We start from the raw sequence: 141,412 nt of genomic DNA on the forward strand, positions 1-141,412 counted from the left end.
TATTTTCCCTTCCTTTAGTGTACATCTGCATGGCTGATCATTTAGCGAACATGCTTGCTGTTATTCAACGCACGTGTTCGCCACATGGGCCCTTGTCACGTGTAAACAAAACTGGACTAGACCAATGACAGTAATATATATGTTCCTGGTATCACTTTACTACTACATAAAATGCCGGTGTCTTTTCAGTCATAATTTGCATGTTTCTCGTCTGTTAATCTAAAGAGAAAAAATATATATCCGGAAATGGATACTTCATGTGTTAAGGGCGTAGCCATAATTTTGCCAGGGCTTGTTGATGAACGAAGCAGGTGGCATATTTTTGTTTAGTTAATTAATAATATCGCCCCGGGGTCGGCAATCAAGTACAATTTAAGGGGTGTCAAATCTGAAATTTTGTCAAGTTTAAATATCAATCAGTACAATCCTCATAAAATAGAGGTTTGCTGACCACCACAGTTCTCCAATCTGTTGGCAAATACTAGGCATGCATCGGCTCCTAAATGTACCCGAACCCGCTCCAGTGTTGGTCAAGTCTTGTCTTGAAAGAGCTCACACTCGGTGCCATCACAACACTCTCTGGTAGATTGTTCCAAGAGTTTACAACCCTCACTCCGAAAAAGTTTGCCCTCACAGTTTTCTGGACTTGCGGCTTCTTCAATCTTGAGCTGTGACCCCTTGTGGGGCGAGCGTCCGCCAGCTCCTAGTAAGGACACTCAACTGAGTAGTGCCCCCTGAGATGCTTATACACCTCAACTAGGTTCCAGCTTGCCCGTCTGTAGTATAAGCTAGGTGAGTTCAGGCGCTCCAATCTCTCAGGGTAGCTGAGGTGCCGAAGTGCAGGCACCAGTTTGGTGGCTCTCCTTTGAACATTTTCAACCAACTGACAGTCCCTAGCATATCTCGGGGACCAGATGGGGTGACAGTACTCCAGATGGGGAAGCACTTCACTCCTGAAGATCGTCACGAGGGACGGACCGTCTAGATATCTGAACGACCTTCTTATAAGACCCAATAATTTATTTGCCTGATTTACCTTCTTCTCACAATGGCCCGAGAACTTCAGCTCATTGTCAACATACACACCTAGGTCCTTCTCACATAGTCTCAGCTAGTGCAGTTTCTTCATCCCGTTGGGACATATGATATGCCTCCTTACCGTTGGTATGCCCCAGGTGCATCATCTTACACTTCGTGACATTGAATCTCAGCAGCCATTTGTTCGACCATTCCTGGAGCCCACAGAGGTCCTTCTGCAGCTCTTCACAGTCCGCTTGGTTCTTAATTTCCCGAAATAACTTGGCGTCATCGGCAAACATTTGTATGGAGAGTACAACGTCAGGCATGTCATTTATGAAACAAACAAACAACAGCGGGCCCAATACACTGCCCTGTGGTACCCCACTTCTGGCAGGTACAGATGACGATTTCGTGCCATTAATCACCACACACTGCTTGCAGTGGGGTACGGGATATTGGTTCACACTCAGGATGGGATGGAGAAAGGAAACTCACAATGTGCTCTCTGTATACATATTGTATTGGATATACAATGCAGCTTGGTGCTGGGTAGGCAGCATGGTTACAAGCATTGAGTAGAGAGAGCTGGTTGGTAAGGGTGCCCAGAGAGCACACAGCTTGAGGGACGCCAAGGTCGCCGGTGGGAGCAGGAGCCGCCAGGCTGGAGCGGAGGAGGTGTTGCTTGCTGGTGGCCTTAGGTAGAAAAAGAGAGGTAGGTCACCACGAGATGAGGTCTTATATAGCGGAGGTAGGCATGGCTTAATAGTTGACCTCAGTCATGTAAGGCGGCACTGGTTGCTGACCTAGACCACGAGGCATACACTGGGGAATTCGAGGGTCGGCTATTCAGCAACAAACGGCGTTTGTAGGGGAGGAATCCACTACAATACTCCCCCTTCCCTCCAGGCGGTGTAGGAGACTTGTTGTCTGCAGGGTTGCATCCCACATGTGAGGCAGAACGGGCGGTGCAGGAGACTTGTTGTCGGCTGGGTTGTATGCCACATGTGAGACATAACGGCGAGGGCGTGGACGAGCCGGTCGCTAGGGGAGACAACTTTGTCTAGATACATGAGATCTGTGGGGGAAGAGAGGGAGAAGAGAGGGAGAAGGAGGGTTGTGGAGGCGATGAATGCTGTGCTTCTCTCGCGGCAGGTAGAGAGTCCTCAGATGCACCTGCTGGGGCGTGTGGGTCTGGGTCAGGAGCAGGGGCCGCGTCAGGAGCAGGGTTTATGACAGCAGCAGGGTGCATGACTGCAGCAGGGTCCACGACAGCAGCAGGGTGCAGGACAGTAGCAGGGAGTACCTGAGGGTGAAAAAAGGGGTGCGTGGGGTCGCATCAGGAGGAGGGTCCAGGACATTAGCAGGGGGTACTGCTGGGCCGGGGGCGGCGTCTGAGACAGGATGGGTGTGTTGGGGTCGGTAGGACGTGGTGCTTGGGGCAGGAAGAGGAGCGGCTGTCTGCTTAGAGTAGCAGAGCTGCTCTAGGGTGTCTAACCTGCGGTGTTGAGACAGTAGCTGTAGAGCCGATGAGAGCTGCCTCTGTGTGAGTAAGCCAGTCTTCCATGTTGTTTGAAGACTGGGAGAGTGATCGGTTTCTCCTCCATCCTGTGTGAGTGCGTCACTGCGGGGTCACCATTTGTGGGGTACGGGATATTGGTTCACACTCAGGATGGGATGGAGAAAGGAAACTCATAATGTGCTCTCTGTATACATATTGTATTGGATATACAATGCAGCTTGGTGCTGGGTAGGCAGCACGGTTACAAGCGCTGACTAGAGAGAGCTGGTTGGTGAGGGTGCCCAGAGGAGAGCACGCAGCTTGAGGGACGTCAAGGTCGCCGGCGGGAGCAGGAGCCGCCAGGCTGGAGCGGAGGAAGAGGTGTTGCTTGCTGGTGGCTGTGGGTAGAAAAAGAGAGGGAGGACACCACGAGGTGAGGTCTTATATAGCGGAGGTAGGCGTGGCTTAATAGTTGACCTCAGTCATGTAAGGCGGCGCTGGTTGCTGACCTAGACCACAAGGCATACACTGGGGAATTCGAGGGTCGGCTAGTCAGCGACAAATGGCGTTTGTAGGGGAGGAATCCACTAAAACGTCTCTGTTACTTTTCTTTTTCTTTTATCCTCTTCACCAATTGAGTGGCTCGTTAGCAGCTTGGTCAATCGGTCACGTCTCTGTTATGCACTGTTGGCAAGTACTGGGCATGCACCGGCACCTGAATGTACCTGAACCTGTTCCAGTGTTGGTCAAGTCTGGTCTAGAAAGAGCTCGCACTCGGTGCCGTCACAACACTTTCTGGTAGATTGATCCAAGAGTTCACAATTTTCACTCCAAAAATGTTTGCCCTTACAGTTTTCTGGACCTGCGGCTTCTTCAATCTTGAGCTGTGACCCCTTATGGGGCGAGCGTCCGCTAACTCCAAGCAAGGACACTCAGCTAAGTAGTGCTCCTTGAGATGCTTATACACCTCAATTAGGTCGCCCCTTGCCCGTCTGTAGTATAAGCTAGGCGAGTTCAGGCGCTCAAATCTCTCAGGGTAGTTGAGGTGCCGAAGTGCAGGCACCAGTCTGGTGGCCCTCCTTTGAGCATTTTCAACCAACTGACAGTCCCTAGCATATCTCGAGGACCAGATGGGATGACAGAACTCCAGATAGGGAAGCACTTCACTCTTGAAGATCGTTACGAGGGACGGACTGTCTAGATATCTGAACGACCTTCTTATAAGACAAAATAATTTATTTGCCTGATTTACTTTCTTCGCTCAATGGCTCGAGAACTTCAGCTCATTGTCAACATACACACCTAGGTCCTTCTCACATTCAGTCTCAAATTGTGCAGTTTTTTCATCCCGTTGGGACATATGATATGCCTCCTTACCGATGGTATGCCCCAGGTGCATCCTCTTACACTTCATGACATTGAATCTCAGCAGCCATTTCTTCGACCATTCTTGGAGCTCACAGAGATCCTTCTGCAGCTCTTCACAGTCCGCATGGTTCTTGATTTCCTGAAATAACTTGGTGTCATCGGCAAACATTTGTATGGAGGAGTGTACAACGTCAGGCATGTCATTTATGAAACAAACAAACAACAGTGGACCCAATACACTGCCCAGTGGTACCCCACTTGTGACAGGTACAGGTGATGATTTCGTGCCATTTATCACCACACACACTGCTTGCGGTCATGTAGAAAGTCTTCTATCCACACTAGGACATTTCCCTGAATTCCGTAACTTTCCAGTTTGATTTTCAGCCTTTCGTGGGGTACACTATCGAAAGCCTTGGACAAATCTAGGTATATATTGTCGATATTACCACCCCGTTCCAGAATATGGGTCCAAATATCCAATACCTTGAGCAATTGTGTTAAGCAGGAGCGCCTCGGCATAAAACTATGTTGGCAATCCTTTACCAGGTAGTTTCGTAGTAGATGTTCCATTGCTGCATCTCTGATAATACTCTCAAATAATTTACATATTATGCTGGTCAGGCTCACCGGTCTATAGTTATTCGTGGAGTGACGATCGCCCTTCTTGAAGATAGGACCCACATAAGCCACCTTCCAATCACTGGGGACCTTTTGTTCATCCAGGCATTTATAAAACAGGATCTTCAGGGGCTCGGCAAGCTTATTGCACCATGTGATGCACCATGTCAGGGCCGGGATTCTTATGGACCTTTAGCTTTGACAGTTTATTTCTAATATCCTCTTCTGTGAACACAATGTGGGTTAGTGCTGTGTCGAACCGTCTGTCCTCAAACGCAGGAAGGTTAATCGCATCCTCTCTTGTGAAGACCGAGGAAACAAAGCTGTTCAATGCTTCAGCTTTATCCTGGTCAGAATCTGCGTAACTACCATCTTCAAGCCTACTCGCATTTTTAATTTTGACTATCCATAGCGGTAAAACGCCTTTGGGTTTGACTTGACCTCGCTTGCATCCAGCCTCTGGAACTCCTTTTCAGCTCTACCCTTGTTTGGTTTCTTGCTCTTGCATACATCCTCCTGTACAGGGTATTTCTTTATTATTATTATTAATATTATTATCAGTGTTGTTGTTATTATTAATATTGTTATTATTATTTTATTTTTTATTTTTTATTAAAAATTTTATTTAATTTGAACTAATTATTATTATTAGTAGTGTTATTACATTTTCGCCCCCCAGGCCCCACTGTGGGTCAGTGACCTGTGCCCAGGTGGGCTAATCCTGTATACAGTAATACCCTGATTTACGCGGTCAGTTGAACCCATGGGGTACCGCGGAAAGTGAAAACCGCGTAAAGTGAACAACAGAACATATGGGATTAATTCCAATAGAGACTGGCCCGACCCCCAAACTCCACTTTTTCAGACACAATACCTACGTTGTAGTAAAAATTACATCTTAATTTTATGATGGTATCCACACACAATTAATAATTAAGAGAAATATCAATAATATTAGTTTTGTTAACACTTACATTAGTAGAAAAGATGGCTGGGCACACAGGGATGGGGGGTTGGTTCCGAGGCAGAGGGCAGATTATTGGCCCTCACCTGTATCACTTGTATCAATTGTATCACTATCCACCACATAGGCTTGCAGGGCCTCTTTGTCAAACCCCTCAAAGTCCATATAAGTCCATATCCTCACTATCACTGACTTAGGCCGGCTGTGGTGGGAGGCCGGTGAAGAACTCGGTAATGTTTTGATGACTGGGCGACCTTGTGCGCATCCTGCTCATGCCGCTTCTCGCGTATATGAGTAGATGCACCGTGGAAAGTGAAAGTTCGGTTCTGGCGAGGCACCGCGTAAATGAGAAATCGCGGAAAGTGAAACTGCGTAAAGTGGGGTAATACTGTATAATAATAATAATAATAATAATAATAATAATAATAATAATAATAATAATAATAATAAAAAAAAAAAAAAAAAAAAACTTTACTAACAGAACTAATTACAGGTACATAGCAAGTTCATTATTTTTTAACAATGGAGCTTCCTGTTGCCAGTAAAGATTCTTTAAAGTTCTAATATCCTTTCATTAATGCCTATTTTTTCAAAGATCTATATAAATTTATTGTGCTTCACCTTATCAAAAAAAAATTTCAAAATAAAGTATATAAGGCCTCACTCAAAACTCAAAAACCAAATATAACTTCTCTAGTTCCTTTTCCCCTTTCTAAATCCATTTTGTTCTTCAGGTAACTAGCTTTCTATTCTAAATGTTATTCTACTTAAAATTATGTTTAATAAAACTTGGCAGGGATGACTTATTAAGCTTATTATTCTAAATTGGGTGCTCTCTAAGGCTCCTGGCTTTGTGTGTCACTGGTGGAGAAAATCTGTTCCAGAGGACACACAGCAAAGTAAAAAAAATTAGAAGGCGAGTGAAAATTCAGAAAAACTAAGAAAGTCAAGGATGAAGATGCAAAGTGAATCACCAGAGAGTTCTGAAAGTTTGTAAAGATAAACTGAACAACTTCTGTACAGGGGGTCACCGACTTAAGAATGTCTGACTTAAGAATCCCCGTCGATTAAACTTTAAATTTACAGTACAGTTCAGTATTTATTTTACCCGATGACTTATTTTTTACTTTCATTTACTGTACTGTAATTTGTCATTCTATTTTTTATTTTCTCTTAATCGAAGTGATTATCTATGTATATAAGGACTTAGGCTATGATACAGTGGGATTTTAAGCATTGTTCTGTAAGTACAGTATGTACAGTTGCCAGCAAAACTCCTCCCACAACTTGATACACAGGGCTGTGGGAGAACTTTTGCTGGCAACTGTACTTAGCATGTGTTCCAACTTACGTACATTTCCGACTTAAGAACATCCTCAGGAATGGAACCCGTTCATAACCCGGGGACCCCCTGTACACTGGCACTGGAGATTTAATATCTTTGGAGTAAGCTGCAAAAAAAAAAAATGGTGGAAACCAGGAAAAGAAATTTTGACATTATTTTCATGCATATTTATGGCTGAACCAGATTTAGAAGTACTGTACTGTGTCAATACTTCCACTGAGGAACTAAAGAGAACCACCGGAACAATTCATCATTTCATATAATGAAGTAACAAAAACTGCAGAGGAGTTACATAATATTATTGTATAAGCATATTGATAACGGTCACTTCAACATGATACTGAAAGTAAATTGTCTTAATCAATAATAAATCTGACTAGCAATTAGGTGTGAACCTCACATGTGTCACCTACAAGACTATAGAACCCATCAAAAATGAGAGTATTAAGGACTATATATGATCCTGAATAATCAATTACTGTATCAGTAACAAGCAGTTTTGTTTTATGGGAGGCTGATCCACAACTTTAATTGATCGATTAATTTCATTATAATTATCATGATAAAAACTTTAGCACTTTTTGTTGTCTATATTATCTATAATAATCAAGAATTTTTAATGCTTTTATCAGGATTTTTTCTTGTCATTTATTTTGTATAACAAAATCTTCTGCACTAATATTTTTTTATGAAAATGTTTTTTTTGCTTTCATTATTATTATTAAATAGGGTCTTGTATGTGTGATAATTAAATCTTGGGCCAGAACTGAAAATCATTTGTGGAGTAGCTATTTTTTTTTTTTAAAGAGAAGATTATTTTTACACAATGTAGGTAAAGAATGAACTTCACAGTACTGCAATCTCTAAGTAAACACAAGATAGTTGTCAGGTTAAGAAATAATTTCGAAATAACAAAATTTATTTAACATTTTCGCCTCATAAAACCAAAGAGGAATGTAGAATTACTGTTAACTGATAATATCAAAACATATAAAGTAACAGTTCCTTTGATTTTAAACAAGTCAACAAAAAAAAGCTCCATCATAAAAAGCAAAACAATAATAAACAACACCATTTGTAATACAGTATTGTACAACAAATCAGTGTCATCTTATTTGATATACAATTATTTATACAGTATATAGATCTTTATTTTGTACAAAAGGGGAGGATATTTTTCCATCTTTTTTTTGTTTTTTTGTTTTTTTCTTGCAAGATCAGCACAGGAATGGAAACCCAAGCACATTTTCTAGGAGAAGGTGCAGGGCCCTCAACTAGCAATGAAAAGATTATAAAACTTTTAACGTTTACTTCTTCATTATTGAGTTTTCTAGTTCCACATCCTGGGTCTTCTTTGTTCTTAATGCCCGCTGCTGCTTTAACCACGCTGTAATTTTGTTCTTGAGGTCAGTGTCAGGAAAGACTTCTTCCATAGTGAGTGGCTGGCGATTGAAAGGATCCGTCTGGTCTGACAAAAGGTGTCGTGCAATGGTCTGCCGGTCACATGTTAACTATAAAAGAAAATATTTGTCACACATAAAGAGTATAATTAGAGGGAGGCCGTGTCATGTTACTCAAAAAAAGAAATTACAATAGTTAGCACATTACAAGTGTGTTGTGTGTGTATACAGAGGAAGGGTTATGTTGACTGTATAGGTGAGGGTTACAGTACTGTACATTAATCATAATACTGTAGGTTTATACAGTCAACCCTCGCTTTACGAGGTCCCACTTTACGCGTTTCCACGTTTTACATGGTACCCTGCCGAACACGGAATGCTCACTTTCCGTGGTGTGTGTACCCTTTTACGCGGAGAGCGGCGCGAGGAGGGTGCGCACAAGGTCGCCCAGTCATCAAAACATTACCGAGTTCTTCACCCGCCACCCACCACAGCCGGCCCAAGTCAGTGATAGTGATAATGATAGTGAGGATATGGACTTATATGGACTTTGAGGGGTTTGACAAAGAGGCCCCGCCCCGCAAGCCTCTGTGGTGGATAGTGATACAATTGATACAAGTAATACAGGTGAGGGCCAATAATCTGCCCTCTGCCTCGGAACCAACCCCCCATCCCCGTGTGCCCAGCCATCTTTTCTACTAATGTAAGTGTTAAAAAACCTAATATTATTGATACAGTATTTCTCTTAATTATTAATTGTGTGTGCATACCATCATAAAATTAAGAAGTTATTTTTACTACAACGTAGGTATTGTGTCTGTAAAAGTGGAGTTTGGGGGTCGGCCCGGTCTCAATTTCAATTAATCCCATATGTTATGTTGTTCACTTTACGCGTTTCTCACTTTACGCGGGCCGCCGTGGGTTCAATTGACCGCGTAAAGTGAGGGTTCACTGTCTAGTGGAGGAGCGCCAGATTCCCATTTCGTTATACTGTACTGTGTATACCTGTACACGATTATAAGCTGCCCCCAAATGTTTGTCACAGGGTGAATTTTGGACATTTTTCATGCAAAAAATGTTTGACCTAAATTCTAAGCTGCACTCCATAATTTAGCCATCACTTTAATCCTTCTGTTGAGGCTAAGGGAGAATAATTTTACAGTTGTATGCAGAAAAAACACAAGAAGATAAAAACTTGCCTACTGAGAATGTTATTTAGTAAATAAATATAAATTCTTCATAAAGCAATCAAGGTACAGGTATCCCTCATTATCCAAATGTTCACTATCTGAAAATTTTATTATTACAACACTATTTCACAATCTGAAAGTGATCTTCATTTGTCTGAAAGATGGTCAGATAAAATATTCAAATCAGCCCATCCCTCCTCACCACATGGTGAGCACTGACAACTCTCCAATAAGCTAATGTACTAAATGTGCACTATACTTTACTGTATTTAGTTTAGCAATTACCATACAGAAGTTAGGTACTAAATTAAAGTAGTTTTTTTTAGGTACTTGTATAATATTGAGATTTTCTTCTTGTTGGGGAACTGAACTCCATTTCCCACATTTGTTCCATTACCCTGTATTTAATGTTCACTATTTGAATGGTTTTCAAGGAAACTAACCCATTCAGAGAACAAGGGATACCTATACTGTACTGTATTTAGCAATTACAAACAGCATATGGTAATAACAAATAACACCATTAATAACCAAAAACTTCAATGTTCCAAGATAAGGGACAGTAAACTTGAACGAGATAGTTTGGGCAGGAGACACAAAAACAGTGCCAATTGTCATCAGCAGAAAATAAATACACTACAGTGTATTACTTTTTATGGTTGTATATTAATTTATTTATGAACTATTAATGGTACAGCTAAAATGGATAAAGATAATACAATAATTGAGGCACAAACTTAAAATTAATAGGATATATATTTTAACAAAACATGGATGTAAAATTGGCGCAGAGCATTTCCGGGAATGAGAGATTTCTGCGTAACGAGACAACTCTTTCAAAGTCGGAAAAAAAGCCATCATCCCTGGAATTTTCCGTGGTGACGGAAAAATTTTCTCGAAAGTTCCAGAAATTGCTCATTACATCATCTCTCGAACCTGGAAAAATATCGCCCATCCCTGGAATTTTCTGGGTACCGGAAAATTTTCTTGTAATTTTCGGAAAATGCGGCTAATTTTCATCTCTCAAACCCGGGAAAAAAATCCCCCATCCACGGAATTTTCCGGATAATGGGCCCCTCAGAAAATCGTTCTCAAAGCCGAAATTTTCCGGAAAATTACGGCTCTGGGAAAGATTTTCCGAGAAAATTTCAATTCAGGCTATAGGAGAGTTCCGGGTTTGAGGGATTCCGGCTAACGGAGATATTACTACAGTACAGTAATCATTCCATATACGTAACGGAATAAAGAATGCAGGCTGATTCCACAAAAGGGTCATTCTGCTAAATAGAATACAGTTATCCCTCTGGCAATGAAGTGAATATATTCATGAAATCCACTTTGTCCTCAGATATTTTTTTGTCATACAGTAGTTAAATTTAAATGTGAACAGATTTCAGTCAAGTGAACCACACAGTTCAGTCAGCCAGCTGGCTCAGACGCACGTGGCTGCCCTGTGTGTATGCCTTGACTTTATATCGGACCCCGGAGGAGGAAGCATGGTGTCAGCTGGTGTGACAATTAGTGTCAATGTAGTTACAGTAGCCCACTGCCTCCACACATACACACCCAAACTCTTCATTTTTTCTTATTTCATACTATTTATTTCTGAGTCACATTACAATAATGAAATGAATTTTCCATAAGTTTTATATATTAGTTTCATTAATTACATGTAACAATGGCAATGGGCACAGCCATCTCACAGTTGACTGGTAATGTCTTATGGGGAGTTTTGTTATTACACCAAACTCTTAAACAATGTGGCCCTTACCCCTCTGCGGATTGCACTACTGGTTGCATGGGGAGTAAGGGTAGTTGTGTACATGTGTTTGACACTTCCACTACTTGCCACGAGGGTTCTTTACGGTGGCGCGGGAGAGTTCCACTGCATCAGAGAGACAGAATACTCACCCATGCTCTTCATATTTCTTATTTTATAATTTTATATTATATTTTCTTTATTTCTAAAGTCACAGTTATAGTTTCAATATATGTAACAGAGGCAACATGCATTACCATCTCAAAGGCCACGCCTAACTGGTTTGTCAGCCAGGTGACTCCTGGCGTTGGTCTCAGAAAACGGAGGTCGTTAACAATTATTCTACTCTGTATAAACATTGTGGCTTAGAAATAAAGAAAATATAATTTAAACTACAGCCACTCCTCGACTTACGACCTACTCGACTTACAACCACCTGGACATACGACCGCCCGAGTTGTACCCAATTTTTTTCAAATTACGTATTTTCGAGATCCCGACATTAGCGATTGCGCTGTGTACTGACAAAATTTTCGTTTGTAATTCCCTCTAAAATGGCTGGCATGCTTAAAAGTGAGAGTTTTGTGGTGCTGAGAAGAAAAAGAGACACCCATTTTAAATTTTCTATGTATTATCTTTGCATTTTCGACTTACGACCTGGATTTGGGTCCCTAACCCCATCGCAAGTCAAGGAGTGGCTGTATAAAATAAGAAAAATGAAGAACATAGGTGTGTATGTGGGAGAAGTGAACGTGTATCTAAGGAAGCGGTTCTAGCTGACTTGCCAGCCTGGCCGCCTTGGACAGTATATTGTTACTTGTAATGAAACAATAAAAGTTGTGAAAAAATCATTACAGTTCTCTAATGTAGCTTAGAAATATGGAAAATATAATATAAAACTATAAATAAAAAAAATAAAGAGCATATGTGGTAAGTAAATGTGTAATGGAGTGGTCTTTTCTTCGTTTTTTGGCAATTTTGGCTTCCCGTAGGTGAACATCACTGTTTTGGGTCATCACAGCATTTTCATTAACCTAACCCCTGAATTGTTTAAGGGTTTACTGTACTTATAATGGTTACTTTACATGATATTAATGCTCTTTACACTATTCGAAAGTCATTCTCGGGTACTGAGCGATTAGACAGTAAGTAGACTGTTGGAAACCACTCGTAAAAGTACTTTATTTTTTTTATTTATTTATTTTTTTATTTATTGGGCACTCCCCTACATCCTTGTGTAAGGTGAAGCGCAGAAGCGTTTACAGCGCCCAACAGGGAAGCATGCTAAGTTCATGCTTGCCTTTATGTCTCATGAGTTAAGGGCGTAGAAGCTTGAAGAGTCAAGGGCGTAGAAGCCTGAAGAGTCAGTGGTTTATGTCATCAAGTTATTGGAAGCTCCAACAACTCCCTGAATACGAATTCGCAACTTTCGACTTACAACAGGTACCTACTTTACTGCTAGGTGAACAGGGACTAATGGGGGCTAGGAAGTAAGTCCAAACAACTTCCACTGGCCCGGGAATCGAACCCGTGACATCTCGCTTGCGAGGCAAGAACGGTACCGCTTCTACCACCGGTCCCCTTGTAAAAGTACTGAGAGTGGGTTGTCAGCCACCAGACAATCTTCGCAACTAGCAAAAATGCCCAACGAGGCCATGAACCCAACATTAACATTCCCAACCATTCACATGTTATGATTTTGCATGTACTGTACAGCACATATATACAGTATACAGTAAGTCCTTGCTTAACGTCGTGGTTCCGTTCCTGAACACCGTGACGTTAACGGAAACAACTTTAACGGAATAAATTTTCCCCATAATAAACAGATAAAATACATGAGTTACATTCCCAGCCTCCCTTTGCCCCATAAAATACATTACATATACAGTACATAAATTCAATGGAATATTTATAGAAAATAAATATTATACATCCAAAAAGATAAATAAACTAAATAATTTTGTATTGTACTCACTGATGGGCGGAGGTGGAGTGAGTGTGTGGTGGGTAGTGGAGAGGAGGAGGATGGGACAGGAGGAGGGTGGGACAGGAGGAGGGTGGGACAGGAGGAGGGTGGCGAGTCACTGAGACATGGAGGGTAGCTCCTCCTCCCGCTCTGACTGGGTGAGAGGGTGATGCGCCGTACAAAGTAGTCTGCGACGACGTTATACCGAATCAGCGGGACGTTGTCCGAATCATGGGTATCTAAAGAGTAGCGACGTTATAACGAAACAACGTTGTTGGGGGCAACATTAAACGAGGACTTACTCTACAGTAATAGTGTGCTCTTAATACCACTAGGTACAACAGTATCTAAATTACTTTCTTTTCTCTTGTCATCAGCTAATGAACATGGTGTTCCATTTACTCAAATTAAATTTTTCTGGGCTTACATCATGAAACAAAGGAGTTTGATCGTGAAATATTGAAAGTTGGGAGATATTTTCAGTGCCGTGAAATAACAAAAGCGATGTTTTGAATTGTGTCATATAAAGAGTTTACTGTATACCTAAGCAGTACCTTTATCTTTTCTTTGCAAAGAATGTTTCATTCAGTACATGTCATATGGATGTAAATTTCAAATACTGGCATTCTTTGTTTTGTCCATCATCCCACTAGTCATGCTTCTCTGCACACTTGTAGGGCATACACTTAAATAGCTAAGGAAGAAACTTAAAAGATCTCATTGTAATATTGTTTAGCAGTAATGTTTTGTCTCTGCCAGTGTTCTAAGTTACAGTAGGGTCGGGATAGACAGTGGTCCCTCGGTTAATGAGCACAATCCGTTCTAGAAGGTTGCTCGTTAACCGAAAAACTCGTTAACCGAAACCATTGTTTCAATGGGTTTTTGGGTAATTGGTTCCAGCTCACCGAAAATTGCCTAAATTCAAAAAAAAAGGTAGAAAAGTACACTTACTTTGAGGTATGTATGTAGAAGGCTCCTGGATGATGATGATGATGGGAATTAGAATGGGGGTGGAGGAGAAGGGAGAAGAGAAGGCATTGGGGTGGAAGAGAAGTCACCCCATGGCGCCATTTCACCCATAAAATTTGAGTTCTCTTGGTGTAATTCAAGATTATTTTCTTTAAATCAACACTGCACTGCATTATATATTGGCAATATGTAAAATAAATTTCAAAATGAACAATAATTTGCTTGCAAACACAGAAAAAAGGCGTTTAGTTGAAGAGTGTCTCAAGCAAGATGTTACCTCCACTGAAAAGACAGAGAGACTGGTGCCTGTTTGGTGTGTTGCCAGGCTGGATGGCGCGCATAAATCTAGTTTCCTTACCTTCAATTATGTTCAATAATTGTTAAAATGACTAAAAAATTTAATATTAAACTGTTAAAATTATTGAATAGTATAAACTTCTTGATATTTACTAAAATAGTAAGGAATTTAAGCCCTAGAACCGATTACTGTATTGGCGGACTAATACTACAGCTGGTGGACCGCCAAATGCAAGCAAAACATGTTGAGGTCGGCTCGTAAAAAACTTGTTAATCGAGAGATTGCTCGTTAACTGAAGTTAAGAATCTTATGGAAGGTAACCCGTTAACCGAGGCGCTCGTTAACCGAGGGATCACTGTATAGCAACTTTATATAAAGATTTTTTTATATCGCGGCTACCAAAATTATCGACATTTTCCTATACTGTGTATAGCGATAATTTTTTTTATTTCGCGAGGGAAATCGTGCAGGAAATATTTCAATTTTATCACTACTACCAAAATTTTCGAAATTGTCCAATATACAGTAGACTCGCAACTTACACGAGGGTTAAGGGTTAATTCCCGGGACCTCATGTAAAGTCAGAAACACTCCTAAATCGCCCTTAAATCACTATACTGTATATATATACGTACATATACACTAGAACTAAAAAATTACTACTGTAATGTGATACGTACAGGTGATTAATTTTTATCTCTTGTGCAAAACATATGACGTTATATTCAAATTATTCGCTGTCTTGCAAGGATTCCAGCAATGTAAATTATATTCTCCTAACTTTAGTCTGTGATATTATATAAGATATAAACTTTAAGCCTAAAACCACCCAACCCTGGCTGGGAAGATGGGGGGGAGGGAAGTGAGGTGATAAGTTTTACAGTTGATGCCAAGGTCTAGTGCATATTTATTTATCTGTCCTTAAAAGTGACTAAGTTTTTCTCTTATAAAATGTCACTGAACTGACCTGGGAGAATATAATTAACATTGTTGGAATTCTTTTAAGATAGTGATTATTTTGAATATATACATGCTATAGTTCGCAATAGACATACAAATTTTAGTTCTAATTAGTAATTTTATTGCAAAGGGCTAAAATTTTTATCTCATGTGCAAAATATATGATGTCTGAATTCAAATTATCTGCTGTCTTGCAAGGATTCCAGCAATGCAATTTATATTTTGCTAACTTTAGACTGTGCCACTTTATGTCAAGTTTAGTCATTTTTATTGGCCTCCAGAACCTAACCCTATTTTCCCCATTGATTACTTGTAATTATATATCACGATTTAGTATATAGCGAACATCCTTGGACCCTTTCTCGCGATATATCCCGACCCTACTGTACAATTATAGTGCCCCAATGTACACTTGGAAAAAACTACCGTTACAATTCCTGCGCGAAACAAACTGACACTACATATGAATTGTATCAAAAAGGCCCCTGAGGCATTCCTCGCATTGGTAGCCCTGTGCGTGTATTGGTCCGGCCACACATGCTTTTAACAAGTGATCGGCACTCTGAAACGAATCAGAGTTATTGCTGCCCTACTAACACAATTTGAAACTTGATCGGAACTCTATGCCTCATTTCTCCATGTCGAATACACATTGTGAGCGGTGTTGTAACAGCCTAATATTGTGATTTACGTAATTAGTGGTACCAACATTTCCTGATATCTTACATAAAGAATGTGTATGTTATGTGAACTGTGGAGCTATTCAGATGTTTCGGAACAGCATGGTATATTTTACAATACGAATAAAGAATGACATAATGTAGCATTAGCCCAAGGTGAAGTGGCAATGCAAATACAGATTCGAAATTCGGTTGCAAAATAATCTTATATCTTTATTATATCCACTAATTCTGGCAAACATATAGGTAATGCTTTCCTATATGGCAACTCATCCACTTCCACGGTTACTGTAGTCCACAGTGTGTGGAACATTTAATATAACATACAGTTTATCTAGATATACTGACATTTTCCAGTCATACTGTAACAAAGTAATTCAATATTGTTGATGAAATAGTTAATTTTGGCCTACCAAATTAAGTACGAAATGTTTCACACTCAGGCCTACCAACCATCGCGAGACAACAGGAATGTTCAGTTGGAAAATCATCGGATCCCACCTGTACGGTAGTTTTTTACTGAGTGTAAATTGGTTCTAGCCATAATCATGGCTCTGATTTTTCATGCCATGGTTTGAGTTGTCCATAGATGATGGCCACTCCCAGTTCACTGACTTTGTCACCATTGAAGATGGGTGTGTTCCTGCACTGCCATGAAAGATAGCATTGAATATTAAAACAAAAGTTATCATTACAACTTTGTTATTATTTTTAGATACCATTAACTTCTTAGGTTATATTTATCATAAAAATATAACTTTTATGACTGTGCTTATATACTGTACAGTACAGAAGTTTATCACACATTCTACCTAGGAATCACCTCTCCATGCTTGATCCCTATACCATGAATCATCAAAACCTACTGTACTCCACAGATTTTAAAATGGTATTCACTTAGGTCATCATAAATAGTCAAGTGTGTAAATATTGAGGTCCGTCTGAAGTGAGAAGAAATAAATATCTTCATTCCTCTAACTGAATACAGTCTCACAACTGTAAAGCATTCTTAAAGTTATATCTACAAAGTAACACTCCTACTTACACAGTACAGGTACACAATGTTAAAATTTGAAATGAATTACTGTATGGAAGTAGATAAAACAGTAATTTTGAGTAAATTACATAAGCATAATTGCAGTGTTACAAACCTTTGATGATGGAAGTATAACTGGATCAGTCATTAAATGTGACATGATTGGATCAAGGAATTCCTCTGGTGCATCAGCTGCGATGTCTTCCTCTTCAGCAAGAGCCTTACTAGCTTCATTCACCATTTCTGCAACTAAATGTAATTCCTCCGCCAGTGGTGCACGTCCAATACGATCTAAATAACATAAAAGTTTGAGATCAATACTACAGTATGATGTTATTTAATATATATAATATAACCACTGTGAAACACATTGTACAGTGCTGTATATCACTCCTGATTCTCCATGCACACATTATTTTACAAGTTTTATTTACAACCTCCACACTATCTTTATGATATTTACTAATGTAAAAAAGTTTTTGAATGATATTCAATACGTGCAGAATTTCATCTTTCAAGTTAACTTCATATAAACATTCAGTAGTGACACAATACAGTACATTCTCTGCAATGCAGTACAGTATGGGTAGTATTTTTCCTGCTTGTAGCACTTAATGATTTTTTCCTTCACAAGTCATGTAAAAATTTCTAACCTGCAATTTCTCGAGAATCTGATAAAACTACACAGTCCTAACACTGATGGCAATGCTGTCAGAAAAGCGATACTGTACTGTATACCCACATTTTACTTACTGTTAGTCATTACTGATGAGTCAAAAGGGTCAATTTATATATACAGTACAGGTATAAATTCTCTGCAAGACTTTCACAATAAAAGATCCATAAATAAATATTTTTACAAAACTGTATAATGATGGGGACTCATTTTTTTTATGACAACCATAAGAAATATTGATATCTAAGTCTATAAAATCAGTTCTAATTAAGTTAGAAACAATTTTTTCCCCAACAATCCTGAATATTTTATCTTAAAGTTTGGTTTGAATAAAAAAAAAATCGATAAGATATGGGCATGAATGGAGCTGTGTCGCAGCCAAGACTGGAATTTTCCATCTTGCACTAGGGAAAGTTTTCTCCGAGTCTAAACGACGCATCTCTCACAGAGCTGTATTTATCTACGTAAACACCTCTCTACATGTACTGTATGTACAATATATTGAAAATAAACTAAATAATGTATACTACTACTGTACTGTACTCACCAGCAGATGCTGTCATCTTGAGCCTACAGTAGGCATACACTGTCCAGCCTGCTGAATGTAAAACAAGTGTAGACACTTTTTTACATCTTAACACTTAAGATGGAAGTGGGGTAGGGGATTGGTAGGTCTTATGTTACTGACCTTTTGATGCAATGTCACGTAACCCACTGTCTGGGTGGGGGATTAGTGGGTCTCATGACCGGAAGATGTCTTGAATAAAGACGATAGCTAAGGTGCTCCTGTGTTGCTCACTTACTAAATGTACAGTACAGTATAGTATATGTAACTGTAATCACTTTTTACATCTAAACATTGCACAACACAAATTGTATGCAAAAACAGCAGCTAGTTAGGGAACAACCTTCTCCAATGGCAGCAGAATGTTTTCTGGTTGAAATTGGGGGAGTGAAGGGGCTGAAAGGGCAAAAAAGGGGGATTGGCATGAGCACCAGAACAAACAGTACCTCCAACATGTAAACATATATCACAAGTTCCATGATTCAGTAGTTATGTGTGGGGTCCCAGAACAAAGTACTGTAATAGTAAAACTCGCGAGGCCACTGTCCACATTCTGATTTTTAGAGGTTCAACTGTACAATGTGAATGTTAGTGATGTCCTCTCACTGCAAGGTAAAAAAACACACACACACACACAAAACTGATTTTATAGCCTCCGGTATCAACATTTATTGCGTTTTTTCACAAAAGAATTGAGTCCCCATCATCGTACGTATTGTGCTGACACATTTTTTTAAAGGAGATTTTATTGAAATAGCCCCATAGAGAAATTATTCAGGACCATTATGATACCAAATTCATTACCCCAAGACAATTAGAAAAGAAGTTGTGAATGAAAGTTTATACACTTTTTCACTAGACATAAATATATTTGCTCGCAGCCTCATGCCTCAAAAATACCTTCATTTGACGGCCTGTATTATAAAGAATTTTGTTTATATTTAAATATATTTATCTAATCAAACTTTCAGATAAAATATATACTCATGATTATTTGGGTAGAAAAATGGTGTCTAACTTAATTAGAACTGATTTTATAGACTCCGTTATAAACATCATTTTTTTAATAAAAAAAAACGAGTCCCCCAGCATTACAATGATGGGGAAATGTTTTGTTTAAGGATATTTTATTGAAACAGCCCTGTAGAGAACATATTCATGATCATTATGGCATCAAATTCATTTCTCTAACATACTCATTTAAGCACAAAAGTTGTGAATATAAGTTTACACACTTTTTCACAACCCATGATTTAAATGTAATGAGTGTTTGTCCATTTGAGTTGAGATGGTGAGATGAGTAGTTTAGACTCTCGGAAAACTTTCCCCAGCATCTAGAAACATTCTGGGGGTGTAGGATACTGTCTCTACATGTGAGATGCGTATTTTAGACTCAGAAACTATTCCCAGTGCCCGGAGAAATTCTGGGGTTGTGGGATTTTTTCAGGTTTGAAAGATTCGTCTCATTATCCAGAATTTTCTCATTCCTGGAAGAGCTCTGCACCAATTATTCTGGCTAATAGGGATATTACTGCAGTACTGTAGTATATGTATAACCGAAGATGACATACGAATAAATAAATCTGGGTGGTAAAAACTGCAATATGTACAGTATAAGCGTGTATACAAATAACATGGACTCACTGTATAAGAAGTAGAGTGACTTTGGAGATTATTGTTTTTTGTTTTTGCTTTAAACAAAAGCGTATTATATTGCAAGGAATACAGGAAGTATTTCTGTATGAAAAATCAGCCCCAGTACAGTACTCCCCAAAATTCTTATCCAAGAATACTGTACATTCTCCACTTCAATAAATTGTTTCTTGTGGGAGAAACAGTGCGGTATATTGCAGCTTTGTACATCACAAGGGATTTTGGGGACAGAGCCCTTGTGATAAATGAGGATTATCTGTAATATTAACTGGTGAAGAACTGTAATAATACATATGTACAGGTGAGGAGAAGGAAAAAAATCCACAGGTGAGGAAATAGACTAATATTTACTGCAGAAGAACTGGAATAATTTTAATGTAAAGACATGAAGTACTGTACAGTAGTTGAATGTTATTCATGGGCAGTAAAATAAAATAACACCTAACATATAACTCTGCAATGCATGTAAAATATATCATCAAGTCTTCACCATTAAATGTTGATAGAATAAAGAGCAAAGAATAACAAAAGAAGTAATACTTACAGAGTACATCATAAGCTTTGATAAACAGCTCAGGAGTGTAAGATCTTCCATCACCTGACACAGCAAGGCAAAATTCTGCACTGTTAAACAGGTGGGTATATATCGTGCATATATCAGAGACTGTCTCACCAGGACGGAACTTGTAGTCCTCCATGTCACGAACCTGTGTGCGGATCATGAACTTATTTATCTAGTGTTGCTGAACAATGATGTAGGTCAAATGTGCGTAAATCTAAAAAAAACACCCAACATAATCATTACGATTGTAATCTATCAAGATTGGTGTCTATTAGGACTGGGCTTGCCCTAAATCTAAAGGACAGATTAGTTTAAATTGGGCTTTATTATAACTGGGGCCTATTTAACCAGTCATGCTAATACTGGTAATCATTTCCTTAACCTGACTTGTATTTCAAGATGCATAAACAACATTTTTCATGAAACTTCAGATTTTAAATATCTTCTTCCACTTATTTTACACTCATTCCTTTTTTCACTGATAATTTAAGCATTCTTTTAATTAGTATAATCTGCTCACTGTACTCTTGCATACTGTTCATCATTATTTTGCCTTCCTGTCTCAACCATATGCCTTAGAGAAAAGGTACTAGAAGCATCAGTTGCAACTCAAGGATGAGGGATAATGAATCAGGACATCACACCAGTTGTGGGCGACCTACTCGTCATTCCACACCTGGTGATATACCATGCCGGCATGACCAGCAAAATTCCAGCTAACATCACTGCATGGGCATCCGCAGGATTTTTTTCATGGGGTGCAAAAATCCAAGACAAGACCTGACATTGTTCATTCAAAGCAGATACAGTACAGTATATACATCCATATACGTGTACTGTAAAAGTATGATCAAATATTGTCAAGTTGCTTGCGAGTACTGTTTGATCAGCAATATCACTTATCACTGTCATCACCAAATTATTAATCACTAAACTTATCATAGGGTTGACCTTAAGCATTAAAAACTAATGAAAATAATTATTTCATATCATTAACCCTTAAGCCCCGGGTTAGGGTGCTGCTGGCAGTAAACCCCCCCTCCCCCCGGGATAAATTGAGAAAAAAAATCAACGTTTCCAAAAATAATAAGAAGGATTAATCCTGATAATCTAGGGAGGGCCAATGGCAACTTGCTCAGAATATTGCCAGCGTAATTTCAATGGTTAAATAAATACTACAGGCGGTGCTTATCAGCTCGAAAATGATAATCCCATCTTCAATGAAAGTTTTCTTTCAATCTAACATTTTCTGGCAATACACGCTGAGCATGCACAATCCAGACAATTTTGAAAAGAATTGAAGCAAAGTTTGTTGTGATACTGCCACGACAGTAACCACAGTACGTATACAGTATTACCCCGCTTTACACTGTTTCACTTTCCGCGGTACAGTACCTTGCCAGAACCAGACTTTCACTTTCCGCGGTGCATCTACTCATCAGGTAAATAAAATACTGTATCAGGTAACTCACATTTTACAAGCATTTGATTTAAGCGTTTTTGGAATAACCCGATTATTCAATTAATACCAAAAGGTAATTTACGCGCACCTATTTTCAAAATATCGCACTCAAGAATGTTTAAATTTGCCGCGCTTTTTCACCTGGTCGCCTGGCAGTGGAGTAGCATGTGATGCCTGGTGAGGTGCTTGTAAGTTATTACTATAAAGTCGCAGTCATATCAACATCAACGATTTTAATATTATTATTAATAATAATTACTATAATAATGTAATAATAAAGATTATTACTACTAATGATGAAGATAATAATGACAATGAAATATTCTGTACAACAACTATGACGACGTCCAGGAAGCTTCCAGCTTCCACTTTCTCAGTTCACACCACCACTTCTTTTTCTCTGTGCTCTCATGTGCATTGTGTGTTTATCACGTACCTTTTAGTGTTAAATGCTGTTTTCCCCATTGAGCATGTCTGGAAAATGTCCATCTGCCTCCTTTGGGGCACCTAAAGCAAAAAAGGCACGAAAAACAATCGCAATGGACGTGAAATTAAATGTGATCACCGGCCTTCACAGAGGAGAGCGTGTGTCGGAGGTTGGCCGCGTGCTTGGTTTAAGTGAGAGCACTGTTCGTATCCTGTGTGGTATATGATGGTTCCCCTAACCTGTACCATTTACATGTATTCTTTCTTATGGAAAATTATATTCAATTTACGCATTTTTTAATTAAGCGGTGGTTTTCAAGAACGTAACCCCCACGCAAAACGAGAGGTGGGTGTATACTGAAAATTTCAAGTTTAACCTAGTTCGTATCGGCGGGCGTTTGTAAGTCGGACGTTCCTAAGCCGGGGACCTCATGTACAATATGCATTTAATATGATCTAAATACAATAATAAAAGGTAAAACACAACACCCTAAAGAAAATCCTACCCAGGGTGTCAATGGCATCAAGTGGAAGTAAAATGAACTCTAAATGAACCCGAATACTAAATGAACTCCAGAATATTGTGCTTTATTTGTTTGCAGACTTTGGCTAGCTAGGGTATGATGAACCTGCTGTAATGTTCATTTTTATGGTTGTGTTAATACATGTGCTCCTGTATAATAGTTAAATATTTATAACGCTATTTGTTTATGTACTCTTACACAATACTTAAAAAAAATCTTTTAAAATCTTAAAATATACTAAATGTAATAATTATCATGTCCTTGGGAGTTTTGCCTGGGGACTGTGCCATTTTTTCTTACATTCAGCAACCACTGGATCTTTTCTCACATTTCCACCAGAACCTCGTTTTGCAAGTGACATCCTTGGTATACATACACTCATTGTAGCAGATTTTTGAAGCACGCTCATAACTCTCAATAATTTCCATGGCAATGAGTGAAAAAAAAAAAATATCCCCAATAGTACCGAGCTCTGAGCTTTCCACTATATTTGTTTTACTCTTATTTTTATTCATGAATAATGATTTTAACAAATACTACTGTATACAGTACTGTATAATCTTTAAAATTATGTCATATTATATTAGACAAATGTGCAGTTATCCAAATATCACACTATGGTAGTTACAAAAAAAAAAAAAAAAAAAAAAAAAAAGTAAAGTTATTTAACTTTATGCAAAGTATTTCTAAAAATTGCTAATTTAACTAACTGTAAAATAATGCATAGTAAGTTCTGATGACAGGTGGTCAATGCTTCATCATGACCTAACACCAGGTATACACGGTTCCTCTGTGATGTTAACATCGTGATGGTCTTACCCAAGTCGGTCAGCCAGGCCTAGCCGCCAGTTGTTGCTCTTGCCAATGACATTGTACAGTAATTGTCACACACAGGAATTGTCAAATGTATTGGCTTACCCCAAATGACCGTTGAGGGAATATTAAGGAACAAACGGTACACTTAAATTTTTTTAATACCATACACATACAGTGCAGTACTGTATATTGTGAACAAGGATTGCAGAAAAAATAAAACATTTAATTTTTCAGGGGGGTGTCAAGTGCACCCCCCTGAAGACACCCATGCCTGTCAAACTGAAATGTGTGAAGGGAGAAGGCATAAAAGAAGCTCAATGTGCTACTGTTGTATGGAATGTAACCCAAAAGGGAAGTTATTCCAAATGAAATAACAGGATACTGTATGTCGAACAAAACTTACAAAATCTCCAGTGCTAATTTCAATTCCGGGTCTTGGAGAGGTCCGGCTAATAGGGAGTCTAGCTAACAGACATTACTTATATATATCAGAAACTGTGTTACACACAGGTAAATCAATGTCAACAATAATCACCTACGAGTGCCGGGTATCGAACCCGTGTCACAACTGTTGTTTTGTTTTGTTTTTCCCCCTTGGGAGAAGGTGTCCCATCATATTTCGTAAAATTTCATAATTCGTAAGGCCTAGAGCCATTATTATTTCGAATTATGGGAGATTTATTGTATATACACGCTCAGAGCATTTACCTTAAGGTTCCGCTGCTTGGGACCAACAAGGGCAGAGAGGAAGTGGTTGAGCATTCCAGCCATGCGGTCCACAAGGGTGCTGTGAGTGAACATGTGTGGGATCTGCCAACACAAATAAGAAATGCTAGAGGAACAATAATAACTGTACAATACCACACACAATGAAATAGTTCTGCTACAGCCAAGCTCAAAGAATTATTGATAACACAAAATTCTGATTATTTAATTTATTTGAGTCAATTACATTAGTATTTGTAAAAGTTATACTATACAACTCTGACATGTGGATAAAAGAATGCATTTATATGTCTCTTCTGCAATGATGCAGAACAACACCAAAACATGTTCAAGACATAAAATTTAGAAACCCAGGCTGAGAGATTTAAACAGTACTGAATTTTAATAGTCAAATACTGTAGTGAACTTTATAATTGCAAAAAGAACAGAAAACTTGTTTTACCTCCTTGGTGAGCAGTAGCAATGTCTTAATGGTGTGGGCTCCAAGCATGTTGTGGAAACGAGCTAAGAGTGACATATGTGTGAAATTGCGTCCACTTTCTTCCCGTTGGGAGGCAGGTAAACTCAACCACTCTGCACTGTTCCTGTAACATACACATCTTTAGAGGATGAACATATGCAGAGGACAGAGATATAGTAACAGAAGACAGCATCTAAGCAATGTAAATGATTCTGCCTCGCCTAACTATCTTGCTGTTGGAACAAGGCATAAGTTTAACAAGCAAACCCAGATACATAAAGATTATTACCAAAATATAGATTATTTGATAATAAAAGAAAGGTAAAAAAAAATAGTCTCTCAAATACAAATAATAAATTCCTATATCAATTTGTTTCATGGTATGGGTCAATCATCAAGTGATTGACAATATTCCAAATTAGATAGAAGAGGGGTGGTGGAGGTCATATATTAAAGGACCAATTTAAACATCCACAGTTATGAAACATTCACCTACAATAAAAAATAAACTATTAATCATTAGTGTTACAAAGACTAAAATAATATTCACTGTTCAAAGTTAAGTCCTATGATCACTAAGAAGAACTGTAACTTGGAGTAGTGTTGACAAGAAACTGAAATTAATAGGGGACTGACCAAGTACCGCATCAACAGACTTATGGGTTGACACCTCAGGGTTCTATGGACCTCCAATTTGTGAGTGTAGCTATATTTCAGAAATCCAGTTAAAAATAAAAATTTAAGAAATAACATTACTGCCAACTCAAAAAATAAACTCTAAACATGAGGGCACATGGAGGACTCAAGTTATCATAAGGCTAAAATGAGCTAAGAGCCCACCATCCTCTGTGCTAACACACATATGCTCTGTAACCTCTGCAGGTTGGAAAATTGGCTTCAATCTCAAACTGCCTTCAGTTCTATGCATATCAACCCAAAAGATGAAGGGAGGGATCGACTGTATATAACCCAATCTATGCTTGTTATAAAATATTATTTCATGATCAATAACCCATTTGTTATTCTAGCAAAGGATGAGGTAACTCATGTACAGTGATCCCTCGGTTAACGAGCGCCTCGGTTAACGAGATTTTGGTTAACGATTTACCTTCCATAAGATTCTTAACTTCGGTTAACAAGCAATCCCTCGATTAACGAGTTTCTTACGAGCCGACCTGAACATGTTTTCGCTTGCATTTGGCGGTCCACCAGCCATAGTATTAGTCAACCAATACAGTAATCGGTTTTAGGGCTTAAATTCCTTACTATTTTAGTAAATATCAAGAAGTTTATACTAATCAATAATTTTAAATGTTTAATATGAACTTTTTTAGTCATTTTAACAATTATTGAACATAAGTGAAGGTAAATAAACTAGTTTCTGGCACGCCATCCAGCCTGTTAACACACCAAACAGGAGTTAGTCTCTCTCTCTTTTCAGTGGAGGTAACATCTTGCTTGAGTCTCTCTTCAACTAAACGCTTTTTTCTGTGTTTCCAAGCAAATTATTGGTCATTTTGAAATTTATTTTACATATTGACAATATATAATGCAGTTCAGTGTTGATTTAAAGAAAATAATCTTGAATTACACCAAGAGAACTAAAATTTTATGGGTGAAATGGCACCATGGGGTGACTTCTCTTCCACCCCAATGCCTTCTCTTCTCCCTTCTCATCCACCTCCATTCTAATTCCCATCATCATCATCCAGGAGCCTTCTACATACACACCTCAAAGTAAGTGTACTTTTCTACCTTTTTTGTTGAATTTACGCAATTTTCGGTGAGCTGGAACCAATTACCCAAAAACCCATTGAAACAGTGGTTTCGGTTAACGAGCAACCTGCTGGAACGGATTGTGCTCGTTAATCGAGGGACCACTGTACTGTATAATCAAGCCAAGTAATACCGTACAAAGGAATGAAGATCCACAAACTAATGCAATTTGCCCCCTTTACTCTGGGACCAGGTTTAAGAAAAACTAGATTCACAGGTCCATGAGAGTTATCAAGTCCAGCAGCATGGTAGTTTTGTCTAAATACCAGGTGATGAATGCCTGATCCACTTCATCAGTTACAAATGCATAGTTACCTCTCTCTCTGACTTTCTCGAAGCTGTGACATGTAAGACATTCCTTCATCAAGCAAGAAAGTGGCATCATTCATCAACAGGTTGACAAACCGGAGGAAGAGTGGAGGCTTGGCCGACTCCATGTTGGCTAAAGATTCTTCAGCTAATTCTTTAAATTTTTTTCTATGTCTGGGTGACTCCCACAAGAACTTAATCACTTCATACCTGGTGAAAGATAAAATACTGATCATGAGATGGCAGACATTAGGAATCATACTAAAACACTTTCTGTCTTATATTTTCTCCAATTCTTGCATGCACTTTTCCACTAAATGATTAAAGCAACACACATTCTTTTCACTCACTGTCATTATGCATTTCTATCTGACTGTTTTACAAGATATTTTCTCTATTCATTATTCATTCATTTTCACAATACAAGTTACTGTAGTCATTGTTTATTGTAAGGCCTCCATTCCCAAAAACCTTTGTATTGTGAGAAACAACCACAGGTGAAATTAATCTTTCCATAAGAAACAATGTATTAAGGGGATAATGCATTCCTGCTTAGGAATTTGGGGAGTACTTGGGCTGACTTTATGCATGGAAGCACTTTTAAATTGACTAAAAACCAGGAAATACATAAAAAAAAAAAAAAATACCTACACAGTACAACATAAAATGCAATCAAGTCATTTGCATGTTCATTCTCTCACAGCCATTTGTCACTTGACCATTACACCACCACCCCATAACAGCCAGCCACCACCACCATCTATATACCCAATTACAGCCCTCAATATATTTAAGGAAGAAACTTGTAATAAATGTATTAATGCAAAATGAGAATGAAAAGTTGTGGTACTGAGTAATTCATTGAGGCCAGTGCATGTTTTCTCTCTCATGGCTGTGCATCAACTGATAAATCTCTGTTAATTTAATTACTATGTCAAGTAGCTATCATTAATTGGCCTTTGCATATTCTTTACTTGTGGCCATTTAGTTTTTTGATGCTACTGACTTTTATCTTTGCACTTTTAAAGTGTAAGGCAGCATAATATTAAGATCAACTTGTGTGTACCTGTATGAGCTATTGGATAACTTGGGATTTAACCTTTGATAGCCCTGGTGACCATGAATTTTGATTAAATTATAAAGTTTTAGAGTGGCCAGAAACTGATTAGACAACACAATACAGTACCATAGGTTAAATATTATAAACAAAAAGAATTTATTAGAAAAGTTGGCCTTTACCTTCATTCTTTCACGATGGTTAGCTACTCCATGATGGTTAGCTACGCCACCATGGTTAGCCACTCCATCACAGTTAGCTACTCCACCATGGTAAGCTACTCCACCACGGTAAGCTACTCCACCACGGTAAGCTACTCCACCACGGTAAGCTACTCCACCACGGTAAGCTACTCCACCACGGTAAGCTACTCCACCACGGGAAGCTACTCCACCACAGTTAGGTACTCCACCGCGGCTAGCTACTTCGCCATGGTAAGCTACTCTACCGAGTTTTATAAAAAGAATTACCAATCCATCGCCCTACATATAATTTATTTATTACTGTACTAAGAAAAAACAAAAACAAAAAAGCACTTGAGCCCTCTAATTTGCCCCTCATTTATTTGGACGGTGGTAATTCAAAATTTTTTGGAGATTGTCGAATTACTTAGCAATTTTCAACATTGAGTCTCTAATGTCCGAATTACACTAAAGTTGTTGAAGTTACCCATAAATCTGACAAGTTAAAACTTGTGGTCCCACACAGAGGAACCATCTCAGGCATATCCCTAAAAGGATGCTGTCTAAACATCCCGTGCAGGTGAGAGTCAAAGTAAGGTGAGTAAATATATGATTTACATAGTCATACAGTACAACAATAATTTTTTTTTTTTGCATAACCCTATGTACTGTACCATCCAATTTTGTGTGGAAATATATAGTTTTTCTATAGAGCTAACAACATTTTACAGTATAAGGTTGGGTAATAAAAACAAATTGAGCCCCAAATACTGAGACACATGTCAGTTGAACAGTGCCTTCACTGAACTGCAGCAGGTCAGACATCAGAGAATGGTGCAATCCAAACACTCCCAATTCCAGCCATAACCAACAGAGAAATGCCTAGCTAAACATTCCATAGAATTATATAGACAAATATCTCATGAGTTTGTACTGAAAATTACTATATTTTACAGCTGAAAGTACTACTGTATTTAGGAAAAACTTTTGTGTGTTGTTTTCCTCCTGTAGCCATAATTTTCTTAAAATAATATACTGTATAGAGTACTAGTAAATGTAAATAATAAATACAAATAATATCAATAAATAAGTTACAAAAAATACTGTATTGACAAACCAGTAAATAAAAGCCAAATGAAAGTTTAACCACAGCAACGAAGACCAGCAAGGGCGCTAACTCCACTGATTCCTTAGCCATGCTCCCCCCCCACACCATGCCATCCTCTCTCTCCCCCACTGAGCCAGCTAACTCGAGTGCAAAGAAATGTATACAGTCAACCCTCGCTTTATGAGGTCCCACTATACGCATTTCCACGTTTACGCGGTACCCTGCCGAACTCGGAATGCTCACTTTCCGAGGTGTGTGTACCCTTTTACGTGGAGAGCGGCGCGAGCAGGGTGAGCACAAGGTCGCCCAGTCATCAAAACATTACCGAGTTCTTCACCCGCCACCCACCACAGCCGGCCCGAGTCAGTGATAGTGATAATGATAGTGAGGATATGGACTTATATGGACTTTGAGGGGTTTGACAAAGAGGCCCTGCAAGCCTCTGTGGTGGATAGTGATACAATTGATACAAGTGATACAGGTGAGGGCCAATAATCTGCCCTCTGCCTCGGAACCAACCCCCCATCCCCGTGTGTCCAGCCATCTTTTCTACTAATGTAAGTGTTAAAAAACCTAATATTATTGATATTTCTCTTAATTATTAATTGTGTGTGCATAGCATCATAAAATTAAGAAGTTTTTTTTACTACAACGTAGGTATTGTGTCTGAAAAAGTGGAGTTTGGGGGTCGGCCCGGTCTCTATTTCAATTAATCCCATATGTTATGTTGTTCACTTTACGCGTTTCTCACTTTACGCAGGCTGCCGTGGGTTCAATTAACCGCGTAAAGTGAGGGTTCACTGTATTCCCTTAATATGTTTGCCCTTATGACAACTATTTCTTTTACCTTTTTTTACACAATATGTATGTACGATGGTGCGTGCATGTAACCGAGTACAAATAAATGGAGAAAGTTACATATATCTACCTGAATAAACAAGTTAAAAACAATCATAACACCTCACGGCTTGGCTCAGTAGCCTGGTGGTTACAGTGACAAGTTTAACCTGGCTACAATGCCACCAGCCATGTTTTGAAATGTAAATGTGAAAAGAAAGTTATGTGTAAATCTTCATTTGTATCAGGTATTTGTAGATTTAAAAATGAATGTTGCAGGTATGGCACTTAATAGATTGTAATGCTTGTAAGAGTTCAGAAATGGTTACTACTTAGCTAACTCTGAAGAGTTGGGTGTCTGCCGTACAGATGTTAATCATCTCAGGTTATCATCATCAGTGCAGTAGTTATAAATTGAGCTTTTATATTTACAATAATTATGTTTTAAATTTATAAAAAAATACAGGGTGTCCATAAATGATTACCCTGATTAAAACATGAACGAATACTGTTTTTAGGGTAATAATTTATGGACACCCTGTAATAATAATGTGATTAAGTAAGTAATAACAGGGTGTCTACTGGCCAGACAAAACAAAATTCCCCAAATTTTCCAGGTTTTCCAGATGCAAATTTCTTACCCAACTGGAATAATTTTTTTTACACAGGATTAATCTTGGTAATAATATTCATGCTCTAGAACGGTTATATACGCACTGAATCTACACACCATGGTTCAGTTAGTTGAACTTTGGGCTCTTAAGACACAGAGTCAATCCCATGGTCTGGCAGGGTTAAAGGAACATGTTTCTGTAGTAATGTGCACTTAGCTTGCCACCAGCCAAGACCATGTTCTGTTCTGGGCCAAGCTAATCTCCTTAGCCCCCCCTCCCCCTTACAAACTGTAGGAAAAGGCATAAAGGATGTTAGCTTTCCATCATATACCTATACAGTACTACTGTACTTACATTGGTCTTCTATAGTTGAACTTCTCCTCAAAAGAAACGCTCTGACCAGTCATTTCAATGCTGACAAAAACATGTATGAGGGCCGTAACAAGCTGTGAAGCTGCAGGGTGGTTGGTGAACATCTGCTCTCGATAACCAGCTAGTAATCCACCACTGGAATTACCACTTTCTGGAAGGAGAATTTCTAAGCATTCAGCAAGATGGGCTCGGAGGTGGGGGTTATACATCCGTTTAGGGGAGCCCATGAACACTACTACGAAGGACATAAGATGAGGCAGCACTAGGCTGCCCCCCGTTGAATCTAAGAGGGTTACACTGTATCTCGGAATGGCAATGATAGTTTCCGTAAGAGTCTCCACGAGAAATTCAGGAATACACTGCAAGAAAGGGTGTGTGTCTGTATCTTCAGGAAGGGGCATCTTAATTTCCAGCAGAGTAGTAGGTGGACTAAGTTGATCTAGGGGGCAGAGTGCCATCTGTACAAGCCACTCAGCAGAGGCCGCCAGAAATTGCAACAAACTTTCAACCATATGGGGTTCAAATACAGCAGTTTTGATGGAGAAATATTTGGAGGTAAGTGACTCCAAGAGTGAGCTCATCATCTCTGTGGGAGGAGACCCCTGAGCAGAGGTCTCTTCAGCATCACGCTGGAGACGGCCCAGCTCCTGGGACAACTTCTGAAGCTTTTGCAGAACCACCTGCAAGAAAATAGAGAAAACCAATAGAGTTCTATTCAAATTTTCTTTTCTAAACTTCTTAAGAAAAATTTTGGAGGTAACTCTGTAACATTGAACCCTTAAATGATGGGATTGCCAGGAGATGATGTGTTTCTTTTATTCCCTACAACAGAGATCATCTATAAAATCAAGCCATATCCTCACCATAATTCTTAAGTTTGGCATGTGATTTCCCCTCAAATGAATAAATGCGACTCATGGCAACTGTAATGGTCGCTCCCTTCCTCCCAAACCTCACTAGTAGCAACTTTATCATCCTGGAAGAAGCATCAGAGTTCCCTTAACACCCACAAAGAATGATAAAATTTTTTGGAAAGAAATTAAGAGTAAAACTGGAAAACTTGATTATTCGATGAGTGAATTTGGAAGTGATAGCTTGTCTGTAAACAGCAGTAGTGGTGACAGTGACAGATCATCTCCCCAACATCTGTCATCTGCCTCGCGTGATTCATCTATCAGTAGCTCTGCATTCCTTACTGGCCTAGCCTCAAAGCAAGTGTGAGTCTTCATCATTATAATTTTTTATTACCGGTATTTGTAATACTTTCATCACAATCATCTTGACACCCTGCTATTGAAATTATTAATTTTAGCATCATTGAACACTGTACGTATTGATATTTTTATAGAAGAGGGGTATGGCTTATGGCCAGGTTAGCGTGGAAACACTGTACTATAGTCACACCTCTCCGTAAGGGAAAAGCAAATCTGAATGAACCACTGTATACAGATAAGTTTTTTTTCCCTTTTTAAAGAGAATTCTTATAATTCTATTTTTTTTTAAATCCAAAACCTCCCCATCAGGGAAGACAATTTATGTGAAGAACCCTCCACCATTTAAGGGTTAAAAAACAACTCATAGTGGTACAAGTACCTGTACTTGCTAATAGGATTATATTCACTAATACAACAGGACTCAATATATTTTAGAACCTTAACGTCAAACCTAAGTTGTGTGGAATTTCCCTGGGGTAAAAATCCAGTATTGTACTGTAATTAGAAATCCCCAAAACAGAACAATGTATCACCTGTATGCCAAGGTACAGTGCTCGGTGTGTCAAGAAGAAGCAGGTACTGATAAAAGAATATTTCTTGGAATAGGAGCGTGAAGAATTCTCTTGGTATGGAACCAGTGGAGTCTGCTTCCCAAGGTCTCCTGTGTAGGCTCCAGGAACTTCATTATTGCTACCAACTCTTGGAGCAGCACAATATGTGGGATCAACCTGAAATAGACCACTTATATTACCATAGCATGGCATTACAAGATGTTGGAGGCTGGGAAGTCGAAATACCTGAGGTAGCTATGTTTTCATCAGAAATCAATATCTGGTCCTAATAACTGGTGATTCTTTACCTACAAAAAATTATTAAAGAATAAAGATGTTAAAGTGAATAGATTAAGGTGAGTGGGAGGACAATTTGTTTCACCTCTTAACCCCTTCAATAATGGATGCCACTTTTAATATTATGTTTCGCAAGCACCAAACGATCTCATTCAGCACAGAGAGACCTCTCGTACCCAAAGGGTTAAATCCAGCCACCCTGCTGCATGAGTAGCATCTGGAACAGTAAATTAATATATCTTTTTATTATTCAACAAAGCAGTGAAACTTGCCTTCAGTATTTTGGCAGTCTTAAGGTCTTGTGTAAATGGCTGTGCCAACTGCAACATCACTGCCCCAAGATTAATCATGAAACCATCAGGAACAAAAAGAACATCTTGTAGACGCATATCACCTTGAATGTGCCACGTGCCAGCACGACCACTGTTTGCTTCCAAGCACGATTCTATCCAAGTCAACAATCCAGCCTTGGCTTCTGGTGATACCTATAACCAAACAACATTTAATCACATTAAATTTATACGGGAAAGTCACACTGCTCCCAATTAAGCAAATACAAGTACAGTAGTCCCATTGCAATGTGAGGAATTTTGATATGAGAAGCCAGTTTTCCCATTAGCAATAATGTATTAAGGAGGGGATGAGTTCCTGGGTGGAATTTTGGTGGTACTTGGGCTATTTTTCATACAGAAATACTTATAAATTATCAAGAAACATAAAATACAAAGATACATAAAATACCGTATAATATAAATTCATAAAAAACATGAAATATGCACAAATATATATCTAATACAATATAAAATACAAATAAGAGGCATTTGCATGATCTCCCTCTCATGGCCATTTGTCAACTTACTACCTATGCCACCTGCCACCACCATCTACGTATACTCATTTTTACCACTCTTATGACATTAAAAGAATAAGCTTGTAATAAGTGTTAGAATAATCTGAAAACTTGTGATCAAATTATATACAAACGACAAACACCAGTTAACTATGGCTTATTTAATGTAAAAGAACCCTGTAGTGATATATTGATAGGCATGTGTGTGTTTTTCCTTTCATGGCTGTTTCAACTTATGTGTGTCTGTTCATCTAAAAGGTTCTCCTGCACAGGTTGAATTATTTTTACAGCAGCAATGGGAAAACTGAGATAAGTTGAAACTGTTGTGTGACTGCTAAAAGGAATCTGAATACTGTACTGAATTAATTTTAGAATATATTTGGTGACAAATGTTTGATAAATTCTATAAGAATGACTAGCTCTCAAAATGGAAAAAAAAGGATAAAAGTGGACAAATTATTCAATCAAAAGGCAATCAGCTCATTAACTATAATCAACCCATTTTTTCTCAATTTCTACAAAAAAATTTCAGTCCAATTTCTCATACAAACCTTAAGTAGGGAGAAGAATATTTTGTAAAGCCTTAAATTTATAGCATTCTGGGCCAGCCATATGCTGTTCTCTGTGTCCTTGAGAGCCTGGGCCTGGTTCAGCTGTGATGATGGCTTCTCAAAGAATTCAAATGGCGCTGTACTGTGCTTAGGAAGGCATGATATGGATAACAGACTGCCTAAGGGTGTATTCTGGAACAGTCGACCTGACCTGTCTTGGTTCACCTCTGTGGAAACAACAAGGCGTTCAGGTACGGTTTTTCATCATTCAGATGTGGTTAGCAACACTGCTTGTTTTTAGTCATGCGTTGTGTACAAATTTATTTAGGGATTGACCTTCTCACTAAGTAATATCAAGATTAATAAGCAGACAATGGAACTGGTCCATTGCGAACACTGCTACTGACCTTAAACACATGTAGGTACAGTATAGAGATGATTAATAATTGAAATGCTTGTTGAAAATTAGTCATACACCAGCCTGCCTTAACCCCATAGTCCATAATACTGTACAAATACATCATCTATGTTCTAACTTGGACATTTCAAAAGATAAAACCAACACAATGAACTAGGGAAATCATCTGTAAGTTGGGTAACCTACCCCAAAATGAACCTAATTAAATCTAAGCAAAGCTGTGGCTATACAGTGGTCCCTCGGTTAACGAACGCCTCGGTTAACGAAATTTCGGTTAACGAATTACCTTCCATAAGAATCTTCACTTCGGTTAACGAAAAAATTTCGGTTAACGAATTCCTTACGAATTTTTCCCAACATGCTTTTGTCTGCTTTCGGCTGCTCACCACCTGTAGTATTATTCCACCAATACAGTAATCGGTTTTAGGGCTTAAATTCGTTACCATTTGAGTAAATATCAAGAAGGTTGTACTATTCAATAATTTTCCAAGTCTTATATTAAATTTTTTAGTAATTTTAACAATTATTTAACATAATTAAAGTACAGGGAACTAGTTTTTAGCGTGCCAAACAGCCACATGACTCACCCAGAATGGCGTCAGTTTGTGTCCCTGCTCAGAAATCCCATTGAAACGATGGCTTCGGTCAACGAAATTTTTGGTTAACGAACGACCTTCTGGAACGAATTGTGTTCGTTAACCGAGGGACCACTGTACTGTGATATACAATTGATAAGAGTGTCCCAAGAATTCCAACAGTACAGAAAGATCTCAATACTTATGGTTTACATTGCTTACTTTTGGGGATTTTGGTGAGAAGAGTTGCAAGATATGGTGATGCAGCATAAAAGTCCAGTATGTTCACCAGCTGGTAATTTACTGTCATAAGGGAACACTGTTCAAGCTGTTTGGCCACTTCAGTAATAAGCTGATCAAATAGTGGTGGAGGTGTCATTCCCTGTTCAACCAAGTGATGTATGAGTTTACAGGTAAGGTCATCCACAGCAGCTTCTTGGCCCAAACCTCTCAAGAGAATTTGGAGAAACTGGCGGTCTGGGTGCTGACCACGGTACAGCTCAGGCTGTTCTAAAGCTGTGGCCAGATTGGTGATAACAGCTCCTTGAACCTGTAATGGCAGAGGTGTCACTGTTGAGAAAATTGATTAAAATAAGAGATATGAGGAAAAGGGCAGACAACAGTGCCCATGACTGTATAGTACCATTGGCGTCTCAGTGCTTCTGTGAGGTAATGTCTTCCTTGGCAAAGCAAGATAAATGGGCTTGAAAAAGTCCTCATAATATTACTAAGATAGTGTACTGTTACTAAGTAAAAGTATGCCATTATATAAAAGAAAAAAAAAAAAAAAAAAAAAAACACTGCTATAGCTACTTTAGTAAAAGAATAAGGACCTCCCATGAAATGAACTTATGCAGGAAAAGCAAAGTTGTGTTACTACAATACTATAACAAACACGACAGTGCAGTATTTCATTATTAAATTTTGCTCTAGTATTAATCTCAAGTTTTATATACAGCAAAACCTTACAGTGGTGCATAAAGTGCTGGAAAATATTACTTAAGTGAAAGTGTTGTTACTGGGGAAAAGTTACTCAAATTAAAGTAAAAAGTAGCCTCATTAGCCGCTTGGGCTATCACGTACTGGTTCCAGAATGTAACTGCACCTGCACCAGTGTTAGTTAAGTCTGGTCTTGCATGAGTTTACACTGAGTGTTGTCACAATGCTCTCTGGCAGATTGTCCCAAGAGTTCACAACCCTCACTCCAATAAAGATTTTTGAGCTTGTGGCTTCATCAACCTTAAGCTGCAACCCCGAGTGGGGCAGGCATCCATCAGCTTCATGTATGAACACGTGACTGAATAATGTCCTCTGAGGTGTTTATATACTACAGTAAGATCTTGCATTTCGCGAGTTAATACAGTATTACCCCGCTTTACACGGTTTCACTCTCCACGATTTCTCATTTACGCGGTACCTCGCCAGAACCAGACTTTCACTTTCCGCGGTGAAGTATAATTTTTTTTTTAATTAGCTCATAAAATTCATACAAATTACCCAGCCAGAATATAATTTACATTGCTGGAATTCTTACAATATGATGATCATTTTGAATATAAACATCATGGATTTTGCATTAGACATACAAATTTTAGATCTAATGTAATAATTTGATTTACACAAAGCAAATATTTTATCTTTTGTGCAAAATATATGAAGTTTACATTCAAAATATTCCCTGACCTGCAAGGAATCCAGAAATGTCAATTATATTATCCTAACTTTAGTCTGAGGTATTATTTATTACTAAACGTTAAAATCTAGTGTTTTCACCCAAACATTTCTCTGGTAGGGAGGGAAGGTGGGGGTGGGGGGAGGGTTGGGACCGACCGACCCAGCTGGCGTGAGTGTGAGGAGGGGGGGGAGGCAAGGTGGGGTACTTTGATTGACAGATAGTGTCCTTGAAGAATATTTCTTTGTTTATTTACTGAAGATATTTGTTTTAGCTCATAAAATTCATACAAATTACCCGGCCAGAATATAATTTACATTGCTGGAATTCTTACAATATGATGATCATTTTGAATATAAACATCATGGATTTTGCATTAGACATACAAATTTTAGATCTAATGTAATAATTTGGTTTACACAAAGCAAATATTTTATCTTTTGTGCAAAATATATGAAGTTTACATTCAAAATATTCCCTGACCTGCAAGGAATCCAGAAATGTCAATTATATTATCCTAACTTTAGTCTGAGGTATTATTTATTACTAAACGTTAAAATCTAGTGTTTTCACCCAAACATTTCTCAGAGAGGTAGGAGCTAGTGAGCTGGGAAGAGGGGGGGGGGGATTTGAGTCCATTATTTGAATGGACATTAACCTGGCGACTGTATTTCTCTTAAATATTAATTGTGTGAGCATACCATCATAAAATTAAGATGTTATTTTTACTACAACATAGGTATTGTGTCGGAAAAAGTGGAGTTTGGGGGTCGGGCCAGTCTCTATTGGAATTAATCCCATATGTTCTGTTGTTCACTTTACGCGGTTTTCACTTTCCGCGGTACCCTGTGGGTTCAATTGACCGCGTAAATCGGGGTACTACTGTAGACTGGAAAAATTGCGCCAAATTCAAATTCGCCAAATGCAAATACATAAACTAATGGGAAAAATAACAATATAGACTGGCCACTCTACATCAACCTCTGATTTTCCCATTTATAGCCTCCAAATGATATAAATTCTGCCTTTATTGACTTGATTGTGCTTTCCGGAAACTAGTTTTTAGGCCTTCCTCACGTAATTTAATCACATGCTGCTTATGCTACATCAACTACCTGGCAAACTGAACTCCCTTATGATAGTCCTGCTTCTACATTTCCTTATTTGGCCGCTTAGGTGGGTCTGTCCCATCCCCACCAGCACCAGTAGGACCCCCAGTAGAGGTAGAGTCCATTATCTTGACTCGGCAAGTGGTAGCACCACCCAAAAAAGCACACAATAACAGCCCGGGTGGTCTCTAGGATGGAGCGGGCTACAACGCGATAGTTGCGTTCTTGTAAATCTCTTTTACGTTCACCACCGGCAATTCGATCACCAGAACGCTTCTTGGAAACATTCTTCTTACCTTGTCTTTCCGTATTCATTGCTAACACAACAAAATTGGAGCAAACAGCGAAAATCACGGAGTAATTGACATAAACCGCGCGATTCAACTGATCATGTGATGTAAACAGAGAGCGCTGATGCAAACCGTAATTAGTCCTCACTGCGAAACATTCTTTTTACTTATTCTTTTCTTACAGTATTTATGGGTAACAGCTAAATTTGAAAAAAAAATATTTTTTTACAGAGTACCTCTCAAAAAACACTTCACAAACAAAAGACACGAATCAATTGAACATGTGATGTCAAACGTGAACTGTAAACATTCCATAACCCCGTGCTAAGCTTTAAACGTTGAGGATGGAACCAAAACATTGAGGATGGAATAGCACTATAGCCAACATTCGCATGCAAAAGTTCGTGTTTTACAAACAGCGTTCCCCTATTCATCAACCGCGTTATAATCAATTCGCATTGACAAAACACGCGTTGTAGCAGAAATTACTCTAACTGGTATGAGGGCTATGGCGTCATTCAAGACGGTGGCCAGCATTCAGCTGGCTGGATCTCGCAAAACTCACGATATTTTACGCCAAATATAAGACTTGGTAGTGCTCGCGAAATTAAAAAATGTGAAATATGAGATCTTACTATACTGTAATAGTACTGTTTATGGTAGGAGGGGTTAACAGGAGCAAGTTTAATGATAAAAAAAAGTTTCATAAGCTTAAGGTCAAAGACAACAGAGAGCAAGAGGTGAAAAATCATAAATCAAAGACACTTTCATATACGGTACAGTATATGAATGAAAATTAAAGGAGACCATTGTGTACTTAGAAAAAAATTATCAAGGTAATCTTGTTACTATATTTATACAGTGTAGATGCAAAATTTACTGAAAATCAAAATTAATAAAAAAAATACTAGGAATATAAGACTGATTCTGAAATCTCATTCTCTGTGTCAGAGCCTGTATCAAGTCAGCTCATCTAATAAGCACACTAAGCCTTTAGGCTGGGCCCTGAGCACCATGCCACTGGTGGTTGGGTGAAGAGCTGTATGATTAGTTGTATCTAATGAAAAGCCGTCTCCTATTAAAGATGCTTTCATGCCAAGTGGTTACCCTTTAGAAACCCAGTACAAAGGAGATGGAAAATACAAGTTTTACTTACTGGGTGTATTTAGTTTTTGATCCCGGTCATAACTTTCGAGCTCTAGTGCCCGGAGTTAGAGGTAAAGACTTCCTGGCTATATGGAGGAATTATGTCTAAGCTTAAATACACATTTTTACAATTCACAGGTATCCCACAGTAACTACACTGTACTGTGCTCCTGGTAAATTAAGTCTATAAACAGTATATCATCCAGGACAAAAGAGAAAACATCTGTGCCAAACAAAAAAAAATTAAAGATATAGAAATCATGAAAATAAATTGAATTAGGTGTTTGCAGGTTGGCAAGCATTCCCACCTGTTTGAGTACATGGGCTAGAGGTCTTTCTCGCGCAGCCCAGCATCGCCAGTACACCTCACTCAGGTACATCACCACTTCCACTCTCCCAGCCTCCTCTCTTCCCTCATCTCCTGGGCCAACCAGGTGAGCGTCTGGAGTCTCCAGAAGCAATCGCTCAAACAGCAGAAATTGGAGAGTGTCAATGGTGAGCATGTCAGAGTCTGCAAGCAGCACCCGAGGGAAGGCATGAGGCCCCGGTCTGGTGGTCACCAACAACATATCCTCAAGGAAGGCTGTTGTTTTCTCCTCACAACCATTATCTGGACTGTAATGTATGGTTCTTTTTACTTTCACAACAACAACTATTAACCCTTAAAGCCCAGACGATGTAAGACCTGCCAGACACCCACGTGGGCATATTTCAGCCAAAAAACATATGTTGAACCGCCACATTCATTGTTACTTGTAATAAAATTATAAAAGTTGTCAAAAAAATCATTTCAATCTGTACTCTAATGTAGCTTACAAAAAAATAAAATACAATATATATATATATATAGAACAAGGAAATGAAGAGCATGGGTGTATATATGTGAGAAGTGATTGTGTGTTGAGGCAGTTATAGCCAAGGCCTTGGCTATAATTATGTGGCCAACTCACCAGCCCAACTGCCTCGTAAATTGTTTTTTGTAATGAAACTATAAAAGTTGTGGAAAAATCATTACAGTACTTTAATGTGGCTTAGAAATATGGAAAATCTAGTATAAAACTGTAAAATTAGAAAAACGATGAGCATATTTGGGAAGTGAGTGTGTGTTGAGGCGGTAGGTTACTAGGCTATTACTGCGTGGCTGTGATCCCTCCTGATGTATTGTCACGGTACATACACAGCTAGAGCAGCAGTCACACATGGGTGAGTTAGCTGGTCGAGTGCCTGAACTGTGTCCGTCACTCAGAGAATGGTTTGGCTGTGGAAGGAGTTATTATTTTTTCCACAAAATGTGTGCTATTGTTTTTTTTATGATATGCTATGTATCGATTTTATTGTTAATCATAGCAATAGATATGGCAGCTATAAATTACTGAACAGAGCTTGAAGGATGTACATCCACCACGATAGTTGGCAGGTAACTGACCATGAGGCACAAATCTGAGACAAAGATTACGGGTGAGTTGCGTTGCCAATTATACAAATATCCATTACAAAGTATTTTGTCCCAACTGAACATTCAAAATATGCCGTGAAAATTAAGAATGTTGAGGAACGTCACTTAGGGTCGCAATAGCTGAATGTAGAGGAACATCACCCGGGCTTTAATGGTTAAACAAAATTCAATTGATAATAAAAAAAACAAAATGATTAAAGAGAAATATAATTCATTTTACATGTCTGTCAGACAGGCCAGAAACGTATCCCAATGAAACCCACGTTAAAAGGCTCACGATTAATGTGTGTTGCAAGCCTTTTAACATGGGATTCATTGGGATACATTCCTAGCCTGTTTGACACAGACATTTAACAAAGAAAAAATGATCCTACACTAAACAAATACAGTACTGTAAATTCATAAAACTTAACAACTCACCACATTAATAATAACAAGCCTGATCAGCATCACATGTTCCCTTCGAGGCTAAAGGACTCTTGCTAGGAGGGGTGGATCCAGGAATATCAAATGGGGGGGTCCATGAAGTTGTGGGTGAGAGAACATGGCAAGCACAGCAAGCCCACCCAGCTGGGGGGCTTTGGGAGGTTTGCTGTACACCCCCCCCCGGATTTTTTTTAAATCTGACGAATATCATGGACATTTTGAGGCCATTTTGAGACTATGTGCACTTAATATCAGGAGAAATTCTGAGGTCAATAGTAATTACTTTTTAATCTACAAAAATGCCTGAATACAATACTGCATTAAAGAAACAGTAATGGAATTTTCTGATGAAAAGGGGGGTCCACACCCCCATGAACCCCCCTGGATCAACCCCTGGCTAGCCATTTTCAAAGTTACTGCGATCCACTAATCGCTTCACAGTCACCAAAACAGGGCAAAATCTGAACGATAATGTTTTCCTCTCACCAATAACAAGAAAGTATCATAGCATTCATAAGGTTATGCAAAGATTAATAATGATAATGTTGTTATATTAGTCAGGGTAGATGCAATCATGTTGAAACAAAATGTGGGAGTGTAATTTACATGGTGGCCGTGAGGCGGCATGCAGGTAGGTGAAGCTGCAAGCAACACTTTAATGCAGGGACGAATATATAATACCATAGCTAACGGTATGGACAAACCTCATCACACTGTCTCTCACAATGGCCAAGAAATTGCACTTGTCATGTTGTCTCTTACTCAAGGGTATATAACAATAAGTTTCTCGAAAATCATTCAAATCTTGACCATCAAGAGACAAAGTGACGAGACATATTTTGTCCGCACAATTAACTTTGGTTAAAGCAAAACACTCCCCTTAACCACCCGTGGACTGCCCACATTGTACGCCCAAGCCAAGAACATGTTACCCAGTATCTGAGCAGAAAAAAAAGGGTAAATTCTGAAAGCCAAGATACAGTACAGCTAGACCCCGACTTACGACGGGGTTAGGGACCCAAATCCAGGTCGTAAGTCCGACATAGATAAAAAATAAATTAAAATAATAATAATAATAATAAAAAATCTACAATGAAATACAGTACAGTAAAAGTAATAAATAATGAGGAATGGATACAGTACAGTGAAAGTAATAAATAATAAGGAATGGATACAGTGTGACTGAGCACTTACCTTTAATGTAGTCAGCTGAATGCAAATGGGGCCCCCATAATTTTCTAATTATACATGGAGACTACATTAACTGGAAACGTTTCGGCATAGAAAATGCGTGCGTCATTTGGGGAAAAAATAAATAAAAAAAATAATAAAAAATCTGCAGTGGTCGTAAGTCAGGGTCTAGCTGTATATCGCATTTCTACCCTTTTACTTGATGGGCCTTTCATAAAATTTAGACATACACATTCTATAGCCTTCCACCTATTCTATATTAAAGAATGGAATATTCGAAACCTGTTGCTGCACCTAAATTCACTTAGTTGTACCAAATTTAAATTCTGTACCATACCATACCTTCCAGGAATGTCATGGAGAGGTTCTGGGTCAGTGTCTTGGTGCTGCTTGCTGAACTGTTCTGCATCCTTCACTGAGCAGAACAATGCAGCAAAAGGATTATTCTGTAGTTTCTCCGACATCTTATGAATCTGTGGAATATATTTTACTGTACATTAGTTATTCTTATTTGTTTCCCCCAAATTTAGTAAACTGCAGAAACAATTTCCTTCCTTGTCTATATTGATGTAATATGCCTCTACTGTACATTCTTACTTTCATATTTTCAATTAAAATGAAGTTATTGGACTTCACTTTATAATTGTACTTAACTTCTGAGCTGATATATCATGCACTAGTCTGGATTTGTAAGTGATTTACAAATTCTAAAACTTTCTGATATCCTGGTTAGTGGTGTAAAGAGGTTGAATCTCTTCAGTCTGGCACCTCAGGACCAGATCAGAGAATTTTCTGAACCACAGGTGGTCAATAAATTACTGTACCAAAAATGATACAAGTTTGTGTACATGCAGCCTAAGGAACGCTGGCTGTGCTGTCTGGCCTTAACACTCGCCATAGCAACACAGCCCATCTGGGGCATCCCCACGCCACTCCCCCTTTCCTTGCTCAGCATGCTAACTCCTGCACATGAAGAAATATGTACAGTATTCCCTTTATTTTTTTTCACCTTATGATAATTATTTTTTATTATATTTGTTTACACATTTTGTACAAAGGATTGTGTGACTCTTCCTAGCCCCTGTGTTGCCAACCAGTGTTAAGGACATATTTATGCATGATGCAGTTTGTAAGAGTAGAATTACTTTTTATTTGTTTTTTAAATGTTCCCGCATATGCCCGTGTAGGGGGGTGGGGGGTGCCGACCATAGCCCGAAGCCCAGAGGTTAATATGCCGGGGGTCCTGGGGGCTAGGAAGTTAGGTTCGCTATGTCAGGTTCAGTTAGGTTCTGTGCATTGTCGATTCCATTTTTGGTTTTAGTAACGCGCAAATAACGTCTCCAGAAATTTTGGTTAAATTCTATCAAGTTTTTCTACTGTTAACTGTGATCTCCACTTTACCCCAGAATATTTACCAGAACTGGGAATGTACTGGCTCCAGAATGGGTAAAGGTGGAGGAGACGGTTCGCACCAGAACTCGTTTATAGTATACTGTACATTCATATTTTCCACTGATATACTTTGTATGATATTAGGTAATAAAATTGATACGTTTTATTTTCATTATAATATTTTTTCTATTTATGATCATAAATCATCTGTATTGGGCAGGGTATGAGGGATGAGGAAAATTTGGGGGTAAAAACACAGCAAAAATTGACCATACGACACTCAAAAAAATTCTCAATGCGCTTTGCACGAGAAGAAACAAAATTTTTACCATAAATATTCTGCCAAAAATTCTGGTCTGTTGTCATCCGATTGTAAATAAATATATTCAGATTCTGGTTGTACTTAAATGGTCCAAAAATGACGGAGCGTCAGATCAGGGATTTTGCTACATTTATTATAGGCTTGAATACCCTTTTTTTTAGCCACCACCATCCATATACAGTAATATGTTCTTAGACCTATTCATTTTATAATTGATGTTGATCATATTGTTGGAATTGAAACCAAATTATGGGTTTTATTCATTTCCAATACCTTTTGAGTCACATAGGATTCAAAGAGATCTTTATGTTTATATACTTGTACTGTACTACTGTACTTACTGTTCTACCTCAAAGAGGAGGACTGAAGGAGAACCCATATCATTTTTCGATGGTGTTGTATGAAGTTGATTTTGGCATCGTATCACAAGTTATCTGTGCTTGTGGAGGATGAAAACCATCTCATAGAGAACACCTGTCAACATTGACTAGTTGGCAAGACATGCAAGAGTTCAAAATGCGGCAGAGCAGTGAAGATGAAATGTGTGTTTCAGTGCTCTCATAGCCACAAAAAATGTAAAATTACACCATGCTGCTTCTAGATAGTTGCAGCCCATTGGTACCAAATATCAAAGTAAGTTCTTTGTGCTTAATATGCCGGGGGTACACCCACCGGCTCGGAAGTTAGGTGATCCTGGAGCAGATGGCTAACACCATAATGTATTGTTTAATTTCATTAATATTTTTCTAAAGATGTTCTTTGGATGATAGTAAGTAATAAAAGTGATACGGCAATGCACAAAACCTAATGGAACCTGACCTAACCCTATCTAACTTTCGAGCTGGGGGACCCCTCTGGACCCTTGCCATATTATACAGAAAGTACTTACAGTATTTTGATATCTGATACCAATGTAAGCAACTTTGTTGAGGCATCATTGTGTAATTTGACATCTTTTGTGGTCATGAGAGTACTCTCAGACCAAGTGGGTCAGTTATAAACAAACAGACAAAAACACACACACACACAGTATAGTCTGCATTTACACGGTCAATTGAACCCGTGGAGGTACGCGTAAACCAAAAAACGCGTAAATGAAATAACAGAACATATGGGATTAATTGAAATAGAGACTGGGCCAACCCCCAAACTCCACTTTTTCCGACACAATACCAACGTTGTAGTAAAAATAACATCTTAATTTTATGATGGTATGCACACACAATTCATAATTAAGAGAAATATCAATTATATTAGGTTTTTTAACACTTACGTTAGTAGAAAAGCTGGGTCGGCACACGTGGATGGCGGCTGGTTCCGAGGCAGAGGGCAGATTAGTTGCCCTCCGGTGAATCACTTTCACTACTCGCAGAGGTTTGCAAGGTCTCCCAGACAAACCTCTCAAAGTCCATATCCTCACTGTCAATATCACTATCACTGACTTGGGTTGGCTGTGGTTGTGGTGGGTTGCGGGCGAGGAAGTCCTCAATACTACATTGACGACTAGCATTGATGTTGTCGAGATAGATCTGGATGTACGGCTCCATAACTTTCGTCACATGGTTATTAGACGCTTCATACCGATGCTTGTCTGGGTCGTTGTCAAGGATGAGCTTAATTTTCTCCCCCAACTCGATGATTTCATTCACACAATCATGGCTTGGTCCAGCTAATTCAATGTTTTTCTCTGGTGGTGGGGGTCCAGCGGAAGCCATTGTGAGTTGTGAGGGGAATAGTGGGCACAAGAGAGAACTGTATACGCGGACTGAGAACAATGAGACAGGCCCTGCTAGGTCAGCGACTTCTACCCACTGGTGGCAGGGCACGTCATGTTACATTAGACCAATCACAGCTAGCGGCGGAGGGAATGCGTGGGTGGTTGGATGCGTGACCCAATCACAGTCCGACACGCCATATGACATCAGCGATAACATAAGAGCGGCCTAATGCGCACCACTCACCGCGCCGCTTCCAGTGTATGGTCGAGAATGGACTGCTTGAATAAAAAATGGCGTGGAGCGTCTGGACCTCCAGCCGCACTCCGCGTAAATGACCAAATTTACCGAATAATTAAAGAATTTACATTCTGGCAAGGCACAGCGTAAATGACAAAATGAGTAAACAAAATCCACGTAAATGCAGACTATACTGTGTGTATATATATATATATATATATATATATATATATATATAATAAAATGAAAAATCTGTCGCTTATTTTAACACTCTTAGGGTTTTCGGACACAAAAAACAACCAAACCTAACCTAAACTTAAATTCCGACGAAAATATCATACAAGAAAAATGTCACCCACACACAACGCTTCCGTGACGCCTGCTGGTCCACCACTCCACGACCCCCTGACGGAGACACGATGATCCTCCCCATACTGGCCAGATAGTATGTAAATAACATTGAATATGTGTTAAAGGAATATCCTTCCTTCCTTAGGCTTTAGTAAGCCCCTTTATAATACTTATACTGTATATACTTGTCACACTTGCCATATGCTTCCGGTGTTATTGTACAGGACTACCTAGTGACAGCACTAGGATCCCGCTTCCTCTATCAAGGAATAAACAACTAAAATTGAAATTGAATTGAAAAATGTCTTAGAGTTGTCTAAACATTCGAAAAAACATTTCTAACGCCAAGTGATAGAACGGTACACTAATATAAAAAGACCATCAAATGTTGAATTAACAAAATCTCCAAAACTTCCAATTAGTGACACAATGAAAATAATGAATTGTTCCCACATATAACAATGAATATATAAACCAGCCTTTCCTTAACCTATTGCTGTAAATATTACATAAGCTTTAATTTCGAATATATAAGACCTCAATACATGATTTACTAACTTACATTAGAAAAATATTGGCACATACGCAAATATACGTTGTAAATGATGTCCAAAGAGTAGAAGAGGTTCAGTAGCTGCGTGAGATTTTCATTTTCCCAAATGGCTTGTTGTTGTGCGTGACGTGTCGTCTGTTCTCAGCTGATTCTCGTTGCGTCCAACACAAAAACGATCTTAATTTATCTAAATACAAATACTCTGCAAAGGAGAGATATCAAAATTTTAAGGGTGAGTTTAACTCACTACAATTAAATAGTAATAATAAATCAAATTTAAGAAAAAGATCTATCATCACAAGAACCATTATTCCATAAAGGTACAGCGGTTTTATATACAGACTTTGAAGCCCACTATCCTAGCTTTGAGGCGGCCACACTCTGGCCACTTTCCTCCAAACATGTTTTGAAAACACGATCCGGCGCATCTGCCCAGCGCAACGAAAACAACAACAAAAAGTCTCGACAAGGTTCGCCAGGGATCCCGTCATTACAGTTGATGCCTTGCAGGATTGTGCTATAGTTCTTCAATTGATGAAGCAAATGGGGCGTCTGCAAAAGTTAAAGAAAAGTCAAATGGGTGCGACGTGAAGTTTCTTTAAAAGTGGCGGCGGCTGGCTGGTCAAAGAAGACCCTGGATAATGATTTAATAATACTGTTATGCCTAGGCCGAAAATGAGTTCCAGAGGCAGGTTGCAAGCGAGGTCAAGTCAAACCCAAAGGCGTTTTACCGCTATGCAAAGTCGAAATTAAAAACGCGAATATGAATATTGGACCTGAGGCTTGAAGATGGTAGTAACGCAGATTCTGACCAAGGCAAAGCTGAGGCATTGAACAGTTTCTTTTCCTCGGCGTTCACAAGAGAGGATACGATTAATCATCCTGCGTTTGAGGACGGACCCACATTGTGTTCACAGAAGAGGTTATAAAAAATAAACTGTCAAAGCTAAGGGTCCATAAGAGTCCCGGCCCTGACATGATGCATTCCAGGGTGCGAAGAGAGTTGTGCAACGAACTTGCTGAGCCCCTGAAGATCGTGTTCTGTAAATGCCTAGATGAGCAAAAGGTCCCCAGTGATTGAAAAATGGCTTATGTGAGTTCTATCTTCAAGAAGGGCGATCGTCACTCCGCAAATAACTGTAGACCGGTGAGCCTGACCAGCATAATATGTAAATTATTTGAGACCATTATAAGAGATGCCATGATAGAACATCTACTACGAAACAACCCTGTAAAGGATTATCAACACGGTTCTTTGCCGGGGCGCTCCTGCTTAACACAATTACTCAAGGTACTGGATATTTGGACCCAAATTCTGGAACAGGGTGGTAATATCGACAATAAATACCTAGATTTTGCGACGGCTTTCGACAGTGTACCCCATGAAAGGCTGAAAATTAAGGGATTCGGGGAAATGTCCCAGCGTGGATCGGAGACTTTCTCCATGACTGCAAGTAGTGTGTGGTGAATAATGGCACGAAATCATCATGTGTACCATTCACAAGCGAGGTACCATACGGCAGTGTATTGGGCCCGCTGTTCTTTGTTTGCTTCATAAATGACATGCCCAACGCTGTACATTCCTCCTTACAAATGTTTGTGGATGACGCCAAGCTATTTCGGGGAATTAAGAACCAAGCAGACTGTGAAGAGCTGCAGAAGGATCTCTGTGAGCTTCAAGAGTGGTCGAAGAAATGGCTGCTAAGGTTCAATGTCACGAGGTGTAAGAGGCTGTACCTGGGACGTACCAACGGTAAGGAGGCGTATCATATGTCCCAACGGGACGAAGAAACTGCATTAATTGACTGAATGTGAAAAGGACCAAGGTGCGTACTGTATGTCGACAATGAGCTGAAGTCCTCGGGCCGTTGTGTGAAGATGAATCAGGCAACTAAATTATTAGGTCTTATAAGAAGGTCGTTCAGATATCCCTCTCAACGATCTTCAAGAGTGAAGTGCATCCCCATCTGGAGTACTGTCCCCTGTCTGGTCCCCGAGATATACTAAGGACTGTCAGTTGATTGAAAATGTCCAAAGGGCCACCAGACTGGTGCCAGCACTACGACACCTCACCTACCCTGAGAGATTAGAGAGCCTGAAATTGCCTAGCTTATACGACAGACGGGCAAGGGGGGACCTAATTGAGGTGTATAAACATCTCAAAGGGCACGACTCAGTCGAGTGCCCTTACCTGGAGCTGGCGGACGCTCACCCCACAAGGGGTCACAGCTCAAGGTTGAAGAAGCCGCATGCCCAGAAAACTGTGAGGGGTAACTTTTTCGGAGTGAAAGTTGTGAACTCTTGGAACAATCTACCAGAAAGTGTTGTGTCGGCACCGAGTGTGAGCTCTTTCAAGACTAAACTTGACCAAAAGTGGAGCAGGTTCAGGTACATTCAGGAGACGGTGCATGCCCAGTACTTGCCAACAGTGCATAACAGAGACATCACCAATCGCCCAAGCGGCGAACGAGCCGATCATTTGGTGAAGAGGGTAAAAGTAAAAGTATAATATTTGTAAACTAGGTGTTTTGATTATTTTCTATCCCAAGCAACAGTTATTTTGACAAGTTTAGGAAGATTTTTGTATATGTATTGATGTATTACTTATATACGAATATTCTAGAATGTATTGCATTATTTGTGTTATGATTTACTTATTACTGTAAGCCTAGGATGTTCGAGAGGCGTCTGATGATGAGGTACAGTATATAAGCGGCAGCGTGCAGCCGAGTCCCCGCAAGGTGGATAGCCCACCTGCTATCAAATCTCCTCCTTCATTTCCCACTTCCTAACTTACCTTCCTCCTACACCGTCTTCCATCTTCAGAGCAAATGGCCTTCTTCTCTCCATCTCATCATCATCACTGTCAGTCGATCGTTTCTGCTCAGATTGTCAAGATCAAGCTTAGTAGGACAACTGAAGATAATTGTTGTGCAAGTATTGTGGAATTGTTGTGATCAATATAAAGTGAAAAGACTAAGGAATTGTACACTGGTAGTGTGCTGACTATATTCATAAGTGAGAAGTCCAGCTGTGAAGCCATTACCCTGTGAACACTGTTGTGATGAATTAGTGACTATTACTTTTATCCTCTTCACCACTGATCGGCTTGTTAGTACTGGTGGAAATCTACCTGCCAGTTGTTTGTCTGTACTCTACCGATCGTCGGAGAATTATCGGAGACTGGCGGGACAGCCAGTGGTAATTCGACGACACTTTTGAGATATCTACTGCTTCTGTACATACAACCGTGACCGCTGGTAACCAGTGGTGAAAGCTGGGTAAGCAGTGAAAGGAGGGCTGTAATAACACTAAAGAAGTTTTAAGGTGACAAATAAATAGAAATATGTCACCGTTTATATGCTATATTTTACAATTTTATTGTTTCACGATTTATTTCAATTTTTATTTAAAATTATATGAAACTCATTTGAGCACTAATCTGGTCAGCAAAGTTCCCCGCCAAACCGTTGTCCATTTCTCGCAATAGCCGAAATCCCAAGATCAAATCCAGAGCCTCCAGGAATACAAGTGTCATGGTCACATTGACTGCTAATCTGTTGTAAATCTGATGATTCTTATTATACTTCACGCCTGCAAAACATGTGGATACCGGTTAGGTATCCCGAGGAAGAAACGCATTTTTCCCTCCCCAAAGGTTTACACCAAGGATCCCACCACTGCCGCCATTTATAAGAGCAGGCAACAAGCTGCCACCATTTATAAGAGCTTTGGACTCTTATAACAACTTTTACTTTAATACTCTGACCTGAGGTAGCGTGACACGAGAGGAAGGCCTATGGGTACATGTAATTATAGTATCAAGCATTAGGAAGAGAACAATGGTGAATACTATAGGTGAATAATAGACCCAACATACAAATACAATGTTTATTAAAAGACAAAAGGGTTATAGAAAAGACGTTATATGCACCAAAATAGGAACTCCTGGTACCATGCCCTCAGGCTCAATTTACTTACACCACGACTGGGTGTACACACACAATAACAGACATAAACTCTCACAGCACCTTAGCACCATTAAAACCAGTGGCACTTGCCAATACAACACTCAACACCCCAGGGGTAATACTCAAGTGGCCGCCATGGGAGTCTCATCACCACGTGGCACCTTCCAACAAACTCCGATGATTCCGGTGGAATCACACAGCCACCAAAATAGCAACTACTGAGCTATTGACTCATCCACCAATGATGGGGGCTGGTAGTTGTTGTGGGGCTTGATGATCCGGGGTCACTACGTGGGCAAAGCGTTAGGGGAAGCCTGGACAGCTATGGGGCCCATAGGTGGTGGTGGTGGTGGAGCTTCTGACAGTCGGGATTTACGGAGATAACAGATTCTACTGGTCTACAGACATCTCCCCAGACTAGTGGATGCGTCATCCACGCTACAGACAGCCTAGGCTCCGAAGGGACCTGTGGAGGGAGGATCGTGGCGCTTACTGACCGTTTGAAAACGAACCGCCAACCTCCACCCCACGCCAGGTCACGGATTCCACCTACTTAACATTGTAATAATAATAATAATAATAATAATAAAGAACTATAAAGAAATACACAAATTAAAAAACAAAATCAATTGTGAGAAATGCTACATGTACAGTATGTTGTGTTGTCAAGTAAGAGAAACAATTGAGACCCTGCAATTGTGTGTAAATGAGGCAGAAAGTCAGATCAGCAACCTAGGACTTGGTCACAATTTTCGTGATGCCATATAGCAGCAGGATCTACCATTAGACAACACATTATGCTTCCACTATCTTCCCAGGCGGTAGTACATGGAGAACAAGTTAAAAATAGTTTCAACAATTTTTCAAAAGACATAAATAACAAGAATTAAAATTTAAGAGAAGCCAAAAGAAAATTGCAAAGTAACCAAAGTAAACTGAGGTTTTCAAGAAAAAGGTGTGAAGAAGGTGTGACAAGGAACTAAAAGTACTAACAATCAAAATCCACAAAACAATCGGAAATTGTGTTTGTTACCTGAAAGTGTATATGTTGGGCTCAGAAAACGAAAAGCGACCACAACGCGTTGTGGTTGTTTGGAAAATAACCAGAAGCGAGATTTTTGGCATAGGTTAGGTTGGGTTAGTGTAAAATCCAAACGCAAAATTTCGCTTTCTGGTTATTTTGAAAATAATCACACACATATATATATATATATATATATATATATATATATATATATATATATATATATATATATATATATATATATATATATATATATATATATATATATATATATATATATATATATATATATATATATATGCAAACTTCTGTGCGATTTAATTGTAATTCCAATTAAAGATATTAAAATTCGCCTTAATCTTAATTAATACACCGTACAACATACTCTATATTATAGAGTAGTTTAGGTTATATTTACGGTTGACCAATATAGTACATTTATGATACATTTTTATACGTATACGTATTGTTATCATTCTTCTTATAGGTAATAGGTCAGTGTGATGTTTAAATTGTATTAGCAACAGAAAATGGCACTTGCTGTGGAAGGAAATTAATCGCATTGGAAAACACATCTGTTATGTTACGTCGGTTAGAAAACGAATGACAGGAATGAAATGAGAGCTTAACTTTTTAGGGTGTTACAGACGTGTTTTGTCATTGGCAGAAGAATATAAGTTATTAACTACAGCCGTCAGCGTGATGTTTGGTGAGACACTGACACAAACACATTCCATTCATCACCCTGTCTTTAATGGCAGACTTGCGGCATGAATAACCTTCAAAAGATGGGCAAAAGGGAATGAATCGCGTCCACTTCATTCTGAAACGCAAGAAGTAATTTATTAAGTATCATACTTTGTCTTTGTCGAATAACTAAGACGCTAGCCTTTCATACTGCTCTCAATCAAGTGATTACAACATAATCTTTGCTGGATTATTAGAAAATTTTCCTAATACATTCTTACTTATATGTTTAGGTGCAGAACAATAATGAGGAATTTATCTACACACAATGGCTACAGACAGATAAGGTTACGTTAACAGCATTGGGGTCTCATTGGTCAATGTTTTCTTTGCCTTTTCCAAAACTATCTACTCTACTTCCCCCTCATCATAAGTTATCTGGGTGTAATGTTTTAAAAACAAATATCAACTAACCTCTTAATGATATTGGTCCCGAAAGGCAGGTCGTAGCAGGAGGAGGTGACTCTGGCTGCCTCCTGCTTCTCCTCCTCCGTCTTCATGGCCACGCCCTTCCACTTCAACAAGCCCCTCTCTTCGTCAGTACCTTAAAGGAAAGATGCAGCTGAGAGTGAGAACATCTTTGCAAGTGTATAAATCATATGCTATGTATTTATGAAAATATCAAATTTAAATTACTTACGTTTGATATATCTTTTACACACAAAACTTCTTCAGCAAGATAATGTATACTTAGGGAGTTTTATACATTAACGTTGTGGGGTACGGGTTGTTTGTTCACACTCAGGATGGGATGGAGGAAGGAAACTCACAATGTGCTCTCTGTATACATATTGTATTGGATGTACAGTGCAGCTTGGTGCTGGGAAGTGGCAGCGTGGTTACAAGCGTGATGTAGAGAGAGCTGGTTGGTGAGGGTGCTCAGAGGAGGACAGCTTGTTGGTCGCCATGCTCGCCGGCGGGAGCGAGGGCCGCCAGGCAGCGGCGGAGGAGGTGGTGTTGCTTGCTGCGGCTGTAGCTAGAAGAAGAGGTAGGTCACCACGAGGTCAGGTCTTATATAGCGGAGGTAAGCGTGGATTAATAGTTGACCTCCGCTCCGTGGGCGGCGCTGGTTGACCTAGACCACGAGGCATACACTGTGGAATTCGCGGGGTCGGCTACTCAGCGACAAACAGCGTTTGTAGGGGAGAAATCCACTACAGTACTCCCTCCTTCCCTCCAGGCGGTGTAGGAGACTTTTTGTCTGCAGGGTTGCATGCCACATGCGGGGCAGAACGGGCGGTGCATGCCACATGCGAGGCAGAACGGGCGGTGCATGCCACATGTGAGCCATAACGGCGATGGCGTGGATGAGCCGGCCGCTAGAGGAGACAACTGTCTAGAAACACAATATCTGTGGGAGTAGAGAGGGAGAAAAAGGGTGTGTGGAGGCGATGAATGTTGTGCTTCCCTCACGGCAGGTACAGAGTCGTCAGCTGCGCCTGCTGGGGTGTGTGGGCCTGGGTCAGGAGCAGGGGCTGCGTCAGCAGAAGCGGATGAGGGCTCGTGACAGCAGCTGGGTCCACGACAGCAGCAGGGTGCAGGACAGTAGCAGGGAGTACCTGAGGGAGAAAAGAGGGGTGTGTGGGTCCGCACTCAGGCGCATGGGCCATGTCGGGAACAGGGGCTGCACCAGGAGGAGCGGCAGGGGGTACTGCTGGGCTGGGGGCGGCGTCTGAGGCAGGACGGTTGTGCTGGGGTCGGTAGGACGTGGTGCTTGGGGCAGGAAGAGGAGCGGCTGTCTGCTTAGAGTCGCAGAGCTGCTCTAGGGTGTCTAACCTGCGGTGTAGAGACAGTAGCTGTAGAGCCGATGAGAACTGCTTCTGTGTGGATAAGCCAGTCTTCCATGTTGCTTGAAGACTGAGAGAGTGATCAGTTTCTCCTCCATCCTGTGTGAGTGCGAATCTCCGGGGGTCACCATTTGTGGGGTATGGGTTGTCTGGGTTCACACTCAGGATGGGATGGAGGAAGGAAACTCACAATGTGCTCTCTGTATACATATTGTATTGGATGTACAGTGCAGCTTGGTGCTGGGAAGTGGCAGCGTGGTTACAAGCGTGATGTAGAGAGAGCTGGTTGGTGAGGGTGCTCAGAGGAGGACAGCTTGTGGGTCGCCATGCTTGCCGGCGGGAGCGAGGGCCGCCAGGCAGCGGCGGAGGAGGTGGTGTTGCTTGCTGCGGCTGTAGCTAGAAGAAGAGATAGGTCACCATGAGGTCAGGTCTTATATAGCGGAGGTAGGCGTGGCTTAATAGTTGACCTCCGCTCCGTGGGCGGCGCTGGTTGACCTAGACCACGAGGCATACACTAGGGAATTCGCGGGGTCCGCTCCTCAGCGACAAACAGCGTTTGTAGGGGAGAAATCCACTACAACGTCACCTGCAGTCGCTAAACTATAATTTCTTTTAGGCTGTGTTTTTCAGTCCAATGCTTTCCTTTTATTTGTTCAATCGACTGACAACTCATTTCTCTCATTTTAAATGTAACGGAATTCCCTCGTCGCATATATAACCGCAAATAATTTTTCTTCCTGGTCTACAGTAGGCTCGTAAGTGTAAACGTGATCATAATTATAAATATAAATGACTCGTAATTTCACATGTCTGTATTTACTTTTACTTTTAAGATAAATGTGCGAAACAAAAACTGAGATTTATATGATAAACTTACAGGCAAAACAAGAAGATTATTAGTAAATCCACAAAAGATGCAGATCAGCTCTCCAGTAACACAAAGACCAAGAGAACTCCGTAGTTGGATCATACTCCATATATTCATTACGTAGGGATGTGACTGAAGTCACACTCCTAACTTTACTTTACACCGTTTAACTTTTAAAGCTTCATGTCTCGAAAAAAATAATTAACCATTTCTAAGTAATGGCTAATGCAGTCAATGGCAAATACATGTTTTCTCTTATTCTTCCTCCATTTCATTCCTTCCTTTCTAATGAGTCAAAAGCAACAAATACAATACATTACTAAAGGGGCATCTCAGCCGTCCACTTGGGTCACTTGTACTGGGCCTCAGGACTCGAGGCCTATCAGGTTAGGGTACATTTGACCAGTTAATCGTATTATCTACGAACTCACTCACCTGAGATGGTGTTGTCGAGAACCAGGCCCAAGAAGCCGCCCAGGAACATGGGAGTCTGGAGGAGGACGAGGAGCGTCTGGTCAAGTAGCGGCGCCCCCGTCTGTATGTATGACGGGTTTGCCTCCAGCCACTGTGGACGACATTATTCATGTTACCTTTTTGTGTGGTAAGGTGCTGACACTGCTGACAACTAAGGCTTAATTATTTGGTATTAACTATGTATCTACTGCCGACACTGAAGCCCACATACAGTGCTGATAGTGGAGCTTAACCCGTAGTTACTGACTGAGTATCTGGGAACGCATAAAATAATCGTATGAAGTAAATAACTAAAAGTCTTACTCTTTGATAGAACTTGTTTATATGCTAAGCATATATTATTTTAGCCAAGCCGTGTTAATGTGGCGAGCTGAAGAAGACGACACGGTGATGTGATACCTGCGTTTTGTCGACATCAAGTATATACTGTAGACCTTGGGTAGGAATAAGCTACCGGTGGTACGAGTTGTGTTCATGAATACAGCTCAAAGATTTAACGATAAGTTGCTGATAGTCTTGTAATGTTGGTCACGTTTCTTATACAATGTTGATCAAGGTCTAAGGATGTACCATGGTGCTGAAGACAGATAGGTGGAGTTGTATTGATGACCGCTTTGATGGTGGTGACGGTGGGAGTATCATTACCCAAAATAATGACGACTAAGAATATGACCAGATATTTACACACTTTACTCGACTTATGCAATACAAACTAATTAAAGAACTTATAACTCAGTGGTTAATACTATATGTTGCACTCATCATGTACCAGTTAAAATACGGTTAAATATCATTAATTGTAAGTTACATACGAGACATGAACCACAAATGTAACAAGTGATGATAGCGATTATATTCAAGCATTTTTTACCATACATACATACATACATACATACATACATACATACATACATACATACATACATACATACATACCACCATACATACACCATCTGTGAGGTAATTACTACACCACGTGAGGCCCCTCATAACACCATCTGTGAGGTAATTACTACACCACGTGAGGTCCCTCATAACACCATCTGTGAGGTAATTACTACACCACGTGAGGTCCCTCATAACACCATCTGCGAGGGAATTACTACACCACGCCAGGTCCCTCATAACACCATCTGAGGGAACTACTACACCACGTGAGTTCCTCCTAACACCATCTGGGAGGGAGTTACTACACTACGAGTTTGCTGTTCAACACCTACATTAATCTGTATGTTCACTGTATGTTCCTTTACCTTTCTCTAATGAAGGCTTTTGTTAAACCACCATTGTATGTAATAAGTCATTTATGTCCAATGTATATTTTCAGCCTTCGGGCTGCAGAATTTTTTCAATAAACCGTTAATTATTATTATTATTATTATTATTATTATTATTATTATTATTATTATTATTATTATACATACCTCCATCACATTAATTAGATTTAGGTATATACTACTAACGTAACAGGAAAATAACAGTCAATACCCCAGGAATATATATACCCGTCAATATACCATAACTACACCATTTCAAATCCCAACAATACACATTAATATAGGAATGCAGTGGCCGATCGAGTATAGCATGGAACTTCCTATCCTGTAATGCAGTACCTAGGGATTACAGAAATTATCGACCTCAGCATCACACTAGGAAAGAAAGTGATGCTTATAGAACACATAGACGGAACTGTGATGAAAGATCGTGGAATGATATCTTTTGTAATGGTGTTGTACTTTGACATTTAAGTTAAGAGATCATTTTGTAATCAGTAAATTGCTGAACGGTTGACATTTTCTTGACTGTATTAATTTTAACACTTATTTATTCTATTTTTATTTATGGTGTGATCCAAATACCAGCGAATTGTTGTCATGGTTGGCACGCTTAGCCTAATGTTTGGCACGATTTATTTATTGGTTAGCACGCTTTATCTATTGGTTGGCACGCTTTATCTATTGGTTGGCACGCTTTATCTATTGGTTAGCACGCTTTATCTATTGGTTGGCACGCTTTATCTATTGGTTGGCACGCTTTATCTATTGGTTGGCACGCTTTATCTATTGGGTGGCACGCTTTATCTATTGGTTAGCACGCTTTATCTATTGGTTGGCACGCTTTACCTAATGGTTGGTACGCTTTACCTAATTAGCCTTTAAACATATTTGGAGGGAAAATCTCTCACTCTTTTCACTATACAGTAGGTTAGACATGACGTCACGTTCAGCTATAATGTGCCTGCTGCAGGGTGTGAGCTGAAGGTTAATTGAACACTATTTACTGGCATTATATGAGTTACTAGACAAGTGTTAGCTTCATAGCCTCTCTGTAATAATTGACGACTTCTCTCATAACTAATGTGCACATCTATGCTCCGTGAGTCTTGTTGAAACCGAAATGATGATTGATGCTATGGAGAAGGCCTCTCAATCTGTCCAGTAAAAGAAATTTAAATGTTTTGGATATTTTCATGGCAACTGTTGTGTTCAGATGAATGATTATCTCACCCTGGGTAGTGAGAGACCAAGGAATATAATTTCTTGGGTAGTGTGACACCAAGGAATTGAGAGACCAAGGTATGTCTCACCTTGGGTACTGAGAGACCAAAGAAGATGGAGAAACCGAGGACGAAGAGGTTTCTGGAGGAAGTAAGGTCGACGTAATGGAGGGTGGAGATGCCTACGGCAGTGATTATGGAGAACTTGATGTAGAAGACACCGGCGATGACGGGTCCAGGGATGGTCACAAAGATGGCTCCTATCTTGGCCACCACACCACACACCAACATTATCAACGCGCTGTACTGGATCATGCGACGACTGGCCACCTGTGTCATACAAATATGGTTACTACAATGTTCACCCTCTCCCCTCCCCCCCACTCACACATAGTAGTAAACAATTGATCAGCAGTGTTGTTTGAGGATTGGTAAGACAGGGTGTTGAGGAGACGTCGACGTAACTTATAATATTGAATGTCGACTGATCAAACGGCAACACAAATGAATCAAAGTAACACGTTGACGAAACTTACTATAATGAAAAGTAAACACAACTTATCTTAATAAGTCATCAAGGTTACTTCGCTTTAATGAGTTTCTAAGGTGATATGCCTCTATAATCTCTCGAAATGACTGACCTTAGTAATGGAGAGGATGCCAATATTGCCGGAGTAAGAGGTGGTGCCACTCCCGGAGCCACAGAGTCCCGCCAGCATGCAACCCAAGCCTTCCACGCCAATCCCTCGGTTGATGGCATGTGTGGGTGGTATCGGCGCTTCTGTACACACATACATACGCATGTATTGTACAACAGTATATCCAGAAGAGGAAATATTACTCATAGTGCACATAAAGTAGTTCTCGCAGTGAACATGAAGTAGTACTGGCAGGGCACATGAGATAGTACTTGCAGTACACATGATGTAGTACTCGCAGTGCACATGAAGTAGTACTCGTAATGCGCATAATTGGGGTTAATAATATCAATAGTAATGTTAGAAGCAATGAAGCAAACAGTGCTAAAAGTAAGAGCGTTGACACAATAGTCGCACTGACATAGAACACAGTACCAATACTCATATACCCACACCCTCCTCTCTAAAACGTAAAAAGTCTTATGAGGGATTTAAAGTTGGCGTGACAATGATTATGATTCCTGTGTGTAAATAGACATTTATGTGTCTCTGGACTAATATGAAACATGTATACAATGTCTGTGCCTATTTAGTTAGGTTCAAGGGTTCAGTGATTGTATGACACTTATTTTTATGCGCCCCCACATACACAGTATATCGTGCCATCTTAAGACAGTCCTAATGTGATGTGACCCTTTATATAATTTTGTTTACTGTATAAGTCGTTGCAGCTTTAAACCTTTGTTGTACTGTTTTTACAGCTTCGAAGACTAAATTTTTTAAGTTGATTGAATACATTTGATAAGATTGCAAATGATGATTTCTATGCATTTGTAATATAATTTTTATTAAATTAATTAAAGTAATATTTAATCGAATACCGGTATTTCAGTATTCCGCCACCCATATTGGTTGAGATTATCCAAACATTTAGTGCAGATTAGTTAAAACATACACACAGGTCGCTAATTGATAAAGACCCTCCTGGAAATAAGCAGCTGCCAACTTTGTCGGCCATCTTTGGCCAAGGCAGTTTTTCCACTGGTTAGATCATGGTGTAGTTTTTATTGTTTTTGAGTGCAGGTGTTATGGCGAAAGACCACCTTCAGAAAGACACAGCCACAAATGATGAGTATTATGTAAAGGAACTACTTAAAAAATCGAGAAGAAAAAAAAAGCACTTTGATAAATGTCTAGCGTCTGTAAGGCAAAGCCATTGCACAGTCTGTATCAATAATAAAGAAAAAAGCTCAACACACACACACACATATATATATATATATATATATATATATATATATATATATATATATATATATATATATATATATATATATATATATATATATATATATATATATATATATATATTTTGCCTTTATACACCTGACGTGGCTATTTCAGATCTAAAGTTTTCTCGACTGACAGCTGCCGTTCCTAATGGCTCAGGATGGGCAGCCTGTCATGTTGGGATTACAGTACATTGCCAAATTTGTGACCGAAAAAAAATGCATTAATGTTACAAGGAATTTTGTAAAAAAAAAAAAGACACGACTATGCTTTACAGTAAATTGTGCGCAATTCTCTACGTGACTTTTATCACGGTCGCTCTCACTGACTTATTCAAGCACTGACGGGAGACTGTTACACTGTGTTACAGTATTGTGGGATGAAGGAACACGGATTTATGTCAACTTAGTGGTAGAAGCGGTACCGTTCTTGCTCGCAAGCGAGATGTCACGGGTTCGATTCCCGGGCCGGTGGAAGTTGTTTGGACTTACTTCCTAGCCCCTATTAGTCCCTGTTCACCTAGCAGTAAAGTAGGTACCTGTTGTAAAGTCGAAAGTTGCGAATTCGTATTCAGGGAGTTGTTGGAGCTTCCAATGACTTGATGACACAAACCACTGACTCTTAAGGCTTCCACGCCCTTGACTCTTCAGGCTTCTACGCCCTTAACTCATGAGACATAAAGGCAAGCATGAACTTAGCATGCTTCCCTGTTGGGCGCTGTAAACGCTTCTGCGCTTCACCTTACACGAGGATGTAGGGGAGTGCCCAATAAAAAAATAAAAAAATTCACGCCTAGGTGGCCATTGGGCCGGCCATCCTCGATTTCCAGAAGCAACCATTATTTATATTCATATGAGGCACAGAATGATCTTCTGTGTCGTGTATAGGATGACCCTACATAAATAATTTATGACCTTACGTGTAGAGTATGGGACCTACCTGCCACTCTGGCACAGGCGTAGTAGTCACCAACACTCTCGATGATGGAGGAAATGACTGCTGCCAGCATCCCCACAGTGCCGGCCACGCTGACGCTGGGCAGACCCCACTGACCTGCGCAACACAACTCGTGTTAGGCTTGTTCCCTCACTATTTTTTTTTTAGCTTTTTGGACATGTTATTATTCAGGGAGAGATATTATAGTATCTATAACGAGATTCTATACTAGTTATACATCCTACACTAGTTATGTAGCGCTGCTGGAAGACATAATCCGTGTCTTCAGTGAGTACTCTAACTTTTTCTCGAGAGCAAGTTGAGGGTTAACTGCCGAATCTCATGTCTACATTTCTGTAAGAGTTCAGTTAAACAATAATCAGCAAATTAAAAGAGCGTCTCAAAGGTTAAAATGCACGAAGTCACCGACAGACAACAGTGGGGTCCCCTCTCTACTTCCCGGTAGAGTAACCTGAACAAATATTATCTCTGGGTTCTAACTATATGATTAATTGGAGTGATATATAAAATATTCTTAATAAATACAATGATTCGTGTGTACATGGAGAAGATAAAGTTGGTTAAGTGTTAATGGTGTTAAACAGTAAAAGAAAAAAGTGTTATGGATTTAAGAAATGATACTGGGAGCGAAGTGACATTGTTGGGAAAACTACCCGAATTTTTCACTATGAGTGTAAGAGGTGATGGAGGTGGACGTGGTGAAGGTAAGACTACACTTTGTTGATTAAAAAGAATAACTAGAGTATTTCACTATATGACTGATATAAGAAATAATAATGCATAAGAGACAAGTAATATACTGTAATGCATTGATAATAAAAAAGTATGATAGTGATAGCAATACAGGAAACCATTGCTTAACTGTTCAGTATACCATGAAGTCAAAGGATGGTTGTGGAAAAATTAAGCTTAATCCCCAGTTTATATTTTGACATTTACAGTATAGGACACATATATATATACATTAAGTAAAGGCGAGAATAGAGAGTGTTAAAAAGTATAAGAGTGAACAGCGTACCAGGGTATGGGACACGGAACCAAGGGGTGGAGGAGAGCAGGTCACTGTTGTCTGTGCGGGCAGCTGACCCCTTTGGCAACATATCGTAGGAAGTCAACACAGCACACAGTCCCCACGAGATTGTAATGGCTATCAGCAACTGCGAGGGTTAACTGGTGGTCAATATACAATCAACATACATACAGTATAGTCAGCATACATAGGCGGTCAACATATACATATAGTCAGCATACAAAGGTGGTCAACATATACTTATAGTCAGCATACATAGGTGGTCAACATACACCGATAATCAGAATACATTGATGGGATTTAAGAACAGAGTTGGAGGCAGACACGAAGCGATGGTCAGAGGAGCCAAGAGGAGAGGATTGTGAGAGAGTCAGAGTTTGAATTATAAGTTAGACAGATCTAACAGTTGTCCAGTGTGTCCAGCAATATCAGGGACCCGTGTGAGAATGTTGACCAGTTGTGTAAGATTAAGTGAGGTGACAAAGTGTTACCCCACACCATCTTGGCCAGTGTCGGCAAAATACGTCAACCATTCTGTGTTGTGGATGTTGATCACCCAACACTATGAGTTCAGCTGTGAGATCAGGTTGAATGTTATGTACAGTATGTTGTTAGTGAGATTGTCAAATAGACTGAGCCCCAGAGGAATGTTGGAAGAGCGATAGTCACTAAAGAAATATCTGAAAATATTGATAGTGAAGAGTGTGGAAATCAAAGTGGGGAGAAAAGTTCGAGTACGTTTTAAGGAGTCCCAAATTTTGCATCACGCAGAGACCGAGACCACCACCACCTCAGAGATTTGAAGAAAAAAAATAGATTGTAACCAGGAGAGTTGACGTGGAGGATGGAGAAGTTTGTATTTCTGTTAGTAACAATAAATCAAATTTAACTGATTAATTATAAGTGGAAGTGATTAGGGTTAATATTAGTGCTCCGACCAGTACAGTAATAACATACTGTAAGTGCTCTCTTTTTTTAGATGTGTTTCTAGAGCTGATATCGTTTCATCTATCACTGCAGATCTGAATGGGGAGGTAGGAACTTGGTTAAATTCAATAATAATAAAACACAGTATTTACCAATTACACTTTCCAAAATAGAAAATCTCCCACCAATCACATTCCAGGACGCAATCATTATGCCAAATTCTAAAATAGATATGTTAGGCCTCAATGTTCGGTGGATTTGGCATCCTGTGTATACCGCCAGCAAGGCCGTGGGCTCGTAACACTCGTCTTGCCCGCGGTGCCCACCATTTCTGTGTGGATGTTGGTCACACTAGAATAACCCGTTATAGTATTATCATTCTTTCCCCACACAACCAAATTGTGGAATGCTCTGCCTTCTTCTTTGTTTCCATACTCATACAATCTGCCTCACTTCAAAAAGCCGGTTTTCCGGCATCTTCGTGGTGTAGATTAATTTAGTACATTTCTCTTCTATTTTTAATTTCTTTTTACTCTTATTTTTTCGCCCCCCAGGCCCCGTTGTAGGGCGATGCCCTGTGCCCGGGTGGGCTATTCTCCGTAAAACCCCCAAAACAATACAAAAACGAGACTACAATGATTCTACCATTAATCATAAGGAGTTTACCAACCGAGAGTGTCTTGAAGGGGTAACAGGGGACGAAGTAGACTCCATGACCTTTCTTGTAGGCAGGGAAGGGTAGTGGCAGGTCCTTCATGTGCTGTGAGAACACCACGGTCAGCGCCACGGTCCTGCCAGGAGACTCACTCAATTTATGGGACACATATACTTGCACTAAAAGACTCACAACTTCCCTTAATAATAGACTAGTACAATAAGTAAGACACGTGAACTTAGTACGAGATTCACGCTTATTAAGAGACACTTAACCTGTGGAGCGAACTCTGTAGTGACTAAGTGTGCTAAGCGTGTAAGATAACAGACCTGGAGCGTTATTTTAGCCATTATTAACAAGGAGGTGATATTTCAGGCTATCATATTCTTAGTCATACAATATTTATTTTTAAGAGAGGTAAAAATTGTTGAATCAACTTTCATTTGGAAATATACAAACTTCAATTCAAGTTCGACAATTGATGAAGACGTTGGTTTAGAAATCAACTTCCAGAGTGTGATGTCAACTAATCCCGTGTTACCTGAGGTGTGTCACATGTCTGAAGACCGAGTATTAGGCTCTCCGTCGTTGCTTCACTTCCTGAGCTGCTCTATGCAGCTTTACTTTTGTGCGCATAAGTGAAAAATAGGTCAGTGGGTAATGTAGTGGACGTCTCCCCTACAACTGCGTATCGCATTCCGACGCGCTGCCGTATCCTAGCAACCAAGCGAGAGCTGATACCAGATGGTACGGTAACCTAGCAACGAAACTAGTCACCGGCGACTTTCTGGGTTTTCCCAACATGATTCATAGAGGACTGGCGGCTGCTGCTGGGTATATAAGCTCTGTCTCTCCATTGAGATTCATTCTGCCCATCTTCCTGAACAAGCAACACCTCCTCCAGCAAGCTCCACGCTGTCAGCATTCATTCAACCAGGAGGCCAGCAACAGGCAACATCTTCTCTAACGAAGCTCCTGCACATCTACCTCCTTCAACACGCTACTCACCGAACGTCTCTACTGAGCAGCTCCTCACCACACGGCACCTCCAGCACCAGACTGTCTATCATATAACTTATATTATACAAGAAAACCACATTAGAGTTTCCTTCCATCCTGAGTGCTAGACAACATTAATATCTCGATACCTCTACAGTAATGTAGCTGTAACGTTTAGATGAAAAATTTCTGTCTTTTGGTGTGGATTTAATGTTTCAACTTTGACATTCATATTATTGTTTCTCTCTCCAAGGAGACAGGATACAGAAGGAAGACTTTTAAAAATAGTATTCTGCTTCAATGATTTTTTTTTGGTGTTGAATTTTGATATTTCGTACAACTTGGCGTTAACTATAAAGATAAATAGATAATATCCTGCAAGTTTGTTCTACGCCTTTGGGAAGACTCGAGTTGCATTTATTTTTATAAACAAAATTCAAGTAAAATACGACCTAAAGGTAAATGGTTATAGAAACAATTTAAACTACCAAATTCACCGAATACAATCTTCTTACACTTCCACCTAAACTCTTTTCAACTAGACTGTTAATAAAGAAAAAAAAAGTCCTTTCCCTGCTGGTTCACTACAGTTGTAACTTGTCCTCGTCTTCATTGTATTTATTATTTGGTACTAAACTCTCTGCCTCAGACACTCTAAGGATATTAGTACAGGGGAATTATATATGCGAGCAATAGAAAAAAAGCTTCCTGTGGCCTCTACCTCTAAGTTGACCATCTCGATCTCCGTCACACACTCACAACTTACCAATATCTTCTGCATCTGATGCAATCCACTTGACTTTCTCTCCATACTCACCTTCTACTCTTACTTTCTCCTGCAGTTTTATCCTCAGTTTCTCAGTGTGTTCTTTAGCTCTGAAAAGTCAAGTTATAGATACGTCGCAGCAGCGCTCCAATCTGATGGTGCAAGGATCAGAGTCTGATAGTAATGTAAAAGCAAACAGTTCCTTAAATGATCAGAGTTACTTAAATGATCAGTGTTACTTAAGAAATCACATTTAAAGCGTATTTTAGCGAAATATACTTACATAAGACATATCCCCCAATGCCCGGAGCCTTCATTGGACGCCAAGTCGAACAGCGACATTCCCACCAACGTGATTGTCGGCACCACAGTTAGGGGAGTGATCCACTTCAGCAGCAGACCTATCATACCTGCAGCACACCACACCTGTTACTGCTTACCACACTTGCGCCTGCCTACTCATACTTGTTACTAGATATTACCCCTGTTATTGCTTACCACACCTGTTACTGTACACCACATCTGTGCGTACTAACTACACCTGTTACAATAATATATATGTCAGTGATCACGACACTTGTTACTGCCCACCACACCTGCCACATGACATCTTCAACGGTGCACCACACCTGCCACATGACATATTCAACGGTCCACCACACCTGCCACATGACATCTTCAACGGTCCACCACACCTGCCACATGACATACCTCACAAGTGTTACTGCCTGGAGCACAAACAAGACGCCACTCCAGTTCCTACAACAACCATGGATAACACCTCTTCCTGCTGAACACACTTTCTGAATACTACACGTGTTGTATATCGTGAACACATCGAGCCACACAAAAGGTTTGGTTAGGATAGCAAAACCAGTAGTGAAAACGATGCACAATATTATTTCCTTACACAGTATACTCTTAACACACACACACAGTACTCCAACACACATAGTACACTTAACACACATAGTACTCTTAACACACATAGTACACTTAACACACATAGTACTCTTAACACACATAGTACACTTAACACACATAGTACTCTTAACACACATAGTACACTTAACACACATAGTACACTTAACACACATAGTACACTTAACACACATAGCACTCCAACACACATAGTACTCTTAACACACACAGTACTCCAACCACATAGTACACTTAACACACACAGTACTCCAACCACATAGTACTCTTAACACACACAGCACTCCAAGACACACAGTACTCCAACACACATAGTACACTTAACACACACAGTACTCCAACACACATAGTACTCTTAACACACATAGTACTCTTAACACACACAGTAGTCAGACACATATGACACTCTAACATACGTTCACTGCAACCTACTCTCTCCCCATCTTCCCTACCAACCTCCCTCCCTCTAATCTTGTCAGTGGCGGTACCAGTGCATCGTGAGGTCGTATACAGCCACTCTGTCGAATCCTTTGAAATGTTGATTCTGACTGACTAAGACTTAAGATGGTGCTTAAAGTAGTACCTGTGGTAGATCATCTATACCTGACTGATAGGTCACTAATCTTGGTACACAGACGACAAGCGACGCACGTACAGTCGGGGACAAAAGTTCACTCCCGCCCAAAAGGAAGCAGTATCGACCCCAAATGAGATGAAACAGTCAGGTTAAGTCAGTTTGGAGACCCATTCCCGTGACTTAATTTCACCACGGGGAACAAACTTTTGTACCCGATTACAGTAGGTATACCAATAGCCCGGAATCAGTGACATTTTCAGATTATATATAATGGGGATAGACAAATGTAATTATGAAAGCAGATTGCAGTTACCCCATGTCTGTTACACACCTGCTGTACACTACACCTGCCATACACTACATTTATTAGTTATACCTGCCAGGTACAATATCACTGATCATAATATTATGTTGTATCATGTTAATGGCTTGGTAATGTGTCACTTACCAAGTACTCAGTCACTTGCCAGGTACTGTCAGTATCACTAGTAAGGTCATCGGTCACTGTCACTGGTCAGGTATTGTATCATTGTCACTAATTAGGTCCTCGGTCACTGTCCCTGGCCAGGAGATAGTGACACCCACACTCACATTAACTAAGGAAACACGGACACATTTCTTCTACAGGCTAAACAACTGACCCGTGAAGCCTATGATGACTTGGAATAAGGCCGAGAGGGTGATGGCGCCCTGGACCTCCCTCATACGCACTTGCCATACCTCTTCTTGTTCTGCAAAAGTCAGATTATTCATCGGGACCGAACTGCAGGGCTCGAAGGTTGTGTTGATGATCACGACGGTGGGTAACAGGTAGGCGAAGTTACCACCTTGGATTATGGGAAGCCTGTAACGACCACAACACATACAATGAGCCAACCTCCAAGTTGCGGGAAGCCAGAAGGCAGTAACATGTGAGGTTAGATTCGAGGTAGAAACGTAATTTTAACCTATAAACATTTAAGTCGACCAATAGCTGTAGAAACCCAGACGGGTTCTGTGAACAGGATCAGCTTATAAAAACTCACCATGAATTCAGATAATGAAAACGATTCATTCAATTAAGTTACTATAAGAGAGGAGGGAGATAACCTTACCTGACCCCCAAGGTTGACTGGAGGAGGGTGGCGATGCCAGACATGAAGATGATGGTGGAGACAAGGGCCCCACGAGCAGGGTTGTCGTCCGCTATGCAGAGGAAGGAGGCCAGGACAATGGGATTGGAGATGGTGCCTCCTACCATGGTCAGGTAGTGCTACAACCAACACGATTTCCATTACCTAATATTTCTATAACTTCATGAATTAATACTACTATAATGCCATTAACTAATGAAACTCAATATCGTTTACAACTACTACTATTACAACGACTACACAAGTTAACTAATACTACTACAACACATTACCTATTTTATATATATATATATATATATATATATATATATATATATATATATATATATATATATATATATATATATATATATATATATATATATTAGCATAATTGCGAGTTGCTATTTATTTTTTATTATCTTTTTTGGTGCAGGTATGACAAAGCCTCACCTGGAAGCCGTATATAAGACTCAGGTACCAGGGAGGGACGTCCTCGATGGAGTAGATCAGGTCCTGGCTGGGTTCGCCTGAAGACCTTGATGTTTCATTCTTCTTTACTTGTGTCACAGAGCGATTCCTGGCTTCAGAGCTCTCCTGTGTCGACATGGCTGCACGGATGAACCACCGAGGAAGTAAATTTTTAGTTGATGAATATAGCAACACTAAAGCTGGGGACAAAGATGAACACCTTGATACTTATTCCTCTTGTTAGCTAGCGTTTAAGTTATCACAATAACCAAACTATCATCTGAACAATCTATAGCAAAGAAACAAGTGTTTGGACAAACGAAATTCACGCATGTACTACAAGACCAATACCTGTCTAATGTCTCTCACCTACGACGAGACCAATACCTGTCTAATGTCTCTCACCTACGACGAGACCAATACCTGTCTAATGTCTCTCACCTACGACGAGACCAATACCTGTCTAATGTCTCTCACCTACGACGAGACCAATACCTGTCAAATGTCTCTCACCAACAGACGACAGATAGTAGGTAGATAGGCAGCTACCAAACAGGGAGGTACTACCGCCTGGGAAGATATTGGAAGCATAATGTGTTGTCTAATGGTGGACCCTGCTGCCATGTGGCATCACGAAAATTGTGACCAAGTCCCAGGTTGCTGATCTGACTTTCTGCCTCATTTACACACAATTGCAGGGTCTCAATTGTTTCTCTTACTTGTACAACACAACATACGTAACGTGTATCATTTCTCACTCTTGATATTTTTTTCGATTTTGTATTTATTTATGGGTATTATTTTTATTATTTTATTTTTATTTTTATTAATTTGCTATTAATTTTATTAATTGTTGTAATAATAATAATAATAATAATAATAATGATAAATAAAATTTATAATATAAATACAAAAAATAACAATAAAAATAATAAAATAATACTAATACTAATAATAATAATAATAATAATAATAATAATAATAATAATAATAATAATACATTTTCAATGAAAATTGTGATACTTCATCCTCGCTACCATTTGCTAGTGCAAGAACTTGAATTATTACTTCAATATTCACTTATTTACAGGAATAGCCACAATCCTCTCATGTTTTTCACAGCCTAGATATACCAATAAATATCCATCTCGTGTATTTATCCAACTTACACCATTTAATCCAAGAATTTTTACTCTACCATTATAAATATTTAGGAGATTTGTTTAAAAGTCTATTAGTTGAATGATATTTTGTCTCACTCAGTCTCGTATAGAGGATAACCTGCAGTACAACAAACCTCAGTGTTCCGTAATCCGAAGTGTTTGTTCCCCTTGTGTGTGTGTATGAAGGAGAGAGGCGGGTCACCCGACAGTGGAGGTAGCGGTGGGTCACAGAAGACTGGCAGACTGGGAATGACTCTACACCCCGAGCTCGAAGAGGCACGGAGTCACAACCACCCAACCCACCCACCACCCAACCCAACCCACCCACACACATAAATGTGATAATGCATATATAGTCTACGTTACAGGTTCAGTAAAGCCAGATTATTTTGATAGTGGTTTCATCTTTAGTCCATTTTATGTAGGTTATATTCTTTAAAATGAACCTACAACGAAACCAATACCTGTCTAATGTCTCTCACCTACAACGAGACCAATACGGCAATACCTGTCTAATGTCTCACAGACAAAGAGACTAATACCTGTCTCATGTCTTTACCTCACATCGTCTCTCTCTCTCTCTGCACCTATAACTCTCCCTCTGTGTAGCTCAGTTCGTCACCCCGTGTTCCACCCTTTGACACATCTACCCCAGGTATCCTAAACCCTCTTCTTTTTAATCCTTTCCATCTCTCTTCAAGCCAATAGTTACTTCTTGTTGTCTCCCTTCTCTTTTATTTTCACCCTCACTCCACTGCTCACGTACTGCATGTTTTTTACAGGGATTAGCCCACCCGGGCACAGGTCACTGACCCACATCGAGGCCTGGGAGGCGAAGAAAAAAAAATATAATAATAATAATAATAATAATAATAATAATAATAATAATAATAATAATAATAATAATAATAATAAATACAAAAAAACCCCAGATCAAGTGTGAGAAAAGATATACCATATGTATGTGTAGTCAATAGTAAGAGAGACAATTGAAACCCTGTAATTGTGTGTAAATGAGGCAGAAAGTCAGATCAGCAAACTGGAACTTGGTCACAAATTTCGAGATGCCATATGGCAGCAGGGTGTACCATTAGACAATACATTACACCTTCTCCACACTTTTAATATCTCCTCCAGACCCAGCTTGGAGAAGGTCGTGCCCGATAGTGCTCCCGTTAGAGACCAAGGAAAATGGCCGCCTTGGATCGTTGTGTCGTGGGGGAAGAGGAGGGGAGTGTGGGGAAAGACGACCTCCTTGCCACTCTGTTAAGGCAGCTGGGGCAGTTGAGGAGTGAGGTTGACACTCTAAAGGGGGAAAATGAAGCCCTCAGGACGGAACTCCTTCAGGTAGGTGTCCTGCCTAGCAGGACACCTGCGAAGGAGGAGCAGGTGTGGAGAGTGGTTGTCTCCAAGGGGACTAGGGTCAGGCTCAGGAAAGCTGACCAGGGTGTGGAGTGTAGTAACCCTTACCAGGTGCTGCAGGAAGCTGGCGAGGAAGAGAAGAGGCAGGACGGTATGGATCAAGGAGAGGAAAGGGCAGTTGTACAAACCCTGCCCACAGGTAAGGTCGTGGTAGTTGGGGACAGCCAGGTGAGGTTTGTAGATAGGGCTTTTTGTGCGAGAGATAGGAAACGTAGGACTAGGGTGTGTTTTCCTGGGGCTGGGATAGGGCATGTAAAGACGTTGTCTGCATCCCTGGAGCGTGAAATTGTCACTCCGAAGTGGGGGTTTCGCCAGTAGAGAGGGGTCGGGGAAAGTGGGAGTCAAAAAACAAGCAGGTCCTGGGAAGCAAAATTAGTTGCTCAGGACAAGGGGTAAAACAGGACCAGGGACAGGTAGGTTTAAATGTATACTATACAAACAGTAGGAGCGTTAGAAATAAAATAGACTTGCTGAGAGCGGTTGTATGTACCGAGAATGTAGACGTCATAGCAATCACCGAAACTTGGATGAATCTGGCGAGCAAAATTTTTTTATCAGAGTACCACATAGAAGGGTACAACCTTTTTCACAAGGACAGGGAAGGTAGGAAGGGGGGAGGGGTCGCACTCTTCGTCAAGGATATATTAAAATGTTGTATTAATAATTCAATGAAGGGTGAAATAGGAACCGAGTCTGTATGGGTAGAAATCACGGAAGGAAGAGAAAAACTAATTATGGGAGTGATTTACAGGCCCCCAAGTCTTGGCAAAGAAGTAGCTCAGCCCATATGGCAGGAAATGAGTAGGGCAGCAAAATATAACAACCTATGCATTATGGGGGATTTCAACTTCAGAAATATTGACTGGGACAACATTGTAGGCGACTATGAATCTGAAGACTTCCTAGACGCAGTACAGGACAATTTTTGAAACAACTAATTACAGAACCTACTAGAGGTGACAATATATTAGACCTAGTATTAACAAATAAAGAAAATATTATCAGAGATATCACAGTAGGGGAAGAACTAGGTAACAGTGATCACAGAGAAATCAGGTTCACCCTAAATTGGGAAACGAAAAACAATGACAATATGGTCAGAGTCCCAAACTTTCGGTTGGCGGATTATCAGGGGTTAAGAAGGTACCTAGGTGAGGTCACCTGGGAACAGTCACGTCAGTTCCCAGTACGAAGGGGTGAGGTCATAGATGACACAATAATTGATCATGACTATAATATATTCACTAGTATACTACATAAAGCACAAGAACAAAATATACCATACAGAAAAATTAGGTCAAATAAGAATGAGCCAAGGTGGATGACCAGAAAACTTAAACATGACATAGGAATAAAGAAAGGAATATATAAGAAATTAAAGGGAGGGGAGGAGCAGCTCAGAAACAGGTATAATGAACTATCTAGGAATGTTAAGAAAAATGTAAGGAAAGCAAAGAGAGACTATGAAATCAAAATAGCAAGAGAATCCAAGGCGAATCCCAAGGGATTTTTCCAGGTATATAGGACAAAGGTCAAGGACAAAGTTGGGCCTTTAAAGTCAGGGAGGGGAGAATTGATAAATGGCAGTGAAGAAATAAGCAAAGCATTGAACAGCTACTTCTTATCAGTTTTCACAGAAGAAATTTGCGATGAAATTCCAGAGGTGGAACTGATATTTAAGGGAAAGGAAGAAGAGAAATTAAAGAATATCACTATCAGAAAAGAGGATGTTCTTAAGAAGATAAATAAACTAAAGAAAACAAAATCCCCAGGGCCGGATGAAATTTTCCCTCGAGTCTTGAAAGAGTGTAGGGAACAGATTAGCGGACCCCTCGTAAACTTATTTACAAAATCATTAGACACTTGAGTTGTGCCAGACTTGTGGAAACAGGCAAATGTAGTACCCATATTCAAAAAGGGAGACAAAGCATCAGCGTCAAATTACCGGCCGATCAGTTTGACGTCAGTAGTGGGGAAAATTCTTGAATCAATTATAGCAGATAGCATCCGATCGCATCTAGAGAAAAGCAAATTAATCTACGACTCTCAACATGGGTTTACAAAGGGAAAATCTTGTCTTACAAATCTGCTAACGTTTTTTAGGAAAGTCTTCGAGGTAGTAGATAATGACGAAAATTACGATGTTATTTACTTAGACTTTAGCAAAGCATTTGACAGAGTACCGCATCAGAGGCTTCTGAGAAAAATTTAGGCTCATGGTATCGAGGGGAAAGTTTTAAATTGGATAAAATCATGGCTCACCGATAGAACGCAGAGGGTCAGCGTTGATGGTGTTAAATCTGAGTGGGGCCGCGTAACCAGTGGGGTTCCCCAGGGGTCAGTACTAGGCCCACTCTTGTTCATAATCTACATAAAAGATTTAGATACTGGGATCAGCAGTGACATAAGCAACTTTGCGGATGACACCAAAATAGGGCGGCAAATTAATTCAGGGCAGGATGCAAATGCATTACAGGAGGATCTAAATAAATTGCAGGGGTGGTCTGAAAAATGGCAAATGAAATTCAACACCAGCAAGTGCAGCGTACTTAATGTTGGAAGAACAAATACTTATAATGTATACAGCCTTAACAACATCAACCTAGAGAAGTCGACTTGTGAAAGAGACCTAGAGGTACTTGTAAGCCCGGACCTACGGCCTAGAAAACAGTGCGTTAATGTTCGAAATAAGGCAAACAGAGTAATGGGTTTTATATCTAGAAGTGTAAGTAACAAGAGTGCAGAGGTCTTATTGCAACTATATCTTGCGCTAGTCAGGCCGCACCTCGATTATGCGGTTCAGTTCTGGTGCCCCTATTATAGAATGGATATAAATTCACTAGAGTCGGTGCAGCGAAGAATAACAAAAATGATTCCGGGACTTAGAAACCTTCCATATCAGGATAGGTTAAAGAAACTTAACTTGCATTCCCTAGAAAGACGAAGAGTGCGGGGAGATATGATAGAAGTATTTAAGTGGGTGAAAGGAATCAATAAAGGGGATATAGATAAAGTTCTTATAATATCCGAGCAGGATAGGACTCGGAGCAACGGATTCAAGTTGGATAAGTTTAGGTTTAGGAGGGAGATAGGAAGAAACTGGTTCACAAATAGGGTGGTGGACGAGTGGAACAAGCTTAGCAACTTTGTAGTAAGTGCGGGAACTCTGGAAAGTTTCAAAAGGAGGCTAGATAGATTCATGGATGATAGAGAGTGGTAGTAACTCTCGACAGGAGCTGCCATGCACAAGCCAACCGGCCTATTGCAGACTCCTTATTTTCTTATGTTCTTAATAGGTCCATCACACGACTTTCAGAGCTTCTACTGTTATCTATAAGCAACAGCCTACACTCACGCCCAGGTCACCCACCACCTGCATAGACAATCATCACCAAACTTGCAAAACTCTCGACATTACTCCTACTGACACACACACACACACACACCTCACACCAAACCATCCATGGAAATAAACACACACTACATTTACATAACTTAGGATACAATACTCAGAATATTACATCAATACTACACATAATATCTCCACAATACAACACGGAGTCCTTTAGTACCTCCATTTACGTCATGATAGTCACCTGCACCTTTGTAATCCAGCTCCGCGATCTCTCCATTGTCTTTAATCCTTACATTCATCACTAGGACACGTCTTGAGGACATATACACCAAGGAACGTACAAATGTACTGTAGTACAGTAGATACGAATAATCGCCCGATCAAGATTTAAAAATTAACTGATGCTTTGTCTACTAGGGATAAGTTTGCTTTTATTGCTAGAAGTTAATGAAAAATAATTAATATATGGTAAAATGTTCTCCGTGGACGAGTTTGTAAAATAAAGTGTCAGTACCGCTGCATCTGACGCCGTTCACCCACCTGCTTAGTCTCTTCGCGTCGTGTCACAATGCGAGCAACTCTTCTTTGTGGGAACTATAAATGGTTCTCTTTAAGAAAATTTATAATCAGTGTCAGACGTGAATAGGTGTTGCCGAGTACACATTGCTCATCCTTAAATTAGGGTACAGAGAATGACAAGTCTGATGGTGGAAGCGTGATGTTACGGAGATCAGATCACGGGCATATCAAAGGGAGACTGTGTTAATCCCATATCGTGTACGTGAGCGCAGTCATTTGTTGTAGATCTCTTTCGTTGTTCATTTTATATAAAAAAATCTGTGTGTGCTCCTGAGAAGTGTTCTTTTAGCGACTTAATCTTATTTACATTTTTACATGAACTATTTACCGGCATTATTTTCACAGGAGGCATCGACACCTCACTGGACTATGAGAATGACTTAAATTATAGTTTCATGTGTTAACGTGACCAGTAGCGCTTAAACGTAAGATGGTCACTCATGAAAGGTCAAACGTAGACACTATCCCCTTTTGAGCAATAACATTATAAAATCTTACCTAGAAAATATTCCTACTAATCTTCATCACAACAATTTAATATAAATAACTCCTCGTATATATAAGATTTACTTCTAGTGGCACACACAAAGACATCCAGTCAACGCCACACTTATTCTCTTTATATTTATTAATTTTTTCACTTTGCTGTTTCTTAATCTGATAATACTCTTAAGATATCGATTGAACCCGTTTTATCATGTTTATTATAATTTTAAAATTACTTAGCATCCGCATTTATATAACAATGATATATTCACGTCAGCGCAACAAAATATACAAATATATTTAGTGTTTATTTTTCTTTCCTTCCATACATTCTTCTCTCCTATTATACTGTAAGGTGACCGGGAAAGATTTAACCTGTTTCTTATTATCCAGCAGTCTAGTGAGTTACTTCACTCCCCTGGCAGAATGTTACGCCACCCCTGAGTTGTTCCACCACCAGCACATGATAAGTGTATTATCTACTGCTGAATGTACAAGGTTAGCATGCTGTACAACGAGAGAAACCTTTCCTCCAATAACGCCGGGAATCGAACCTGTGACCTTTCACTTACGGGGCGAATGCTTAAATTTGAAGCACAACCAACATTGGTACTTCTATGATGAAGCCAGTTCTTTGAGACGGGACAATTAAGAGTAATAATTATCGGAACTGGATCACGGGCCACACACATAACGCTAGCTGGCAGCTCAGGGCTACGCTCAACACTGGTTGGTAGCTGGGGGCCACACTCATCATTGGTTGGTAGCTGGAGGCCACACTCAACACTGGCTGGTAGCTGGAGGCCACACTCAACACTGGCTGGCAACTAGGGGTCACACTCAACACTGGCTAGTAGCTGGAGGCCACACTCAACACTGGCTGGCAACTAGGGGTCACACTCAACACTAGCTGGCAATTGGGCCAAAACACTGGCTGGCAGCTCGGAGCCACACTCCACACTGGCTGGTAGCTGGAGGCCACACTCAACACTGGTTGGCAACTAGGGATCAAACTCAACACTGGCTGGCAACTAAGGGCCACACTCAACACTGGTTGGCAGCTGGGGGCCACACTCAACACTGGCTGGCAGCTGGTGAAATAAGCTAGGGTGCCAAATGATCCTCAGGTGTATTAGTCTGGTCAGTAGTACTCACCATTGAACAAAGGCAGTACATAAGAACATGAGAAAATAAGGAGTCTGCAATAGGCCGGTTGGCCTGTGCATGGCAGCTCCTGCCGAGAGTTACAACCACTCTCTATCATCCATGAATCTATCTAGCCTCCTTTTGAAACTTCCAGCGTTCCAGCACTTACTACAAAGTTGGTAAGCTTGTTCCACTCGTCCACCACCCTATTTGTGAACCAGTTTCTTCCTATCTCCCTCCTAAACCTAAACTTATCCAACTTAAATCCGTTGCTCCGAGTCCTATCCTGCTCGGATATTATAAGAACTTTATCTATATCCCCTTTATTGATTCCTTTCACCCACTTAAATACTTCTATCATATCTCCCCGCAGTCTAGGGTGACAATAAAAAGTGAAAGTTTTTATTTTTAGATGGCCATTTGTCCAATACTGCGTACCCATGAAAAAAGAACACAGGCGAAATCCTGGGTCATTTGGACAATATTTAGAGGTGGCTCAAGCCATTTGAAGTTAACACTACTGAAATTATTATTGATTTTTTCTAATTTCTTTATTTATGAACCGATTACTATGAAACTTTGCAGGTATATGTAGAATGCAAATTCAAACTAAAGTTGTTCCTAACATTTTTTCTAAAAATGAGTAATGAGTATTTTGGCTGGTGCAGCTATTGGCAATGCAGAGGGGAGGGAGAGGCGGGTGTCAGTCGGGGTAGGGGGAAGAGGTTGTGTGCCAGTGTCTGACTGGTACAGTAGCATCAGTTGTGTGTGAGACGTGACGGTGGGTGTGTGTGCGTCGCTCTTGTTGCAGTATTACGGTTAGTACCATTGTCTTTGTCTAAAATCAATGCATCAATTTAGGTATATAACACTTTAAAAACTTTATACAAGTGATCTTGCATGCCGTATGCTTTATGGGTGCTGTTGTTTGCATAACAGTAACAACATAAGTTACATAAATGTTTTTGTTTGTTTCAGGTTCAATGGAGAGTACACGTTCAAAAACTGAAGTTTGGCTCATTGGTCAACACATAACCGAAATCACGGGTGCACAACTTCCTTCAAGAGGAGATGTTCTACGTCTGTTTTTCCACGGTCACAATGAACATAAGAAAACAGTGAATGATTCTGCGAGTGAAGTTGCAGCATCGGTTATTAGTTTCTGGAATAAAGCACGGATTCCTACCATAACTGAGAAGAGTATTGGACGAAAGGTAGTGGATCTTTTTTTAATGTGGAAGGGACTTAAGAAAAACTGCACTCGCACTACAGACACACAACGTAAGAAAGAGGAAACTTTTTGTGATGAGTTAGAGGACCTCTTCGATGTTGCCCACCCCAAGGCAATGCAGCTCTTGACCATCAAAGAAGACCGAGCATTCCTGGCAGCGCAACGAGAAAAAGGGAGAAGAGGTGTAATGGCAGGAGTAGACAAAAAGATTGCTTGTTCCATCAGAGTACCACGACGTCAAAATATCAAGAACATGTCTCACAGTCTTCGGTCGTCACCTGTGGTACCTCAGTGAAGGCTTGGTGGGTCTTGCACTCTTCGATCCACAAGTTAATGCAACAATGAAGACAAACATAGTTCGGGCAATCGTTGAGAGGAAGGCGACCGAAGATTCACCAAAACGTGCTGCTCTTCCTGCCACATCTTCCCTTCCCACAAAGCAGCTCTCAGACTTTGCTTCTAGAGGATCAAACTTTCTATTTGAAAGTCTCAAAATGAAGACTTCTTTTTTGTCCAAGGAACCTGACACATGGTCTGATGATGAAGACTTCAAAACTGGCGTCGCAGTTGTGGGTGGTCTCAGAGTCATCAACGACACTGCAGAGAGAGGGATTGCCTTGATACAGGCATTCAACAGCAAGATCACGAAGAGTGAAGACCAGCGTCAACATCTGCTGCAGGTTGTTGAAGAGCAGAGGCGGTCACAACCAGGGACATCAAAACAGGACCTTACAAGCAAAAAGCGAAAACAATGAATGGGTTGTCCACACCTCTCCCACCCATTGATGTAAGCGTGTTCACTGCAGTTTCATTTTAAAAAGGAATTAATCATTTATATGTACAGTGTACACATAAACTTGCTCAATATGTAAATTTTAAAATAAACCGGCATATTATGAATATTCGTATTTTTTGCCAAAAGGATAAAACTTCAATTGACTTGAGCTACCTCTAAATATTGTCCAAATGACCCAGGATTTCGCCTGTGTTCTTTTTTCATGGGTACGCAGTATTGGACCAATGGCCATTCCATTTAATCAATTTTAGAAATTCACCCCTATGCACTATTGTCACCCTACCCCGCACTCTTCGCCTTTCTAGGGAATGCAAGTTAAGTTTCTTTAACCTTTCCTGATATGGAAGGTTTCTAAGTCCCGGAATCATTTTTGTCATTCGCTGCACCGACTCTAGTGAATTTATATCCATTCTATAATAGGGGCACCAGAACTGAACCGCATAATCGAGGTGCGGCCTGACTAGCGCAAGATATAGTTGCAATAAGACCTCTGCACTCTTGTTACTTACACTTCTAGATATAAAACCCATTACTCTGTTTGCCTTATTTCGATCATTAACGCACTGTTTTCTAGGCCGTAGGTCCGGGCTTACAAGTACCCCTAGGTCTCTTTCACAAGTCGACTTCTCTAGGTTGATATTGTTAAGGCTGTATACATTGTCAGTATTTGTTCTTCCCATATTAAGTACGCTGCCAGGGTCAGGGTTGATGCCGGGGTTCTGGCAGCGGCCTTCGGGTGGCGCGGTGGTCGTAGAGGCTGTTGTGGGTTTATCTGGGTCCTGGGGGAAGGGAGGAAGCAAGCAAATAAGTCACAATATATAACTACGATCCTTTGAGTATGTGGAAGGTTCAGTATGAGGGAGAAAGAGTAATGAGATGTATAAATATGAGAGGAGGAGGAAGTAAATGGTGTAAAGAAACATGGAGCGTGAGGATGAAAAAAAGTTGTACTATTATACTGAGGAGTGGTGGTGGAGAAAACATAGGTTATTAAAGTCTGTGTGGGTAGTGGTGGGCAAGGAGGGTAGATGACTCACCAGGTGGGCAGGGTAGGTGGCTGGGATTTATTTTGTTTATTGCCCCCGCACTGGGGCTAGTTTATTGGGCACCCCCTTACATCCTGTACAAGGTGAAGCGCAAAAGCGTTTACAGCTCCCATCTGGGAAGCATGCATAGTTCAGCTTGCCTTCATGACTCATGCATTAAGGGCGTAGAAGGCTGAAGGGTCATGGGTTTTGTCAGCAAGTTACATAAAGTGACAGAATGATAAATGTGTGGGGGTAAAATTCCCGGTACAATTCATCTGTTTATGGCAAAGCGTAGCAGGTCCCTAATGATGTCACGTGCCTGTCTCTAGGAGGAGGGATATCTGGTCAGGGAGGGAAGAGGTGTTGGTAACTGTGAGGGGAGTGGAGGATGCAGGTGGAGTGTGGGCAGTGAGGGTCAGAGTAGAGAGCGATGTAGTCAAGTTTCCCTCCCCGATGTGGGTGGGTGAGGGAGGGCAGAGGAGACGTACAGGGTCAGGAGTTACTCCGGAAGTTTGAGTGGGGCCCCTGGGAGCAGAGACTGGGGTGCCTGGCGTTGAGGTCCCCCACAAGGGGGGGTGGGGGTGGAGGTGATATGGTGTGGTAGGACAGGTACAGTAGAGGTGGAGAGAGGCACATAGGCATTGACAATATTGAGGGACATACCTTTTAGTGTGATTGTGATGGCCTGTGAGTCGGTGGTGTCGTCATCAAAGGGGGCGTCGAGAGGTTGGTAGGGGACATCCTTCTTGACGTAGATACGTAGTCCACGTGCACGTTCTCGTGGTGGTTCATCGACGCGGGGAACAGGGGTGGATGGGCTCTCAACACATGTGTAGCCACTGAACATATAGGTACCAGCAGCACACCGCGTTTCTTGGAGGCACAGAACGTCGACGTCTTCAGTGTGGGTATAAGTTTTGAGGGCACCAAACTTGTTTTGCAAGCCATTTATGTTTCAGGTGAGTACCTGCAGTCCTGTAGCGTTGCTATCCATTGTGGTGTATTTGACTGGTTTACAGGATGGCCGGTTGGGTACATGTGTACCCCTGACGTGGAAGGGTGGGCCTTAGGTGCAGGCATGCCGGTGGGGTACAGGTATCCGGGGGTGGTGTCCTCAGGTCCAATAAGAAGCCCTGGTGGAGACAGCACAGACACAGGAGCGGGCGCGGCTTGCGATGGGTGGACAGGTTGAGGCATCACGTGTTGTGGAGATGAGGCAGGACTTAACTCGGGGGCAGCAGGACACGCGAGGGAAGGCCCAGTAGCCGCCACACCAGTAGTGATGGCCGACGGCGGTGGGGTAGGCCGTGGGCAGGGGGGGGGCTCACAGGTGGACTAACAGCTTGTGTCAAACCAGAGGGGAGGAGTGAGTAGGTGGCAGCAGAAGGAAAGAGTAGGCCGTGTAGGTCACAGATGGTGGTACAGATTGTAACAAAGAGTTTTTCAACACAATTGGTAAATTATTGGAAGAGGGATATGATCTGTGTCATGTCACCGGGGGGAGGGGGCACCGGTGGGAGCACAAGGCCTGACAGCGTCAGAGTAGAGACGGGGATGAGGCCCAGTAGTGGTCGAGTTGGGAAACGGCAGGTGCTGTTGTGCTGCAGCCTGGCGAGGTCAGGTGGAGGCAGGTGTTGTTGAAGAGGAAATCATTGCTGGAAACAGAGGGGACGCAGAGGGAGGCGGCCCGGTAGACGGGGAGGTTGGGGGCGTTGTGGTAGACGCGGCCTTCGGGGAGGCTTTTCCCCTTGGACAGACGGATTATTGGGGCATTGCCGTGAGTCAGCATTGTGCCGACCGCCACAGTTACAGCACCTGGGGTCATCTACATAGCCCACACCACCCCTATTAAGGTGGTCTTTGATTTTTTGGGCACAGGCGGCGGAGTTATGGTTACGTGAACAGAAGCGACATCTGGGATGATCACGTCAGCAGCAGGCAGTGAATGTGTGACCCCAATGAAAACGGATAACACATAAAGCAGGTCCAGGGTGATAGGGTTCTGCATAAAGTGAAGGGAGGACTGGGTGGGACTCCACAGTGGTTGGCCACTCCCTTCCACTTACTTGACAATGACAGCAGCTTGTGGCATCTTCCCCCGGTAAGGTCGATGTATACTGAGTATACAGTACTATAATTAAAGTCACGAGCATCTTCGACATCAGCGTATAGGGGGAATGGTTTCACTTGGATGTGGCAACATTCATCAGAATATTCTGGGGGGGGGACACCAGGACAACCCCGTCAAAGCCAACAGTAATAAGTGTTTCATAGACCTCAGGAGTCTGACACTTGATAAAGTTCCGGTTCCTACCTTTTCGGAATTGAATGTTGAGACCATGTTGTCTACAGAACTTCTTCATCCAATTAAACCATTCCTCGACGGTTTTCAGTGAGTCCTTGGGGAAGTGTAGATTCAGCTTAATTGGCTGATTGGCAGAGGGCAGGGTGATAGGGTCCGTGGCATTGGTGTTTCCACTCCGGCTAGAGTTTCCCATAGAAACATTATCGTCACTGTCACAATCACTGGGGTCTGAATCTTGAAGGGTGTTGGATTCAGTATGACCAGACGAGTTGGCAATGGCATCCGTATCAAGGATGTCTGGGGCGTTTACGTCGACCCCCCATACGGGCAAAACCTTGCCGGCTGAAGGGAGTCGGTTCTGAGGGGACCTTTATGGGACGATCAGGAAGTCAAGAGAACCTATGGGTACGTCTTTCCCCTTTTGTGGTCACTCCACGACTGAGGGTGGGTGGGGTTGTCGCCGCCATAGTCATAATAAGGTCGAAAGGCCGATGGTGGCAGTAGCCATGGAAGTCGTCATCGCAATGCTCCAAGTCATAAGCCCGCCAACTTGGCCTGTGTGGTGACGAGAGTATGTCAGAGAATCACAGACAGCACTTTGAGTATATCCTATACTTAATATCAATTAGGGGACCACCTGATGATTAGGCACCCACACTTATTTCACTTGATGATTAAACCCCCTAACGTTAACATAACCTAGTGCTACCCTAACCTAACCTAAACTAACCGACAAGAGGTGTTTAATCATCAGGTGAAATAAGTGTGGGTGCCTAATCTTCAGGTGATACCATTTAGGAAGTGAAAACTGAATAAGCAATATCATTGGCCGGAGTAACATCAATGATATCATTCGCTGTCATTGACAATTTAATGTCGTTAAGGTGTTTAAGCGTATAACAAGGTTAGTAATTACATTAATCCATCAAAAGTTAATATGGTAAAGAAGAATGTGTCATGTACTCAGGTGCGATGGAGACAGCAAAAAGGGTATACGAAACTAATAAAGAATTCTAAGCAGCCATTAGTAATTTTAACATAGGGCTATCAACACAAATACAAGTCACGTTAGGTGTTTCAAATTACTTCGTGTTTCATTTATATGCCATTCAATAAATCTTAAGAAGTCGTAATAATTTTTTGCCACATGTACAGTCTCATTCAAGATTCTTCGGACACTGCAGGAGACAGATGGCAACTCAAGGCCGTTTGTTTACTAAAGCACGTAATATAATATAATACGAAAGAACAAAGCCCAACCAATAATTAAGCAACAGTGAACTAAGTAAACAATCACCGATAACCTTTTACATTCATTCATAATTTTTACTACTTACTATGGTAAAAAATACGGCCTTTAGTTGCCAGGTGTCTCCATCAGTGTTCGAAGAATCTTGTACGAGACTGTACAAGTACACCGACATACAACAACCTGTATTATCTTATCTTATAACGCTATGCACTCTTACCTCGTTGTACCCAATAAAGCCTGGGCTCTTGGTCTATTGCCCCGACTGGCTGGGGTATAATGACATAAATATCTTAGCGTTGTACACAGACAAATAAACCACTGAATTATCAGTCACAAGTTTTGGCTGCTATACTGATTATAACGTGTAAATGTGTTATAAAGAATGTGTTAAGTTAAAATATTAATTAGTAGTTGTACTGTGTTATGCAGCCATATGTTCCAACACCACAGCCGACCATAAAGTATGTTTCAAGACTTACTTAAAATGAGAACTTTGTGTCCTTCAATTATCGTCGTTAAATATTCTCGGACATCGTAGGTAATTTATCTTTTGTATGATTATGGTCGGTTAAGGCATCGCAGTAAAATACAATTTAATCGTAATTTGTTTTATTTCTTTCAAAACAAATCATCAGTTACACTTGTGCCTGTTTGATCCTGTAGAGGTTCAGTCAGTTAGTGCTTGTGACCCGATGGTAGTGTTGGTGTATTAGGCGCAGTCATTGACGCAGACATTTCCTTCTGCACACACAGTCTTGGCCCAGTCACAGAGGTGGTTGGTGGGGGAGAAGAGAGTGCCGGCGGGACACTTCTCTTCCGTAGCATCATATCCCCCTGACCCATTCTGTCAAAAATAAACATAACATTAACTGACACTGCCAGCACTATATCTGCACTAATGAATTTCCTCGTAGTTATTGCTGTAAGTGATATGAATATGATACAGTGTTTGGTGGGAGGATAGTATAAGGAATTGTGTGTGAATAACCTTAGTGTTAGTACGAGGAAGTGTGAGGGGTTGTACACACCTGAGAATGCTTTGAGGAAATGAGGCAATGAAGTTAAGAAAATAAACAAATATAAAGTGATGAACAGATAAACATGAAAGTAAACTTCATGCCACTAAGAATTTCAGGAGTTTGAGTTCAGTTGGCACAAAATTTTTATATGTAGGAATCTAACGGGATATTGCAGGGAATATTTGGAACAAGTTAAGGGTCTACTAGATGGTGGCGCCACGTCTGGTTGTTAAAATGTTTAGTTTATGAATTTTAACAATTCTACAAGAAATCCAAAGATACACAGAGGAAGGCACTGACCGGAGCACACTCATAGTAGTGGGTACAGTCATTGGGGTCAGCGTTGTTACCGGGCTCAGTGCACACATCGTCAGGAGGCGGCTTAACGGTGGTGGTAGTAGTGGTGGTGGTGCTCGTGGTGGGCTCAGTCGGTGCGCTCGGGTCCTGTACGACAAAGTCCATATCTTTAGTGTTAAAACTAATACGAAATATAAAATTTACTACCAGACACATTCTATGTCAGTCAAAGTGGTTCAGAATAGAGTTATGCTCTTCAGGTCGACATAATTACATAATTGTCTCACAACACACACACACATATATTACTGTAATAGTCAAAGTTAAACAAAAGAGATACTAATGAACCGAATATTGTTGCCAAATCTGTTTTGTTGCCCAAAAGAGAATTGGTGCTGATCCACACAGCAGAGAGGTTGAGAGGGTTACATGGTATGAATTAGGTCGAGTGAGAGGGTCTCATATTGAATGGGTAGAGAGTAGCTTACCCTGGTGGTGGTGGGAGGTGGAGGGGGAACGGTGATGATACCGCCAGAGAAGGTCTCCACCATGGTCTTGATGAGGTCATAAGGACGAGCGTTACAGTCGCCGCGGAAGTCGTCAGTGTCGATACTCCACACCATCATGCCTGCCAGGTTGTGTTCCTTGGCGTAGCTAGCCTGCGTATGACAATTAATTACTGATAAAACCAGAATATTTTGCTACTATATAGGCGTAGATACTCTATGGAATATAAAAATATAGTTTTATCTTCATTGATAAGCCTTTTCTTGATATACACAAGTTAAATGGTGAGTTTACCTTAATAGCGACGGAGGTGTGGTTCTCGTAGGAGCACCACAGCCTACCACGGTAGGCGTAAGGTTCGTTCATGCCTGGCGCTGTCTTGATGGTCCACTGGTCGGGGTGCGTCGTCTGCGCGTAGCAGATCTGAAAAACAAACAAACAAGAGGTGACCAGCTTGATTTTGCTTGTCCTTACGAACATGTTTCTTCTTCAAGGGAGGTTAAGATTGCGTTTTGGTGTGATGTGGCCGTTTTGAATAAATGTAACAATATAAGAGTCAAATATGCACAGCAGTGCAGATAAATATGACACAAAATTTTACGCAACCGTATGAAAATGATTATTTAATTTTACTGGTGCCAGGATTCTTTGAGGAGTAAACCATCCCTAGACATCCAACTGTAAATACAGTACTTTAGGCTAGACAACAAAGTGGATATTTAGGTCCTAAAATTGAGGAGGGAAACACCGATTGTTTTTATTACTTGGCGGGGAATAATATTGTTATTATGATAAAAAGAAAAGAGTTGGTGTGACAAGAGTACCTCGTTGTATCCCCACATGCCCGGTTCCTCAGTCCAGGGTCCAGCCTCTCCTGGTTGGCTGGCTGGTGAGTAGTAGTCTGTCTTGGAGGCGTCGTCCAGGGTCCAGCATCTACCGTAGAGGGGCACACCCAGGGCGATCTTGGAGCTGGGCATTCCTTTCTCCATCCAGTAGTTCACGGCGAAGTCCTGAAATAGGAGAGAGGATAACAATGTCACTAACTTACACAAAAGAATATCCTGGATGAATCATAACAGACATAGGGGTCATATAACAGATTCACAACGCCTCTTACATTTATTCTCTTTAAACGGGAATCAAACAAAGTATTGGGTTCCCATAAAATCTATACAGCTTCGATCCCATTCTTAGCCTCCATCTTTCCATCGTAGTTTTAACTGTGCTACTTTGATATACATTTCACATCAAAAGGTAAGGAAACTCGTTAAGGACATCCTAATGTGAGACTCGGGGAAAGTGAACGGGAAAGGTATGATATAACTTACGACGTTAAGGTTCTTATTATCGCCGGTGTCATCGGGATAAGGGTACAGTCCAGACTGGTGGTGGACGAAGGGTTCCCAGTCACCGTGAAGATCGTAAGTCATGAGGTTCATAATGTCGAGAGCTTGGGCCATCTTAGGTACATCGTATCCACCATCGATCTTATCCTTTCCGGCAGACACGGCGGCCGTCAGGATCATCCCGTTGGAGTGCAGGGAGTCCGACATCTCCAAGAGTAGGGTAGCGAAGTTTTGCTGCAAAGAAAATAATCTATAAACTCCCAGCCTTTCACAGTCTACACCTCTACGGTATGCCAGCGATACAGTCTACAGTGTCAGGGTCACACCATCCACAGTATCTGGATTATGCAGTCCACAGCATGTAGGCCGTAAAGTGAACTAAAGAATATACTGTACTTGTGCATTCAGTTTATATGAGCACATGAAATAAGTGAATGTAGTATGAGTGTATTCACCGACCTTGTCCTGAGGCTTGCCGCCTCTCATGGATGGGTACTCCCAGTCGAGGTCTAGACCGTCGAATTTGTGATCCTTGCACAGGGCGATGGAGGAGTCGATGAAGGTCTTCCTCTTGGCGGGATCCATAGCCATCTGTTAACAGTTAGGGCCACATTTGCATTTTGTCTTTATATTGTATGTCAATAAAATCTTTCTTCATTCAAAGACAAAGAGGGGTAGCACAAAGAGTGTTTGCATTGGCAAGTGTTTTGAGCCAAAGTACAAGGCGAATATTTCTATCTCTATGTGTCTATCAAATTTTATTCCACTCCCAAACAAATAGGAGCATAATTAAGACCTTAATATCGTGTATAGATAAGGTTATAACGTTATATAAAAAATATATGTAATTTTACTAACATTGGAGTATTTGGTCGAACCCTCATTCCAGCCACCGATGGCCAAGGTTGTGACCAATGCGGAATTCTTCTCCTTGAGAGCGGTGAACCTGTTGTAGGCACACTCTCCGTAGTCCTTACACAGTTCGTGCCACGGGTCCAAAACCTGCCAGAGACATCACATTAAGTAGTCAGAATAATTTGTTGCCTAACCCTAGTAACCAAACTGTACTGTATACTAATATATACATTTGAATGTTAGAATGTCCTTGAAATAACACAAAATATAAAAACACTTAAGATTTAATAAGAGAGTTCTTAGAATATATCATAAATTATCACCAGAAAAGTTACGTTAGTTTCTTTATAGTCTTACCTTGATTTTCGAATTGGAGCCAAGTCCGGCAAAGGCAAAGATGAGGTGAGAGCAGATCTTGGGATCAACGTCCTCTACATCAAAACTGCCCTTCCCTGGCCTGTACACGGCCCATGACTCCAAGTAGCACACCATCACGCCCTCTGTCGACAAATTAAAGAGATAATAATAATTTCTACATTAGGCCTCCATATGTGTCGAATCACCTCGCGCGTAAAATCGTCACCTGAATCTCAGTTTGGATTTAAATGAGCTTGAAATACATCCTTAATATGTGGTGACAAATTCTACTACTAATGTTTGTTTCATCCTACGAATTTATATCCTTACTTATTAAACACTGCGTAGTAGCTGCAAAAGCCCTCTCCCATCCCTCTTACCTCCTAAAGTAAACCTTAACCCCCTCAACCTGTGTACCACATCTACCCCTCACTCACGAGCGATTCGGAATCATGCTTCAGTGCACTCTGGATTCACACATCATGGTGAAATAGGACTGGCAAACGCTAACTGTACCACGTGGAAGTGTGGGCGACTGTATGTTGGTAAGCGACGAGCTGCAAACATGCGCTTGAAATTTGGCAAATCGTAAAATGAAAAAGAAGACGCAAGGTAATACTCAGAGATTGTGTAAGTCCTTAAAATTTTATCAGAATAAAAGAAAGAAAATTAATTTATAGAGAACGTAAACATTTTGTATGGTCCATCGTCGTACACTTCACTTTAACTGTAACATTCCTGAACGTAAACATTAAATATGACTCTTTAGGCTGAGCACGGTACACTCAGGGCGGCCAACACAATATTTTAGTTTTATAAAATTTTTATTTTGTAATGTTTACTCCCCTAATACAACGAAACCTTGCGATAAAAGCCAAAACAGTGAAGAAAAGCCCAAGAATAATTAGTTATATTAAACGTGGAAAATCTAACCAAAATAATATTGCTTTAGTATTGCATATGGAGAAGCAATTTATAAATTTTTCAGTACTGATGTGGTCTGTATTTGGTCTACTGGGAGGAAGAGAAGGAAGATGAATAAATATATAAATTAATAAACATATAAATGATTAATATTCTTTTATCTTTTAAGATTCTTCATTGTATAGAAGTTAGGATTTAACATAAAAAGGGATGTTTGGGTTCCTTGGTTAGTGCTTTGCACTCCCGGCCTTTGAGAAAAGAGTTCCAACACCTGGAGAAATATGGCTGATAGTGTGTGATCGTCTGTAGTGTCTAAATATACTTTTCACCCAGTCATACTAGTCTCCGGCACTAGCCAGTCTTTGCCTTGGGTTGCAACAATATCCTTCCATTGTCAGGTTAAGAGTCAGGACTGGTCAGTCATTCCCGCCTGGTGGATGTTTGTCAAAGTAAAAACTACAGGAGCCAGCGTAAAGGATGTTTGCTATTGACCTTCCGTAATGATCTATCACAACTTAGCTCTGTTGTTATTATGAACTGATGTATGGAAAAGCTTTTTGTCTCCGCTCAGTTTGTGCCCAAATATCATAATTTTGAAATAAAATATCTCATATTAATTCTTCGTCCCTATAAGTTCTGACTTACAGGAACTACGCATAACGTAAGTTCCTCGTGACTTGCTCAAAGGTCTGTAGAGGTTAACGAGCTCAGCAAAAAAGGAAAATAAAAAAGTCAAAGATATGTATCTCACTCTGGCGAAAAAGTTATTATATAAAAAAGACTAGATGTGAAGGATCCCCAACTAAATAATGACAATGATGAAAATACCGTGGTGATAATAATTCAATATCAAAACTTTCTCTCGGGTAAATAAATGTACACACGTGTTTTTGGGAGGGAGACGATAAAGTGGAACAAGCGAGGGCAAGAGTGTACAGTGCCTAGTTAAGTGGGCGCTGCAGTTCTAAAGGAGCTCAGTCCTAATAATTAAATTACAGTAAGTTTGGGTCTAATAGGAATGAGGCTCTTTGCTGTGTTACAAGAGAGTACCTGTTAGAGAGAGCGCGACGGCGAGAAGAGGCAGCACTAGAAGGATTCTCATGACAGACAATACTTGAGTATGTGTGGACGTGTGGTCTCTCTCGCTCACTTATATAGCCACTCTTGCCCGTCCTCCTGCCTATAGGTGCACAAGCACCAGCATCATAGAGCCACACGGCCTTGATAGCGTGGTATCATATCCCTGGGAACTCACCATCATTGTGTTGATTGTGACAAGGACACAGGAAGGCTTGTAATCACTGTCACTGGGTTACGGGTGCAGCGAGCTCTTCGATATCACATCTTCCAGGCTCACGTTCGGATCCCCAATTCAGAAACTTCTGGATCATTCACTGTAATTGTTCCTTGAGAGATAGACAGCAACTGCTAGATGATTTGAGATAGGAAATTGATAATTAGAACACTTGTATTGGTAAGTAAATGCAATGTGTCTCTTCACTTTATACATACAATATTTGGTCTCTTCAACTTCAACAAAGTATCATCTATACTACACCTGTCTGCATCTGAGTTGACGTTACTTAACCTATCTTTTATGTTGTATCGTATTTAGATTGGCCACACTATGAAGAAACAACGGACAAAGAACACCAATTCTGAAGAAAAAACACTTCTGATTGCGGTCACATCAATGAGACTTGATTAAATTTATGTTTTTTGTACCGACCACTACTGAGGAATATCCGTGTGACAAATGTGAAGCTCTACCAGAAACGATAATTTCCCACTTGCGTGTGCTGCTGACCTCTTTCATCAGTAAATCGACGAGACGAAGTACCAGAAAACACAACTAGCTCGCCGATGTTTGGAGTAATCCACCCGGCAGCGCTGGTGACTTACGTAAATGACTGCCAGTTGTTTATAAGTACAGTAGGGCCAGACAAAATTAGGAATACACTGTAAGTCCAAGCGTCAGAGCTTTGAAAAAAATCTGTCATGATGAGATCCGAGGTAAAAATGAAACATAAAATCACAGTTTTATGAGGCTGGAATGATAATGCCATCAAAGTCAACGTTGAATTAGATGTTATTGCTGAATAATACACATTTTTCTGTAATGGCGCTGATGGAGACCGTGTTGGATGCAACCCACTCAACTATGTAGGCAATACTTTCTGTTGTGTAACATTAACTAAATTTTATGTGACTGGTAAAAACGATTCAATCCTTTATGAAAAAAAATCATCTGGGCTGGTTTTTACTGTAAGACCATTAATGTGTAATAGAAAAAAAAGAGTTGGATCTGGTGCGGAACCCTGAGGGACCCCAGGATATACACAGTGGTTGTCAGAAAAATGTAAGTCCCGGCCTACATGCACTCTGGTCGGTCAGAAAAACAAAATATATTGGGACTCAAGGAAAAAGGCCAAGAGAAGGTAATTTGACAGTTGAGAATCGATGTGAAACTCAAGTGCTTTAGGAAAGTCAAGAGTAACTGATTCACTATTTCAGTCTATTAGTATAGACAGTCTCCCCAAACCCTTTCACTATGGGGACGCCACGTTTAATATTTATTCGGCCAACGCCAGACGGTTTTATTCAGCAGAGGCCTCCGTACACAAAGGGGGTTGGTTAATAGTGCCTCAACACTGCATACTTAAAAGCTGATAAAACGTTCCCCTCAATACTTGCACACGACGAAAAATAGCTGTATCAGCATGAACCTCCAGAGTGGTCAGTATCCCCGATTTTCTCACACCAGTCGTTAATTGTTGTAATGTTACTAAGTCTTTATTAGATAGACCCAGAGAACCCTAATGGTTCATACATCTTAACTGTCTTCAGTGCTGTTCTTCTTGCTCAAATAGTAGAGGCATTATCAGGTAGGGCTCAAACAAAATGCCATGCACCTCTTCTTGATCGATGGCAAAAGATGATCAAGTCTAGATCACTCCCACCTGTGTCTATGACCCGAGGCCCCATGAGTTAGGGTTAACTTCTCTCAGTCCCGACAATGCTAAGTCCTGAAAAATGTACAGCTGCACCTTTTCTACCGAAGACAGGGAAGGGACTTGCCCATCCGCATAAAAATGCAAAGGAAATTCCCATATTAACTATGACATTGAGTGCTTCGGAAGCTTCTCTGTCACCTGAGACACCGTCCCCGCCTACGCAATATGATTAAACAGTTGAAGGAATTTCCTCTCACGAACAGCTAAATTTCTAATGAAGTGAATTTCGTTAGGGTAGTCGAAATTCTCTTGGGCCTTCTTGGCTATACGCAGACTGTAATTAAGGTGAAAAGTACTGGATTTTATTTTTACATGTTTAGATTTTAAACAAGGAATTCTAAGATAGTACTCAGATGTTTTGAGAACCAGAGCTTTTCTAGAAACATTAAACACTCGCAATGAAGAGTCATATACAGGTATTTTACTAAACCACGATAATGCTTGAGGGTCACTGCATGATGGCATATTGGATACAGAGGCGAGGGTAAACACCTTTATCATAGAAACTATAAAATCAGATGAAGATTAGGAACCCCAGCTTATATCACCTTAAGATTAAACACCCTAACGCTACTTGGGGGGTGGATTAGGTTAGATAAAGTAATGTTAGGTTAGGACAGGTTAGCTTTATGAACGGTTAATCTTAATGTGCCTCATCTTTCACGCAGAACGAATATTAATACTTCGGTCAGTAGATAGAAGAGTTATTTGTGAGAAAAGAAAAGTGTGGCCCTGTTTTTGTTTATCACACCCCACTAAAGGCCCCAATCTTGTCAGCTGTACTTTCCCAACTTACACCTCAGTACAACCCTCCCTACTTCCCTCCCCTCCTCCTCCTCTCTCACTCTGTGTACACCCACCAAAAAAAGCCTTGTCTTATTTGCTTCAACAGCTTTGGTACACACAGTAAAAAAAAAAGTACCGCACAGATTATGTGCGAAACAATATGATACCACGGACGAGGGATAGTGGAATATGCGTGTTGGTCCTGTATTATGGTGGTAGCCCTGCTTTCCTTGTCCGAGTGTGTCCTCGCACATCTGTTGCCCTACCATAGGTAGGTGGAAACCTTTGCCATACAAGCGCGCATACCAACCCTCCCGGCACATCGGGGGATGTATGGATCATTATGAAAGAAAGCAGACAACCCCCCCCCCCGCTGGGCGATACTTTTTTTTTTTACTGTGTATAAGCAGACGCCATTTCACAATACAAGTTAACATGTTTATAGTATGAAATTATAAATCTTTTATCCATACACAGTATCTTGTTTCAGTGCCCTAAAATTGAGAAAATATGAAATAGTAAAATTTCTGATGTTGGCCAAGATGACAAACATACTGTACAGATCGGAATAATGAATAATTTTTAGCGAAAATATTATTAGTGTTTTTTTAAGTTATCAATAATGGGGATAAGCCCCATTTTTCCTTAACATAACGGTTATACAGATAGGTAGGTAGGTAGGTAAATCGGTATCTAGATAGAGTGGTGGATAGATAGGTTAGTAGATAGATAGATGGGTAGATAGATAGGTAAATAGATAAATATTTTTTATTAAAATTGTCCTCTGAATGAACATTGATTCAGCCTGTACTGGACATACTAAGGTAAGCAGCAAAGTTTACCCCAGTGTATTTAGTGTTAACATCTATCTACCTTAATGAGCACAGCATTAAGACTACAAAAATATCGTAGAAGATATTTTGAGGGCAGAGAAGTAAGTGGGGTGAGCATAGAGAAGTTGGGTGAGCATAGGGGAGGAGTGGGGTGAACATAAAGGAGTAGGGTGAGCATAGAGGAGGAGTGGGGTGAGCATAGAGGAGGAGTGGGATAATGAATCATGGGGAAGTTAACTTATAAGCTGAGGAGATAAACTGATGGTGACAACAGCTGGTGATAGTCCAACAACCGTCATGGGAAAAATCAACACGAAAACTGATAAATCATTAAAAAAAATGTGTTTTCTCTCTCTGGTATTTGGGGATACCTTGTAAATTTAAGGTTCTTATTGCCATTAAAAACTTGCTGATTGTGACCCTTAGAGATTTTTTTTTTCTTTTTTACCTTACAATGTGCTGTGCACTGTCTTGACCTTACTGTGTAATTCTTCAGCAATATTTTCACAGGGTCCCGGGTTTATGTCATCTGTACGTCGCCTCTTTATCGAACTTAAGATATTTTATCGGATGTGCACCTTCCGAAGTCTCAAGTAATGTAATCTATTTTGGGGGAGGGAGGGGAGGGGGAGGGAGGAGGAAGGAGAAAGGAAGAAGGAGAAAGGAAGAAAGAGGAAGGAGAAAGGAAGGAGGAGGAAGGAAGGAGGAGGAAGGAGAAAGGAAGGAGGAGGAGGAAGGAGAAAGGAATAAAGAAAGGAAGAAGGAGAAAGGAAGAAAGAGGAAGGAGAAAGGAAGGAGGAGGAAGGAAGGAGGAGGAAGGAGAAAGGAAGGAGGAGGAGGAAGGAGAAAGGAATAAAGAGGGAGGAGGTAGGGAAGAAGGAGGAAGGAGAGGAAGGAGAAAGGAAGGAGGGGAAGAAGGAGGAAGGAGGAGGAAGGAGAAAGGAAGGAGGAGGAAGGAGCAGGGAAGGAGGGGAGGAAGGAGAAAGGAAGGAGGAGGAAGGAGAAAAGGAAGGAGGAGGAAGGGAGAAAGGAAGGAGGAGGAAGGAGAAAGGAAGGAGGGAGGCAGAAAGGAAGGAGGAGGAAGGGAAAGGAAGGAGGGAGGAAGGAGAAAGGAATAAAGAGGGAGGAGAAAGTAGGGTAAACACATTGGGAAATTTTTCAGTAGGCGGACACGACCAGCTGACACCTCGCCTTTCGTAAGTCTGTACTGTACCCTCTTTTTGTGATTCGAGACTCACCATTACCTGCTGGTCCTCCTGTTCTCGGTATTGCCCCAACCCCTGATTTCTACCTTTCCCAGTCTTAACCCTGCCTCAGCTCTGTTCTAATCCTTCCTCCGTGTTAACCCCAGTCTCGTGATTGTCATACAACAACCACCTAAGATGAAATAACAACAAGTTCATTCAAAATATAACCAATAAACGATGTAGCGTTCTGGTACTCACTGAAAATTTATAAACTAGAATTAAAAACATGTTTGTAATAGTCTAATAGCCCCAACTATGGTAAAAAACTATTACTGATCATACTAACAACTTGTGTGAAAAAGTTGGATCACACCAATAATGTATCAGCAACTGAAGTATATGCCAAAAATCTCAACAAATTTAAGGATGTTATTCATGTGATTGGAAAGAAGAATACCATCAAGCATCACGAGAGATAATTGAAGAAAGTCCGACTTAACAATGTCGAGACTCAACTTTTCCAGCCCGGTATTCAATCTACTAATACTCTCTTCTAAATTACACACCTACCCGTTATTAATCCCTAAAACACGTCCCGTTATTACAATGATTTTTGTTCTTTACTGGAACCTCATATACACTCACATACAAAGGACAACTTAAAAAAATCTGCTTCCCACGTGTTGCAGCTATTAGATAAGATGGAGTTTAGAGTCTATCTCCCTGAACTCTTCCACTGTTCCCTACACCTCTACCAAACCTTTTCTTACAGCAATACTCCACTTTTCTTTTATAGGTCATATTTCAGTCAGTGTTTACGGTGTACGTGTGTCGGCTTACAAGACAAGGGCCCCACTTCCTTTCACAAACGCACTTATGAGTCCAGCCATTCGAGGGTGTGGAATTATCTACACCTTGGATGTTTTTTTTTCACTTCTAAAATATTGTTCGCCATGAAGCATCGGGGCAATCACTATTTTTCACTATTTTGATAATCTGCTGCCTTTCATTCTCCTCTAGCACGCCTGCGATTTTAGTGTGTTCGTACCATATAGCTTTTCTATAGAACAGAAAAAAAATCATTGTACTCTTATCTATAGATTACATAAAATTACGAGTGTCAGTATAATAATTGTCTCACAGTGCGGCAAATTCATCAATAGTGTTTTCTGTTGCATTTAGGTGAAGGTTTCTCGTGATGTTGCCAGGAGGAGGAAGAGGTCAATGTACTACTATCTGGCTGACACGTGAACCGGGTCCCAATCCCAAAAGGTCAATAATATAACCTAACCTAACTTAAGTTCATAGTGAGTCTCAGTCCTACCGAGTACCATTGCTTATAAGGCCCTGAATTTTATGGTTAAATTGGGTTAGGATTGGATGGCGTATATTAGGATGGGGTGCATTAGAGTGGGGTGCATTAGGATGGGGTGCATTAGATGGGGTGCATTAGGATGGGGCAGCATTAGATGGGGTGCATTAGGATGGGGTATTAGATGGGGTGCATTAGATGGGGTGCATTAGATGGGGTGCATTAGATGGGGTATTAGGATGGGGTGCATAGGATGGGGGTGCATTAGGATGGGGTATATTAGCATGGGGTATATTAGCATGGGTGCATTAATATGGGTATTAATATGGGGTATTAGGGGATGGGGTGCATTAGGATGGGGTGCATTAGATGGGGTGCATTAGGATGGGGTGCATTAGATGGGTGTATTAGGATGGGGTGCATTAGGATGGGGTATATTAGCATGGGTGTATTAGGATGGGGTGTATTAGATGGGGTGCAATAGGATGGGGTGCACTAGATGGGGTGTATTATGATGGGTGTATTAGATGGGGTGTATTAGGATGGGGTGCATTAGGATGGGGTATTAGGATGGGGTGCATTAGGATGGGGTGCATAGGATGGGGTGCATTAGGGATGGGGTATTAGGATGGGGTGCATTAGATGGGGTGTATAGGGATGATGTACCAGGATGGGGTATTAGGATGGGGTGCATTAGGATGGGATGTACCAGGATGGGGTGGATAGATGGGGTATTAGATGGGTGCATTAGATGGGGCATTAGATGGGATGTACCAGGGATGGGGTATTAGGATGGGGTATTAGATGGGGGTATTAGGATGGGTGCATTAGGATGGGGTGCATTATGATGGGGTGCATTAGGATGGGGTGCATTAGATGGGGTGCATTAGATGGGGTGCATTAGATGGGGGTGTATTAGGATGGGGTGTATTAGGATGGGGTATTAGGATGGGATGTACTAGGATGGGGTGTATTAGGATGGGGGTGTATAGGATGGGGTGTATTAGGATGGGATGTACTAGGATGGGGTGTATTAGGATGGGTGTATGATGGATGTACTAGGATGGGGTGCATTAGGATGGGGGTGCATTAGGATGGGGTGTATTAGGATGTGGATGTACTAGGATGGGGTGTATTATACGGGGATGTACTAGGATGGGGTGTATTAGGATGGAAGTATTAGGATGGGGTGTACAGGATGGACAAATTAGGATGGGGTGCATAGATGTGGTAATAGGATGGGTATTAGGATGGGACGTACCAGGATGGGGTGTAATAGGATGGGATGTACTAGATGGGGTGTACAGATGAAGTATTAGATGGGGTGCATTAGGATGGGTGCATTAGATGTGTGTAATAGATGGGGTGTATTAGGATGGGGTGTATTAGGATGGGATGCACTAGGATGGGTGTATTAGGATGGGGTGTATTAGATGGGTGTATTAGGATGGGATGTACTTAGATGGGGTGTATTAGATGGGATGTACTAGGATGGGGTGTATTAGGATGGGATGTACTAGGATGGGGTGTATTAGGATGGGGTGTATTAGGATGGGGGTGTATTAGGATGGGGGTGTATTAGGATGGGGTGTATTAGGATGGGATGTACTAGGGATGGGGGTGTATTAGGATGGATGTACTAGATGGGTGCATTAGGATGGGGGGGTGCATTAGGATGGGGCATTAGGATAGTAATAGGATGGATGTACTAGGATGGGTGTATTAGGATGGGATGTACTAGGATGGGGGTGTGTATTAGATGATGCAATTAGATGGGGTGCATTAGGATGGGTATTAGGATGGGGTGTATTAGATGGGATAACAGATGGGGTGTATTAGGGATGGGGTGCATTAGGATGGGGCATTAGGATGGGGTGCATAGATGGGGGTGTATTAGGATGGGGTGCATTAGGATGGGGTGCATTAGGATGGGGTATTAGATGGGGGGTGCATTAGGATGGGGTGCATTAGGATGGGCATTAGATGGGGTGCATTAGGATGGGTGCATTAGGATGGGGTGTATTAGGATGGGTGCATTATACGGGGTGCATTAGGATGGGGTGCATTAGATGGGGTGCATTAGGATGGGGTGCATTAGATGGGGTGCATTAGGATGGGGTGCATTAGGATGGGGTGCATTAGGATGGGGTGCATTAGGATCGGGTGCATTAGGATGGGGTGCATTAGGATGGGGTGTATTAGGATGGGGTGTATTAGGATGGGGTGTGGCATTAGGATGGGGTGCATGAGATGGGTGCATTAGGATGGGGTGCATTAGGATGGGGTGCATTAGGATGGGGTGCATTAGGATGGGGTGCATTAGGATGGGGTGCATTAGGATGGGGTGTTACGAAATCGTCCATTACTGTATCTCACTTATCTCTCTTATTGGATTAATACCTATGAATAGAAGTGAATAAAAACTCAAGCTTTATGTAAAACTTTATTTCAACGTTCAAAACAGTCTGAGATAAATGAGTTTAGGCACATCATTATCAAGGTGGAGAGTGAAGCAAGTGGTGGTCTTGTTTTAGTTGTATGATAAGTGGTAGTCTTGTTATAGTTGTATGCTAAGTGGTGGTCTTGTTTTAGTTGTATGATAAGTGGTGGTCTTGTTTTAGTTGTATGCTAAGTGGTGGTCTTGTTTTAGTTGTATGCTAAGTGGTGGTCTTGTTTTAGTTGTATGATAAGTGGTAGTCTTGTTTTAGTTGTATGCTAAGTGGTGGTCTTGTTTTAGTTGTATGCTAAGTGGTGGTCTTGTTTTAGTTGTATGATAAGTGGTAGTCTTGTTATAGTTGTATGCTAAGTGGTGGTCTTGTTTTAGTTGTATGATAAGTGGTGGTCTTGTTTTAGTTGTATGCTAAGTGGTGGTCTTGTTTTAGTTGTATGCTAAGTGGTGGTCTTGTTTTAGTTGTATGATAAGTGGTAGTCTTGTTTTAGTTGTATGCTAAGTGGTGGTCTTGTTTTAGTTGTATGCTAAGTGGTGGTCTTGTTTTAGTTGTATGATAAGTGGTAGTCTTGTTATAGTTGTATGCTAAGTGGTGGTCTTGTTTTAGTTGTATGATAAGTGGTGGTCTTGTTTTAGTTGTATGCTAAGTGGTGGTCTTGTTTTAGTTGTATGCTAAGTGGTAGTCTTGTTTTAGTTGTATGATAAGTGGTGGTCTTGTCATAGTTGTATGATAAGTGGTGGTCTTGTTTTAGTTGTATGATAAGTGGTGGTCTTCTTATAGTTGTATGATAAGTGGTGGTCTTGTCATAGTTGTATGCTAAGTGGTGGTCTTGTTTTAGTTGTATGCTAAGTGGTGGTCTTGTTTTAGTTGTATGCTAAGTGGTGGTCTTGTCATAGTTGTATGCTAAGTGGTGGTCTTGTTATAGTTGTATGCAAAGTGGTGGTCTTGTTTTAGTTGTATGCTAAGTGGTGGTCTTGTTTTAGTTGTATGCTAAGTGGTGGTCTTGTTTTAGTTGTATGCTAAGTGGTGGTCTTGTTTTAGTTGTATGCTAAGTGGTGGTCTTGTTTTAGTTGTATGCCAAGGGTGGTCTTGTTTAGTTGCACACAAGTGGTAGTCTTGTTTTAGTTGTAGCTAAGTGGTGGTCTTGTTTTAGTTGTATGCTAACGGTGGTCTTGTTATAGTTGTATGCAAAGTGGTGGTCTTTGTTATAGTTGTATGCAAAGTGGTGGTCTTGTTTTAGTTGCATGTGGTGGTGGTCTTGTTTTTAGTTGTATGATAAGTGGTGGTCTTGTTTTAGTTGTATGGTGGTCTTGTTTTAGTTGGTATGCTGGTGGTCTTATGTATGCTAAGTGGTGTCTTGTTATAGTTGTCTTAAGTGGTTGTTTTAGTTGTATGTTAAGTGGTGGTCTTGTTTTAGTTATATGATAAGTGGTGGTCTTGTTATAGTTGTATGCCTGGTGGTCTTGTTTAGTTGTATGCTAAGTGGTGGTCTTGTTATATTGTATGCCAAGTGGTGGTCTTGTTATAGTTGTATGCTAAGTGGTGGTCTTGTTATAGTTGTATGTTAAGTGGTGGTCTTGTTATAGTTGTATGCTAAGTGGTGGTCTTGTTATAGTTGTATGCTAAGTGGTGGTCTTGTTATAGTTGTATGCTAAGTGGTGGTCTTGTTATAGTTGTATGCTAAGTGGTGGTCTTGTTATAGTTGTATGCTAAGTGGTGGTCTTGTTATAGTTGTATGCTAAGTGGTGGTCTTGTTATAGTTGTATGCTAAGTGGTGGTCTTGTTATAGTTGTATGCTAAGTGGTGGTCTTGTTATAGTTGTATGCTAAGTGGTGTCATTGGTATAGTTGTAACTGACAATCGTGGTACAACTAACAAGAGATTGGCTCTGAAAGTCTTGGTAAAGTTGTAGGAATTGAATTAGTAACTAGGGAATGTTGCACTGTGAGGTGTCGACACGGGCAGGTATGTCACACATACTGAGCGCCTGATTCCAGTAGAGGCCATTGGCGCACTGCTCTAGGTGAGGTGAACCTTGGTAACACCGGTAGTACTGAAACAAGATGAATCTCCGGTGACTAACCCCATGGACCCCGGTCCTAATAGTTTCGAATCCTTATAAGATTAACAAAACTGGCAAATGAAGCTCCTAAATGAAAGAAAACAATACAAGTATATAGTCAGCCAAAGTACCAACGACCTCACCCAGGGTCTAGTACTCGCAATTTTACCTGGCAATACTTGATGGCTGTATGTAATAGTGATTGTGATTGGTGGATTTAATTTCGGCTATATCACTGTCATGATAAATATTAAACTATCCAAAGGTAGCACTTTTGTAATAATAAACTAATCACCGTTATTTAAGATATGACAAGTTTTCAAATGTTCGTATATTTGCTTATATAATGAAGAAAATAATATTAATGAATTGGCAATGCAACTACAACTATGGATGACAAGATTCTCACATAAAATCTCAAGAATACATATGTTCCACGTTTAATCTAGGGTGCTTCATGAAGGAATTAATGGTCTTCAGTAGATTCTTGGCAGTAGTCCACTCTAAAGGTGGATGTCACTAGTTCTGCTATCAGATGCACAAATATTTCTTAGTTTTGCTTTAGTTTGCTGGATTATATATTTTGTATATGTATTCCCTTCCTCCCTGAAATATTCACTAATCCTCTAGAAATGGAAGATGTAAGAAAGAACATAACACCCATTACCCATATACTGAGTGGCACAGAAATGTGTCTGTACTGGCGACACAAGGCTCTTATTTTCAGCTGCCTGACTCATCTCTAAGCTTCTTTCCTGACTGACCGACCGACTCATTAAGAATGTTTCCTCTCATACCTCTAGCCTGTTCATGCCACAGGGTTCTCAGTGTATCCCTGGCCCAAGTGCTATCGAGAGCTCCTCACCAATAAAGCTAAGGTACTCCGTTGTTTCCATTTTCCCGTGTGATTTTATCAAGATATATATATATATATATATATATATATATATATATATATATATATATATATATATATATATATATATATATATATATATATATATATGGCAGCTCCTGTCTAGAGTTACAACCACTCTGTCCTCCATGAATCTATCTAGCCTCCTTTTAAAACTTTCCAGGGTTCCAGCACTTACTACGGAGTTGCTAGGCTTGTTCCACTCGTCTATCACTATTTGTAAACCAGTTCCTTCCTATCTCCCTGCTAAACCTAAACTTATCCAACTTAAATCTGTTGCTACAAATCCTATCCTGCTCGGATATTATAATAACATCCAAACAATACCAAGATGACTACCGGGAGTGATCCCCAGTTGTGAGGAGGTTCTTACCTTGTCACAGTCGACAGCAGGGTAGTAGACATTGTCTACCTCGCACAACCACAACTTGCAGTGGGAGGTGTCGACGTTCTCCTTCCAGTTACAGATCATCAAGTCTTCATCGAAGAGCGTCCCGGGACCACACAACTCCAGCACGGCTTGTCCGTTGATGCACAACCAGTACTGTAATGATGTGGACATGGCTCAGTACTGCAATGTGTACGTGGCTAAGACCCAGTACTGCACTGTGTAACACTCGCTCCAAAAAAGTATATTTACGATTTTGTGTGAGACAATACAACACAACAGACAAAGGGTCTTGACAATCCTACTGAGACAACAGTACTCGCGGGATCATTTTAAAATTCATTGAGCCCCTCCTTATAGATAAATTTTGGAGCAACAACGTGACTCAAGACCCAGTACAGTATTGTGTACATAACGGAGACTCAGACCTGTAATGTGTATTTAGAAGGTGTTTAAAGACGGAGTTCAGTGCCTTTGATATTTCAATTGGTGGCAGATCAAATGGGCCACAGTCTTAATGGTTTGGTTTGGGTCGTTTGGGGATAAGATGGACAGGGACCCTTTGGAACTGTGACCCATAAGACCAGCATCCCCTCAATTGTGTTTTAGGGGAAACCTATTGTTGTTCGACTCGTCTAGGACAAAAACATGTAAATGGTCATATTTGCCATTGGCACTCTTACACATCTTACTATGAATCGTTGGTTGATTTCTTATTTTACAATATGAAAAGTTCCCTCTTTATGAGCAATATAATTAAATAGTTCCCTTGCGATGACCTAATACGGTAATCGCTGCAAACTTTTTTATCAAAATGAAACCAGTAAAAATACCATTTTTTTTTGCTTTCATGCGGCATACTGGCAGTACCATACCAACATTGAGTACTTCCCGATTGTCCAATGTTATCAGAACTTTTACCCCCTAAAGTTATTCCTAAATCGAAACTCAATAGGGTTTATATCTGAAGCGTCTTTCTCGTGTTATATAAGTGTGTAATAATAAAGTCGCACATTTTTTCAAATATCTGTATATGCTAATGTGGGATATGGATCGCTCAAATACCAAGGTGCTAATAGAAACCAGTCAAACGTTTTATACTGTACAAGGGAACTCTCAGTGGCATGCTGTATGGGAGCCTTTCAATCATCTGTCATATATGTCGGTGAAACAAGTACATGGGGTTAAGCATCACCTTGTTGCAGTCCTCGTGAGGGAACACAGAGCCATCGATGTGCTTGCTACAGTCTGGTCTTGGGTGCGGACCTGGGCCCTCGGTGGTGCTACTAATCGGCCTCAAAGACGTAGTGGGGTTTTGGGTGGTGGTAATGGGTTCTTGGGTGGTCGTAGTGGGATTTTGGGTGGTGGTAATGGGTTCTTGGGTGGTGGTAGTGGGTTTTTGGGTGGTGGTAATGGGTTCTTGGGTGGTGGTAATGGGTTCTTGGGTGGTGGTAATGGGTTCTTGGGTGGTGGTAATGGGATTTTGGGTGGTGGTAATGGGTTTTTGGGTGGTGGTAGAAGTAGATTCTTGGGTGGTGAAGACTGTACTCATCTCAGTAGTGGTAGCGATGTCTCCAGTCGGAGTGACGGCTGCACACTCCTAGAAAAAAGATATAAATTATACCGAGAAAACAAATAAGGAAAGCTCCATCGTACAGCAGAGATGAAACAAACTTTCCCCACTTGTCGTTAAAACAATCTGAATAACCTCATAACACTGCCGATGAACTTATTATTTATCATATATCCAGTTTGGATTATATGTAAAACTGGTGTAAGTGATTCTACTCAGGGTTAAGTCTACCCAGGGTCAACAGAAACAGAACAGGTGGATAAACATGAATATATTTAGTTGGCAATGTTGTGACGGTATTTATTGCCATCAACAGACCTGAAACTTCAGACAATAAGTGACTTTGTGTATAAATGTATACGAATCATAAAATACAATTACTTCATAGAATACATTAACTTCACACACATCAGTAGGAGTCTCTCATAAACAACTCACCACAATTTTTCCATCAGCAGGAGTACTGAGAGCTCTCTTCATATTCTGGATGAGGTGGAAGGGTTCATCATAGCAGAGCGGATGGAAGTCGTCAGTGTCCAAGGTCCACACCAACACGCCTCCGAGGCCCATGTTCTTGGCGTAGCGAGCCTGAGCCAGACATAACATTTCTAAATTGATGATATTGATAAATAAATATATTTTCCTTGGTTGACCTCGAGGCTTAGGGATATACAGCTCCTCGAAAAAGACAAGACAGAACAGATTTCACGAAGGCGTTTAAAATCCGTAATAAGTTTAACAACATAAAACCTCCAAAATACATTCAAGCTGCTAATTGCTACACAAGTGATAGGTTGTCGGTTCAAGCTGACCAAGACGTTAAGCAGTAAATAAATTACAGATACAGATATATATATATATATATATATATATATATATATATATATATATATATATATATATATATATATATATATATATATATATATATATATATATATATATATATATATATATATATATATTTATTCATCTTCATTCAATGATAGAACTACGAGTATAACAGTCTATTTAAGGACGCGCAAGAAGGAAGAACAGAGTAAAAGTTTAAAATAACTTCGGATAAGATAACCAGGAAGAGAGGGAGACTTATAACAAGCCTCAGGTTGACTTGAACAAACGAGGTCATGAGCCGCTAGGTAAATAAATAGTGTATGTAAAAAACGTACCTTCCTTTAAGGTAAAGTCCCACTCAAGATATTTACCTACAAATAATGAAGGTACTTTCCTAGTTTAAAGCCTCAATAGAGGTTCTTTACTTATCCAAAAGCCTAAATAAAGAAGTACATGTTGAGTCTTGTTACTTAAAGAGTCAGAATCGTTTATAGTGCAACAAGGATCAAGGCGGATCTGTGCAGCATCTCCGAATAGGGAGGTAGAAATTTGGTAAAATACAATAGTAATAAAACACAGTATTTACCAATTACACTTTGCAAATTAGATGATCTCCCACCAATCACATTTCCGGACGCATTCATTTTGCCAAATTCTAAAATAGATATGCTAGGTCTCACCATTTTCTTTAATATGTCATGGGAGCTACACATCCTCAACATTGCTAAAGCTGCCTCCCGAAAGCTGGTAATGCTGTACAGATGCCGTAGCTACTTCACTCCTGAGCAGTTGCTTCTAGTATATAAGGGAGTCATTCGTCCTAACTTGGAGTACTGCTCTCATATCTGGGGTGGCTCTTCTTTTGTCCAACTGTTAAATAGGGTGGAATCAAAGGCATTTCCTCTTATTAACTCTCCTTCTTTAGTTAATAATCTTTCTTCCCTTTCTCTTCGCCGCAATGTTGCTTCACTCTCTCTCTCTTTACAGGTACTTTAACGGGCAATGTTAGGTGGATTTGGCATCCTGTGTACCACCGGTAAGGCCGTGGGCTGGTAACACTCGTCTTGCCCGCGGTGCCCACCTGTGGATGTCGGTCACACTAGAATAACCCGTTATAGTACATCCTTCTTTCCTCATACAGCCAAAGTGTGGAATGCTTTGCCTTTTTCTGTGTTTCCATACTCATACAGTCTTTCTCATTTCAAAAAGCTGGTTTTCCGGCATCTTCGTGATATAGATTAATATAATCTTTTTCTTTTATATTTTTAAATTCTCTTTACTTTTAATTCTTCGCCCCCTAGGCCCCATTGTGAGTCGATGACCTGTGCCCGGGTGGGCTATTCCCCGAAAAAAAAGAAAAAAGGAAGGAATATCTTTTATTGGTGAAATTCAGTTAGATAAAATAACACGTCTAAACTTACTTCCCGCAGTTATTACTTTTGCCTTTCAGTAAATTTCTTCTCTAACTAGCTACACCTTCATGATACAGACATACCATCCCCTTAACGTTAAGTGTTTTATATATACATAAGTTAATATATACACATACCCTAACACAAGGCGTCATACACATTTCCCTAATACAAGGTGTCGTACACATTTCCTTAACTCAAGGCGTCAAACATACTTCTCAAGCACCTACTAAGAGTGACTCACCTTCTCGTAGACGGAGTCCTCGTCGTCGAAGCCGCACCAGATTTTGTCCTCGGGGCAGTAGAAGTAAGGCTCGTGAAGGGCTGGGTCGTGCACGATGGAACAGTCCATGCTCAGCATCCTTTCACAGATCTGTGTCAAGACAGTGTATGCAGAGGTATCAGTATGTCCAGTTATGCTAGATCAACTTCGGGGTCTAAGAGCCTTATTAATAGAGTAAACACTCTGCTGGAAACCTGTGCCAAGAACGTACACCAAGCAGGTGGAGCATATTGAGTCATAAGCCAAGTCAATCTCGAGGTTACCATTATCTCCCTTCTTCACTCATTGTTCTCTCACTAGCTCCTGCATTTTCATCCTCTTATAAGGAGGAGAGATGACAAAATGGAACTACGAGAAGACAATAAAGAGTTTAATACAGTATATATGAAATAGATGATAACCTGCAAAAGGCCTGGGACACTGACCTGACAGCAAGCAATTTGACCAAAAGTAAACTATGCCGATTACCAATTGGAACTTTTAATATTGGAGCCAGTGGAGGAAATGCTTTCGTGGATTTATTGCACGGAAAACTCTAGTATGACCGTAGCTGAAGTCACTGCCCCCTGTATCCGTATACTGGTTAGATCAGTGGTTCTCAACCTTGTTTGCCCCATGCACCCCTTTCACCATATGTCAGATTGTCATTCTCCCCTCCTTTCCAAGATTGTCTGCCTCAAAAAGTGCATTCCAAATAATATGCATATAATACTGAAAATCCTTTATTTTTTCCATATTAGTATCAGTTTCCCCGAGCCCCTGAGGGGGGAAATTCCCCCCCTGGTTGAGAACCCCTGGGTTAGATATTGATTTTTTTCACTGTTAAGGTCTTCAAAGGCAATGCCTTATCTCACAGAATTTCGCGTAACATTCATCACAGTCAATTGTGGAGTAGGTGATTTATGCGTTATTCTCGTCCTTAAACTATAACTACTAAAATGGGCTGTGTTCAGTATTACAAAAAGGTCGTCTTGAGAAGTTTGGTCAACATTATAAGTATATTTTCTGTTAATATGAAATTGATCAAAAATTATTACAATGTGTTCACCTTTTTTGACAACCATGTAACTGTATCTAAGTAATATAAAGGATCCCTAAGTTGATGATGTAACTATTTAATTTGACCATATGACTGTACCTAACTTAATTGTGATCATACCGAACTTGACCATACGACTACTGTACAGTTACCAGTGTATTCTGGGTTTCCCGATTATGTGGCACAAACGGACGGAGGCATGCACACCGAGTGGAATAACCGGGACCATAGGTTACGAAAATTTGTATGGGTTAAAGTGAAACAAATAGGAAAAAACGCACAGGTGCTGTAGAATAAAGAACAACAATATATTCATATTTATACTGCCCGGACTGTACCACAAACCGGGAACTTCACAGGGAAACTTAGAACAGGAAATAGTAAATACAGTACACCATACACGGGGGAAATCAACACGGGAGAATTAAAAACGTAAATATAGAAACTAGCTAAACACAAAGTAATAGATCAAAATGCAACAAAACTTTTAAGGAAACCAATGTAAAGACAACAACAACAGGGCAGAGCAGTAGTGTGTCAGATGGTGGCGGAAGAAGGGTGCGGGTAACGCAGGGCGTCGAGCGCTCGACGAGTTGCAGGGCAAATGGCTTAAACCCCCAAAAAAAAGAAGATACATCATAATACTGTATATAGGAATATCATAGCTGGAAGCCATATAGTAGATAACATGCTGGATGTTGCCCCATAATTAAATATAAAGTAATGACATTGTAGAATAAATGAACTTGGCTGAGAAATGTTATTAAATATCTGAGGTAAATTAAAAATTAAATTCATTAGTGATCGGGGCTCCCCAAAGTTGCTTAAACTATGGGTCCCTTTGTTCCACAGTGTGTGTGTGTGTGTGTGTGTGTGTGTGTGTGTCACCGACGCTGCCACATAACCGGTTTAGCCTGAACAGCCTGTGACTGAATCTAACTTGACCGTGTGAGAGGAGACTCCATACCCCGTGTCTTCAACTGTAGGGAGCTGAAATTATTTACAAAATTGCACGTGTATCGAGCAGTGGACCTCCCCACTATGCTGTATGGTAGCGAAACATAGGTCACATACAGGAGGCATCCCAAGGCACGTGAAAACTTTCACCAACTGTAGCTATGTTCCATCTCCGACTTCACTGGGAAGACAAGAGAACAAATGCCAGTATTCTCTCTGACACCAACTGAAGGAGCATCCATATCCATGAACAACTACGTTGGACTGGCCATGTTACCCGCATGGACGACGGTAGACTGCCAAAGCAGCTCCATTAAAGTCACCTAACGAATGGTAAACGTAACGCTGCAGGACAACGGAAAAGGTACAAGGATAATCTTAAGACGAACCTGAAAAAGTGCCAAATCGACCCCCCTACCTAGGAGACGATTAGTCCACACAGTAACACTTGGAGGAGCACCACACGAGGTGTCAATAATTTCGAGTCAACCCGACTGCATACCTAGGCAGACAAGCTCCAGCGCCGGAAAGAAACGGCTGCCGCCCCTCCCGCACTAGATGTAATCCCCCACATGTGCAACATGTGGACGATCCTGCCGATCCCGTATCGGCCTCTCGAGTCATCTCAGAGCTCACCAACGAAGGTGACATCCTTAATAACTCATATTATTGTATCATAGCTGGGAGATCGTCATACCCGATTCTAAGGGACAGCAAAGTAGTAGTAGTAGTAGTAATTCTCACCCATCAGAAAACGTTAAAGCCAGAGGTAAAAACCAATTGTATATGGTGACTTTACTTTGACCTTGCTTCCTTGTGAGGAGTAGGAGGAGTTGGAAAAGGTTGCGTTGGCCTCGTATAGTAAGTATCATGGCAGGCACTGTACCTCGTTAAAGCCCAAGGTGCCTGGTAGTCTGATGTATGGTCCTGGTGGTCCTGGGTTGCTTGCTGGGGCCAGCATACCGTGGTCGTGGATGCTGTCTAGAGTGAAGCAACGGCCATACGTCGGAACTCCCATCACGAGCTTCTCTTTCGGCATACCGTGTTCCAGGAAGTAGTTGATCGTGTACACCTGCAACAAAAACACGAACTTTTACCCCAACACTTGAAGCAAAGACAACGCCTTTCCTGTAGCACTGGTACTAAACACTTGCAGCACTGACACTTTGCCTAGCACCTGTAGCACTGACACCTTGCCTAGCACCTGTAGTACTGACAACTTGCCTGACACCTGAAGCACTGACACCTTGTCTAGCACCTGTAGCACCGACACCTTGCCTAGCACCTGTAGCACTGATGCTTAACACCTGTAACGCTGACACGTTGACTAGCACCTGTAGCAGTGACATCTTGCCTAGCACCTGTACCACTGACACCTTGCCTAGGGCCTGTAGCACTGACACCTTGCCTAGCACCTGTAGCACTGACACCTTGCCTAGCACCTGTAGCACTGACACCTTGCCTAGGTCCTGTAGCACTGACACCTTGCCTAGCACCTGTACCACTGACACCTTGCCTAGGTCCTGTAGTACTGACACCTTGCCTAGCACCTGTAGCACTGACACCTCCCACCTGCTGTAGCACCTGTAGCACTGACACCTTGCCTAGTCCTGTAGCACTGACACTTTTGCACCTGTACCACTGACACCTTGGTCCTGTAGCACTGCACCTTGCCTAGCACCTGTAGCACTGACACCTTGCCTGGTCCTGTAGCACTAGCACCTGACACCTTGCCTTGGACACCTCATCTGTAGCACTGACACCTTGCCTAGCACCTGTACCACTGACACCTTGCCTAGCATCTATAGCACTGACACCTTGCCTGACACCTTGCCACCTGTACCACTGACACCTTGCCTAGCATCTATAGCACTGACACCTTGCCAAGCACCTGTACCACTGACACCTTGCCTAGGTCCTGCAACACTGACACCTTGCCTAGGTCCTGTAACACTGACACCTTGCCTAAGACATACAACAATTTATAGAAAAGTAAACAAAACCATAAATCAAAAGCCTAAGTAGACTAACCACGTTGAAGTAGATGTTGATCCCCCAGTCGAGGTAGTAACCACAGAGAGGAGCATTATGATGGGTAAAATTATCCCAGGCACCGTGGTAGTCGTAGGTCATAATGTGCGCCTGGTCCAGTAGGGACGCGATGGCTGGTATGTCATAGGCGGCGTCCATAGTTGGCTTGCCCTGCGCCAGCGCCGCCGACAGTAACAGTGGAGGGTTGAACTTATGGAAGGCTTCCCTCAGCTCAGACAACAGTGTTACGAAGTTCTCCTGGAAGAAGAGGGCAGGTGAAGGGGTGCAAACGTCAATGCTTGTTCCTCAACCTACTGTCGCTTTGTATTAGTGTCCCATGAACCTGACCTCCCTGTGTTTTTCTGACCCACCACGACCCTCATCAACCCACCAAGACCCACCACGACACTATGGTCCACCACAACCCACCACGACCCACATTGACTATCTTTCTCATCAGATGGAAATGTCGTACCATGAATGCCTCTCTCTCCCTCAGGCCTTACACGACCTACCATGCCCCAAAATGCCCCTTCATACTATACCATATCCAAGCAGCGTGACCCACCACCTTGACCCATCCTACACCACCATGACCCACCCTATTCCATGACCCTCCCTGCTCACCATGACCCACCTTATCTTCAGGAATACCACCACGAGCGGCTGGATACTCCCAGTCGAGATCAAGGCCGTCGAAGCCGTGTTTGTTGATGAGGAAGATGGTACTGTCAATAAAGGTCTTCCTCTTGGCTGGGTCGTCGGCCATCTGCAACCACAACACACAGTCAACACTAATGACTCTCAAACACTACTACTTCTCTCGGTCACATTTTAGTTTTGGTCATCCCTGTATTTAGACATCCATACTCTGTGATTTCCGACTGATATGAATGTCCAAATCGTCCAAAAGACATCAAAAAACATCGGAAAAACAGTTTAGATATCTAACATAACCTAAACAAATTTCTAAGATTCCCCGGATGACCGAAACTAAAATAAAACCCTAATTTATCTGAAAGTGTAAATTAATTTAAGGAACCTGATGTGTATGTGTAAGGCTGTGTGATTCAATAGTGATTGTGATTGGTGGATGTTTTCGGCTGTATCACTGTCAGGATAAATATTGAACAAACGAAAGGTAAAATTTTTATAATACTAATCTATTCATTGTTATTTAAGGTCATGAGAAGTTTCCAAATGTTCGTATATTTGATTAAATAATGAAGAAAATTATATGTGAGAATCTTGTGGCAGCTGTGGTTGAGTTGCCAATTCATTAATATAATTGTCACGCAATTCCCATTTTATTCTGGCTACCGCCAGACGATTTTATTCAGCTTAGGGTAACCTCCCGCTGTGAAAAGGTTTAATAACAATGAATAGATAATAATTAACTATTCTACCTTTGGGTTGTTTAATAATCATCCTGACAGTGATACAGCCAAAACGGATCCACCAATCACAATCACCTTTACATACAGCCTTCCTTTACCAAGTATTGTCAGGTAAAATTGCGAGCACGAGACCCAGAGTGGGGTCAGTGCATCTTTAGCTGACTGTACGTGCGCTGGTAGGTATAAGACCAAGCAATGGTTTATAAGAGGGATGATGTATCAGTATAAACGTTAATACTGAAACATAATAAAAGACAAGACGTACCACAGAATAATCCTCGGAACCCTCACGCCAGCCGCCTACGCCCAAGATGGTCAATAGTTTCGGGTTCTGTTTCTTGAGGGCCACGAACCTGTTATAAGCGCACCTGCTGCCACCCTCTTCGTCTGGGCACAGCTCATTCCATGGATCCAAAACCTGTAGTTGAAATAATATGAGAACTTGTTGAGGAAGGAGTTATTGTTTTCGAAGATCATTATACTGGATGCTATGGCGTCCTAATAAATCATCAAATGTTATGGTGTCTTTACTAGGTATCATAATCTATGGTATCCTAACTTAGCATTATGGTCTATGGTGTCCAAGCTAGTCATCGTAAGCTATGTTGTCCCAATTAATCTTCATAATCTATGGTGTCCTAAGCTATGGTGTTTGATATGTGAAATAATCACTTATGAATCAGGTTGAAATGTAGACAGGCTGAGATGATTATGAGTCAGGCCTATGTGAGAATAAACAAGCTGAAGAATGATTACCTCAACGCTCCAGGTGTAGTTACTCAAGCCAGCGAAACCGAAGACCAGGTGAGTACAGAGCTCCGGGGGGATGTCGTCCACGTCGAACTTTCCATTACCCGGCCTCCACACCGCCCACGACGAGAAGTAGCATACCAACTTCTCTGTACGTGGGAGAATATACTGTAAGTGGGAGAATATACTGTATGTGGGAGAATATACTGTATGTGGGAGAATATACTGTAAGTGGGAGAATATACTGTATGTGGGAGAATATACTGTATGTGGGAGAATATACTGTATGTGGGAGAATATACTGTACGTGGGAGTGTTAAATGAACTCCTATTTCTATTGGGTTCACAACTAAAATAACTATTTACCGTGGAACGTTTTCACACTGGTCCATCTCGATATTGTTTAACTTTCACACAACCATGAAATCTGAAGAATTTTATGCAAGCAATATATAGTTTTCAATAGTTTAGACAATTCTAAGACACTTTTCGTCTATGGCATTTTCCTCGCAAATAATTTATATACTGTATACCGGGGGAGGGGGTCTAGAGGTGAGATGGGTTTAGGTTAGGTTAGCTCATTTTAGTTCATTTGCGAGGGAAACGTCATTGAATAAAAGTGTCTTGGAATTGTCTAAACTATGTATTGATTGTATAAAATTTTTCAGATTCCATGGCTGTGTGAAAGTAAAATTTTACATCCATCTCAAATATGGGTGAAACAATAACCAACGAATAAAATAACTTGATATAATTAAGTTACGTATTTACGATGTATTCTAGAACCAACAATAACCAATAGGAGATTTGTTCAGTATGAAAATTTACCCGTCGACACAACATAATACTATTAAAGCAATTACAATATACAATACTTAACGTAATGGAGCAGGAACACTATAAGCGAAGACAGTTCACACAATGTACTCATCACTATGGAGGAGAAGGAGGTGAGACCCGCAGGCGCAGCCGGTAACCATACTGTCCACAATCTGACTGACGTTTATCGAATGAATGAGTCGATTCGAAGCAATAATAAAAGCTTCGACTCCTCCAATGTGGTCTGTAAGATGGGTGTGGTGAGGCTTGGCAGTCCCCACCACACTTTTGTCTCTAACCACTAGATGGAATTATCTTCCGGAAAATATTGTGGCTTGCTGCTTGTCCACATAGGTAGATGGATACACGTATTTAATACACAAATAAAAGTGAGAAAACTAAACCTCTTACACAAATGATACACAGTCATCATACACTAGCACGATTACCTGATTCCCCAAAACAACAAATTACTAACGTCCGAATATATATGTGAATTTCAACTACCGAGTGTCATAACAGCGGTACGAGTATATACCGTACGTGGGAGAATATATTGTACGTGGTAGAATATACTGCACGTGGGAGAATATACTGTACGTGGGAGAATACACTGCACGTGGGAGAATACACTGTACAGTCCCTAACTAGTGTCCGGTCGCCTCTCCTGTTGTTCCATGAACCTCGAGATTCAGACTCATGAATCCGAAGCACCCGTGGAATGAATAATGTATCAATCTACTGCTTCTGGTTCAAGAGTCTGAATCTCGGGGTTCATGGAAAACCAGGAGAGGTGACAGTACATTTGTTGGCGACTGTATTGTACATTCACTAAAAATATATTCTGCATCCTTGGCTCTGAAACCATCCACAGCAATCACTGCAACAGAAGCCGTGATGAGTGTTATCAGATTTCTTGGTCTGTGTGTCATATTTTATAACATCTTAACGGTGCAGAATAATCCCTTTACTGAGTGTACGTCTTGGTCACCTCTAGGTGGAGTGGTCATTATAGTTTTTTTTTTTTGTACACTGTCATCGGGGTTCCCCCTGAAACTCGAGGTTTGAAAAGCAGATCATAGAAATGAGTAAAAACTTTATGGAACATCGATCACAATATTAAAGATCATTTGTGTGTAGACGACCACCACGACACCACACCATTACGCATTTAACTAAATGACTTTTTATAGAGCTGGATTTATGATCCGTAAGGATGATGTTCCTTGTATAGTTTGACCATTTCGTGTTTTACACCATGTGACTGTTCGATCCATGTTATTTTCAGTCCTGCTATGAAGTAATATGGTTTAGCTTCATCTCGGTGTTTCATTTTCTTGCGTCTGTAGAAAACGGACTTATTGTGGTATAACACTTTCATCTGAGTGGCTGTCTGGATGCTGGTAAACTTTCCTTGTGAGGAATATGACTCTTGATCCATACAGTTGTGTCTCTCATAACTTACCCGCCGAGACCACCCCGAGACCAAAGACCAGCAGCAGACCGAGGAGTCTCATCTTGAGGGATGAGATATTAATGAGATGTGAGTGACCCCCGGAACCCCTTATATATAGGGGTAGTGGCCCTTATCTTCCCTTAAGCTTACAATTAAGAACACTCTCTGGGGGGTCTTAGGTAATCCCTGTCTTAGTCTACCCTCAGGGGTCTTAGGTAATCATCGTCTTAATTTTCCTTCGGGGGTCTTAGGTAATCCTTGTCTTAATCTTCCTTGAGGAGTCTTAGGTAATCCGTGTTTTAGTCTTCTTTCGGGGGACTTGGTAATACTGGGATCAGGCTGTGTTAGTTGGGCCATATTAAGACTCGGGACCATTAGATGAGTTATTGAGTATTGCAGATTAAACTGATGTGAAGAGAAACAAATCCTCATCAGAACTGGTATATGACTTCTTTCGTTGCTCTTGACAGCTTCAATCATCAATATTTACTTTGTTTTCCGACGGTTCTCATCTCGCATCTGCTCTGAAAGATATAATAAGGTAGCTGCACAGCGTTTGTCTTGAGGTTTTGTTTTCAGCCTTGCGTATATTTTATCAATTTCCATTTTTTCCTTTCTGTTTTCTCTCCTTGAACTGTTGGCAAACATTATTATCTTCACCTGATCTGTCAATTATTGTTACTCGACTAAAATTCGTAAGCAAATATCCAGGGTCCTATAAATATTATTAAAACGAAGGGAACAACACACTCGCTAGTAATAAAAATACTGATGTTAGAGCACCAATGTTTGTGATTTTGCCGAGAAGTATTACATAAAGGTTTCCTAAGTTAAGGTACCTCCCAGGGAGTATACAGGAGGAACATTAATGACAAAATAGTTAGTGATTCGCTAGCTGCACACACCGGGATTATGTAACCACAGTTTTTGGCTCTCTTGTAGCGGCGTATTCACAGCTCTCCTCTCCATATAAGGAATTATAAGTAAATACTAACACAAACTATATCAGTAGAGCGTTATCATTTGAGTACAATAGTAAAAGCTCTAATTTTTTTGCAGAAGAAAGACGCGAAAATTAAATACTTTTTGATAATTCCGGATAAGTTACTTGGTCAATCGTGACCAACATCCCAAACTTATGTCCTTCAAAATGGTCGTTTCTTCCCTCCAGTGTATAATAGTCAGTGAATTTTATAAACAAATGTTAATCAGTAGAAAGTACAGTACAAGAGCAACATGGGTGAATTTCATCATCTCAGCTGCAAATTCTTTATATTTTCCCATGGTTATCAGTTAAACCTATTATATAACATTTCTAGTTATGTAAAAATGCAGAAAATATAAACTGGTTTATATTAACCTTGCGTTAGCTAAATCAGGACACAATTAAGACATCTTTGGTAAAGTTTGCCTTAGTGTGGAACGACATAGGAGTGGTCGGTATAATTAATCTGGATAGCTCTGTCAGGTAAGACAAGACAGTACAGTACAGTACAGTACAGTACAGTACAGTACAGTGCAGTACAATGCAGTACAGTACAGGAGAAAACTTGTAACCTACAATCTTTGCATTTCAATCAACCTAACAATTAGTTACCAAAAATGAAAAAGAACTAAAAGCAAGATGAGATGATTCCGCGGCAAGTGACCGCCAGTCCGAGAAAGTTGAGGTGAAGATAAAAAGAAGTCAGACACTCAGGTTACGGGAAGATGGAGAGGACGAAGTTGTCGTCCCATCAGTAAGGGTAATAGGTGACTACTGTAACTGTAAACAAGCTGCATGTTGTAGCTTTATGTACTACTACTAACACACAGAGATCACAACACCAAAGGACAACTGAAAATGATTCTGCTTACCAATAAGGGTGACAACTTTCTACGATAACAACAATAGACACAAGATTTAAATTGTTGGTAAACATATGCCAAAAGTCTTGTTAATAAGAATGGATTGTTGTGCGTGTATGTAGAGACGGAACAGTTGGACATAATGAGATCGTGAAGCTGTGTCGCTGGGTGAATTTATTTACCAGGGTTTTGCCTCCCAATCACAAGACACAGGACAACAAGAAGTGTTAGTGTACTACTGTACACGGGCTAAATGGAGTGGGATCCTCCGAATAAATTTGGTATAATATGATCGCACAAAACAGTAGTAAAGGTGTGTTACAGGGTTGACTCTGCATCGGAGGGTCAAGACAGAATTTGAATCACAAGCGCCACTGTAACTCGGACGCAAGTGAGCTTTGTTTGTGTGTGTGTATGTGTGGCTACGGCCAGGGGCAGCCGTTGGTTACCTGGTCCCATCCTTTTCTTCAAGACAAGTGCTCAATTCATACTCCCCACGTCGTTCGACGGTGGTTCGAGAGACAGGACAACATTGAGCTCCTAGAAGTGTCCAGCAAAGGAGCAGATATGAATGTTATTGAGCACGTATAGGTACACATAGTGAATACGTGTGGTATGGCAGTAGAAAGGACAGCTAACCAACTTATGGCTCACGTCAATGTTCAGTGGGAGTATTACAGGCGTAGGCCGGAGCTGGTATTGTACTTTGGTCATCCATGCCGGACAGGCTTCACGCTGTGATTGAATAGGAGAGCGGTTGGACAAAATATTGAGTAAACGTTTGTCTTGATTCATAGTTTTTTAAAACTGCTGAGTTATCTAATTAAATAGATTGGTGCAACTAAGAAATTATGTTATACTGAAGTGATAGATTACTTAAAAACTGAGTGGAACATATACGAGTAATATACTAAGCAATATTTATGGTTACCTATATATATATAACTAACCAAAACTAGTGATGCAGAAATTGGCTGATAATAAACTTGGGTCATGATGCATTTATCTTATTTTCCAGCCAAACATTTATCAGTGCTACTGTGGTCCAGTCCCTCTTGTGAGACACTTTTAGCTCACCCAATTCGCTCCCTTCTTGTGATCCACTCCATGACGGTTGCTGGGGACAAGTCAAGGTCACGTGCAATGGCTCGTTTGGAGAAGCCATTGTCACAAAGGATAATAATGCGACCTCTCAGTGACATATTATCGTCCCTCTGATCCATACTTGGTCGGTGGAGCTTATGGTCACTCTCAGCTGCGGTGGCGACGGCAACACCTCGTGCACTACTGACGTAGCATATGAATAACCATTAAAGTATGCGAGTTGTCATTTAACCATAGAGAAACATCATTATAGAATACTATAAGTGAATAATATAGTCCATCACCTCATTTACCGATGCATGATATAAAACCATCACAATTGTTCATTTAGTTTCACACCTGCTCCGTCGCCAGTATCAACTTGTGTGATGGTGGGGTGGGTCAGGACAGCGACCCGCCATCAAGTATGGGTAGAACGGGCTGTGCTCCCTCCACCTCCAGTGTACCACGAATTTGTGTTGAACTGTACATAAATTTTAGTCAAGGAGGTTCAATGGATGGAGGCAGTGTTCCCTGCGTGTGTAGCAGAGACGCGTGAAGCCAGGCCGCCATCTTGGTGAGGGCAACAAGGCCACAGTTGCCGCAGCTACTTACGAACAAACGTTGGTTATAGATAACTCTGCAGGATTTATACTATTGTTTTATTTATTATGCACATTATAGAGGAATCAACCAAGGAGGATGAAGTCACTGAGAGAAAAGCGTCGCCATAGTGGTCAAGGCATCAGTCACACTCAGTGACTTCACTTGAGGCAGCGGGTGCCGCCTCCATCCATTCAACCTTCTTGGTATTAGTGGTATTGATGGAAGTCACCTGCGAGTCACCCCACTCACTCATGTGTTGAAGGTCTTCCAGTCCGGATAAGGAAGTCTGTTGTCTTGCACTGAAAATTTGATCTTGGTCTATGTACAGTCACAATCCAAAGGTTCAACACCCCCTGGCTGGACGTTCGTCCAGGCCAGGGTTGAGGTAAGACTGGGTGATCGGACGCAGACACTCCACCACCACAACACTCCGAGACTCACAGCACACGAGCATGGAAGGAAATTTTTACGAATTTTGACGTGACATGCACCTGCATAGCAAAATTTCAGTCATAACAGTGTTGGCACACATAACAATAGCAAGTTAGGAGTGAGGCATGATAAACTTGGGCTGTTCTCGACCCCGTTATGAAATATGAATATTGATAAACATCAAGTGTTGATGGACTCAAAGTATCGTTACACTAATGCAGACATAGAATAAGTCCCTTTATTATATGCTGCCCTGATGATTCATGTGTAATACGAGGACTCGCATCTAGTGGTTCCAAGCCAGTGTTTTGGGACCGGGCAAAGTTTTTCATGCTCCAATCTTAACATGTTATTGTTATGTGTGGCAACAATGCTCTGAATGTATTTGTTTTGCAAGTTCATGCTATGTCAAAGTTCGTAATAAGCTCCTCCCTGTGTTCGTGTGCTGTGAGTCCGATCACCCAGCCTTACCTCAACTCTGGCCTCGGCGAACACCCAGCCAGGGGGGTGTCGAAACTTTGGATTGTGACTGTACAGTATAATTTCTATGGAATGGGTGAATTGTCTTTACTGATTTAGCTGTTTTTGTTTCAGTCGCTGATAATGTTCGTTTATATATAATAAGACACAGATGGAGGGAGTTTGCAATTCCGAGGTTGTTTCTGTTATATTGTTATTACTGCGTTTCAACAACGAAGGTCTTTAAGCGCGTGACAAGGTTATCAATACACTAGTCCAACAACAATAGAAAAAAGAAAGAAAAAAGATAACACTCTGTAGTCATATTTCTGAGGAACCTCGGAATTATTAGTTGAAGTTGGATACAAGATAGTCCAGAAGTGCACACAATCCAACCTTATACATGATGAAAGTAATTAAGGGGACTAAGTAGGAATGACCAAAAGAGGGTAATTTACGAGTATGGATCCATGCCAAACTGTGTAAAGCTTTAACAATTTAAAAAACAATTATAAATGAGGTTTGCCATTGAAGTTAGTGATTATACTAACGGATTACATACATTAATAAGGACATAAAGACCTAGTGACAGTAAAACGTCGACTATGGAAGCTACTCTGAATAATTTATTACTTTCATGGGGAAAGTTCAATACGCTGCGGGAGTCCTGTTAAAGTTTATTGTAATTATAGCCAGTTTTTGCTTGACATTCTTAGTTTTAACTTTGAGGGTCGAATTTCAGTAATCTCAAGATTCAAATGAGAGAAGAGGTTCGAGTTAGGAGCATAGAACTGTAAGGAAAGAACACTGACCATCACTTAGAAATAATGATATCACGGAACAGTCCGTTATTAACCGATTGCGTGGTCGGAGTTTCTCTCAGTTGAACAAAATTACGTAACGTTAGCCCTAAAAAACGCCTATGTGCGACACTATACTTCCTTAAAGGGTTATTGTTACGTGAGGTATTTAGGCATTAGGTAAGATGTCCATCAGTGACGCTGCCTCTTTAATACATTCACTCAGTTCGGTGCTGCCAAGTTCTGGTATTATCCAGAGGACATTTTCTTTTATTATTATTTAAACAGTTGATTGGATGGGGATCACTGACAAGGCTCTAGCCTGATCACATGATAACTGGTTTAAAGGATAATTTTGTTAAAAACTATCCTATCTGAAAAACCTTGCCCAGGATTGTTACAGAAAATTATTACAAAGAACATAGTTAAGGACTTTAGATTAATTAAAACCAAAAAAAAAATATAATGATATAGACGCAGTAGATACTATTTTAGAAAAATTACATAGTAATACAGTAAAAAAATAGACCTCAATGGGTTACAGTATTCATTAAAAGGATAATAATAATAATAATAATAATAATAATATTACTGCTACTACTACTACTAATAATATTAATAAAAAACATTAATAATAACAATAATAATTAAATATGGTAACAACAACAATAATAATAATAATGAAGTTTCAGAAGATAAAGGGTTGATGGGAGGGAACGACAGGGCCCAGGATGTCCAGCTGACGCTTCTCAGCCACATAAATGACCTGTTGGCGTGGTTACAGTCCTAATACTCATGTACAAATGACTAATTATTGAAATACGGAATAAAATAATTCTCTGGCAACTGTTCATCTTCTTTCTTCATGGGTATAAGGGGGTGAGTGATGGTTATCCTCCACCACTGGATGGGGTAGTAGGTATATATGTGGGCTAGTATACAGTATAGTACTGTATATATACCCCTCCTACCGCTGGGTGGGATGGAGTAAAGGCCCTCTATCAGACACTTGTTTACCAAATCAATGGCCCAGTTTTTCTAGTTAGGGTTAGGTTAGTTTTGTGTAGGTGTAAGGTGTTTCAACACCCCATCCTTATCTCCCATTGGTAGCCCCAATCCTTAGGCTTAGAGAGAGGAGGAAACTTTGCACTTTAGGAAGTATGTCCTCCCGTCGTAGAGGCGAGTCTAATGTATTAGATAAAACACCTTCCTCCTCTTATAAAGAAAGGATGATGACAACGTCTGAAACATAAGAGTTACAAAAATTTTAACCAACCGACCAAGGGCCATTACTGACTCTACCAGGAGACAGCCACTACAAGAAGAAAGGAGAGACAAGATTTGTCCGGCCATAATCATGCAGGTGTTGACGGTCAGCAACTCTAAAACTGCAATCTACAACTGAACTGTTGACGAATCTGAATGCTGTAGTTCAATATTTGAGGCAGCCATCAACTCGAGCACGTGGACCATTTTCTCTGAACAGTATAATGGCCTGGAAGGATGTAAGTAATTGACAGGTTATATTTCCTCACTCCATATCAAGAGGTAATTGTTCATGTTAATCAAATAGCCGGGTCAATAAGTAACGCTATTTATTTCCTAAAAACTAGTGGCACTATACTACTGTCGTAATTATGAAAAAAAATATTTTGTTGGTTACATACTGATTGTGTACAAGTTTGTAACAAACCTGGCTTTCTGAGTACTCGTGTCATTCTCCTACGCCTTGAGATCCTTATTTGGTGACAAGTACGAGCCTTCCCTGTCAGCAACAACGTTTATGCTAAAATAATGAGGGAAGATAATATATGACGACGCTTGGGTTCAGGGGATCCTTGGCTTACACAGTCACTTGTTAAACAAACGAAACACTCCATGGAGTAAGAGTGATGGAATGGTTACAGCCTCATTTTTGTATTCTTCTGGGGTTCAGCATTTAAACTAATTTATCTCAATCGCTGGTTTCACCTGGTCCTCCTACCTTCAGCTCCACCCATTGACATCTCTACTATTATCTTTCATCCCTGTTCTTATGGTTCACAAACTCGAACCATTGCTAAGTCCTCGATGAAACTTTTAACCTTACTAACGGTTTCTATCTAACACTACCCACAACTTTCCAACTCTCTAACAGTATTCCACCGAACCTTTTCTCCTACCCAAAAGACTTTCATACAATTGCCACCTTCATATCCTTACACTGCAGATTCCTACTTTGAATTACTGCTTGCTCTTGGTGGCGCTCTGTCTGTAAGGAAGGGAGGCAATGTGGTTGGACCTTTAGGTGAAGCTCATCTTACACGAGGTCCCAAATATCTTTTATAGTGTTTGCTCATTGTTCTTCTAGGGCAAGGAATGAAATTCTGTTAGAAGGAAGCCCAATGTCTTTCCTCGCCAGAAGGCTGAAGAGTATGAGGAAATAGAAAAGTGAGTGTAAGAGCTTTGGGGGGTAAAGTTGGCTCATATCCACCCTAGTGAAGGACCAGACTACCACAAATATGATAGGATTGATTAAAGGATTTCCACAACACAGAACTCAAGTGCCCGGAGTTACGTCTCATCTATACCTTATTTGGCAGCAGTGGTTGTCATGCAGTGGCAGTAAGAAGTTTCCACACGCTAGGGGGGAACTTTTAACAGCTGGCAGCCGAATGGTTATCACCTGGGTCTCTAATTACGTAGTCCTGGGTTCAATTCCCGATTAGGGATATAGGTTGAATACATTAAGGTAGCAATCTTAGGTAATTGGAAGTTGGCAGCTATCAAACAGGGAGGTACTACCGCCTGGGAAGATATTGGAAGCATAATGTGTTGTCTAATGGTAGACCCTGCTGCTATATGGCATCACTAAAATTGTGACTAAGTCCCAGGTTGCTGATCTGACTTTCTGCCTCCTTTACACACAATTGCAGGATCTCAATTGTTTCTCCTGCTTTGACAACACAACATACATATATCGTTTCTCACTAATGATCTTTTTTCAGTTTTATATTTCTTTATTATTATTATTATTATTATTATTATTATTATTATTATTATTACTATTATTAAATTATTATTAGTGTTGTTGTTATTATTTTTATGGTTATTATTAATTTATTAAAAATTTTAAATTTTTTATTATTAATTTTATTTACTATGAACACATTATTATTATTATTGTTATTACTATTAGTTTTGAGGCCCTCAGGATCTGATGTGGGTCAGTGACCTGTGCCCGGGTGGGCTAATCCCTGTAAAAAAGAAATAAAAAAGCAGATTTGTCAGACAAAATTTTCCCTTTGTAAACCCATGTTGAGAGTCGTAGATTTATTTGCTTTTCTCTAGATGCGATTAGATGCTATCTGCTATAATTGATTTAAGAAATTTCCCCACTACTGACGTCAAACTGATCGGCCGGTAATTTGACGCTGATGCTCTGTCTCCCATTTTGAATATGGGTACTACATTTGCCTGTTTCCACAAGTCTGACACAACTCCGGTGTCCAATGATTTTGTAAATAAATTTACAAGGGGTCCGCTAATCTGTTCCCTACACTCTTTCAAGACTCGAGGGAAAATTTCGTCCGGCCCTGGGGATTTTGTCTTCTTTAGTTTATTTATCCTCTTAAGAACATCCTCTTTTCTGATAGTGATATTCTTTAATTTCTCTTCTTCCTTTCCACTCGAGCGCTATTTGTGTGTTAGGAACAGAAACGTAAGGCTGGCAGGTGATTTTCAGCGAACTTTTGATTTTGACTGTACTTACTCAGGCGCATTTCACTGATAGATGATTAATTCTAGTGAACAAAATTGTTCAGAAAAGGAAAATGTTCACAAGAAGTTTATTCTAGGTACTAAAGTACAAGTCAATGGTCGATAATAAAAGAAAAAGATGAGAGGAAATTAAAATATTCTGTGTAGCGATAGCGAGGTGTGCTGAGATAGGTGCAGCTGACAGTCAAGTATCGGTGACGACCTGCTCTGTGTCTGCGCTTGCGCACTCACATTCTCTGAGTAACTCTTGTTGTATAAAAGTAAAAATACCTCTATCATGAGCACCACTTGTGGAGGAGGAACAGCTACAATGAAGCTGCTTACTGTGCTTTCTCTCCTCACCATCACGCTCTCTGTCACAGGCAAGACTCGCTCTAACATCATCTTGTCTATATTACATTCTGTAGAACTCTATAGTTACGCGTTGCTTTGGTTTTGCTAGATAAAAAGCGGAAGAAATCAGACATGTGCCGATATAACACTCACCGAGTTTGTTTAAAGAGAGGTATATATATATATATATATATATATATATATATATATATATATATATATATATATATATATTGATAAAATCACACGGGAAAAGGGAAACAACGGAGCACCTTAGCTTTCGTCTTTATTCAAGCATTTTTAACCTTGGGCCACTGACAAGGTTAAAAATGCTTTGAAAACCTTGGATCTAGATGTAGGATAGTTATTTAGTGGGTCCCTTATTTGTGACCTGACCTGACTAGTCTTATTCGAAATCACCCGGAGAAGCACCGATTGATCAATGATTCCCAGCATAGCTTCACAAGCGGACGTTCTTGTCTAACTAATCTATTAACATTCTTTTCATCAGTTTTCGAATCGGTGGACGAGGGGCGTGGTATATCTAGACTTTAGCAAAGCCTTCGACAGAGTCCCCCACGAAAGACTAATTAGAAAGGTAAAACCACATGGCATCAAAGGTAACATCCTTAAATGGATTAGGGCGTGGTTACAGGACAGGAAACAGCGAGTGAGCATTAACGGCACTAAGTCCCATTGGAGCAAAGTCACAAGTGGAGTTCCCCAAGGCTCAGTACTTGGACCATTATTATTTATTATATACATAAACGACATAGATATCGGCATAGACAGCAACATTAGTAAATTTGCTGATGACACTAAAATAGGACGTGTTATTAAATCTGACGAGGACTCCACGAAACTACAGGAAGATCTAAACAAATTTTTCGAATGGTCTGAAAAATGGCAGATGAAATTCAAAGTGGACAAATGTAAAGTACTCAGTATAGGAGATGTAAACAGGGAAACCAGATACCAGATGAACAACGATGCCATAGAGAAATCCGACTGCGAGAGAGATTTAGGAGTAATGATAAGCAGGAACCTTAAGCCAAGTAAACAATGTGTTTTTGCTCGTAACAAGGCTAATAAACTACTTGGGTTCATACAAAGGAGTGTTAGTTACAAGACTAGCGAGGTCATCCTAAAACTGTATCTTGGGCTTGTGAGACCACACCTGGATTACGCAGTTCAGTTCTGGTCACCGTATTACAGAATGGATATAGAATCATTGGAAAGAATTCAGAGGAGAATGACAAGACTAATCCCTGGCATTAGGAACCTTGAGTACAGAGACAGGTTAAAGCATCTTAATTTGCACTCCCTGGAGAGACGTAGAGCGAGGGGCGACCTGATAGAGGTGTATAAGTGGAAGTCAGGGCTAAACAAAGGGGACATTACAATGGTACTCAAACTATCCAACCAGGAGCGAACTTCTAACAATGGTTTTAAATTAGACAAATTTAGATTTAGGCGTGAAATAGGTAAACACTGGTTTGGAAACAGAGTAGTGGATGAATGGAACAAGTTACCAATTATCATCATTAACTCGAATACGCTGAATAGCTTCAAACATCGGTTGGATGCTTATATGAGCAATAGGGGTTGGGTGTAAACGGGACTGCCCAGTATGAGCCAATAGGCCCGCTGCAGTTTCCTCAATTCTTATGTTCTTATGTTCTCACGTCGCCCCCTTCTCTTAAGCTCCTCTACGTGTGTGTTGGTGTTGGTGTGGGGATTAGTGGATGACATCATTATAACGTGACCTCATGTTTAATAAGGTCACCCTGTATATTTAAGCCTCTCTCTGTCCATGTAATCCAGTTGCCTCTGAAGATGTCTTGAATAAAGACGAAAGCTAAGGTGCTCCGTTGTTTCCCTTTTCCCGTGTGATTTTATCAAGATTTATCTTATCCACGTTTTCATTGTGGATCTACATGAAATAATTATATATATATATATATATATATATATATATATATATATATATATATATATATATATATATATATATATATATATATATATATATATATATATATATATATATATATATATATATATATATATATATATATATATATATATATATATATATATATATATATATATATATATATATATATATATATATATATCAAAGAAGGAGAGGAAACGGTAGCGGACAGTTAATTAAGACAAGTGGAGAAGCCGAGAAGAGAGGGCTGAAATTACATATAGGAATACTGTACTCTACACACACTTCCTAATATCCTCAGCATGCATACTCAGTACACAAAATGAATCCCTATGTCTCCACATTGGTTCACAATGCCCTATTTAATTCCCCGAGAGCACAGAACAAGCCAACTTTAACGGTGATATATTTGAAATCGATACAAAAGATACATCTACATACTCATGCACTTGTAATATTGTGTGACAGTACTGTATGTGTTTTTATACCCAACAGCGTCCCTTACAGTTACATACTGAGTCCCCACTGACCCAGCGTCCCTGACATTTACATACCGAGTCCCCTACAGTTACATACCGAGTCCCCACGGACACAGCGTCCCTGACAGTTACATACCGAGTCCCCACTGACCCAGCGTCCCTGACATTTACATACCGAGTCCCCTACAGTTACATACTGAGTCCCCACTGACACAGCGTCCCTGACAGTTACATACCGAGTCCCCACTGACACAGCGTCCCTGACAGTTACATACCGAGTCCCCTACAGTTACATACCGAGTCCCCACTGACACAGCGTCCCTACAGTTACATACCGAGTCCCCTACAGTTACATACCGAGTCCCCTACAGTTACATACCGAGTCCCCACTGACACAGCGTCCCTGACAGTTACATACCGAGTCCCCACTGACCCAGCGTCCCTGACAGTTACATACCGAGTCCCCACTGACACAGCGTCCCTGACAGTTACATACCGAGTCCCCACTGACACAGCGTCCCTGACAGTTACATACCGAGTCCCCACTGACACTTCCATTCGGCCCAACTCATAACCTAACCTTTAAGAACTCGTGTCTATCAGAACAATTATCTATTTTCATTGTGTAGAGAGCGTAATGGTGTGCTACTACGCATCGTGGGCCACCTACCGTGTCAGAGACGGCAAGTTTGAAGTAGAGGACATCGACCCGAACATCTGCACCCATGTTGTCTATACCTTTGCCGGAATTGGCACTGACAACAAGATCGAGGTGAGCAACAACTAGTTCATAAATAACTCGGTATTGACGCTGATGATTACTACTTAGGAGTATCAATCTTCCAGGTAGCCATTCCCAAAAAGAACGACCACTCATGATAAATCAGTGGCTTTTATTTATTTGCCTTTGCATTTGAGTTGTCAATTTTACACGTTTAAAACACTACCGGGTATTCTTTAAAGATATTAAAGGCAATTTAATGTAACTGAACAATTGATGATTCATTTTGCAGGTTCTGGACCCATGGAACGACCTGTGTGCCAACTGGGGCAAATGTGGCTATAACAGATTCACTGACCTCAAGAAGGTGAACCCCAAACTGATCACCCAGCTGTCCGTTGGTGGCTATAACGAGGGCTCCACATCATACTCCAATGTGCGTCTCTAGATAATTTCTTTACATTTAAATTACTTATGTATTTATTTTATGGTGAAACTAAACCTTAGATAAAACCACATCATACAAAGTAATAAACTAAAGTAGGAAAAGGTGGAGTTCAAATACTAGACACGTTATACCTATGTGGTCGAGTTATTCTCTATGATTCTCTGCAGATGGCCGCCGATCCTGCCAAGACACAGATATTTGTCACCTCTACCGTAGAACTGTTAAAGGCACACGGCTTCGACGGTCTGGATCTCATCTGGGAGTATCCAACCCAACGAGGTGGAGTTCCTGCAGACCGAGTGAGTCACTTTGTTATCTACTTAACCTAACCTGGTTTCCAAGCCTAGATATTACAGCTGCTGTAAACCTTCTCCAAGGTTTGGTTGTGTTTGTCTCATAATATTCATCATACCCGGTAAAGACCTCCTAAGATTTAACCTCTATGTGCCACTTAGTAACCGACACAAGAAAATTAATATCTGTCTCATAGTGATTTATCCTTCTAAATATACTTACTATAAAACTGCTTAGATAATATTAAACTAAATTTAATAAAAATTACCTTGATTTTGCCATGCTATTAACTCTATACATGACTGTCGCTGGAAGATAATTAATGTCACTGACTCATACAAGGCCTTATGATCATTTCCACACGGGCCTGAGGAAGAATTGTATAGCTAACTTGTACTTACTGCAGTAGGACCACTTCCTGAAAATGTCGTAGGACTCACAGGCATTAAAAACCAAAACAAAAAAATTACCACTCTTCTCACATTTGCAAGATCATATTAGTGAAGACCGACTATTACTCTGTTTTGCAGAAGAATTTCATCACCTTGCTGGGCAAGTTGCACGAGGCGCTGCACGCCAGCGGTATGATACTAACAGTGGCTGTGGCTGCTTTGAAGAGCACTATTGACCAGGCCTACGACATCCCCGCCATGGTGGATGTGGTGGACCTGGTGAACGTGATGACATATGACCTACACGGGCCTTGGGAAAAGTACACACATCATCAGTCTACCCTCTATGCTTACAAAGATGACCATGGCGATACTCTTTATCTCAATCAGGTACAACATTCAGCTTGTTGTCGGGAAAGATGACTTGTCACATATAAAACTTTGCCTGAAGCGTAGTAATGTTTATTAAAACTACGTCACACAAATTATATGTTGGTCGATTATCAAATAAAACTCTAATTGGAACTTTGATGCAGAACTTCTCCATCAACTACTGGATAGACGGAGGAATGCCGAGTACCAAGCTAACACTGGGTATGCCTCTGTACGGCCGCTGCTGGACCTTGGATAATCCTGATCAGCACGGCTACAATGCCCGAGCAAGCCACCCGGGAAAAGCAGGACCATTAACACAGACCGAGGGCATGATGGGGTACAATGAGGTAAACTGTGTCATTAGATGTTATGTTTATACTGACTATAATACTCTTACACTTTTAATAATAATAATAATTAACGGTTTATTGAAAAAATTCTGCAGCCCGAAGGCTGAAAATATACATTGGACATAAATGACTTATTACATACATTGGTGGTTTAACAAAAGCCTTCATTAGAGAAAGGTAAAGGAACATACAGTGAACATACAGATTAATGTAGGTGTTGAACAGCAAACTCGTAGTGTAGTAACTCCCTCCCAGATGGTGTTAGGAGGAACTCACGTGGTGTAGTAGTTCCCTCAGATGGTGTTATGAGGGACCTGGCGTGGTGTAGTAATTCCCTCGCAGATGGTGTTATGAGGGGCCTCACGTGGTGTAGTAATTCCCTCACAGATGGTGTTATGAGGGACCTCACGTGGTGTAGTAATTACCTCACAGATGGTGTTATGAGGGGCCTCACGTGGTGTAGTAACTCCCTCACAGATGGTGTTATGAGGGGCATCACGTGGTGTAGTAGTTCCCTCACAGATGGTGTTATGAGGGGCCTGACGTGGTGTAGTAATTCCCTCACAGATGGTGTGATGAGGGACTTGACGTGGTGTAGTAATTCCCTCACATATGGTGTTATGAGGGACATGTGGTGTAGTAATTCCATCACAGATGGTGTTATATGAGTGAGGTTTGGTCCCAGGCCTTCCTATCGTAGACGGATTAACACATCGGTGGTTGTTGTTGGGTCTCGCGGGCCATTATCACTGGGTACCTGGGACCTCACTGTGTGAAGGTTAACTAGGGTACGACTGTTACTGTTGAGTTGTTCTCACTGACTTCAGCACTGTTCACCACTGTTCACCTCTGTTTAACACTGGTTCCGTTCCTTTCCTAAATGAAATTGTAACTTCTGGCGAGAACTTGTTGATATTCCGGTGGGGAGGTGGGTTCAGGGGAGGGGGTTGGTATGGGCCAACTTAACAGTTGACCTGGCTGCTCCGAGAGGAGCGCCAGGTACGTCTTGACCCTTCGGTGGTCAAGGATGTAGTAAACGGGAGTGTTGTGTGTGTGAATTTCCATCACTCATGTTGTACAATTTCTCCGACACTGATGGTCTAATGTTTTTGTCCTCCAGATCTGCGATTTTATAAACAAAGATAGCTGGACTGTGGTAGTGGAGGAAGGGTGTAATGAACCTTACACCTATAACATGGCCTACGGCAATATCTGGTGTTCATATGAAGACCACGATTCTTGTGTTATCAAGGTGAGGTGTTGTTAAGTCCAGCAATAGTAGAGAATAACATACTGGCAAATACATAAGACTAACACTTTGCTGAACTAAACACTAAACTCTCTTTATAATATTCACGTATAGGTTTCTGGCAGACAAGAAGCATTACAGTTATTCATGAATTCTTTCTGCATTTATATGTTAAGTAAGAGAATTTGATGCAGCATTTCTGTTGTAATTATAAAACCAATATGACAAACTTTTCTCATACGTCAAAAGTGTTTGGTGTTGGTATTGTGTGGCTAATATCAACGGTGTGTTTGCAGGCCAATTACGCTAGGGAAAAAAATCTTGCTGGCCTGATGGTGTGGACGATTGATACTGACGACTTCCACGCCGAATGTTCCACCCGTCATTTCGATTTGACCAGAACCTTAGCGGAGACCTTCGCAGGCAACGAAACGCGACGAATAAGTCAGTCAATGTTAGAATCTAGAATAGATGGTTCAAACCTACGTTAACACCTGCCACTCAAAATTTATCTTCTACTTTACTCATAACTTTACCGAATCCAGTGACCCTGCAGTGAGTCTATAGTAGTCCACATTCAGTCATATAAAAGTAAGTAAGTCACTCATCATAAACTATGTGAATCTTTTTGAGTCTTCCACCATCCAAATGAATCACTCATGTAAGCAGTAATAAAAATGATTCATTTTTTTAATCAATTTTAATCCCACCACCAAACCGAGAATAACTCTGAATCACCACAACCATGTAAGTTACTTTGTTAAGGATTCTTAATGACTATGTCCATATTTCATTTACATTTGATAAGATTGCAAATGATGATTTCTATGTATTTGTAATATAATTTTGATTAAATTAATTGAAGTAATTTTTTATCAAATAACGGTATTTCAGTATTCCGCCACCCATGTTGGTTGATATTATCCAAACATTTAGTGCAGATTAGTTAAAACATACATACAGGTCGCTAATTGATAAAGACCCTCCTGGAAATAAGCAGCTGCCAACTTTGGCCAAGGCAGTTTTTCCAATCACTTCTCGACTGGTAATTGGTGTCACGAACTCACAAAAAATTGGTAAACTTAATTTAATCTGAGTTAATAGATCGCGTGCATGTACCTAACCTAACCTAACCTAACCTCGACTAGTATTTGGTGTTACGCAGTCACAAAAAATTGGTAAACTTAATTTAATCTGAGTTAATAGATCGAGTGCATGTACCTAACCTAACACAACACAACTCAGATTAAATTAAGTTTACCAATTTTTTGTGACTTTGTGACACCAAATACTAGTCGAGAAGTGATTAGCAGTCCGATTTATTCATGTAGGACCATTATTTAACTTCATTGCGGCTACATTTGGGTAATCAGTCGGACCGTTTTTGAGCACCTAGCTGTTGGTCCTCTTGTTGATGTCTGGTGCTTTGTTTTCCTTACCAAAACCGGATCATGTAACGGCGACTTTAGTGTTGTTTAAACTAAAAGAATGCAATTTTAAATAAGCATAATAATTACTATAATCTTATCTATTTTTATTATATTATTTACCGTGTACGACTCTTAATGAATCTGAAAATATTACTTATTGAAAGCAAAATTTACAATAACAGCAGTAATATGTAACCCTGACAGGCTACTCTGGTTCCATGTTGTCAGGTGATCATATTAGACTACAGGTATACATTGAGATACTGTACTATTGTTTAGTAAACTAGACATTGTGATACAGTAGAAGGAAAACAAATTTTGGCTAGCATTATAAACTACAAATATATAATTATTTAGTACAAGAATGTTTATTATTAACTACAACAACCATAAGATGTACTAAAGGGATATATATATATATATATATATATATATATATATATATATATATATATATATATATATATATATATATATATATATATATATATATATATATATATATATATATATATATATATATATATGCTGATAACCACAAGGAAAGAAGAAAACACGAAGTTCCCATGACCATAAGAATCTCTTAGTATTACCATTTCACAAAAATTTCTCTCAAATTCCTTTACAACTAAAAACCTGGAACGTCAGTGTGGCATTTAAAAACTCATGCACTGTTAAACAAATGTTAATTAAGAACTCCCCCAACAATACAGGTGGCTGCATTTATAAGGTTCTTTGCAAGGAATGTACGTAATATGTTTTACTTGGGTCATACAGGTAAAGATCTTGTAACTAGACTTAAACAACATAAATATAGTGTTAGGCCAGGCCAGGCCAGGAATCCAATGCTCTGTTTGTTCATTTGAGCAAGACAGGAGGATGTATGCAAGAGCCAGAAACCAAGCAAAGATAGAGTGTAGGAGGGCTGAAAAGGAGTTCCAAAGGCTGGTTGCACGCGAGGTCAAGTCAAACCCAAAGGCGTTTTACCGCTATGCAAAATCGAAATTGAAAACGCGAGTAGGAGTATCAGACCTGAGGCTTGAAGATGGTAGTTACGCAGATTCTGACCAGGATAAAGCTGAGGCATTGAACAGCTTCTTTTCCTCAGTGTTCACAAGAGAGGATGCAACTAACCTTCCTGCGTTTGAGGACAGACGGTTCGACACAGCACTGACCCACATTGTGTTCACAGAAGAGGGTATTAGAAATAAACTGTCCAGGCTAAAGGTCCATAAGAGTCCTGGACCTGACATGGTGCATCCTAGAGTGCTAAGGGAGCTGTGCAACGAGCTTGCAGAGCCCCTGAAGATTCTGTTTTGTAAATGCCTGGATGAACAAATGGTCCCCAGTGAATGGAAAGTGGCTTATGTGAGTCCTATCTTCAAGAAGGGCGATAGGCACTCCACGAACAACTATAGACCGGTGAGCCTGACCAGCATAATATGTAAAGTACTTGAGAGTATTATCAGAGATGCAGCGATGGAACATCTACTACGAAACAACCTTGTAAAAGATTGCCAACACGGTTTTATGCCGGGGCGCTCTTGCTTGACACAATTGCTCAAGGTATTGGATATTTGGACCCATATTCTAGAACGGGGTGGTAATATCGACAATATTTACCTAGATTTTGCCAAGGCTTTCGACAGTGTACCCCACGAAAGGCTGAAAATCAAACTGGAAGGGTACGGAATTCGGGGAAATGTCCTAGCGTGGATAGAAGACTTTCTACATGACCGCAAGCAATGTGTGGTGATTAATGGCACGAAATCGTCATCTGTACCTGTAACAAGTGGGGTACCGCAGGGTAGTGTATTGGGCCCGCTGTTGTTTGTTTGTTTCATAAATGATATGCCTGACGTTGTACACTCCTCCATACAAATGTTTGCCGATGACGCCAAGTTATTTCGGGAAATTAAGAACCAAGCGGACTGTGAAGAGCTGCAGAAGGACCTCTGTGGGCTCCAGGAATGGTCGAAGGAATGGCTGCAGAGATTCAATGTCACGAAGTGTAAGAGGATGCACCTGGGGCGTACCAACGGTAAGGAGGCGTACCATATGTCCCAACGGGATGAAGAAAATGTACTAGTTGAGACTGTGTGTGAGAAGGACCTAGGTGTGTATGTTGACAATGAGCTGAAGTTCTCGGGCCATTGTGAGAAGAAGGTAAATCAGGCAAATAAATTATTGGGTCTTATAAGAAGGTCGTTCAGATATCTAGACGGTCCGTCCCTCGTGACGATCTTCAGGAGTGAAGTGCTTCCCCATCTGGAGTACTGTCACCCCATCTGGTCCCCGAGATATGCTAGGGACTGTCAGTTGGTTGAAAATGTTCAAAGGAGGGCCACCAAACTGGTGCCTGCACTTCGGCATCTCAGCTACCCTGAGAGATTGGAGCGCCTGAACTTGCCTAGCTTATACTACAGACGGGCAAGGGGGGACCTAGTTGAGGTTTATAAGCATCTCAGGGGGCACTACTCAGTTGAGTGTCCTTACTTGGAGCTGGCGGACGCTCGCCCCACAAGGGGTCACAGCTCAAGATTGAAGAAGCCGCAAGTCCGGAAAACCGTGAGGGCAAACTTTTTCGGAGTGAGGGTTGTAAACTCTTGGAACAATCTACCAGAAAGTGTTGTGACGGCACCGAGTGTGAGCTCTTTCAAGAGAAGACTTGACCAACACTGGAGCGGGTTCAGGTACATTCAGGAGCCGGTGCATGCCCAGTATTTGCCAACAGTGCGTGACAGAGACGTGACCGATCGCCCGGGCGGCTAGCGAGCCGACCTTTTGGTGAAGAATATAAAGGAAAAGAGACGTGACCAATCGCCCAAGCGGCTAACAAGCCGATCAGTGGCGAAGAGGATAAAAGTAAAAAAAAAAGTAAAAAGTCTTCAATTAGAATATGACTCCAATGTATGTGATCCACTGACCTATATATGCTGCTGGTGAATGTGATGCATTTCCTTCTTTGTGTACGAACCTCTGTCCTGCGTGGCAGTGAACAGTGGCATTACCCACATGAATCTGACCTATATATAGTGTCAATGAATATGATGCATTCTTTGTGTACGAACCTCTGTCCTGTATGGCAGTGAAAAGTGACATTACCCACATGAATCTGACCGACGTATATGTATGTATGTGTGCGTGTGTGCATGTATATGTACGTGTACATGTATATGTGTATGTATATACGTATATGTATGTATATGTGTGTGTGTGTGTGTTTACATATATGTATATGTACTGTCAATGAATATGATGCAACTCTTTGTGTACGAACCTCTGTCCTGCATGGCAGTGAACAGTGACATTATCCATATGAACCTGACCTATATACATTTATAGTTGTTAATGAATATGATGTATTTCTTTGTGTGTGAACCTCTGTCCTGCGTGACAGTGAGAAGTGATACCACCCTCAGTGTCAAGACCTGACTGAATTACTCAGAATAGGCAAACTGTACTACAAGCTCTGCCAATAAATTTGTTAAACTAAAAAACTAAGATGCCAGAATCTATAAAATAAAATAAATCACTTTTAATCAAATAAGAATTTTGTTTATTTTTACTAAAATAACCCTGAATAGTTTATCTAACAGTTTTTTTTTCATATATACTTTAGGTGTGTGTGTGTGAGTGTGCACGAGGCATGAATGGAGTTGTGTTACAGCCAAGACTGGAGTTTTCCACCGTGAATTGGGGAAAGTTTTCCCAGAGTCTAAACTAGCACCTCGCATGGAGCTGTATTTATTTACGCAAACACCACTGTACACATACAATATATTGTATATAAACAAAATAATATATACTACTACTATACTGTCCATTACTGTACTCACCAGTAGATGCTGTCATCTTGAGCCTACAGTAGGCATACAGTGTATCCACTCTTCTTTATGTACAGTACAGTTTTATGAAACTGTAATCACTCTTTACATCTTAACACTGCTTTAACACTGAATTCTTGGCTGATTGTGTCCCGGTACAGTAATGTACTGTATTTTACAACACAAATTGTATGCAGAATCAGCAGTTAGCGAGGGAACAACCTTCTACAATGGCAGTAGAATATGAACTACGGTAAGCGATCCAAGCAGCTAGGCCACCCACGCACCTGGCAGTAAGGATGCATTGGAGCATGTTGCAATAGCTTGGAATTCCCTGGAAATTTTTGGCCCATGCCAAGAACATAGAGGTTTGTAGGGATTTTCTTGTAATTCTGGTAAATGCCCGATTTTCATCCCTGGAAACTCGTTTACACACCCAGAATGGAGAGAGTTTTCCCGGCCTGACTTCTATTCCTGCTATTGGAGAGTTCTGGGGACCAGGAATTCTGGCTAATGAAGAGTTTGCTATAGATGTTCCAAAAAATGTATTATTATAACACCTATATAAAAAGTGATTGGCTGTCCAGGGCAATTGCTATTAATTGCCGACTGGAAAAACATTGTGCAAACAATGGTTGGACATTCATTGATAACTGGCAACGACTACCTGTACTGTCGCGACGGAGTACACTTGTCTAGTGAGGGGGTAAAGACGTTGTCTGCATCCCTGGAGCGTGAAATTGTCACTCCAAAGGGGGGGTTTCGCTAGTAGAGAGGGGTCGGGGAAAGTGGGAATCAAAAAACAAGCAGGTCCTGGGAAGTAAAATTAGTTGCTCAGGACAAGGGGTAAAACAGGACCAGGGAAGAGTAGGTTTCAATGTATACTATACAAACAGTAGGAGCGTTAGAAATAAAATAGACTTGCTGAGAGCGGTTGTATGTACCGAGAATGTAGACGTCATAGCAATCACCGAAACTTGGATGAATCTGGCGAGCAAAAATTTTTTATCAGAGTACCACATAGAAGGGTACAACCTTTTTCACAAGGACAGGGAAGGTAGGAAGGGGGGAGGGGTCGCACTCTTCGTCAAGGATACATTAAAATGTTGTAGCCTACTAATAATTCAATAAAGGGTGAAATAGGAACCGAGTCTGTGTGGGAAGAAATCACGGAAGGAAGAGAAAAACTAATTATGGGAGTGATTTACAGGCCCCCAAGTCTTAGCAAAGAAGCAGCTCAGCCCATATGGCAGGAAATGAGTAGGGCGGCAAAATATAACAACCTTTGCATTATGGGGGATTTCAACTTCAGAAATATTGACTGGGACAACATTGTAGGCGACTATGAATCTGAAGACTTCCTAGACGCAGTACAGGACAATTTTTTGAAACAACTAATTACAGAACCTACTAGAGGTGACAATATATTAGACCTAGTATTAACAAATAAAGAAAATATTATCAGAGATATCACAGTAGGGGAAGAACTAGGTGTGAGAGGTTGGAGTCATAGACCATGTTTTCTATAGACTTTATTATAACAGCGTCAGCTGGGCACTGGCCATCAGGCGCTGCCAAGGACAAGCCCCCCCACTCAACATGGGAAAACATATCGTACGATGGTACAGTCTTACATCTCCCCCCCAAGTTAAAAGGAAATGACAATGCACCTTTGAACTAACAAAAGGAAAACAATGCATTCATAAAAACAACAATAATGCAGGAAAAACGAGTCAAACAAAGGAAAAAAACAAAAACAAAACAAAAACAAAAAAAACCTCTAAACTGATTTTACATCACATACACTACACCACGTAGTCCGTCAACCAGCCCGGAGGCCTACGGCCTCTCCTGGGCCTGGCCGCGCTCGACTGGGGAGGGGCCGTGGGTGCGGAGGAGGGCGCGGGTATGGAGGGCACAGCAGAAGGGGGCCCAGGAGGCACAGCTTGGTGCACCACCGGAGTAGTAGGCACAGGTGTGGAGCCGTTTCGCAAGTGGCGTCTGTTTCGGATGGACACCCTGCCACTGCCACCCAACCTGACGGCATACTGCCTGTGAGGGCGGGCTTCCACCACTATGCCTGTCCTGTCCCAGAGCTTGGTAGCTGCGTCCTGCACACGCACCTGCGTGCCCACGACTAGGGGAGCCAGCTGGCGGGATACCTCCCTCCGCGACAGGACCCCATCCTGTGTTTCGGCCAAGCGCACCTCCCTCATACGAAGTGCCCGCCGCCAGTGCTGGTCCACCTTATAGTGCTGTCTGGCCACGGGAACGCCGTCACGGAGCTGGCGTGTTCAGGTACTGGAGGAGGGCCTGGGATGTCCTATCGCAGTCCAGGCTACCCCCGGGCCCAGTATTATCCCTGAGGAGCCTCTTGGCAGCCTTGACCCCAGCCTCTGCCCTGCCATTGGACTGGGGGAAGTGGGCCGACGAGAGGCGCACCTCGACCCCCCATGACTTGAGGAAATCTGTCATCTCAAGGCTGGCAAGGTTGGTACCTCCATCTGTGGAGATCTGCTCAGGTACCCCCCACCTCGTGAAGTAGGCCCGCAGACTGGCGATGATTTTTCCAGAGGTGGCCTCGTTGGGGAAGTGGGCGATCTCCAGCCAACCTGTCAGTCGGTCAGCATATGCTAGGTACGTGCGGCCCTGCAGGTGGAACAAATCGGCCACCACTTGTTGAAAGGGATAGTCTGGCGCTGGGGTCAGAACCAACGACTCCGGAGGCTGGGAAGGGGCGTGGGTCTCGCAAGCAGCACACCGGGACCGATGATACTGCAGGTCACCCTCCATGCCAGGCCAATAGACAGACTGCCGGGCCCGCCTGAGCATTGAGTCGAGGCCCTGGTGCCCCACATGCAGGTTAACGGCGACCCGGTGGCGGAGGGAGTCGGGGATGACAAGGCGCACGCAGCCCTGGTCAAAGGTGTAGGTGACCAAACCCCTGACCACAGCCAACCTGTCCCTCACCGAGAAGTACGGGCGCAGACAGGCCACCTCCTGTGACTTGTGGGGGTGCCAGTCGCCCGCCAGCACCCTTGACACTAGAATCTGGTACACTGGGTCGTCCGCCGCCGCTTTGCATACTGTGTCTTCGTCCATAGTGATGCACCCATCCTGATCCAGTGCTGCGATTGTGACTGCACACACTGCAGCGCACAGGTCCTCCTCTTGGTCCATGTCCTCCGCATCAGGCGCCGCCCTGAGGGAGGGGAAGCGGGATAGGGCGTCAGCTGCACAGTTCCGCTTCCCTGGCAAGTATTTGACCGTGAATCGGTACTGCAGGGTCTTCTCCTTGAGCCTGAACAGGCGCGGATTCGCCACATCCGTGAAGGCTCTGTCCCCTAGCAAGCCAACTAAGGGGCGGTGGTCCGTCACCAGAATGAGGTTCGGGCAGCCAAGGAGGAACAGCCTGGCCTTGCGCAGGCACCACACCACAGCCAGGGCCTCCCCTTCTACTGCAGCATAACCGGCCTCGGCCGTGCTCAGATGTCGGCTACCACACAGAGCCAACCGCCACCCTCCTCTGCAGCAGAAGGGCGTCTCTGGAGAGGCACAGGCACAGTATTGTTGCAGGACGATGAAGCCGATGCCCTCCCTGCTCCAATCAGTGACAGCTGCCGTAGGCCTGGATTTGTCGTAGTACACCAAGCCGTCTCTGGCCAACTGACAGATGGTGTCCTGGGCCTGGCGAAACTTGAGCCGCAGCTGGTCGTCCCAATACACCTGCTTGCCCACTGGCTTCTTGAGGAGCTCACGGAAGGGCTCCATCACAGGTGCAGTGGCAAGGAAGGGAGCCAACTGATTAACCAGGCCATGCCAGGACCTGATGTCAGTGATTGATGGCTGATCCGGCATGGGGAAGTCCTTGATGGCTGACAGACGTTGGGCAGTGGGCTGGTACAGGTCCCACCCCAGGAGGAAACCCACAAACTCAGCTTCTCTCCTGCAGAACAAGAACTTTTCTGGTTTCAGCGTGATACCTGTGCGAGCGCAGGTCTCCAGAAAATCGTAAGTGTGCCAGAACGCCCCCTTCACACTGGAGTCATAGAGGAGAGTGTCATCCACGCACTTGTACTTGCGGGGCACATCCTGAATAGCGTCGTCAAACCTCTTGGTGTAAGCATCTGACGCTGAGCAATGTCCCATGGGCGTCCTGCAGTATCGAAAACGTCCCCACGGCGTGATGAATGTGGTCAGGCGTCTACTCTCCTCCTCCAACTCCACTTGATGAAATCCCCAAAAGGATCGGCGACGGTTTTGAACGAGTGCACTGGCACCCCAGACACCATGTCGAATGGTGCAGGTGTGTGGTGCGTCTCCATCAGACAGCTTGCATTGAGGCGTTGGAAGTCCACAGTGCGCCTGGGCTGACCGTTTTTCTTGGCCACCACGACCATCCTGGCGCACCACTCCGTAGCCTCACCAGCAGGCACTGGCTGGATGACGCCTCTCCTGACGTCCTCCTCCAACTGGGCCTTCACCTCCGCTTCCCAGTGTTTCGGAACGGGAGCGGGTGTGTGACAGGCATAGGGGGTCGTGCCGGGCGTCAGGTGGATACGGTGAGGGGGACCAGTCATGACTGGCAGTGGGGACCTGCTGGTGTTGAATGCGGTAGACGAAAAGTGCGTGAGTAGCCATGCCTCCAGCCTGGCCACATTCTCCTCCAAAGGAGGCAAGGGTATCTCAACTGGCCTCGGCGGGAAACGGCTGCTCTCAGGTAAACGGTTCGGAGGTAGATCGTCGGCAGTGTGCCGCTCCCCTCCATCGCCCACAGCAGCCACAGCACGTCTATGGAGCGGGAAGTCGACAGGCACCAAGTTGAGGCACTTGCAGGCCTCCAATGACAGATAGAGGGCCTTGGCTGTCTGCACGAAGTAGACCTCCTGGACGGTGGACCCCTCGTCCACACCGAGGCGGCAGGGGGCGGACCCCAGACACTTGAGCTGTTTGTTCGCCACGTCCCTTAAGCCATTACGGGCCCGAAGTTGCCCCGGACACAAACCGATGTCCCGGAGCAGGGATGCGCCTGCCACACACACCATAGCACCCGTGTCGGCTACAGCCAGCACAGGGGTGGCGGGGGAATTGCCCCCGGCCTGGGACACGAACACTTGTAACCTGGGGTGGCGGGATAGCTGGGCTGTTGCCACTGTAACAGCGCCTGACACATCCACAGGAGCACTTAGGGCTGACTTACTCCTACAACACCTTTTGAAGTGACCAACCTTACCGCAATTGCGACATGTAGCCCCACTTGCAGGGCAGTTACTTTTACCAGGGGCATGTGACACGCCGCAATTACCACAGTGCCCTCGACTGGGGTGTGGAGGTCGGGCGGCAGCTACCTCAGGCTCACCGGTGACGTCATCACCACCCGCCACTGCCTCCGCAACTGTTCCCACCACTGCCTGGCCAGACGTACGACACAATACACCAGCATCTCTCACTGCTGCCTCAAATAACATGCATTTGTTTCTAAGCACTTCAACACTATTATAACTAGAGTACCCCTGGAAAATTTCCCTTTTCAACACTGGGTTACTCAGGCCCACCATAACTTTACGTAATAGCATGTACTCAGAGAGGTCGTTATCACAGGTGGGACATTTAAATTCACACTCCACTGCCTCTGAGAAGCATCGTTGAAAATACCTTTTCATGGGCTCCTCTTCACCTTGTTTGCTGTTGAAAAACTCGTTCCATTTCACAGCTTGGTTTGAAGATTGAAGAACCATTCCACTGATGGC

General features: G+C 41.1%; 5 protein-coding genes across 7 annotated transcripts; 1 reads left to right on the forward strand and 4 right to left on the reverse strand.

Moving 5' to 3' along the window:
* Positions 1 to 7,722: 7,722 nt before the first annotated feature.
* LOC121868627 (ubiquitin conjugation factor E4 A-like) lies at positions 7,723 to 47,723 on the reverse strand. 3 transcript variants are annotated; one of them, XM_042369457.1, is made up of 14 exons: positions 47,531 to 47,717; positions 43,291 to 43,421; positions 40,184 to 40,490; positions 35,881 to 36,208; positions 34,666 to 34,892; positions 33,537 to 33,749; positions 32,950 to 33,144; positions 31,185 to 31,882; positions 27,039 to 27,242; positions 24,930 to 25,071; positions 24,470 to 24,571; positions 20,516 to 20,678; positions 17,193 to 17,368; positions 7,723 to 8,327 (listed from the first exon to the last, which is right to left on the reverse strand). In XM_042369457.1, exons 1-14 carry the CDS (start codon positions 47,549 to 47,551, stop codon positions 8,124 to 8,126), a joined length of 3,111 nt encoding a protein of 1,036 aa, XP_042225391.1. In that variant the 5' UTR covers positions 47,552 to 47,717; the 3' UTR covers positions 7,723 to 8,123. The 3 variants fall into 3 exon arrangements, with proteins under 3 accessions (XP_042225391.1, XP_042225392.1, XP_042225394.1); XM_042369458.1 differs by having other exon boundaries at positions 47,554 to 47,716; XM_042369460.1 differs by lacking the exon at positions 7,723 to 8,327 and adding an exon at positions 13,244 to 13,373 and having other exon boundaries at positions 47,531 to 47,723.
* A 5,104-nt stretch (positions 47,724 to 52,827) lies between these two features.
* Positions 52,828 to 70,661, reverse strand: LOC121868628 (solute carrier family 23 member 1-like). The gene is made up of 13 exons (XM_042369461.1): positions 70,551 to 70,661; positions 69,236 to 69,393; positions 68,765 to 68,922; positions 68,312 to 68,514; positions 66,438 to 66,564; positions 64,405 to 64,525; positions 62,796 to 62,934; positions 61,760 to 61,873; positions 59,534 to 59,673; positions 58,983 to 59,222; positions 56,354 to 56,483; positions 53,678 to 53,807; positions 52,828 to 53,339 (listed from the first exon to the last, which is right to left on the reverse strand). The coding sequence occupies exons 2-13, from the start codon at positions 69,389 to 69,391 to the stop codon at positions 53,198 to 53,200; spliced, it is 1,800 nt and encodes a 599-aa protein (XP_042225395.1). The 5' UTR covers positions 69,392 to 69,393; positions 70,551 to 70,661; the 3' UTR covers positions 52,828 to 53,197.
* A 13,947-nt stretch (positions 70,662 to 84,608) lies between these two features.
* Positions 84,609 to 90,478, reverse strand: LOC121868630 (acidic mammalian chitinase-like). Its single transcript, XM_042369463.1, has 10 exons — positions 90,372 to 90,478; positions 88,398 to 88,540; positions 88,044 to 88,187; positions 87,645 to 87,776; positions 87,168 to 87,419; positions 86,664 to 86,849; positions 86,134 to 86,262; positions 85,821 to 85,991; positions 85,336 to 85,479; positions 84,609 to 84,860 (listed from the first exon to the last, which is right to left on the reverse strand). Exons 1-10 carry the CDS (start codon positions 90,421 to 90,423, stop codon positions 84,726 to 84,728), a joined length of 1,488 nt encoding a protein of 495 aa, XP_042225397.1. The 5' UTR covers positions 90,424 to 90,478; the 3' UTR covers positions 84,609 to 84,725.
* A 9,939-nt stretch (positions 90,479 to 100,417) lies between these two features.
* On the reverse strand, positions 100,418 to 114,890 carry LOC121868629 (chitinase-3-like protein 1). Its single transcript, XM_042369462.1, has 11 exons — positions 114,830 to 114,890; positions 112,552 to 112,694; positions 112,061 to 112,213; positions 111,036 to 111,167; positions 110,399 to 110,656; positions 109,254 to 109,439; positions 106,333 to 106,461; positions 104,281 to 104,430; positions 103,465 to 103,869; positions 102,255 to 102,425; positions 100,418 to 100,956 (listed from the first exon to the last, which is right to left on the reverse strand). Exons 1-11 carry the CDS (start codon positions 114,879 to 114,881, stop codon positions 100,831 to 100,833), a joined length of 1,905 nt encoding a protein of 634 aa, XP_042225396.1. The 5' UTR covers positions 114,882 to 114,890; the 3' UTR covers positions 100,418 to 100,830.
* A 9,178-nt stretch (positions 114,891 to 124,068) lies between these two features.
* On the forward strand, positions 124,069 to 131,095 carry LOC121868631 (acidic mammalian chitinase-like). Its single transcript, XM_042369464.1, has 8 exons — positions 124,069 to 124,169; positions 127,206 to 127,348; positions 127,590 to 127,733; positions 127,913 to 128,044; positions 128,570 to 128,821; positions 128,968 to 129,153; positions 130,277 to 130,408; positions 130,702 to 131,095. Exons 1-8 carry the CDS (start codon positions 124,085 to 124,087, stop codon positions 130,894 to 130,896), a joined length of 1,269 nt encoding a protein of 422 aa, XP_042225398.1. The 5' UTR covers positions 124,069 to 124,084; the 3' UTR covers positions 130,897 to 131,095.
* Positions 131,096 to 141,412: the final 10,317 nt, after the last annotated feature.

The sequence above is a fragment of the Homarus americanus genome, unplaced genomic scaffold, assembly GCF_018991925.1.
Source record: "Homarus americanus isolate GMGI-L3 unplaced genomic scaffold, GMGI_Hamer_2.0 scaffold59495, whole genome shotgun sequence".
Classification (NCBI taxonomy): domain Eukaryota; kingdom Metazoa; phylum Arthropoda; class Malacostraca; order Decapoda; family Nephropidae; genus Homarus; species Homarus americanus.

Excerpts from the sequence above, each read along its gene's own strand:
- LOC121868627 (XM_042369457.1), bottom strand. The coding sequence starts at position 47,551 with ATGTGCCAATATTTTTCTAAT. Across the intron at positions 24,572-24,929 it reads TGCTACTGCTCACCAAGGAG|ATCCCACACATGTTCACTCA; the intron begins GTAAAACAAGTT and ends TTGTGTTGGCAG. Across the intron at positions 20,679-24,469 it reads CCAAGCAGCGGAACCTTAAG|GTTCGTGACATGGAGGACTA; the intron begins GTAAATGCTCTG and ends ATCCGCACACAG.
- LOC121868628 (XM_042369461.1), bottom strand. The coding sequence starts at position 69,391 with ATGTCGACACAGGAGAGCTCTGAAGCCAGGAATCGCTCTGTGACACAA. Across the intron at positions 59,674-61,759 it reads CGCCTGTGCCAGAGTGGCAG|AAGCGCCGATACCACCCACA; the intron begins GTAGGTCCCATA and ends ATGTGTGTACAG. Across the intron at positions 56,484-58,982 it reads TTGGTCTCTCAGTACCCAAG|TGGCTGGAGGCAAACCCGTC; the intron begins GTGAGACATACC and ends TGTCGTCCACAG.
- LOC121868629 (XM_042369462.1), bottom strand. The coding sequence starts at position 114,881 with ATGAGACTCCTCGGTCTGCTGCTGGTCTTTGGTCTCGGGGTGGTCTCG. Across the intron at positions 112,695-114,829 it reads TCTCGGGGTGGTCTCGGCGG|AGAAGTTGGTATGCTACTTC; the intron begins GTAAGTTATGAG and ends TCCCACGTACAG. Across the intron at positions 103,870-104,280 it reads CTGCTGATGGAAAAATTGTG|GAGTGTGCAGCCGTCACTCC; the intron begins GTGAGTTGTTTA and ends TCTTTTTTCTAG.
- LOC121868630 (XM_042369463.1), bottom strand. The coding sequence starts at position 90,423 with ATGAGAATCCTTCTAGTGCTGCCTCTTCTCGCCGTCGCGCTCTCTCTA. Across the intron at positions 88,188-88,397 it reads GCTCCAATTCGAAAATCAAG|GTTTTGGACCCGTGGCACGA; the intron begins GTAAGACTATAA and ends TGTCTCTGGCAG. Across the intron at positions 86,263-86,663 it reads GCATGTGGGGATACAACGAG|ATCTGCTACGCGCAGACGAC; the intron begins GTACTCTTGTCA and ends TTTGTTTTTCAG.
- LOC121868631 (XM_042369464.1), top strand. The coding sequence starts at position 124,085 with ATGAGCACCACTTGTGGAGGAGGAACAGCTACAATGAAGCTGCTTACT. Across the intron at positions 124,170-127,205 it reads CATCACGCTCTCTGTCACAG|AGAGCGTAATGGTGTGCTAC; the intron begins GCAAGACTCGCT and ends TTCATTGTGTAG. Across the intron at positions 127,349-127,589 it reads GCACTGACAACAAGATCGAG|GTTCTGGACCCATGGAACGA; the intron begins GTGAGCAACAAC and ends TTCATTTTGCAG.